This window comes from Anabrus simplex, chromosome 1, assembly GCF_040414725.1.
Source record: "Anabrus simplex isolate iqAnaSimp1 chromosome 1, ASM4041472v1, whole genome shotgun sequence".
Lineage (NCBI taxonomy): Eukaryota > Metazoa > Arthropoda > Insecta > Orthoptera > Tettigoniidae > Anabrus > Anabrus simplex.
Window position 1 is genome coordinate 1771675238 of NC_090265.1, and position 144179 is coordinate 1771819416.

The 144179-nt window shown below is 38.4% G+C and overlaps 1 protein-coding gene across 2 annotated transcripts; it reads right to left on the bottom strand.

Moving 5' to 3' along the window:
- Positions 1-2390: 2390 nt before the first annotated feature.
- On the bottom strand, positions 2391-117527 carry LOC136858798 (zinc finger protein 718). 2 transcript variants are annotated; one of them, XM_067138612.2, is made up of 5 exons: positions 117333-117527; positions 96553-96714; positions 77358-77836; positions 32196-32255; positions 2391-7488 (listed from the first exon to the last, which is right to left on the bottom strand). In XM_067138612.2, exons 1-5 carry the CDS (start codon positions 117465-117467, stop codon positions 6771-6773), a joined length of 1554 nt encoding a protein of 517 aa, XP_066994713.1. In that variant the 5' UTR covers positions 117468-117527; the 3' UTR covers positions 2391-6770. The 2 variants fall into 2 exon arrangements, with proteins under 2 accessions (XP_066994713.1, XP_066994714.1); XM_067138613.2 differs by lacking the exon at positions 32196-32255.
- Between the last annotated feature and the right edge of the window lie 26652 nt (positions 117528-144179).

Genomic DNA, 144179 nt, shown 5'->3' on the forward strand with positions numbered 1-144179 from the left:
GTCTTTATTCATGTCTTGTCTTTACTTTGATTTTGACTGATGATGGTCTTTGGTAAGAGTGAAACTAGTTTCAACAAATATATGTAACTTTTTTAAGGTTACAACAAACAGTATTGAACAGGTTTTGTTTTACACTATATTTGTGTAATATATCTGAAACTGTTTGCCTTTGTCATTGTTGCATCAGTAATAGCTTTTTATTAGGTCTAATGCAATTAATGTATGATAGACATAACTGAATATCTTGTTTCATATTGATTTTTTAAGCAAAATTAATAAATGTATTACTCATTATAAAAATGGACATACAATGAACCTACAACTGTATAGATCACCTAATACGAAGGAATGTGTTGTGCAATAATTTTAACTTCATTTTCTACCCACAATACATCATCATGAAAAGAGAGGAGAGTAACTTACATATGGTATTTCATAACTATAAACTGATTGGGTTAAATGGTACAATAATTTAAAATATTGTGCAATGTACAATAGGTGCTTTTATTGTAGTGTTCATACAGTCACAAAGGAAGCTTGCAGGAAGCCATTACCTTACAAAGAAGAGCACTTAAAATATTATCTTTTTAAGAAAAAAAAAAAATATATATATATATTCACCATCAGAACTCATCAATCAAGTTGGTATTTTTGACAGACTAGGATAGGGATCTTCACCAATGATATGAAGAGTCAGATGTTGCACTTCAACAGTGGCTCAATAAAAAAGTGGAATGATTTATCATCACCAATACAATATGTACAGAGAAAGTCCATAAAATTCCATTAAAAAAATATTCACTGATTTGGATTACTGCTTGTGTTTTTCCATTTTTCGTGCATCTTCCCTTCATAAGCCCAAATAAACTGGGAATTTATAGTAGGCCTACACGAAAAAAGGTATATAGGTTATAAACAGAATTATTCACCTACAAGGTTACACCAAAATAACGTCTAATCCATTGAAGATAGTGATATTCAGTTTCCACATCTTTGAATGGTATTAAGCCTTTGCACTTCTATGTCGAGTGGGGATCGACATTAAAACATGAGACTTGCGCTCCGATGTTGAGTCCCACTCGATTTGACAATAGCTTGTACTTTCACACTTGTATGATGACTCTGCTGTGTTCTAATATTGTAGAGCTGGCTAATGATCTCCTAGAGAAAAACACCTTTCCCTATTTATTATAGTTTGTGGGAATCGTAATCTCTGTTATTCTCGAATGTTTATGAAAGTTTACTGATGATGTTGATTGAATGTAAACATGGCTTCTACTTCACCTTTGCTCAGAGAAGTGGATATTTTAGAACAGTTAGTTGACAGTGATAGTGATGTTGATGAACCAACAACTGACTCGAATGATTTAATAGTGAATAATATAACTGAAAGTGAACAGAGTGATAGTGACAATGAACCTGGAGGGGGTGATGCTCCTTCAATCCATGGCGCGAGTAGAGAGCTGGCGATCCTGATTTACCTGCATTCTTATTCAATGAAACAATTTGTGGATATAAAGCATCAGGTAGGAAGAATCTTTCAACACCGTAACTGTAATTATATTTCATGTAACATTATTATATTTTGAGTTAAGATTGTTTTGCAGTGCTCTCTTCCTACAGTTGTTCATAGTGCAGAAATTAATTAGGAGTGGAACAGGAGCATACACTAAGGGTAATGGAGTTCAAAAGGTTAAGGGGCTCATGAAATAGTGTACTATGTTCTTCCCTTGAATTACTAATAATGGAGATTTTGTTTTTAGAAATAAAACTACAGTGATTTCTGACAATAGCAGAAATGCTTGTACTATTACGACTTCATACATAGGACAATATTACTTTTTTGAAATATCAATAATAATTCAACTTGCATGGCAACTTAGAAAACTGGAGCTGAAGGAAAGGAAGATCCTGAGAAAAATCATGGGCCCCATTAAAGAAGAAGGCAAGTACAGAATCAGGCACAACAACGAACTGTACCAACAATTGGAGAGCATTACAACATCTATGAGGAAGAGGAGATTGAACTTCTACGGTCATGTCATGAGAATGGACAATCAGAGGCTCACCTCCAGAATCTTTCACACCATCTCTAGAGGGAAAGCGACTAATGCCAAGTGGGCAAGACTCGTCAGAAAAGACCTTCAAGAATTGGACATTGCTCCCAGTGAAATTTATGACAGGAATAGGTACAGAACGTTGATCAGAACATCAAACTCTCTCCAGTCACTAACAGAAAAAACAGTACGTCCGGGAGGAGGTGTGAAATGGACTCAGGAGCGAAAAGACATTCACAGTGCAAGAATGAAGGAGTACTGGTCAAAGAAGAAAGCTGCTAGAGATAAGAACCACGTGGTCCATAGCAGGCCCAAACGGAACTAAAAAAAAAAAATTCAACTTGCAATTCTAGTGGCTCAGAAGGCACCCGTTTTGGCATATCAGATGACATTTGCTAACGCAAATTGTTTTCTTATTGTGATCCCAGCCACAAAATTGGTACTCGACATTACGTACAAATATGACTTAAATATAATGTGATATATCCCTTAGGTTTCCAACGTGTTTCTGACAAACTAAAGAGAGCATAGGCAGGTTTAAAGCAAATAAAATAATGGTGTTGGTTGGTATTATTGCAGCATGTGCTTCAGTATTAAGGTAAACTCTTGGTCCATGACATCATTTCTTGCGAAAAGACTGCAAATGTGCACTGCCATTGATGATCAACATTTTGAGCACATAATAAAATAGAAACTTTACTGTGAGAATCACTAATTTAGGTGCTCCTTTTCAAACATATTCTAATTCATTTGTATCCATTGTTTTTATAATAATTCTTCCTATACCCAACAAACGATTGATTATGAGCAGAAAATCAGCATAGTGGCTTTATCATACAAAGAAAAAAATCTTGTTGCTTACATCATCTTTAAATGCATAATTCCAGTTAGTGTTCCAACAATTAAAAAACAATAATGTATTATATTCCCATGTCCAGTCCACTTCCTTCATTAACAATGAAGTTTAACTCTGGACTGGGACACAGTGTTGGAGGAGGAGTGGTGGAAAGACCGAAGCAAGTGGAGAGGAACCATATTTGCCCCTACCCGGCTACAGCTGGATAAAGGGAAATGATGATGATGATTTAACTCTGACATCATTCCTATGCCTTTCTAAAAGGAGCTGTTCAGTCAGTTTTGCTGTGTTATATATATAAAACAAGTTGTTTTATTTATTTACTAGCTGATGTACCCGTGCTTCGCTACGGAATTCTCAGAAAGACTGACTTGGTGGTTTTCCTAACTGAATTCAACATAGGTCATTACATAAACGTCAGTAGGAATGTAGCGATTGAAAGCAATGTTATCATATAAAATACTCGATCAAATGAAAAACCGCACACTTTCTCACTTTCAACGAACGGTACTACGGTGCCGATCTACGAGGCCAAATTTCCAGAGCTGGAATAACCAGGTCGCAGACTGCCGTGAACACTCCTCTGTCATTATTCCGTTAAATATGCACACTACTCATTCCAATCACTGCCTCAGAGCAGGGATTGAATAGCTCGAATACTATGATGAACCAGTGTGTTACGTACCAGATATATCAGAAAATGTATGAACCAGAGGAATGGCATGCTAAAGAAGAAAGTTATCTTACTCCCCAGCTACTTCCCGCCAATATACAGGCAGGCTGTTACAGTCGGTACGACCAGGCGAGTTTCCCGTGTGGTTAGGGGCGCGCCGCTGTGAGCTTGCACCCGTGAGATAGTGGATTCGAGGCCCACTGCCGGCAACCCTGAAGATGGTATTCTGTGGTTTCCCATTTTCACACCAGTCACACCAGGCTGTACCTTAAAGCCAAGGCCGCTTCCTTCACACCACTATTCATTTCCTATCCCATCGTCGCCATAAGACCTACCTGTGTCGGTGCGATGTCAAGCAAATTAAAAAAACCTCGGTACGCTGCAGTAATCCTATCTATCGGGGATGAGAGGAAACAGGTGACAAAAAGCACATCACAACAAACAATGGTCAATGTAATGTTATTGTTGATAAAGTTTATGAGCTTTCTATATTGCAGGCTTTCACGTTAGTTTTCTTTCGACTCTGTGATATTAGGGTGTCTTACAAAATTATTTATATCGTAGATTGTAGTTCCTTATTCTCAGACTTTACATACCGATTTTCACTAAATTCTGTTCACCCATTTTCTCGTGACCCGGCGCTGATATGGACTTAGTAACAAAAATCCAAATTCATAAATATCTCTGATTATATGTGGTACGGTAACAATGTATAAGACATAAGTGATCAGAAAATTAATAACTTCTTATATAACTACTACTAACTTACGACATAACTAACGTTATGTTAGTTATGAAGTATTTATCGATACGACCACTAATAACATAAATAATATATTTGAGAATTACATTTCAGGCCTTCCCCTAAAGTACCATTTCACTCAACGTGAATAAAAGAATTTGTAGCCTATTTTGCAGAGGTTCATCACCCGACATTATATACCGATTTTCATTAAATTCTCTTCAGTCGTTTTCTATTGATGCGTGTACATACATACATACATACATACATACAGACAGACAGACAGAAATTACGGAAAAGTAAAAAATGCATTTTCTTGTTACCGTGGACATGACCGATACAGAAATACCATTCTTTTCAAATTCTGAGCAATGTACAGACAAAACTCTTATTTTATATATATAGATTTATTTTATGCCTTTGTATGTGGAGAAGTTAGGGCTCACGGCCCTCTCTTACACTTAACCACTACGCATCAACACAGATAGTCATGTCTTATGGCGATGATGGGATAGGGAAGGACTAGGAGCGGGAAGGAAGCAGCCGTGGCTTTCATTAAGGTACAGTCCCACCATTTTCCTGGTGTGAAAATGGGAAACCATGGAAAACCATTTTCAGGGCTGCCAACAGCGGGGTTCAAACCCACTATCTCTCGAATGCAAGATCACAGCTGCGCACCCCCAAATGCACGCCCAGCTCGCTCAGCATTTTCATTTTTCAATTTATATGTACGGTATCCTCAAAATAGAGACAATGAAGCTTTAGTTACATTTCTTTGTAATGAACACTATTATTTTGATTATTTTAAAAACATTAACCGCCCTATCCCTTCTTTATTCACCTGTCAAGGACAAGTGCCCGATCCGAGCCAGTAGAGCAGCAAGTTGAACTATTACTTGATATTTCAAAAAGAGGAACTGTCCGATGTATGAATTAATTACTTGTCTGGTCGTAATAGTACAAACTTTTGTGTTAGGACCATAAACTACTACAGTGTTCCATAAAAAAAATATATAAAAAACAAGGTTGGTGTCAATATCTCCGTCATTAATAATCCCACAGAAAAGCATAGTACACTGTATTTACGAGCCCCTTAATCCTATGCACCCGTAAACGGACTGATACGCGCTCGAGCGACTGGGCCAGGACTCCACAAGCGGCCTGATATGCCGGGGTGCGAAGGTCTCATATTGGAGACGTTTGTGACATCTGTTGGCTTTTCCCGGAAATATTTGTACTAGAAATCTGTTCTTGGTGTCTCAAAATGTCACCTGAGTGCTCTGGTATGCTGCTTTGGCAAAGAGAATTGATTAAAATATTGGTAGAGAAATCTGTATTCTGTTGTTGACAAGATGGCTGAGAAGGAAGTTGCCTGCTCGCGCGATATGCTCAGTAATAGCAAAATTCAAAGCATACTTGATGTTTTAGGCTCTGATTTCAGTAGTGATAGTAAGGAACGAGTTATTAGTGATCCTGTTCATGAATGATCATGAAATGTAGTAATATCGTAGATTAATATCGTACGACATGGAATGCCGAAATGACTTTCTTCCGCCCCTCAAGATCCGATTACGACTGTCGGATTTGAACCTACGATCTTCGTACCTGGATGAGAACTCTTCACTAGTGATCCTCAGACTGAATCTTAATAATAATAATAATAATAATAATAATAATAATAATAATAATAATAATAATAATAATACACCGAGTGAGACATACGGCTGTAAGTTCGTTTTTGGGAGATAGGTTCGAATCTCACCATTCGCTGCCTCGTGATTGGTTTCCCATTATTTCCTTATTTACAAATCAGGCAAATGTTAGGCTCATGTCGTATTGGTTTCCCATTATTTCCCTTTCAAAATCATGCAAATGTTAGGCTCGTGTCATATAATTAAGGCCATACCACACACTAAAGAACATCTGAGTTAAGATAAGTTAATGAAAAATTTAAGTTTTCATAGGGAATTTTTGTGTTATATTTCTGTATTGTTCTGTTATGGAATTTTTCAATAATATAAGACAGGTACCGTGATAATACGTGCAGTCGATCACCCACTATACTGTTTTAACCGAAAGCTTGCAACACCAAGGCTGCATACTAAAAAGCTGGCGGATTCCTAGCAATGTCAGAGCAAAGTGCGGGTGGGTGCATATGGGTTAATACCATTTATGAATATGAAAACAGAATATCAGTATCTTCAATGGTTTAGAAGTTATTTCAGTGTAACATCTTGGGTGAATAATCATGTACATACACAAGAGCTATGACAAAAATACTTTAAAAACAAAGACCATGAGTTTCACGAGTCTGTACATTTTCATTATCGTTAGTTTACACTGGTAACACATTGTTGCTTATCTCAATAACCATAAGCAATCTGATCTGATTTTTAAACAGCGAAGATTCACCTTCTTGTGATTCAGTTAACCCAGTATTATCTAATAATTATCTTTCTCATTATGATGAGTACTGCTATGATCAACATTCACAGGAATCTTCCTCCTTATGTTAAACTTCTTACTCATAATGGCCACATGGCCAACATCTATCTTTGGAGGAAAGTCTTCACCTGCATGCACAGCCTTGTCCATTACTGTCAAATACTCAGAATTATTTTCAGGTATTTTCCTATTTCTCTTATACGGTATTTGGCGTATTTTATACACATTGTGTCTATGCTCCTTGGATTTAAGATGCCTGCCATATACAGCAGCAGTAGCACACACCCTGTCACAAAGGCTGCAGCGAAAAGCAGGCCTTGAAAATGGCCCATAGGATGTACTATACATATGATCAAGGCTGACTGCTTTCACTGTGTGACAGTCTGAAATTCTATGAGATTTGATGGCTTTTGCCGATTTAAACTTTTTCCCACACTCTTTACACGAAAATGAAGCCCGAGTGATATGTACCTTCTTATGCAAAGCAAGATGATGCATAGTTTTAAATTTTCTGTCACAGAAACGGCAGTTAACAAACTTTGTACGAGGAGTGCTGCAGAAATGTAAATTTAGAAGTGCTCTAGTCTTGAATTTCTGGGAACATCGGCTGCAAGGAAATCCATCTTCTACAGGTGTTACTACTCTAGGCCGATTCTTAGCAGTATCGGACTCGCCTCTGGCAGAAGATGATGTAACAGTAGCATCACTGTCAGATCTGAAACATAATTATTGTAGCATTAGAACAAACCCTAAACAAAAAATAGCAATAAAATTTTTGAAAAGTTGATCTACAAGAAAGATAATAATAGAAACCACTTCTGAAAGAAACTAAGTCTGTATACAGAATAGGGCCAATGACCTAGATGTTAGGCCCCTTTAAACAACAAGCATCATCATCATCATCATTGTATACAGAATCTGTCAAGTGTGCTAGCACAGTATATCACTCTGGAGAGGGCAGAGTCTGTCAGTGCAGGTTCGCTCTACTTTCCCCCAACCAGTCTCAAGAAGGAAGCAGGTGGGTTGAGATCAATCTGAAGGTCCAACATACAGTTTCAGAACATATTAAAAAACTCTGGTGTGAAGAGCTTGACTTCGCTCAGGCTAGTGTTATTTTTAAATATTGGTAAACACGTTTTTATTTTCAGACTGAAACAAGCTTTATTTTTGAATGTTTTTTTTTTTTTTGCATAATAGTATTAATAAAACATGAGACTTCTCTAAACTGTAATAACAAAATTGCTCTATGCATTAATGAGAGAAATGCATCGCTGTGCTGTGAGTGGCGATAATTGTAAATATAAGCATACCACCGTGCAAATACCAGCTGCTATCTTACAGCAAGTTGCCATAACTGACCAATAATGGCAGGATTTCTGAGTGTTTTATAGTGATCGTCCTAATCTTACAAGAAAGGGCGTGTACTAGCAGAAATATTTCAACAGTTATTTATGCAGTTCACTTAGAACATGTCACTTTGTGGACTGATCAACCTTTTGTATAGTCTCAACTATGTATCACAAACATGGAGAAAGCTAAAATATATCAAGAGCAGAGATCAGAAGGACTTTCTCCCACAAAAAGGGAGGGGCTTGATGATGAGCCAATAAAAATTCCAGAATTGGAAACCTCATGTATACTCTCAAATTTTTTAAAAAGGAGAAAAAATCACTAAACGCTGCCAATGAATTGCTGAGACATTTAATAACAGAGGTACAATTACTGTTTAGAAGGATGTATTTAAGGTGATACTGTAACAACATAATTAATGGAAAGGTAAACTTCATCTACAACAAGGAATGAAAGATAGAATCAACGTACGTAAAATCACGTGTACTCCAGGGTCTTAAGAGTCAGCTGTAGATGATTAGACCTATGAGTAATCTCATAATACCCACCAGCAGCAGCACGCGACTATAAGCACAGCATATAAAACACAATTACAACACATCTGAGAAACTAACTAAAGAAATTAGAAATAGCAAAATAATAATAGTAAATAGTGTTGCAGTAGGACAGAATTTAAAATGTTTGAGTGAATTTTAAGGAATGTTGTGGCTGGAAACTGACATGTATCTTTGTAATTTACAGTTTTATTACTTTAACTAGCTGTAGTGTCCATCGTTGCCGGGACAATCCCTTAACAAGTACGAAGGGAGTTCAATATATAACGCAATACATTTTTCTAAAAGCAGGTTGGTTTTATTGAGGATTCAAATACACCATGTTATTCCCCAATCCTTTTGTTATAATACCATACTTTTCAACATGATCTCCATTCAATGCTGCGGCCTTACACCACCGTAATAAGGGCCTGCATGGTACCACTGGACTAACAATAATACAATATAATAATTATAAATTATATAATATTATTAATTTACTCATTCGGAACAAATATTTCAGATTCCCTATGGGAATCAACATCTATACCACCACTTGACTAGCCGATGTCGGAGCCAACGTCATGCTGCATCAATAACTTCCCTATCATCCATGCAGTGCTTCTCGTGGAGAGCATCCTTCATTGGACCAAACAGATGGAAGTCAGATGGCTCGAGATCCGGGCTGTAGGATGATAAGGAAGAACAGTCCACTGAAGTTTTGTGAGCTCCTGTCAGAGAAGGACAAGTGTTTGCATTTTTGTGGCTATGAACACAATGAAGTCGTTTCTTCAATTTCCTTTGAGTAGCACAATACACTTCAGAGTTGATCGTTTCACCACGAGGGAGGACATTGAAAAGAATAACCCCTTCAGAGTCCCAGAAGAACTTTTCTTCATGGGAGAGTTAGTGTGGTGCCACTCCGTGGATTGCCGTTTTGTTTCCGGTTCGAAGTGATGAGTCCAGGTTTCACCGCCTGTGACAATGTTTGACAAGAAATAGTCACCTTCAGCCTCATAACGAGCAAGCAATTCCGCACAGATGTTAATACTTTGCTCTCTATGGTCTTCCGTTAGGTTATAAGCTATAAATATCATCTTTGTTCCATACTGAAGTGCAATTACAATAAATAAATTCACTAGAGGTTCCACCCTTTCAATACAATATATCAAGTAAATAATATTACATCAGTCTCGGGACCAGTTTCAGCCACTTAGTAGCCATCTTCAGCCAAATAAAAATTAAACAGATTATGTGATAACTAAAACTATACCAGACAAAGACAATGTTGCAGGAATAATTATAACATTAAACTACATATCATAATAAAAATTATGGTTATGATCTTCTTGTCATTAAGTTGACTTAGGACTTCAGGCAAAGAAGTAAATCTGGAAATGATAGCCAGAATCAGGAATGAATAAATATACAGAAAATAAATTAAAAAGGAGAAAAATGATTTATGAGACTCACCCCTAATGTCTGATGAAAAACAAGCACTGACTTGCTGGAGGAAGCAGGCAGGCCATGTAAACAAAGGAGTAGACAGGGAGAGGAGGGCAGCCCCACCTTAGACACCCCTTCTCCCCTCCATGTCTACTCCTGTGTTTACATGGCCTGCCTGCTTCCTACAGTCAGTGCTTGTTCCCTATCCACTCCTTACTTCTGCCACAATTAATTATTCTACTATCCAGGTAACAATATTCATCCACTTCACTTAAGACTTCATTTCCTAATCTAATATTTCTGTAAGCATAAAAACAACCTATATACATGCGTGATCCTATGCGCGTTCCTAGAGACAACTGTCAATTTGGTGCATCCATGGCAACGTGGCTTAAGTGACGACAAAGTATTTCTGCATTGGACTTAGAAGTCCTTAATCAGGTACAAAATGAATCGAGAGAAGCTCCCAGTCGTTAACTTACATATGAAGGAGCATAACTGCTCCTGACAGGTACAATATTATAGGAGTCTCAGCTCCAAGGTACAATAGAGGCTAGCCTCAATCAAGCAATTGGTTGCTATTTACAATCTCAATTACACTTGGTAACCCCTAGGGTGATACCACTTCATAGTGTTCATACGCAGTTTGCCCCATGGTGGGCTTATCTGTTACAAAGTATCACAATCGTACACATGGTTGCCCGAAGGAATAAACAGGGGCATAATTATCCATACTGCAAGGCCTCTAAAAAGTAAATGTTACACAAAGCAGGCCATTAAGAAATCGCCATAAAATGAACACTAACACAAGCAAAGAAGGCCTTCCTTAAGAAAATAAATTTGCTCACTTCAAACGTTGATACAGGAATTAGAATGACGATTTTGAAGATGTTCGTCTGGAGAGTGGCATTGTATGGAAGTGAAAGACAATAACGAGCTCAGAAAGAAAGAGAATGATAGGACACATCAAGACACCCATGTCTTGTTCAGTTAGTTTTTTTTTTGCTATGGGCTTTACGTCGCACCGACACAGATAGGTCTTATGGCGACGATCAGTTAGTTTTTGAGGGATGTGTAGGCGATAAAAACGGTAGGAAGAGGGCAAGATATGAATATGACAAACAGATTAGAGTAGATGTAGGATGTAGTAGTTACGTAGAAATGAAAAGGTTATCAGAGGATAGGATGGCATGGAGGGCTGCAACAAACCAGTGTACGGACTGATGACTGAAACAACAACATTCATGGTTACAATGATCATAAAAGTGGAACAAAATAAAGGCATTAACATCAATGATCCTACTACTCCATGAAATGATGGCAAATAGTTCGAACTGTAGTTATCAGACAGTGCGACTAGCTGAAGACTAAGCCAGTACATAAAAACGGAGATTTCCAGGGCCAGTCTTCAATGTGTTAGCGTTATTTTCAATTTGGTTCAGGCTTTCTAATAGGCTCACATTAATAATATTCCACTGATGTATATTAATATAAAAAAGCAAGATATGATTTTTCTACCATTTACTGTATTTTCTTGCATAAATACCCCAGCTTGCTTTACGCACCCTAATTTTTCTGTTCAAACTGGGGAAAAAGAAATGTTTGCGTATTAGACACACCCACTTCCTCAATTATTTATTGCACAGTTCTGGATGTGTTCTGAAACAATTATGTCAAGACGCAGCCTTCCTATTGAAAAACCTGGCATTTTAAATACCATGCAACTTCCTGTTGTCACCCATTAGGAAGTACACTGCAGTAGTTCAGAGAGTGAATCAGCTCAGACCTGACTAGTGATGCTCTATTCCATTCTAGCACAAACATATTTTATGACTGTTCCAGGTACACAGATGTATTTTAATCTCAAAATTGTTTGTTAATCAACAAAGAACAAGTATTCAAGTAATACTGTATGATATAAACTTGCGCTGATCAGTTATGCCGAAACACACACGAATTGGGTATCAGGCCGCAATAATTCAGTGTTCGAGTACAATGTACGTTACTGGCGGAAACAGTCAACTGCACTTCAAGCAACCAAGAAGTCCTGGAAAGCATTTCGCAGCCCAGAAAGTGGCAACATTCAAGTACAGGAGAATCTGCAAACACGTGATTTCATTACACAATGACAGATATGCAGTTTCTCATTAAATACTGTACCGCATTTTAAAGAATTTGTGAAAATTTGGATTTTCTAATTCCACCTTTACAATACTGTAATTGTCTTTATTAAAAAGGCTACATTAAATTACACTCGTGAAACATGTTTCGTCCTCTTATGGGACATCTTCAGTCACAAATACAAATACAAAACATTAGAAATAAGGCGAGGACACGTTGAAATAAGTAAATAAAAAGTCTTTGTATCCTGTGACGCGGCGCGATGGCGTCTTGTCAATCTTTAATGTTAAAATGGTGCGGCATGAACATGATATGAAGCATGAAGTCCAATTAAAATCACATGTTAAAATTGTTGTTCAAAACAACGAATTGTCAATTATAAAACACCGTAAGTGGCTGTGCGAATAAAATTATGTGCATATTGTACATAAAACAGTGTTGTGGTGATGCCACATTAAAATAGCTTTCTTGATTGGGAGGTGGAGGTGGACTTATACTGATGATCCAAGTTGAATCTGATTGTGTGTGTTGACAATAGGGGCCTAAGAAAGAAAAAGAAAATATGAATGAACTGAAGAATAAAATTCAATTAAAATGTGAACTAAGTGTCCATGTGGAGATGTGGAGATTTATCTCCCGTATGCAGTTATCAGACTGTGCCTCGTATATAGGCTTCTGATAAGCTCACCTGCATACACCCAGCGTCAGTGGGTAGGGTCTGACACATCCCACTCTGACGAGTCTAGCGTCAGACCTAAGACGAAACGCTGGTTAATAGAGCAAACACCTGAAAAGCCTTACATCCGATATGTTTATGATATAAAGTCGAACAATCAATAAGAAAGGGGGCATCCTTTTCTACGAACAATTCGCATTGTTGGATGCGCTTGTGAACAGATGGCTGTTGAGAGAGCTCTTGCATTATTGTAGTGACAAAGTAGTTAAAACCTATTGAAGTTGTTTAAATTTTGTGTGTGTGTTCCATTTTGTGCTAATTATATATTGCTGTTTAGTGCTTGTTGGTAGAAATTGGGAGTAGTGATACTTATTTTAATTTTATAACAAGTAATTCATTTGGTGTTCAGTAGATTACGTTTTCTAGGTTAAGTAGGCTAGCTAGGTGTACCTTGTTCGAATTTAGGTTTAGGAAATACTTCAGGTAATAATATTAACTTTTAAAACAATATTTTTAAATATCTGTAGGTTCGTTGGTATAATACTTAGAAAGGCAGATTATCATAAGGAGTTGTAACTCATTGCAACTTCCGCCGACACTTTTCCGATATTTCGTATAGATATCCATCCAAACTATTCTGAAGGTAATAATGTATTAAATTAAATAACATGATTCACCTGTAAACTTCGATTTAAAAGGAAATTAAAGGGAACACACAGTAATTTCACTGGATAATTATGGTACTTGACAAGTTTTTGGATTGTTGACGGTTCTATTAGAATTGCTGATGATTGTTGCTATATGCACATGGTAGTTGTGTAAATAAATACAAAATCAGCTGATTACTTTATTCCGATAATTTGCCCTGCATACTTTGTACTTTCCACCTTCGTTTATTCATACAGTAAAAGTTAATAATCAAATTCCTATATCTCAATAATATTGCAGTTCAAGCCCCCGGCGTAGGTTTGACAGAAATTATTGTAGACAATCTCTTATTTTTCAGCATTTAAGGACACTTTTATTCTCCGTCCCGCGTGGTGGGGAAAGTAATAGTAATCCACCAGCGGTAAAAATTCATATAACCACATTTTAGCTGAGAATTGTAGTGTAGATACAGTATATTTAGTTAGTACCGTATACTGCCTGCTATATTCGTGTGTATCTATTAGAGCATAGTACTAATAATAAATCTGTCTAAGCTTTTAGCTTTGTTGGTAATCTTCGAGTACAGTAGTTCCTGCAAATTTCAAACTTGCAATTTTCATCTCTGTTTGTGCTTAGTAGTGACATATGGTACCGGTATTGTAATTAGGATACGTCTGAACGTAGTTTAAAATTATTGTAGTGTACTGTACAGTAGTATACGAGTAACATCTTATTAGAATATAGCGTGCTTATTTTATTATTGGAAAATATTTGTGTAGTACCAGCATAGTAGAGGTATCAGTAGAAACTCTCTTACTAAAACTCTGTTGTTGTAGTTACGATAGGCTTAATTGCAGTTTAGAATTGTGTAATTCTTGTGTATTCCTTTCGGTATTCAGTAATTAACAGCAGTTTTTATCCTGTTAGGGTGTTGTAGAATAAAAATATAGAGTTCGACTAAGTAGTATTGTAGTGTAGTCGTATATTAATTACCTACCTTTTTGTCGTGTGATCTTTGGATAATATCCCAGACAAAATATCCCTCTGTTCATATTTTTTGCACGTAAGTTTTTTTTAAACGTTTATTTTCATTTTTTCCCGTAAAGAATGGCTAAGGAGTGCAAGTGTAGGAACTGTGGGTGTGGCGAGGAACTGAGGGTTATGAGGGAGGAGTTCGGAAGTTTGAGGGAGATAATTAGGATTCCCACAGAAGACAGGAAGGAAGATACGCCTCCTTCAAATAACGTACAGGTTACAGTAGGTGTACAAGAGGGAGAGAAAGGAAAGGGGGACTTGTAAAAGATAGGTGGTCTAATGTTCTAAGGGGAAGGAGATTGCAAGCTAAGGGCTCAATACAGGATCGGGACAGGTGTCCGTGCAAAATCAGTACAAGCCACTCCAGGTAGAGCAAGAGAGGGAAGATGAGGAACAGGGAACTGTTGCTGAGATACGTGGAAGTAGGAGGAACAGAAAAGGCAGGAAAGGGAAATGTAGAGCAGAGGATAGGAAAAGACAGGTGGAACAGGGTCATGGGAAGGAGAAAAGGGAGGGGAAGTAGCATCTGTAGCTATCAGGAAAGATAGGACTGACCAGGAAGTGAGGGGATCAAATGAGGTGGGTAGGGTCGAAGCTCTGGTCATGGGAGATTCTATCGTTAGACATGTGGGGAAAGTGTGTGGAGGAAAGGGAACCAGGGTACAGTGTTATTTAGGAATCAGGAAAGTAGAAGAGAGGGAGGAGGAGAAGGAGAAGGTGGTAGTGTTTCACGTTGGTACCAACAACATAAGGCAAGCTGATATAAGTACCAACATAGTTGGGGATGTGTGGGATCTGGTAAATGCAGCATGGGTGAACTTTAAGGAAGCCAAAATTGTTATCAGTGGAATTCTGTGTAGGAGAGATACTGACTGAAGGGTGATTGGGGATTTAAATAAGACTATGGAGTGGGTATGTGCAACACTGGGAGTGAAATTTCTCAATCCTAATGGGTGGGTAGGAGATAAGGATCTGCGCTCAGATGGCCTTCACTTAAACAGCACTGGTACGTATAAGTTAGGAAATTTGTATGGAAGGGTAATAGGGAGATACATACAGGGGAACGGGGTTGTCTAGGGAGCGGTAATAAGGGTACAGAGATCTGGAAGTCACGTAGAAATGAGATAAAAATGTTAGTGTTAAACTGTACAAGTATTGTAAAGAAAGGAATAGAATTAAGTAACTTAATAGATATATATTTACCAGATATTGTAATATGAGTTGAATCATGGCTGAGAAATGATATAATGGATGCAGAAATTTTCTCACAGAACTGGAGAGTGTATTGTAGAAATAGGATAGGAATGGTGGGAGGGGGAGTATTTATTCTGGTGAAAGAAGAATTTGTAAGCCACAAAAAAGTTAAAGATGACAAACATGAAATTCTAGGTGTAAGGCTCATTTCTAAAGATAATAGGCAACTTGATATCTTAGGAGTGTACAAACTGGGAAAGGGTAGCGCTGACACAGATTCAGAATTATTTGATAAGATAATCAGCTATGCAGGAAACGACATGGAAAAAAGTGTGATTGTAGCGGGAGATCTGAATTTACCAAATGTCAATTCGGAAGGAAATGCGAACGACAGGAAGCATGACCAACAAATGGCAAATAAGTTTTTATGGGAAGGACAGCTGATTCAGAAAGTGATGGAACCAGCTAGAAAGAAAAATATCCTGGATGTAGTGTTGGTAAAACCAGATGGGCTCTATAGAGAAACCAAAGTAATAGATGACATTAGTGATCATGAAGCTGTTTTTGTCGTAGTTAAAAATAAATGGGTTAGAAAGGAAGGTCTTAAAAGTAGGACTATTAGGCAGTACCATATGGCTGATAAAGCAGGCATGAGGCAGTTTCTAAAAAGTAACTATGATCACTGGAAAACGATAAATAAAAATTGTAAAAAAAAAAAAAAGAGGTTTGTACCTGTAAAGGTAATAAGGAATGGTAAAGACCCACCTTATTATTATAGAGAAATAAAGAGACCAAGAAGGAGGTGCAGATTTGGAAAGAAACAGAGTTAGAAATGGCTGTGGAAGTAAAGAGAAATTGAAGGAACTTATTGAATCTAGCAAAAGAAGGCAGCCAAGGATAACATGACGGCACGCATAATTGGCAGTCATACAAATTTTAGTGAAAAATGGAAGGGTATGTATAGGTATTTTAAGACAGAAATAGGTTCCAAAAAGGACATTCCAGGAATAATTAATGAAAAAGGGGAGTGTGTATGTGAGGATCTTCAAAAGACAGAAGAATTCAGTCAGCAGTATGTAAAGATTGTTGGTTACAAGGATAATGTCCAGATAGAGGAGGAGACTACAGCTAAAGAAGTACTAAAATTTACAACAATGACATTTACAATAAGATACAGAAGTTGAAAACTAGAAAAGCAGCTGGAATTGTTAAGCTTTCTGGGGATATACTAAAGACAATCGGTTGGGATACAGTACCACATCTGAAGTACTTATTTGATTATTGTTTGCTTGAAGGAGCTATACTAAATGAATGGAGAGTTGCTATAGTAGCCCCTGTGTATGAAGGAAAGGGTGATAGACATAAAGCTGAAAATTACAGGCCCGTCACTTTGACATGCATTGCGATGTAAGCTTTGGGAAAGCATTCTTTCTGATTATATAAGACATGTTTGCAAAATTAATAACTGGTTTCATAGAAGGCAGTTTGTGTTTAGGAAATGTTATTCCAATGAAGCCCAACTTGTAGGATTCCAGCAAGATATAGAAGATATCCTGGATTCAGGTCAACTGGACTGTATCACGATTGACCTGTCTAAGGCATTTGATAGGGTAGATCATGGGAGACTACCGGCAAAAATGAGTGGAATTGGACTTAACAAAAGAGTGACTGAATGGGTGGCTCTGTTTCAAGAAAACAGAACTCAGAGAATTAGAGTAGGCAAAGCTTTATCTGACCCTGTAATAATTAAGAGGGGAATTCCTCAGGGCAGAATTACTGAACCTTTATGTTTTCTTACATATATAAATGATATGAGTAAACAAGTGGAATCAGAGGTAAGGCTTTTTGCAAATGATGTTATTCTGTATAGAGTAATAAATAAGTTACAAGATGTGTGCAACTGCAACGTGACCTCGATAATGTTGTGAGATGGACAGCAGGCAATGGTATGTTGTTAAACGGGGTTAAAAGTCTGGTTGTGAGTTTCAAAAATAGGAAAAGGCCTCTCAGTTTTAATTACTGCATTGATGGGGTGAAAGTTCCTTTTGGGGATCATTGTATGTATCTAGGTGTTAATATAAGTAAAGATCTTCATTGGGGTAATCACATAAATGGGACCATAAATAAAGGATACAGATCTCTGCACATGGTTATGAGTGTGTTTTGGGGTTGTAGCAAGGATGTAAAGGAGAGGGCATATAAGTCTCCGGTACGACCACAACTAGAGTATGGTTCCAGGATTACCTGATTCATGAACTGGAAAAAATCTAAAGAAAAGCAGCTCAATTTGTTCTGGGATATTTCTGACAAAAGAGTAGCATTACAAAAATGTTGCTGTAAAGTTCCGGCTGGGAAGAAGTGGGAGAAATGAGACGAGCTGCTCGACTAAGTGGTATGTCTCAAGTATTATTACAATATTGTAATACTTGAGACATACGTCAACTTCAATACGGAACCAAAATGAGAATAGTTACTTGTAAGTGGTATGTTACAAGTTACTATTCTCATTTTGGTTCCATATTGAAGATGACGTATATCACAAATATTATTATAATATTTAAAAATCCACCTGTTCAATACAATACAATACAATACAATACAATACAATCCACTATTTCATGTGGTTAAAACTTATACATAATACATAAAAGTCATAGGTACATGTTCCACCCTTTTTTACAGCCATCATCAGCCGATCTCAATCTTAAAAATTAATGGATACGGGATCTTTCTAATCTTATAAACTATAGAGTAAAATGTTGAACAATGATCTCATAAAATGTTATACTATAACATCTAAAATAGAGATATTGCACAGAAAGTATGTTAAAAATACTATGAATTAACAGTTTTTGAAGATTATAACGTGGATAATCATGAATATTTGAGCGTTTAAAACCAAAATGGATCCTCTTCTTATACATCATTAGGACTGTGACGGCCTTGAGTATACAAGCACAATCATCTAAGGGGGATGTTTGCTCAATTCCCATAGCATGAGTTCAAGATAGTAAAATCAATGTCCGTTATTTAAAATAGAAGTGTGAAAGTATCAAATGTATTAAAATATGTACGGTTGATTTATCAGAAAGTCGTAGAAGAGAAAATGGGACTTCTTGTTGAGACGTTGCTAATGATAAAATGTTGTGTCAAAGCTAGCTGATGTCAGTGTTTAGTTAAGTTAGTACGGTAATCAGTTGGATCCAAAAGACGGTCAAGTGGCTGTTGTTAACAATGTTGAAACATTTGTTCGAAGAAATGATTGAGTTTTACCTGAAACAAAATGTTAAAGTGAGTTAGTTAAATAGTATTGTGCATGAGACTTCCCGTAGGTACGTAAAAAATGCCTAAAGTGGTACTTACTCATACGATGCGTGTTAAGTACGTCAGGCTGTTCCAGCAATGCTAGCATCCCTGACCTTTCTACTTCTAGTATTATACCGGTGTGGCTGAGGCGGTGAAGGACACGGAGGGGGAGAGAGGGTGGGCGGATCCTTGCGCGCAGGTGTTGTTAGAGGGCTGTTAGGAGCAGGATGGGCGGGCCTGACATTTGGCGAGGTGGTGGGAGCTTTAGAACAAAAAGTTCTAAAAGTCTGCGGAATCGTATTATGTTTCGAATTCACAATACCTAATAACTTTGGAGTTTGCTCATATAAGGATATTTTTGCCTCCGTGGCATCATTAAGATTATGGTCTTTGTTATAGGCTTGGTCTAAAAAGATGTAAAGACTTTCTAATTCATTCATAAGTTTTCCTTTGCCTATACATCTTAGAATAGTGAGATCCTTATCAATTGATGTAAACTGGTGTCTTGTTTCACTCATATGTGAGCTCATCGCTGAATATTTGTTATGTTTGAAGGCATTGTAATGCTCCTTATATCTCGTATAGAAGCTGCACCCAGTTTGACCAACATAACTAAATCCACACTGAGCGCAAGTTAGTCTGTAAATACCAGATCTCGAAAAACGGTTGTTTAAAAAACATATACTTTGATTTGTATTTACTGTTCTGAAGGCAATATTAATGTTGTATTTCTTCAGTGTGTTCGCGATCTGGTGGATGGCTGGGTTGTTGTATGTAAACGTGGCGTATCCGTGGTTTATCCGGAATGAGATTCGTGGATAGTTTATATTTAACTTTATTAATTAACCGGTTAATCATTTCAACTTTGAACCCATTAAGTTTAGCCAAGTTCCTTATATAGTTTAATTCAATTTTTAATTTGTGAAGGGAAGGTGGGATTTTCAAAGCTCTGTGTATTAAATTATAGAATGACACCTGTTTTTGAGAATTGGGATGTAAAAAGGAATTATTTATGGTTATAAGAGATTGTGTGGGTTTCCTGTAAATTTGAAAATCAAAAGTATTATTGACGCGCGTGATTGTTATATCTAGAAAATGTAAGGACTGTTTAACTCTATCTTCCTTTGTGAATTTTATATTAGGGTCAATTTTATTTAAATTCCCTAAAACTTCGTCGCTGTTAATGACATTTTTGTCAATAACCACAAAAGTGTCATCCACGAATCTTAGCCATAAACATATACCTTTTATATGTGCTTTGATTTTCGTATGCTCTATTGAATCCATGTAAATGTCAGCCAAGATGCCGGACAAAGGGTCACCCATGGCTAAGCCAGTCTGTTAATAAATCTTTCCTTTAAAAGAGAATAAGTTGTTATTCAATACAAAATTCAAGATTTTCATAAATTCATCAATTTTCAGCTTACTTAGGCTGCTATGTTTTGAAATAATGTCATAGATAAATTTGACCAGTTTTTTAGTAGGTATATTTGGATACATGTTTATGACATCATAGGAACACATTATGTGGTTAGGTTGTAAGTCAAATTTACTTAAAATATCGCAAAATTTGATTGAATTCTTTAAAGGATGTTTATTATTAAACTTATAATGTTGTTTTAGAAAACCGTGGATATATTTGGAAACTTTATAGGTAGGGCTATTACAGCAATTAATAATCGGACGCATGGGAATGTTGTTCTTATGGATTTTAGGTAGGGCTCTGGCTACTGGAATGCTGGGGTTCATGTTGATAAGTCTCTGTTGTTTCTGTTTATTAAGAAGGAATGTGGAGTTTTTTTATTATAGATTTTAAATTACATTGTATTCTTACGATAGGATCTTTGCTAACTATTGTATAAATCTTATCCTTAAAAAATTTCTTCTCTTTTATTTATGTAACTGTCCTTATCCAATAACACTATAGACCCTCCTTTATCAGCTTTGTGACTATGATGTCACTATCTTCTATTTTAGTTCTCAAATTAAAAATTAATGTTTTTTGATTATAATCAGATTTAGTGTTAAGTTCTTTAGCTAGTGTAGATAATTTATTTTTTATATCAAATCTAGTGTCATTTTGAACTTCAAAGGGGAGTTTAGAAATGTTAGCCTCTATCTCAGCCACTGTGGTAATAATATCCAAGTCCATTTTTCACTAGGCCAGTTATACTTAGGACCCTTATTTAGGAGTTCCATTTCCATTTCAGAAAACTGCACGTTGCTTAAATTAACAATTGTAGGTGTGTTGACATGTGGAGAACTTGTTCTTTGTTTATCTGCATTCTGTACAATGGACTGTGTTTGGGATTCTTTTAAATGGGTTATTTTCTTATCTAACTAGCTGATGTACCCGTGCTTCGCTACGGGATTCTCAGAAAGACTGACTTTGTGGTTTTTCTAACTAAAGTCAAGATAGGTAATTACAAAAACGTCAGTAGGAATGTAGCAATTAAAAGCAATGTTATCATATAAAATACTCGATCAAATGAAAAACTGCACATTTTCTCACTTTTAACGAACAGTACTACGGTGCCGATGTAACAGTCCCAAGTTCCAGAGCTGGAATGATCAGGGCGCAGACAGTCGTGAACACTTCTCTGCCATTATTTCGTTAAATATGCACATCAAATCAAAATCAAAATCTCTTTATTTGCAAATGAGGTGTCTACCTCGGTGGCAAATGGTACACTAAAATACATTATTGTCAAGCACTAAATATTAAATTAACAAGAGAACAAAATTTTCCTATAGTACAATATTATACAATTTACGCTAACAATGTTTTCTATTAAACACACAGCTCATCCTTAATAAATTTATATTGTTTACAAAATTCTACTTATAATATCTCCTGTACTACTTACAAATATAGTCAACTGATATACAGTATGTGGAATTACTTCAAATGATACTATACAACTGGTATAAGATTAATATTTTTCATTGCATTTATTTATTTACTATTTTTTTTTTTAACCCATTCTGGATCCTAAGTAGCATAACGACCTGCTGCGTCTTAACCAGAGCCCCTTTTGCCACCACTTTTCAGAGTTCCTGAAGGGCCTTCACAGCTACCGTAGCGGTCCCAGGGCCCTCGAAGTCCTCACTGTACTTCTCCCCTTCACATGTCTCATTCCAATCAGTGCCTCAGAGTAGCGATTGAATAGCTCGAATGCTAGGATGAACCAGTGTGTTATGTACCAGTAGTATCGGAAAATTTATGAAACAGAGGAATGGCATGCTAAAGAAGAAAGTTACCTAACTTCCCAGCCACTTCCTGCCAATATTCAGGCAGACTGTTACACTCGTATGACTGGGCGAGTTGGCCATGTGGTTAAGGGCGCGCAGCTGTGAGCTTACACCCAGGAGACAGTGGATTCGAACTCCACTGTCGGCAGCCTTGAAGATGTTATTCCATGGATTCCCATTTTCACTCCAGGCAAATGTTGGGGCTGTACTTAATTAAAGCCAAGGCCGCTTCCTTCACACTCATAGCCCTTTCCTATCCCATCGCCGCCATAAGACCTAACTGTGTCGGTGCGACGTAAGGCAAATTTTAAAAAATGCTCGGTACGCAGCAGTAATCATATATATCGGAGATGAGTGGCAACAAAAGATAAAGCACATCACAAAAAACAATGGTCAATGTAATGTTATTGTTAATCAATTTTATGAGCTTTCTATATAGTAGGCCTTCACATTTAGTTTTCTTTCGACTCAGTGATCTTAGGGCGTCTGATAAAATTAATTATAGCGTCGACTGTAGTTCCTTATTCTCCGACTTTATATACCGAATTTCATTAAATCCTGTCTACCTATTTTCTCGTGACTCGGCGCTGACAAGGACTTAATAACAAACATCCAAATTAATGAATATCTCTGATCATAGCCAGTAGGATAACAATGTATAATACATAAATGATCGGAAATATAATACTATATAACTTTAAATGCCTCCTCTGCGAACCATGTGACCTTGCCGCGGTGGGGAGCCTTGCGTGCTCCAATGATGCAGATAGCCGAGCCGCAGGTGCAACCATATCGGATGGGCATCTGTTGAGAGACCAGACTAACGAATGGTTCATCGAAAGGGAGGTAGCAGCCTTTCGGTAGTTGCAAGGGCGGCAGTCTAGATGATTGACTGATACGGCCTTGTAATAATACTCAACATGGCTTAGTTGTGCTGATACTGCTACACGGCTGAAAGCAACGGGAAACTACAGCCGTAACCACCTCCCGAGGACATGCAGCTCTCTCTGTATGAATGATGTACTGATGATGGCTTCTTCCCGGGTAAAATATTCCGGAGGTAAACTAGTCCCCCATTCGGATCTCCGGATGGGGACTACACGAGAGGGGGCGATCATCAGGAAGATGGATACTGACATTCTGCGAGTCGGAGCGTGGAATGTTAGAAGTTTGAATCGTTGTGGTAGGTTAGAGAATCTGAAAAGGGAGATGGATAGGCTAAAGTTAGATGTAGCTGGTATAAGTGAAGTACGTTGGCAGGAAGAACAGGATTTTTGGTCAGGCGACTACCGAATTATCAACACGAAATCAAACAGGGGTAATGCAGGAGTTGGTTTAATAATGAATAAGAAAATAGGGCAGCGGATAAGCTACTACGACCAGCATAGTGAAAGAATTATTGTCGCCAAGATAGACACCAAACCAATGCCCACCACAATAGTGCAGGTCTATATGCCTACTAGTTCAGCGGATGATGAAGAAATTGAAAGAATATATGAGGAGATAGAAGATTTAATACAATATGTCAAAGGTGACGAGAATCTAATTGTGATGGGAGACTGGAACGCAGTGGTAGGCCAAGGAAGAGAAGGTAGCACAGTAGGAGAATTTGGATTGGGACAAAGGAACGAAAGAGGAAGTCGGCTGGTTGAATTCTGCACTGACCATAATTTAGTCCTCGCCAATACTTGGTTCAAACACCACAAACGACGGCTGTATACGTGGACGAGACCTGGAGACACTGGAAGGTATCAAATAGACTTCATTATGATTAGGCAGAGATTCAGAAACCAGGTGTTGGATTGCAAAACTTTCCCAGGAGCAGACGTGGACTCTGACCACAACTTGTTGGTCATGAAATGCCAACTGAAGTTGAAGAAATTGAAGAAAGGAAAGAATGCCAAAAGATGGGATCTAGACAAGTTGAAAGAAAAGAGTGTGATGGATTGTTTCAAGGAACATGTTGCACAAGGACTAAATGAAAAGGCTGAAGGAAACACAGTAGAGGAAGAGTGGAGAGTCATGAAAAATGAAGTCAGTAGGGCTGCTGAAGAAGTGTTAGGAAGGAAGAAAAGATCAACTAAGAATCAGTGGATAACTCAGGAGATACTAGACCTGATTGATGAACGACGAAAATACAAGAATGCTAGAAATGAAGAGGGCAGAAGAGAATACAGGCGATTAAAGAATGAAGTAGATAGAAAGTGCAAGGTAGCTAAGGAAGAATGGCTGAAGGAGAAGTGCAAGGATGTCGAAGGCTGTATGGTCCTGGGAAAGGTAGATGCTGCATACAGGAAAATCAAGGAAACCTTTGGAGAAAGGAAATCTAGGTGCATGAATATTAAGAGCTCAGATGGAAAGCCTCTTCTAGGGAAAGAAGACAAAGCAGAAAGATGGCAGGAGCATATCCAACAGTTGTATCAAGGTAAAGATGTAGATAATTTCGTTCTGGAACATGAAGAGGCTGTTGATGCTGATGAAATGGGAGACCCAATTTTGAGGTCAGAGTTTGACAGAGCTGTGAGTGACCTAAATAGGAACAAGACACCTGGAATTGATATTCCCTCTGAATTACTGACTGCCTTAGGAGAAACCAGCATGGTAAGGTTATTTCATTTAGTGTGCAAGATGTATGAGACAGGAGAAGTCCCATCCGATTTTCGGGCAGAATGTTGTTATACCTATTCCCAAGAAAGCCGGTGCTGACAGGTGTGAAAACTACCGCACTATTAGTTTAGTATCTCATGCCTGCAAAATTTTAATACGTATTATTTACAGAAGAATGGAAAAACAAGTTGAAGCTGAGTTGGGGGAAGATCAATTTGGCTTCAGAAGAAATGTAGGAACACGTGAAGCAATCCTGACTTTACGTCTGATCTTAGAGGATCGAATCAAGAAGGACAAGCCCACGTACATGGCATTCGTAGATCTAGAAAAGGCATTCGATAATGTTGATTGGACCAGGCTATTTATGATTCTGAAGATGATAGGGATCAGATACCGAGAACGAAGAATTATCTACAACCTGTATAAAAATCAGTCTGCAGTGATAAGAATCGAGGGCTTTGAAAAAGAAGCAGCAATCCAGAAAGGAGTGAGGCAAGGCTGCAGTTTGTCCCCTCTCCTTTTCAATGTTTACATAGAACAGGTAGTAAAGGAAATCAAAGAGAAATTTGGAAAGGGAATCACAGTCCAAGGAAAGGAAATCAAAACCTTGAGATTTGCCGATGATATTGTTATTTTATCTGAGACTGCAGAAGATCTCGAGAAGTTGCTGAATGGTATGGATGAAGTCTTAGGTAAGGAGTACAAGATGAAAATAAATAAGTCCAAAACAAAAGTAATGGAGTGCAATCGAACGAAGGCAGGTGATGTAGGAAATATCAGATTAGGAAACGAAGTCTTAAAGGAAGTAGATGAAAATTGTTACTTGGGTAGTAAAATAACCAACGATGGCAGAAGTAAGGAGGACATAAAATGCAGACTAGCACAAGCAAGGAAGAGCTTTCTTAAGAAAAGAAATTTGCTCACTTCAAACATTGATATCAGAATTAGAAAGATGTTTTTGAAGACTTTTGTGTGGAGCGTGGCATTGTATGGAAGTGAAACATGGACGATAACTAGCTCAGAAAGAAAGAGAATAGAAGCTTTTGAAATGTGGTGTTACAGAAGAATGCTGAAGGTGAGATGGATAGATCGAATCACGAATGAAGAGATACTGAATCGACTTGGCGAGAGGAGATCGATTTGACTACATTTGACGAGAAGAAGAGATAGAATGATAGGACACATCTTAAGACACCCAGGACTTGTTCAGTTGGTTTTTGAAGGAAGTGTAGGTGGCAAGAACGGTAGGGGTAGACCAAGGTATGAATATGACAAACAGATTAGAGCAGATGTAGGATGCAATAGTTACGTAGAAATGAAAAGGTTAGCACAGGATAGGGTGGCATGGAGGGCTGCATCAAAACAGTCTATGGACCGATGACTCAACAACAACAACTTTAAATGATCAGAAATATAATACTATATAACTTGAGTTATGTAGTATTTATCGATTCGACCACTAATGACATAATTATTTGGGAATTAAATTTTAGGCCTACACCTAAACAACCATTTCATTCAGCGTGAATAAAATTATTTATGGCGTAGATTATAGCGACTTATTCCCCGACTTTGCATACTGATTTTCATTAAGATATGGCCACTAGTAACATAAATATTTGAGATTTAAATGTTAAGCCTTCCCCTAAACTACCATTTCAGTCAGCGTGAATAAAATTATTTACAGCCTAGATTGTAGCGGCTTATTACACGACTTTGTACACCGATTTTCATTAAATTCTCTTCAGCCGTTTTCTCGTGATGTGTGTACATACACACAGACAGTCGTACAGACAGACAGAGACAGAAATTATGGAAATGTAAAAAGTGCATTTCCTTGTTACTGTGGGCACGACTGATACAGAAATACCATCCTTTTAAAATTCTGAGCAATGTACAGACAGAACTCTTATTTTATATATATAGATGTAGTCTGTTTCTTGTCCAGTAAAACCATCATTTTGTAGTCTATGTGTAGTTGGAAAGAGTTCCATTGTAATGGGGGCAATTCCTGGGCCACTGTTAAATGAATTTTATATAGTTGTAAGTTCAATTGGGATTTCTTTTTTTTTTTTTTTTGCTAGCTGTTTTACGTCGCACCGACACAGATAGGTCCTACGGCGACGATGGGACAGGAAAGGGCTAGGAGTGGGAAGGAAGCGGCCGTGGCCTTAATTAAGGTACAGCCCCAGCATTTGCCTGGTGTGAAAATGGGAAACCACGGAAAAACATTTTCAGTGCTGCCGACAGTGGGGTTTGAACCTACTATCTCCCGAATACTGGTTACTGGCCGCACTTAAGCAACTGCAGCTATCGAGCTCGGTGGATTTCTTTTTATGTAGTGAAATAATTTCATTCCTTAACCATATTTCATTTACTTTGTTTTGGATTTTGTTCATACTTGGAATGGTTTTTTTTTTTTTTTTTTTTTTTTTTTTTTTTTGTCTAGGTTTCAAAAATGGATTTTAGGTAGGGCTCTGGCTACTGGAATGCTGGGGTTCATGTTGATAAGTCTCTGTTGTTCCTTTTCATTAAGAAGGAAAGTGGAGTTTTTGATTATAGATTTTAAATTACATTGTACAAAAGGATAAAAAGTATAATTGGCCTAGTGAAAAAAAGGACTTAGATATTATTACCACAGTGGCTGAGATAGAGGTTAACATTTCTAAACTCCCCTTTGAAGTTCAAAATGACACTAGTTTTGATATAAAAAATAAATTATCTACACTAGCTAAAGAACTTAACACTAAATCTGATTATAATCAAAAAATATTAATTTTTAATTTGAGAACTAAAATAGAAGATAGTGACATCATAGTCACAAAAGCTGATAAAGGAGGGTCTATAGTGTTATTGGATAAGGACAGTTACATAAATAAAAGAGAAGAAATTTTTTATGGATAAGATTTATACAATAGTTAGCAAAGATCCTATCGTAAGAATACAATGTAATTTAAAATCTATAATAAAAAAACTCCACATTCCTTCTTAATGAACAGAAACAACAGAGACTTATCAACATGAACCCCAGCATTCCAGTAGCCAGAGCCCTACCTAAAATCCATAAGAACAAAATTCCCGCGCGTCCGATTATTAATTGCCGTAATAGCCCTACCTATAAAGTTTCCAAATATATCCACGGTTTTCTAAAACAACATTATAAGTTTAATAATAAACATCCTTTAAAGAATTCAATCAAATTTTGCGATATTTTAAGTAAATTTGACTTACAACCTAACCACATAATGTGTTCCTATGATGTCATAAACATGTATCCAAATATACCTACTAAAAAACTGGTCAAATTTATCTATGACATTATTTCAAAACATAGCAGCCTAAGTAAGCTGAAAATTGATGAATTTATGAAAATCTTGAATTTTGTATTGAATAACAACTTATTCTCTTTTAAAGGAAAGATTTATTAACAGACTGGCTTAGCCATGGGTGACCCTTTGTCCGGCGTCTTGGCTGACATTTACATGGATTCAATAGAGCATACGAAAATCAAAGCACATATAAAAGGTATATGTTTATGGCTAAGATTCGTGGATGACACTTTTGTGGTTATTGACAAAAATGTCATTAACAGCGACGAAGTTTTAGGGAATTTAAATAAAATTGACCCTAATATAAAATTCACTAAGGAAGATGGAGTTAAAGAGTCTTTACATTTTCTAGATATAACAATCACGCGCATCAATAATACTTTTGATTTTCAAATTTACAGGAAACCCACACAATCTCTTATAACCATAAATAATTCCTTTTTACATCCCAATTCTCAAAAACAGGCGTCATTCTATAATTTAATACACAGAGCTTTGAAAATCCCACCTTCCCTTCACAAATTAAAAATTGAATTTAACTATATAAGGAACTTGGCTAAACTTAATGGGTTCAAAGTTGAAATGATTAACCGGTTAATTAATAAAGTTAAATATAAACTATCCACGAATCTCATTCCGGATAAACCACGGATACGCCACGTTTACATACAACAACCCAGCCATCCACCAGATCGCGAACACACTGAAGAAATACAACATTAATATTGCCTTCAGAACAGTAAATACAAATCAAAGTATATTTTTTTTAAACAACCGTTTTTCGAGATCTGGTATTTACAGACTAACTTGCGCTCAGTGTGGATTTAGTTATGTTGGTCAAACTGGGTGCAGCTTCTATACGAGATATAAGGAGCATTACAATGCCTTCAAACATAACAAATATTCAGCGATGAGCTCACATATGAGTGAAACAAGACACCAGTTTACATCAATTGATAAGGATCTCACTATTCTAAGATGTATAGGCAAAGGAAAACTTATGAATGAATTAAAAAAAGTCTTTACATCTTTTTAGACCAAGCCTATAACAAAGACCATAATCTTAATGATGCCACGGAGGCAAAAAAATCCTTTATATGAGCAAACTCCAAAGTTATTAGGTATTGTGAATTCGAAACATAATACAATTCTGCAGACTTTTAGAACTTTTTGTTCTAAAGCTCCCACCACCTCGCCAAATGTCAGGCCCGCCCATCCTGCTCCTAACAGCCCTCTAACAACACCTGCGCGCAAGGATCCGCCCACCCTCTCTCCCCCTCCGTGTCCTTCACCGCCTCAGCCACACCGGTATAATACTAGAAGTAGAAAGGTCAGGCATGCTAGCATTGCTGGAACAGCCTGACGTACTTAACACGCATCGTATGAGTAAGTACCACTTTAGGCATTTTTTACGTACCTACGGGAAGTCTCATGCACAATACTATTTAACTAACTCACTTTAACATTTTGTTTCAGGTAAAACTCAATCATTTCTTCGAACAAATGTTTCAACATTGTTAACAACAGCCACTTGACCGTCTTTTGGATCCAACTGATTACCGTACTAACTTAACTAAACACTGACATCAGCTAGCTTTGACACAACATTTTATCATTAGCAACGTCTCAACAAGAAGTCCCATTTTCTCTTCTACGACTTTCTGATAAATCAACCGTACATATTTTAATACATTTGATACTTTCACACTTCTATTTTAAATAACGGACATTGATTTTACTATCTTGAACTCATGCTATGGGAATTGAGCAAACATCCCCCTTAGATGATTGTGCTTGTATACTCAAGGCCGTCACAGTCCTAATGATGTATAAGAAGAGGATCCATTTTGGTTTTAAACGCTCAAATATTCATGATTATCCACGTTATAATCTTCAAAAACTGTTAATTCATAGTATTTTTAACATACTTTCTGTGCAATATCTCTATTTTAGATGTTATAGTATAACATTTTATGAGATCATTGTTCAACATTTTACTCTATAGTTTATAAGATTAGAAAGATCCCATATCCATTAATTTTTAAGATTGAGATAGGCTGATGATGGCTGTAAAAAAGGGTGGAATATGTAACTATGACTTTTATGTATTATGTATAAGTTTTAACCACATGAAATAGTGGATTGTATTGTATTGTATTGTATTGTAATGAACAGGTGGATTTTTAAATATTATAATAATATTTGTGATATAAGTGGTATGTTCCGAGCTGTCCGCGGAGAGATGGCGTGGAATGACATTAGAAGACGAATAAGTTTGATTGGCGTCTTTAAAAGTAGGAAAGATCACAATATGAAGATAAAGTTGGAATTCAAGAGGACAAACTGGGGCAAATATTTATTTATTGGAAGGGGAGTTAGGGATTGGAATAACTTACCAAGCTAGATGTTCAAGAAATATCCAATTTCTTTGAAATCATTTAAGAAAAGGCTAGGAAAGCATCAGATAGAGAATATGCCATCTGGGCGACTGCTCTAAATGCAGATCAGTATTTATTGATTGATAGAGTGTTATTTTACGCACTACTTGAAGCGAAAAACAATGATATACTGTAATGCTTGCTTTAATAGCTGATGGCAAAAAGCTTGCACCTTACATTGTTCCAAAATGAAAACAATTTTTAAAAAAGGGGTGAATACATCACTTGTACAAGATAAGGTACAAGTTAGGGGAAATGAGCAGGCTCTCTACTTTGATACCCAGCCCTCCTTGTTTTGGATAGTTTTTGTGGCCACCTGATGGAAGAGAATGAAATTACTAGAAATCAGGAAAACTGATTTGGCAACAATACCTGGCAGAATGACATTGATACTTCAACTCTTGCACGTTTCAATAAATAAACCATTCACACGCAATGTGCATAAAAAACTAGCAGTTCTGGTGGCAGAAAGTGAGCTGGAAACCACCCGCGGAACTCATCTGTGAGTGGATATTGCACACTTGGGACATGATTTCTTTGAAGGCGATTAAAAGAGCTTCAAGAAAAGGGGAATCTCGAATACATTAGATGGAAGTGAAGAAAACTTCTTATGGAGAGATGTAAGCAGTGATAGCAGCGGCAATTCTTCCCCACCCGTTTTTTTTTTTTTTTTTTTTTTTAAGCCAGAATGCCATTATTACTTACGTGATTGGTAATTTAGTTAACTCATATTTATTTTACATCAGGTCATATTTTCAGCTCATAACGGGAAGAATTATTTTCAGTGTCCCTACTTCAAATCCATTCGGCTGAAGTATGTACTCTCTTAACAGTTCAGAAGAAAACTTACACCATACTTTTACGCCAATGATGATAACTATGAATGAGCAGAACCAATTTTGTGTACGGTATATTTGATGTACCTTTTAAATATAAATACCGTGTTTGTATATCGTATTTCCTTGAATAATACACGCACCCAAAATTTTTGCCTGCATTTTTCATTTAAAAAAGTATGTTAATAATGCAAGAAAGTGCAGTATAATCAAAGAAACAAGGTGGTTAAAAAGACAATTGTAACAAAAAACCAGATGTCAGTAGTCGTTTATCTTTCAACCCTACTATATATGCAAAAATCTAAAATTATATTAAAGTATTTCTGAAATTTAGCCTAATAAATCTGTTATTAGAATTCTGATGGGATTTCGTTGAATGCTGTGTGATATATTACATAAGAACAGGAGAACTGTTATTGTTTATACACATTTCAGAAAAGCATCAGACAAGCTAGATCACAATATTCATGTTAAAAGATGCACTCATTCTTGAAACCATTACTTCAGTTGCTGTGTACCTGCTCAAAGGATCGACATCACTTCGAGTTTTTCAAAGGTGAAAAAACTCTGAGAAGTTCAATAGTTCTTCTAGTGTTACCGAAAGATCAAACTTGGGTCCCTTTCTATTTTTAATTTTGTTTAATGACTTACCTAACAATCTTTGTCATGCCGGTAGTTTGCTGCTTGCTGATGACATAATGCTTTACAAAACTGTAAATAAAAAATAATTTTAAATGAGGATGAGCAAGAGCAAGACACTGATATTTTGTACAATGGTGTAATCAGAATCAAATGGCTCCTAACATAAAGAAATGTACATGTAACAATAAATAAATAAATAAATAAATAAATAAATAAATAAATAAATAAATAAATAAATAAATAAATAAATAAATAAATAAATAAATAAATAAATAAATAAAATCATCAATCAAAACTCTTGCCCAGGTTGTACATTTTCTATTCTTAAATGATTTCAAAGAAGTTGAAATTTTTCGAAGACCTTCTTTGGTAAATTATTCTAATCTCTAATTCCTCTTTCTATAAGTTAAACAAATGTTTGCCCCAATTTGTCCTTCTGAATTCCAACATTACCCTCTTTCCTACTTTTAAAAAAACCCACTCAAGCTTATTCGTCTATCAATATCATCCAAAACCATCTTCTCGCTGACAGCTTGGAACACACTGCTTAATCGAGAAGCTTGTCTCCTTATTTCCAAGTCTTCCCAGCCCAAAAATTGGAACATTTTAGCAAACACTACTCTTTTGTCGGAAATCACCCAGAACAAATTGTGCTGCTTTTCTTTGGTTCCTTTCCAGGTCTCAAATCAAGTAATCCTGGTGAGGTCCCATCCACTGGAACCATACACTAATTGAAGTCTTACCACAGACTTATATGCCCTCTTCTTTACATCCTAACTACAACCCCTACATATCCTCATAAGCATGTACAGAGATCTGCAACCTTTATTGATAATACGATTTATGTGATTACCCCAATGAAGATCTTTCCGTATATTAACACCCAGGTACTTACAGCAATCCCCATAAGGTATTTTCACCCCATCAACACAGTAATTGAAACTGAGAGGACGTTTCCTATTAGTGAAACTTAACAACACGCTTAAGCTATATATACTGCAATTATAATGAGTCTTCGTTACCTGAAAACCACTCACAAAAAACAAAAAATGAGAAAAAACTAATTCCAATTTTAGGCAATATCATTAATTTTTACATTATTAAAGAAAAACAATTAAAAATTAATATAGTTAGGTTGCCCAGCATACATTATATACAATCTTTTTTGTCATGCTTTGGATTGTTTAGACGTAGATGTTGAGAGCGTAATGCATTTTTCTCATTCTCACAGAGAACAATTAAAATAAACGTTTTCATCTGTTGATTGAGAGTGGCAAGAATTTATCAAACATGTAACAACAAGATGGATGACTTTAGGGCGAGCTGTAGATAGAATTAATAGTTCTTGGCCTGCTATTATTTATAACTTAGGGTTCTTGTTGTCCAAAGGCAATTCATGCCCTATTACAAATTATGATTACAATGAGGGTGATGTTAAAAACCTTGAGTAGAGTGATGTAAAAAAACCATCCTTCAGTCCGTCAGTAATAGGCCTATATATAAAGTATTTGAAAATGCTAGTACACAGCTGCAGGATAATTGTACTATAGGTGTTCAGTTGTTGGAATAATGGATGAGGTTTTGAAACAGCCCATTATAAATTGAGTCTAACCATCATCATCTTTGTCTCTCTCCACATCTCTTACCCTCCATGACTGACTCCATTACTCTCGTATGTAATCTATCCTCCTCCATTTGCCTCACATGACCCTACCACCAAAGCTGGTCTGTGCATGCAGCTTCAACAATCAAGTCCAGTACTAACTCGCCCTGTATCTCCTCATTCTGAGTACCACCCTGCCATTCTTCCCACCCGTTTGTACTAGCGATCATTATTGCTACTTTCCTGAATCAATCAATCAATCAATCAGTACTGATCTGCATTTAGGGCATTCACCCAGGTGGCAGATTCCCTATCTGTTGTTTTCGTAGCATTTTCTTAAATGATTTCGAAGAAAATGGAAATTTAGTGAACATCTCCCTTGGTAAGTTATTCCAATCCCTAACTCCCCTTCCTATAAATGAATATTTGCCACAATTTATCCTCTTGAATTCTAACTTTATCTTCATAATGTGATCTTTCCTACTTTTAAAGACACCACTCAAAACTTATTCGTATCCATATGTCATTTCATACCATCTCCCCACTAACAGCTCGGAACATACCACTTAATACCAGCATAGTTGGTCTGCTACTGGACACTACAAATCCTCCAGCCAACCCACTCCTGGCCGCCAACCCCCTGCCCCATTGCGCTAAATTGGGCCCATCAGCCGGCAAACAGCACACCCACCAAGACGCACGGCCAGTGCACACCGCCCAGGCCACCGGGAGCCACCAGTAGCGCCAATATGCAACACGAAAGACCCCGTCTCACTTTCAAAAATTGACGCCTGCTTGGCCATCACGTGATACAGATGTCGTTTCCCACAGGGAACTAGAAATACCCGGCCTGAATGAGTAAATTCACCAACAGAGTTAGTCCGCCACTGGACACCACAAATCCTCCAGCCAAACCACTTCCGGCCGCCAGCAGCCTGCCCCAACGTGCCAGACCGGGCCCATCAGTCGGCAAACAGCACACCCACAAAGACGCACGGCCAGCGCAAACCGCAGAGGTCACCCGGAGCCACTAGCAGCACCAGCGCACCATGAGAGACTTTGTCTCAGGAATTAGTTATCTGGAAAATTTATTATGTCCAATAATGGACCAACTATATTGGCATTATAAATTTATTCATTCAGGACAAATATTTCAGGTTCCCTATGGGAATCAACATCTATATCATCTGATGGCCAGGCAGGCATCAAATTTTGATAACGAGACAAAGTCTCTCTCAGTGCATCGGTACCGCCTGGAGCCCCAAGCAGCCCACGCAGCAGCCCCCACGGCATGCACCAGCCACGTGTCCCGCTAGATGTGCCACCCACCAAGGGATGAGCCAGCTGGAAAATTCACAACTTCCAACAACGGACCAACCATACTGGTATTATAAATAGACAAATTCGGGACAAACATTTCAGGCTCCCAACGGGAATCAACATCCATAACACACCACTTAAACGAGCAGCCCATCTTCTCTCTCCCAAGTCTTCCCAGCCCAAACCCCGCAACATCCTTGCAACGCTACTCTTTTAAATGTAAGAATTTCTTTTTTTAAGTCTGTATTGAACCGAGAATAATAGATAAGTAAAATTGAAAATCCACCCTTTCAACACCACTACCAAACTTAAACAAGTTATAACATTTACTTGGAACTAGTTTCAACGCTGGTGAGCATCATCTTCAGCCAAATATGAGAACAGGCAATCGTGAATATACATATCATTATTATGTCAATGCACATATAAACACTCTTAATATGGGACTTATGATGTCCCTAAAAGCAACATTTCTAATAGAGGACCTGAGATGGAAATTCAATCTGCCCTGTACAGAGAACGGAAGAAACTGCGGTTAGAGAAGGAGAAGAAAAAGAAGGAGATATGGCCAGAGTTCTACTCCTCAGAGGCCATGAACAGAGCATGGACCGGCACAAACCAGGAGCTGAGACATTTTGTAAATTCCATGGCAGTCCATGGCTACCATCACAAAATCTGTAGGTCGAAGACATACCACGACCCGGACTCGATGTGCATATGTGAACTCTGTGATAAACATTGTGACCGATATCACGTACTGTCGTGTAAAAATCGTGTGAAATCAGTCATAGACCTCTGTATTGATTAATTATCCTAATACTGCACAACTTGTGCGCAATAAAGTTTATATAAAAGCATCTGGAGAATAAAACTTCCCTTGGTACGTTATTCCAATCCCTAAATCCCCTTCCTATAAATGAATATTTGCCTCAATTTGTCCTCTTGAATTCCAACTTTAACTTCATATTGAGATCTTTCCTACTTTTAAAGACGCCACTCAAACTTATTCGTCTACTAATGTCATTCCACGCCATCTCTCCACTGACAGCTTGGAACATACCACTTACAGTATGTAGGATACTAATTAGTTTATAATATCACCTATTCAATACATTAAAATCGTAAACAATTAGGAATTTATCTTTATTTCCATATGAGACATGTTTCGCCTTTCACTAAGGGCATCATCAGTCACAGTACTACCTCAAGGCATGAATCAGGTACCTGATTTGTATTTAAATCATAAGTACTAAGAAATAATATTGACATATTACAGTAGAGATAGTCAATGAGAAAAACAATGTTCAGTGATAATATGGATACCAACATATCAGCCGTTGGCTGTAAATTACCAGTTGTGAAGGATGACGTCAAAATGTTAGGGTGTCTTACAAAGGTTATATTAACATATTTACATGGGGGCAGTCTAAGGAAAAGATACAAGTGACTGGCACCAATACGTAAGACCACAGGGTAATTTACCAGTGTCCAGCAGCAATGGTATCTGATTTATGCCTTGAGGTAGTACTGTGACTGATGATGCCTTCAATGAAATGCGAAACATATCTCATATGGAAATAAAGATAAATTCCTAATTGTTTAAAATTTTAATGTATTGAATAGGTGATATTATAAACTAATTAGCATACTACATATAGTATCTTCAATATGGATCCGGGCAGCACGGAAGAAACCTCCACATGTGCAGCCACAGAATAAATTGAGCAGTTAAGTTTGATTAAATAGACTGTGACTGACGGTGCTCCCTGGAAACGGTAGAGTGTGCACATATCTACCAGCTAATTCTTCCATTCCAGTAGCGTTGAAAGATGATTCTTAAAAGGTCCTTTTCAGGACCACAGTTGTCGATTATGTCTATAAACTTCGAAGGAATGCCCCTTGTAAAAGAAGAACTGTTTATGTAAGGAACATGGCTGTGATGTCCTTTGTGTACAAGAAACCCATCGAGACAATAATCAGAGCAGGCCAAGGATTTCTGGCATGCGTTTAGTGGTAGAGAGACCAAGTCAACAGCATGGAAGTGCAAATTTGTCAAACGTGGTATAGTGGTCCTATCCACTGACATATCTGACTGTGCTGACGTAGAACTCCTTACAGTTGAGTTAAATCATTGCACTGTTTCCTCTATATATTGTACCGGGAACACCGTTACGAGAGAAGTTCGAAGTATGTTTGTTGAACTTCGCGCGAGATGGAAGGTAGGCAGCCCGCCGAACGTGGTGACGTGCCCAGCGAGTGACGTGGCCGCCGTAAGCCAGCTATCCGCTACCATATATGGTAATGATCCAGCTCGTCCTCAAAAGTACATCTTTGAGCTAATTTATCGCTATTTTGACATTGCCAACTTAAAAGCCTCTACAATGGACATCATCTCTTCAGATTTCAAGAAAATCCACCGAGTATTATAGAAGTTATAAGGGTAGATAGTACCAGAGTTCTAGACACTTCCATGCGGACGTGTATAAAAGGAAGACCACCCGACCTACGAATTCAGTGTCTGTCACTCCGCCGTCTCTGTGACACGGGTGACAAGAGAAGTGTTGTGCGTGTCGAACTTCTAGTCGACAGTCTGCGAAATCCAAGTTCGGTATTTTCTCTAAGTGTTGTATCAGGACTTTGCCATATTCTTGAAGTGCCTGAATGGGACTTTGTTTTCTGCGAGCATCGTATTGGAACTTTGTCATATTGACACATTGGGACTTTGTTTTTTTGTCGTGTGTCGTGATTGGACTTTGTTTTTTTCTTAAAGTGCCATATAAGAACTTTGTTTTTTTTTCTGAAGCGTCTCATTGGAACTTAGTTATTTTCGCCGAGTGTCGCGATAAGACTTTATTATTTTCTTAAGGTGACATACTGGAACATTGTCACGGAACTTTATTTTCTTCGAGTGTCGTGTTGGGACTTTAACATTTTTGCACATTGGAACTTTGTTATTTCTACACATTGGAACTTTGCTTTTTCTTAAGTGCCACATAAGGACTTACTTATTCGACGACGATTGAATTTTCACGTGTGTTGTGTATCGCATTGAACTTACGTTTCGAACTTATTCGAACTTATATTTTTAAATCAATTTCTGGAACATTGAACTTAGGGGACATTCAACATTACGTTTAATTGCGAAATATGCAATGCTTTCCAAGTGCTGCACAGGGACTTATGTTTTGATTCTTAAAGACTGTGACGATTCGGAATACGCATATCGCATTTCCCGAAAGCCTAGAACTTTCCAGTATTTTGAGTGATCCATAATTTATGAAGTCAGACTTTTTCTTTCAAATATTATTTTCTTTAATGGCTATTCACTTCGCTTATTAATGCAACAGGACAGTTTCCGAGTGCTACTTATTCAGTTCATTGCCAATATGTTTTAAACCTTCAGAACTGTGCATTTAGGATTGCAGTAACAGTAATCCTCTAGAACATCCTGACTTACAGTGAGCTTGCCTTATGAACTTGCATTTCTACCAGTACTTGTTCTTCGAGTGATTATTCTAGAACGTTTTTGCAGTAATTATAATTAAAAGGTCATATCTGTTCAGACAGTGCCCTGAATGTGTGGAGTGCCGTACAGGAAATTCAGGTGTGAATTACGTCTCGAATCGAACCCAGGAACGCGTACCAATCGTCGGGACATTCCAGAACGTCGAGACTTCCAGAACGTCGAGACACTTCCAGAACCTCCAGACGTTCCAGAACTCCTCATCCGAGCAGGTGTGGTCCCTGCCCAGTCGATGTCCAGCACCATCCCAGGACTTGGAGGTACCAACCAGCCACGACATTTCCACGCTGCTGTATGAAGGTGATATGAACTTGCTTTTGATGATCAATAAACTCAATTTATCAAAATAATCTCTCAATTTGATAACTATACCTCTCTCTGTACCAGCTCCAATGATAAAGCCACAACCGAGATTAAGAATCATGCTCGTTTATTTAATATCAAGCGCATTAAAGATATGAACACATTTTTACGGGTACAATATAAACCACCAAATTCTGCATTCCATTTCCAGAAACCAAGGAATTTCGACAATCAAGCTGCCCACATTGTAAATGGTCACTTTAAAGGCCAAAACAACGTCTGGGGATATGAACATGAGAATGAAGATGGAGAGGCTGTGCTGGAATGGGCTGAGACCCACCAGATGCTACTGTTACATGATGTTAAAAATCCTCCTTCTTTTAAAAGCGGATGTTGGCAACGAGGTTATAACCCTGATCTAATCTTTGTTAGCGAAGGAATTGCTCAGCAGTGTATAAAGAACATCGGCACCCCTATACCACACACACAGCACAGACCCCATCACGTGTCAGGTATTTGCTGCGGTGTGTCCCATGGGCGTACCTTTCTGCAGGCGATATAATTTTAAGAAGCAGACTGGAACAAGTTCACTGCATATCTGGAGGATGCTGTATCTGATATATAGGTATTTCTATGACTGACTACGATCTGTTTGTAGATGCAGTGAACAAGAACTCCAGACAGTCAATTCCCAGGTTATCGAATGAATTATGTTCCTGGTCTCAATCAACATTCCTCAGCTCTGCTGGCTGAATGCATTGATCTATTCGAGACGAATCCCTTTGGGGAACAGACTGTGCAGAAAGGTCTAGAGTTGACAACAATGTTAGCGGAAGATAAACGAAATCATTGGATATCTACCCTTGAAGAGCTGGACATGTCTAAAAGTAGTCAGAAAGCCCGGCGACTCTTAAAGAGGCTTAATAATGACTTCACAGAAACCCCTGTACACATCAATTTGCCCCCAGATGCCATTGCCCATCAACTTTTGCTCAATGGAAAAATAGGGGGTTATATGAATAGAGTTAAAATAGAACGCCAAATAGATAAGGTGTCCACCGACCTCACTAATAATATTACCATAGAGCAACTAGAGAAAGCCATAAACTCCTGAAAACTGTTGACCTCAAATCCCTCCCAGCAATAAAAATTCTAGATACAGATATCCATTATAGTCACACCGTTAACAATCTAGGATTCATTTTCGACAGAATCCTATCCTGGTCTGATCATACGTCAAATGTGATCAGAAAAGTTGTGTCATCCATGCATATTTTGAAACGTAACGTGTCATGTACACCACCTTTTATGCGAAAACTACTTGTTCAAAGTTTTATATTCCCTATAATTGACTATGGATCAGTCGTATACAACGACTTATCTGAAACTTTGAACATACAACTACAGAGGGTACAAAACACATGTGCTCGTTACGTGACAAATGCCAGGCGTGATGAACACATAAGACCCTATTACATACAACTGCAGTGGTTGAAACTTCATGAACGACGGGAAATCTCAGTAGCCATTGCTACGCACAAAATTCTCAAACTGAAGACCCCACCCTACCTTTATAATGCATTTAAATCTCAGGAGTCAGTACATAACAGAGATAATAGGTTTACAAAAAACTACCGTTCAAATTCCCCTTCATCGTACCACTAAATTTCACAAACCTTTGGTTGCACTGCATCCCGTATCTTCAATGTCTTTAATCTTCACCGTTTCGCAAATAACAGGAACTGTACCTAACTAAAGTAGTACTTAACATGTATCTTCCTGGAGGAGTACGCAAGGGGCTGAGATCAGACATTCTTCTGTCTAACAATCAGAAATACTGGGCGAGTTGGCCATGCGCGTAGAGGCGCGCGGCTGTGAGCTTGCATCCGGGAGATAGTAGGTTCGAATCTCACTATCGGCAGCCCTGAAGATGGTTTTCCGTGGTTTCCCATTTTCACACCAGGCAAATGCTGGGGCTGTACCTTAATTAAGGCCATGGCCGCTTCCTTCCATCTCCTAGGCCTTTCCCATCCCATCGTCGCCATAAGACCTATCTGTGTCGGTGCGACGTAAAGCCCCTAGCAAAAAAAAAAGGTCAGAAATATGTATATTTTTAAGAAAATTGTTTCTGTTTTTTATATTCTTTAGATTCTTGCAGCCTAAATATTAAAAAATTGAATGATGTACTTTATTATTTCTTATATAATTTATGTTTTAATTTTAATGGATTTGGTATTTTAATTTTTAAGTTTAATTTTTAATTTAATATTTTATTATAAAATGTAGTTAGTATATCCATAAACCTGTATTGTGTTATAAGGAGATGCTACATAAAGGGGCTTTTCAGCCTCAGTGGCATAGATAGATAGATAGATAGATAGATAGATAGATAGATAGATAGATAGATAGATAAGAAATGGGTGAGCCCTGTCTTCGCAGAGCTCCACACGTAGGTCTATGAAGACCCTTTGTGCCCCTTAAACAGGTTTGCCTAGTCCAGCCCAAGTGCTCCTATAAAGGATACTAGTGTCCGGATATTGGCATTCCTGATGTCTTCCAGGTTCACAAAATGTGAGCCAAGGTATCGATGTCTGGTGCTTGCAAGAGCCTCGCACTGACATAACACATGCGCGGAGGTCTCCTACTTACCGCATCTTCTACACATCGGATCCTGGGTGATTTTCATGATGTGTAGGTGTCTCTGTAAGGTATTGTGGCCTGTTAACAGTCCAACTACCATTCTCATTCTGGTCCTATTCAAATTCATTAGGACCTTTTTATAACTTTGGCTAGGCCCTTTGATAAGTTCACGTGCCTGCCTTGCTATAGTTAACCTCTTCCAAATATCTAAGTGAGACTGGTTTGTCCTCTGGGATATTGCCAGTCTCACGCTTTGGAGTGACACTCCCAGGAAGGGCTCTGGTCCTGTGAAAGAACCTTTTGAGCCTTGTTTAGCTAGTTTGTGATCTTAAACATGATCATCAAATTTATCGAATCTATCAACAAAATGGACTGGCCATGGGATCACCTGCATCGGGAATTCTAGCGCACATTTATTTAGATTTTCTGGAATATACAAAAATAAATAGCAATACTTTTCCAAACATCCTCATGTGGGCCAGATATGTTGACGACACATTTGTTATAATGGATGAAGAAATCAAGAATGCGACCTCTACCCTGCAAGAACTAAACAGCATTGACCCCATAATCAAATTTACGCTTGAATCCGAAAATAATAAAGTAATTAATTTTCTGGATTTAACTATTCTCAGAAATCCATCTGCTCTTTCATATAGAATTTTCAGAAAACAGACACAAACTGCCAATACTATTCGTCAAGATTCCATACACCCTCAAACACACAAACGTGCAGCGTATAATAGCATGGTTCATCGTGCATTCACGATACCTATGTCCAAAAAAGACCTCAATAGCGAACTCAACATTATAAGAGCAATCGCCAAATTCAACGGTTACAGCAGATCATTTATAGAACAGATAATCAATCAATTTAGACACCGGCCCAAGACTGCTCTCACAAAAGAAAAACCTATAACTAACGTTTCATCTACTTTTACATTCAACGATGGTATCCATCAAATCACCAATATTTTTCGAAAACATAACATAAAAATCTTTTTCAGAACTAATAATAGGACCTCAGAAATTATACATAATTCAACATCAGTCAACACCTCTAACAGATTTTCCAAATCTGGAATCTATAGATTCAAGTGTATCGACTGCAGCGACTCCTACGTGGGACAAACAGGACGCAACTTCGCAACCAGATATTCAGAGCACGTCAACGCGGTAAGATATAACAAGTTTTCTGCTATAGGCCAACACATTCACGACTCTAATCATGTTTACTGATATAGAACATGATTTTGAAATACTTCAAATAGCAAACAAAGGGCCAATTATGAACATTGTCGAAAACTGTTTCATTCATTGCGATCAATATTTCAACCCCAACTATAATTTAAATGAAATTTCTGAGAAATCTAATATTCTTTATGATCTCTTAATTAAATGACTAAGAAATATTAGACCACCTAAAAACAATTCGATCTTTCAAATCATACGTAGTACATATCCACACCATTTACCCCCACTACCACATCCTTCCGCTCCACCTTAGCTCCGCGACAGTTGCTCCGCCTCTACCCTTCCCCTCTCCTCCCTTCCGCCTCGCCCCTTAACCTTATAATCGCATCCATCAGTCCAGCTCCGTCCGCCGATCACTCAGGCTGCTCAAGGTGAGTTTGTTTCTAGTATTCTCGTGGTTTTTCTAGACTTTTCTTTTTGATCTTTCCTTCCGACCTTTTGCCTAATTCGACTTCTAATTTCTTCCCCAGGTTCCTCAACCCATATTGAAGTGGGAATTAATTCTTTGGATCTAACCAAGTTCATGTTTACGTTTATTTTCCGGAACCAAACTCCAGAACACACATAGTGTCAACTTCATATGACTTTAAACCCCACAGCATAATTCAACAGTTAAAAAAAACTAAAGATATATACAAGCTGGACAAACCTCCATGGGTATACAACGACAGAGTCATCATTTTAACGGATTTTAAAATGGAATGCAACTTCATCATCTACCACATTTTATTTTATATTCATCTGTGCAAATGATATGTGTTTTTAAAGTTGTTTTAAAGTCATATTTCATATTCATCCATGCAGGTGTTATAGTGTGTTTAAAGTTGTTTTAAGGTTTTATTGTGTTTGCCCGATTTGACTTTGTGGCTGATGATGGCACATATCTGGTGCCGAAACTAGTACCTCATGTGAACGATATGTGATTCTTTCACATTAATCAACATCTTTGTATTGAATAGGAGGAACCCTCTTAATTTCAAATATTGTAATATTGAAGTATGTTCCCCCAGCTCTTCAACCAGCTTAATTCTACTAATAAGTTCATTCCATCTATCATAAAACACTGCAAGCTCATGTAAACTAAAACCAGCAAGTATCTTAATTCGGGACCGACAATTAAGTGCCATGTTCCACTAACACACGGTAACAATTTTAATACAGACCCAAGATCTCTCTTAAATACTAAGCATCTCAGACCAGTGTGTAACTTCAGATGTTCACCAAACGTTTCATGTGATGTGTGGTTGTAATAGTCAACAAGTCTTTTTTTTTATTTTTTTTTTTAAGGTTCACATATTCTGGTTGAGTGTGACAAGACCGCTCGACAAGTCTATGCCAAGTTGTGTAAACATACAACGATATTTTACTCATATCCAAGAATATTAAAGTGCCAAGCGTTTTGCATTGGTGTATAAACTTTCAATCAATTAATTTCAACTGCGTTAATGCATTAGTTTCCAGTAGACAGAAGCAGGACCAGCAGTTTTATTCTGTGTTCCATGAATACATGACAATTTTTGAAACAAAAAACCAGAACTTTAAATACCAAGTAGTTTATCTTTAACATTCAATGTATATTTATTTCACTAGTTTAGCCAGGGGAAGCAGGACAGTCAAACCTATAAACGCTCTTGTAACGTCAATATTTCATATGGTTATAAGTGTTTTAATTTGAACGAGTGTGGTATCAAACAATACAAGTGTTCCCAGTGTTCTGTGTACATGAACATGCGACAGTTTAGACTAGATCTATGTCTTCATACATTTTGCTTCATTGTGTGTATTTCATCCAATCTTTTTCAAACAGAAACAGAACTGTCAAATCCAAGAATGCTCTTAGAGAGCCAAGTTTTCCACACCATTATAAGTGTCCTTATTGTTTTTTGTATATATTTTCAATCCAGTACATGTATTTCCAGTGTTCCGCGTTCTATGAACACAAGACTGTTAGAGCCAGAACTGGGAACTTTCTAAGCTCCAAGTTCTCCTTGCCAAGTGTATGTTACATTTCTAGGTAATATCTATCAACTCAATGATGTATTTCCAAGCAACCACCTATAGGTGCATGGATTTTTCATTATGATGATTGTTATCAGTTTCCCTTTAATTTAATTTTCACCAAGAACTGATGATTACTCCATGGAGTCGAAACCGGTCTTCTTATAATTGAATATATTGTTGTTATGTGTTGAATGGTGGAACATCCCTCAAACACTACATTATAGGTTAAACGTCAACATGGAAATGAAGATCATAACTTACGGTTCTTTGTTGAGTTTCAAGGAAAGTGCAGTAGGTGGAGGGATCAAGGAATGGACTTCCTCAGGGCAGTGTCCTCTCGCCAATCCTCTTTAACATCTACACGAATGACCAGCCAAGGCCTTCCTATACAAGAAGCTTCATTTATGCCGATGACCTGGCTTTAGCTGTCCAGTGCGATGACTTTCAAACCACTGGAATGCAGCTCTCAAATGCATGTAAGGAACTTTCAGTGTACTATCAGAAGAACCGGCCACTGCAAAACCCGACTAAGACCCAGGTGTGTGCGTTTCATCTTCAAAATCGAGAAGCTACTAGACAGCTGTGCGTGACGTGGGAGAGTAAGCAACTGAAGCATTGTTTTACACCAAGGTACCTGGATGTCACTTTAAACCGGACCGTAACATACAAGAAACACTGTGTTAACTCTGGACAGAAAGTCTCAGCCTGAAATAACATCCTCCGTAAACTTGGCTCAAGCAAATGGGGAGCCCATCCAACTTTATTAAGAACCTCAGCTCTTGCTCTGAATTTCTCTGCAGCTGAGTATGCATGTCCTGTATGGTTCAGGTCAGCCCATACGAAGTGGGTGGATGGAGCCCTTAATGAAACATGTGGAATAGTAACTGGGTGTCTGAAATCTACTCCCACTGACAAACTCTACTGCTTGGCTGGTATTTCTCCTCCAAACATTCGGCGAGAAGTGTTTGCAAGGCAAGAGAGGTCGAAAGTGAATCTCACAAGCAAGCACCCTCTATTTGGACATCGACCTCCACCCAGAAGACTGAAGTCCAGGAAAAGTTTCCTCAGTGTCTCCAAGGCTCTGGATAAACCAACAAGAACAGCACGTTGTGATATGTGGCGAACAAAAATGGAGCATCTTTCTGATTGGATGGTGCCTTCTGAATATCCACCCCCTGGTCATCATTTGGAATGGACAACCTGGAAGGCACTGAATCGTTTGAGGAGTGGAGTAGGTAAATCCAAGGACAACCTAAAAAAATTGGGTTATCTGAAAGATCAGTCAGACTTCTGCGATTGTCGGGAGCAACAAACTACCCAACACATGTATGACTGTCAGTCCTGCCCTGTTTGTTGTACACTTCAAGACTTGATTCAAGCCACTGAATAGGGAATTTCTGTTGCCCATTTCTGGGCAGACATTGTGTGAAACATGTTCTGTGACATTAAATGTACAGTAAAACCACCGTATAACGGACACCTTCGGAACCGAAAAAAAGTCCGTTACGAAGGGGTGTCCGCCCGCGAGAGGTTATGAAACCGGTACCATTAAACATAAGTTGGAACACAATAACCCATGTATTGTATGTGTTAACAATTCTCGCAAATGTATCTTTAACTGTATACTGTATACAGTATTGCACAATATACTGCACTGTACTCACATGAGAAAGCTGTAGATGGGCTGCTGCAGCTGTGATGCACTGTATTAAAGAGACAAAGACACTTCTATGGAAACCTCTATTGAGCACACTGTACACTATTACCATTCACCATGTTAAAATTAAGAAGAACGTATGAGTTTTCGAAACTTCAAATCAGTTTGTAGATGTAGCAATCTCTAGCATAGTACAGTAAAACATTAGCACTTGAAAAAATCCTTAATGTTCGTTTGTTTTGTCCATTTTGGTTTAGCAATGATGTTTTCACTATGTGCAATTAAATCCTGGGTCAAAATACACCTTTTTTTCATCGTTTATAATGAAATTCTTTCACTCGCTTAACAAAGCCGAGAGCCTCACTGTACGAGGTTATTGGCAGCACATTCATTTCCGTATTTTCTTCAAAGTCGTCATTAGCATCACCTTCACTCCCGCTTCCATCAGAATCTTCATTTTTGTCCTTCTTCCCTTGGATTGACTGAAGAATCGTTTTCATGTCTCCACTCTCACACTCTGTTGGAATATCTGAATCAATTTCGATATAGGTGTTCACTTGTACACTGTAACCTGCTGCATTAATCAACTCTTGTGTTGTTTCCATGCTGTCAGGAAGGGTATCCGATTCTATTTCGGGATGTCCACCACTAGCGGGAAACCCAGCTTTCAGAAAGCAGTTACAAATTGTTGAGGCCGTGACTTTTCCCATGCATTGGTTATCCATGAAATTGCTTGGAGAACATTCAGCCCCTTACAAGTTATAAATCTCATTTTACAACCGTACTGGAGTTCAGAATAATAAATTATTATATTTAAAAAACTACCTGTACCATTATATTTAACCGCGAGAATGGATATTTAACGCAGTAAAAATTTTGCAGTAGGACGCCGCTTGTGAGGGCGTGATGCTATATAGAGCGCGGGAATCGAGAAGGTGATTTCCCGAGGCAAGGCGTGGTCATGTGTGACGAAGAAAGAATATGTGAGGAAGAGAGAGAAAGAGAGATGGGATTCTGTCTGGGGGAGAGACCTGCCATCTTAACAGAGATTTTTAGCGGGAGCAGACAGGCCCACCACATTATGGAAATTGAGTTGTAATGCCCGTAATTGAAGGTTTCTCAGGAAAATAAAAAGATGGAAATGATGGCCAAAATTTTACGAAGCTATAGATACCTCTAGGTTTATTAACATAGAATTAGATCAATAAATATGTACCAAGCAGAACCACCGTGGAAGCTCTGTAGTGGCCACATTCCAGACTCAAGTTGTTTGTCGGGACTTTCCCTGGCGTCCTTTGGTGTGTTGCCTCATATAAAAGCTGAGTGATATGGGGGGAGATCATCCAGTCGACGATCATATTACTGCCAGTACGCGTCGCACGTCTGCCTAGATTGCGCCAGAAACCTTTTGTTCAGAACGAAGACAGTGTGTAATTATTGCTGTGCGATAACTTTGGTCCAGTGGATCGGTGACTTACAGAGTTACAGGTGGTGGATTTATAGGTGGCGCGATGTTCAAATACCTACCAATGAGATCGCGTGTGGTTAATTGTATCAGCAACAAAAGAACGCCGTACTTATAGACTCTGATAAATAGCGGTAGGGGCGAAGCTCCCGAGGTGCCGAGAAAGTGTGGACAATAGACTAAGGAGGTCTATATCTATCCTCTGATAGACTGTTGAATCCAAATTAAGCGGGCATAAAAACACAATAACCGAGTGGATAGTCTCTAGAGCAGAAAATAGTTTGTGGCATAGTGCACAAGTTAGCGAGTATGCAGTTATACGAGAATGGAGGAAGAGGAATGTATATTGCAAAGTGTTAGCGCTGTGTGCTAGCTCAACCTAAATAAATGTCCAGAATGTTGCGTTGTGTTTAAAGTGAATATTTCATTGTAGTAAGAAGTCGAGATATTCCGAGGGAAGTGAGGTGCAAGAACTTCAGAACGTGGCTTCGAAGACGCTACCTTGAACGAGGCATCCATCAAGAAGACAGCACCATGGACCAGCGGGGCGGGAAGACCGGACTCCAAGAATCGACCCTGGCCGAGACCTCTACTACGATGGGCTAAATCATGATAGCCTACCCGGAGGGAGAGAGGAGGAGATCCTCATAATGAGCTAAGTGGACCATGAGATACTAGGCATGTGGTAGAGTTAAGGTGTCACGCAGAGATAGTAGAATTAAACTTGTAAATATTAATATAGGATTTGATTGTGGCCCATCAGGCTGCATATTAAGATTGTTTTGATATATCTAAGGGTAAGAGTAGTTAGATTTGTTTTTTCATCTTTACATAAAACAGACAATGATGTAATCTTGATAACACTGCAAGATGTTGAGTGCCATGCGGATATAAGTTGCCTGAGAGTGGTAGACGGGATATGTCTTTGTGTCGGTCGTTGGATACGTTTTCCTTTCTCTTGTATGATTAGGGTACTTGTATAATCATCCTTTCATCTTATGGGGAAGGGCAGACATATCTGCGTGATGTTAGGGGTGCATGCTAATCGTATTTCGATCATAGGCATGGCTCTATTTATGCAGCTTAGATGAACGTGATCTGTAACGCGGGTGGAGACATTAATATTATTGGACTCTGTGCGACTCTGCCAGACAGGGCTTGAACCACAGACCTTAGGTGACTGTGACCTCGTCGTAAATTTGACGATATTTGATTTATTGGGGTGTAGTACGATCGTAGACTTTTGATGTTATAATTGGGGCCCGTGGTTGTTTGTCAGTGAAATCGGATACGTAGTGTAAGATGTATTTCCTCACTTATTTTGTGGCTATTTTGCTTTGTCAAGAGTAGATAAATAAAAGCCCCTTTGTGAAGTTAGCTCTGGGAGCACGAGAACCAGGATACTGGGTCACAGCCGGTCGGTGTGTTTACAATTTTTTTTGCTTAGGGCGAGTCCCTCATGGCTAGACGAAGCAGGTCAATGCACGGCCCGCACTCTGGGGGTGGCACAGCCATCTTGGTGTAGCCCGCGGGAAGGTCATCTTTCCTTTGAAACAGAGATGTTTTCTGGGGACACTGTTACCTCATTCATTCGAACGTTTATCTCCTTTCCTTTATTTTTTTCTTGTTTCTGCATTTCTTATGGTTGCATATTTACCCTTAAGTTATCTTGCACGATATAATTATTGTGAGAGTCCATCTGTTGACACGAAATTCTGCCTGGGGGACGTCGGTTCACGTCCGTGTAAATATGAAATTGAGGGCGCTAGAGTAGGTTATCTGAGATTATTTTTATTACTTATTGTGCTGCTATTTTTGTGTATATAAATATCCCGGTATGGGAGGAAACTTTCATAATAGCGGTAATCTCTGCGGGTATCCTTAATTCTACCATCATATCATTTTATGTCGCAGGCATAGGGATGCGGTTTCCATGTGGGGGAACACGTCCGGTCTTTCTTGGTTCACAGATCGACAAACTTCAGCATAACGTCATCATCCAGATTGTATTTTCTTTGTTTTCCTTTTAAACTGTAGGTGTGAGCCTTTGGGGCATTTATTTGGGCACTCCAGGTGCAATCATTGTAAATAATTTGAGTTATGAATACAAACTTATGCTAAAAAAAATTCTGATCACAGCGAAAGTGTTCCTCATTTCGTAGTTTAATGTAATTGTACTAGCCCCCATGATCCTCTCGTCACAAGAACCCAACTATCGACCATTTCTGCCGACTGCAGCTGAGCTGGTGCCCGTATGCAAGAACAGATGAGTAGGTAGGTATGATCCTGCAGTGTTGATGTGCCCTGTAGGGTACACACCTTTCCAATACACAAAATCCTTATAATTAGGATGAAACCATTTTAATTACAAATTGGACATGTTTCGCTCAATCTTAGTGAGCATCATCAGCAATAGGTAACATAAATCATTGGTGGGTCAGGGCCTTGATCCTGTCGTATATCACAAAAGAATGTCTAATATACATTGATAAAAATATATGAATTTAACACTTTAATAATCAATAAGATTATTTGGGTCTATTAAAACGAAAATTGATCATTAAAACTGCTTGAAATGTAAAAATGGAATGGATGGCTTAAATGTTAAAAATAATATATAGTAATTAGATGTTCTTAAAAATCGTTGTCCAATATATCTACGCTCGATTGTATTAGACTGTTTATGATAAAATCAGTTTTTCATATCAGGGTGAGCTCTTATTATAAACCATGTTACTGTTTTTTAAGAATAACCACGATGATAAACGTTAAAAATCACATATGATGGTTGAAAAATGAAGTTCACTGGTGATAAAACATCGTCTAGATCGGCGTAAATTAGCCTTTATGGGATTCCTTGCGTTGTGTTTCAGTTATCATTTGTGCAGTAGTGTGTTGACATTGTTCTCCTAACGGAGAATTACTGATCTAGTATATGAAATTTAAAACGGATGTATCCTGTAAAAGAAGAAAAAGGGGAAATAATATGAGTGTCAGCTATTGGAAATTTAAAGACTGTAGCACTGTAAGGAGATGATAACGGAACATGCTTACCCGTGTGTGAACTAGTCCCTTGGTTGTTTACTGAGGTTTGATGGTAACTGACTTACTGCTGCGTGTGTTGTATGAATGCGGTCGTGGAAACGGGGAAGGTAGCGGTGAAGGGAAGGGAGGCGGGACATTGCGCGAGTTGTCGGCCAATGGGGAGGATGCAATTGTAGGAAGCGTTGTGGGTATGGCTACTGTTGCTGCTGTTGCTACGGGAGGATTGAAAGCATGTTTATAATGGAAAATCTTCATGAAATTATTAGCATTAATTCCGAATTTAGCAATTAGTTTGGGGATTTGCTCAATTATGGGACTGTTAATGTCCGAGACTTCATTTAAATTACTATTTTTATTAAAGTATTGGTCCAAGGAAATGTAAGCATTTTCATACCCCGTCATTAAACTGCTTTTATTTACGTATTTGATTATTTGCATATCTTGATCAATAGTACTGAAATTATGCCCTGTGACCCTCATATGAATACTCATAGCAGAATGCTTTATGTGTTTCAGGGCATTATAATGTTCTAAATACCTTATTCTAAAACTGCGGCCAGTTTGCCCTATATAAGAAAAATTGCACTGTGTGCATTTAAGTCTATATATAAGCATAATATTAACATTGCATACCGAACCTGTAAAACCAACCGTAATATCTTTGTTAATTCCAATTCCGTCAATACATTTTACGACAAATTCTCAAACTCGGGAATATATAGACTTAAATGCACACAGTGCAATTTTTCTTATATAGGGCAAACTGGCCGCAGTTTTAGAATAAGGTATTTAGAACATTATAATGCCCTGAAACACAAAAAGCATTCCGCTATGAGTATTCATATGAGGGACACAGGGCATAATTTCAGCACTATCGATCAAGATATGCAAATAATCAAATACGTAAATAAAAGCAGTTTAATGACCGGGTATGAATATGCTTACATTACCTTGGACCAAGATTTTAATGAAAATAGTAATTTAAATGAAGTCTCGGACATTAACAGCCCCATAATTGAGCAAATCCCCAAACTAATTGCTAAATTCGGAATTAATGCTAATAATTTCATGAAGATTTTCCATTATAAACATGCTTTCAATCCTCCCGTAGCAACAGCAGCAACAGTAGCCACACCCACAACGCTTCCTACCATTGCATCCTTCCCATTGGCCGACAACTCGCGCAATGTCCAGCCTCCCTTCCCCGTCTCCACGACCGCATTCATACAACACACGCAGCAGTAAGTCAGTTACCATCAAACCTCAGTAAACAACCAAGGGACCAGTTCACACACAGGTAAGCATGTTCCGTTATCATCTCCTTACAGTGCTACAGTCTTTAAATTTCCAATAGACCGGGCGAGTTGGCCGTGCGTGTAGAGGCGCGCGGCTGTGAGCTTGCATCCGGGAGATAGTAGGTTCGAATCCCACTATCGGCAGCCCTGAAAATGGTTTTCCGTGGTTTTCCATTTTCACACCAGGCAAATGCTGGGGCTGTACCTTAATTAAGGCCACGGCCGCTTCCTTCCAACTCCTAGGCCTTTCCTGTCCCATCGTCGCCATAAGACCTATCTGTGTCGGTGCGACGTAAAGACCCTAGCAAAAAAAAAAATTTCCAATAGCTGACACTCATATTATTTCCCCTTTTTCTTCTTTTACAGGATACATCCGTTTTAAATTTCACACACTAGATCAGTAATTCTCCGTTAGGAGAACAATGTCAACACACTACTGCACAAATGATAACTGAAACACAACGCAAGGAATCCCATAAAGGCTAATTTACGCCGATCTAGACGATGTTTTATCACCAGTGAACTTCGTTTTTCAACCATCATATGTGATTTTTAACGTTTATCATCGTGTTTATTCTTAAAAAACAGTAACATAGTTTATAATAAGAGCTCACCCTGATATGAAAAACTGATTTTATCATAAACAGTCTAATACAATCGAGCGTAGATATATTGGACAACGATTTTTAAGAACATCTAATTACTATATATTATTTTTAACATTTAAGCCATCCATTCCATTTTTACATTTCAAGCAGTTTTAATTATCAATTTTTGTTTTAATAGACCCAAATAATCTTATTGATTATTAAAGTGTTAAATTCATATATTTTTATCAATGTATATTCGACATTCTTTTGTGATATACGACACGATCAGGGCCCTGACCCACCAATGATTTATATTACCTATTGCTGATGATGCTCACTACGATTGAGCGAAACATGTCCAATTTGTAATTAAAATGGTTTCATCCTAATTATAAGGATTTTGTGTATTGGAAAGGTGGTCTTTTAAATATAATAATTTATTATTCAGCCCCTTTGTCAGTGTTTGAAGGGTTACTTCATTCCCGTTAAGTTCTGATACTATGTGCTTCATCACTAACTGTCTGTACATAACCTTGAAGTTCTGGATCACTCCTTGGTCAAGCGGCTGAGAAACTGATGTTACATTTGATGGAAGAAAGACGATCTTCACATTTTGCAAATTAATTGTATCCGGATGCGATGCTGCATTATCGAGGAATAATAACACTTTTCGCTCCTGGCATATCATTTTTCTGTCCAATTGTCCTAGCCACTCTGTCATTATTTCTCTGGTCATCCATGCTTTCCCATTCGCTTTCCATTCAATGCCAAACTTCGTAATGTCCATATTTTTAAAACACCTTGGTTTTGCAGCTTTTCCTATCACAAGGGGCTCCTCCCGTTCTCCACTCATACTTGCACATAACAAGACCGTAAGACTTTCTTTCGCAACTTTTCCACCAGTACAACGATTTCCTTTGAAACACAAAGTTTTGTCGGGTAAAGCACGGAAAAATAATCCAGTTTCATCGGCATTCAAAATATTTTCCGGAGCATACCCGTCTATGATTGAAGGTATTTTTTCTTGCCAGTTGTCAACAATTTCCATATTAACACTGGATGATTCTCCGCAAATCGCTCTGAAGTTGATACCATGCCGCTTTCTGAATCTTTCTAGCCAGCCATTCGAGGCTTTGAAATCTCCAATACCTAATTCTGTCGCGAATTCTAATGCTTTTGCTTGTATCATTGGTCCTGACACAGGGACATTCTGACTTCTTATTTTAGCGAACCACTCTAGCGTTGCCTTGTCAATGAGAGCTCCACTACCACTTTGAAACAGTTTAATGCGCTGTTTGTTGCCATTTAAATGCCATTCTTTCACTAGTTCCCCTTGCTTTTTCACAATTTCAGATGCCTGTGTCTTTTCAATCTGAAACACACCACATTTCTCACGTTTATGATAGTCTATTATGCCTACCTTTTCTTTTAAAGTTAAAAACCTCCTCGGAGCAATGTTTACACCAACTTACTAACGTAAAATTGGACACATCAAAAGCCCACGAGTCAATGAAAAGTAACCTGACAGTGAAGGTACGAATTCCAGCGCTGTCGAGCATGTCAGATCACACAACTTCCGGAAGTGATAGCGCAGCTTAGTGTTGCCTTCCAAGAATGTGTACAGCCAGGATCGAAAGTTACGGTGTCTGTGATTCTTATAAGTACTGAGTGTGCAAAAAGTAAGCGAATACATACTGTACTGTGCACAAATACAGAATTTTTTGAAAAAGAAAGTGTCCATTAGGAGAGGTTTAATTGGAGTTTCTCATGGCTATGGTGTGTCCGTAATAAAGGGTGTCCATATAAGAGGGGTAAGTTACTCATACACAACATGGCATTTAATTACGGACCTAGAAAATCGTCCGCCAATGAGGGGTGTCCCCCGGTGAGAGGTGTCCGTTAAGACAGGTTTTACTGTACTTTGTTTTATTTGTATATAATACCTTATTTATATTTGAAGTTTTTTCAACACTCTGACACGAAATAAATAAATATGGATCCATAATGATATTCATCACTTGCAACATACCACTTAGTCGAGCAGCTCGCCTTCTTTCTCCCAGTTCTTCCCAGCCCGAACTTAGCAACATTTTTGTAACGCTGCTCTTTTGTCGGAAATCACCTAGAATAAATCGAGCAGCTTTTCTTTGGATTTTTTCCAGTTCTTGAATCAAGTAGTCCTGGTGAGGGTCCCATACACTGGAACCATACTCTAGTTGGGGTCTTACCAGAGACTTATAGGCCCTCTCCTTTACATCCTTACTATTTAGGCCCCTTAAAACAACAAGCAACAAGCAACATCCTTACTACAACCCCTGAACACCCTCATAACCATGTGCAGAGATCTGTATCCTTTATTTACAATCCCATTTATGTGATTATCCCAATGAAGATCTTGGAAACTGTATTAAGGCCACCACACACAGAAAGCTAAGCTAGGCTAGGCTAAGCTAAGCTACGTGGTGTTGTGAAAAATATAGCTTCCAATGCATTTAAGTACAATGACACACACAGGCCGCTATGCTAAGCCATACTATGCCAAGCTAAGCTAAGCTAGACAGATTGCTAGGCAGGTGATTTTCTTGGCTGTAGCTGGCCTGGCGCATGCGCTTTTCATTTCTGAGCAGTTGGTCTGGCGGGCCTTCCGGTAGTACTTCGATATTTTAATACAATGGATAACGGGCCAAAAAGAAGAACGACTAAATGAGGAGGTAAAAAGATATGATACGTCATCAAATTACTACAGAGACTTGATAAGAAAGGAAAACTGTTGGGAGGAAATAAGTTCAGTACTTCAAATTAATTGTAAGTAGGCTACCATTTATATTTAAATTAGCTATATAATCAACAATTCTGACAGTTCTGATTGTTTGAGAAGAAAACTTTTTTCACATGGCTTTATGCATGTTATTTGCAGTTTAGCAGATGCAGTTGAAGCACCTGTTCTGCAACTGTATGCCATATTCTTAAATATACCATATCAACAGTTACTAAGATCGTGAAAGGTAAAATAATAGCATATAGTGTTTTAGGTAAAGAACTTGAAAACTTATGAAAAAGACTGAGAGACCGGTTTAGGGAAGCACTGATGAGACAAAAAGACAGTAAAAGTGGACAGGAAGGGAAAAAATGAAGGAGTGGAGATTCCACAAACAAATGGAATTCCTTCTGCCTTATATTTCTACAAGAAGGTGAGGTGTCATTTTAACGCACGCAGTATGACTAATACTTAAAATATTTTTAAAATATTAAAAATTGATGAAATTATAAGTGAATTTACATCTTGATTTTATTATTATTATTTAAAACGCATGTAATTCATTCAAGGTTATAAGAAAATAAGAACATCTCGATTTGTTATCTTTTCCAGCTAAGACATTTTAAACATTTCACTAATAAAATGAACAACATGAATGAAAAAAATGAAATGTCGTATGGCTTTTAGTGCCGGGATATTCCAGGAAGGGTTCGGCTCGCCAGGTGCAGGTCTTTCTACTTGACTCCCGTAGGCGACCTGCGCATCGTAATGAGGATGAAATGATGAAACAACATGAATAACTGAGTGTGAAGCACAAGGGCTATGACAGTTCAATATGTTCATTCTCCATAAACAGATCTCGGTGTGTCATATTTAATATACGTTTGGATGTGTATTAATAGCTTAATTTTCCTTACAGCACACATTCAAACACTGACGGGCAGGAAACATATCAACGTCAAGAGATAAGTGAAGAAGACTCCCAGGTGACTGTGAGAGTCCAGAATGTGATGACCTACACTCCCTATCACATACATCTGATTCATCATCTGTTCCGTCTGCCCTCACACCTACACAATCTCAGCCAGTCGAACCCCTTCGAAAAAAAGTTAAGAAAAATCATGCCACCGAGCAGTAGTGCAGATAGAGTAATTGATTATTTACAACAGCGAGACAAAGTGCTGCCTAGCATAGTTTAGGTTAGCTTTTTATTTGTGTCATAGCACACCACAGCTTGACATTGCTTAGCGTAGCATAGCTTAGCTTTCTGTGTGTGGTGGCCTTTAACCAAGGATAGTTTCCTTTAACTTGAATATTGAAATCTATTTAAAAAGGTGGAAGTTGTAACATTAATTAGAACTTCAAGGGAATTTTTCTTAGTTCAATGCGGGGTCAAAGCAGTAAAAAGAAGAATAAAGAAAAGTAAATTAAGCAGAAAGAAACAAGGGGGAAGTAAAAGTTGAAAACAAAATTAAGTAAACTGTCAGGTTGAAAAGGAACGGGAAGAAGGTCGGGTGACAAGAGGAGGTGAGACACATAAGAGAGAGAAGGAAACTAAGGAGGGTATAGCGAAGGATATACGTAACGTAAGAAAATGTTCCAAGTAAATGTTATAACCCTTTAGTTTCATATTAGTATGGAAAAGGTGCATTTTCTTTTTACTTATCTATTATGCTACTCTTTTTGTTGGAAATCACTTAGAACAAATCGAGCTGCGTTTCTTTGAATTTTTTCCAGTTCTTGAATCAAGTAATCCTGGTGAGAGTCCCATACACTGGAACCATACTCTAGTTGGGGTCTTACCAGAAACTTATATGCCCTCTCCTTTACATCCTTAACACAACCCCCAAAACGTCCTCATAACCATGTGCAGAGATCTGTACCCTTTATTTATAATCCCAATTATGTGATTACCCCAATGAAGGTCTTTCATTATATTACGACCTATGTACTTACAATGATCCCCAAAAGGGAACTTTCACCCCATCAACCCAGTAATTATAAGTGAGAGGACTTTTCCTATTTATGAAACCCACAACCCCGTTTATCATCATACCACTGCCTGCTGTCCATCTCACAACTTTATCGAGGTCATTTTGCAGTTGCTCACAATCTTGTAACTTATTTATTACTCTATACAGAATAACATCTAACATCTGCAAAAAGCCCTATATCTGATTTCACTTCTTTACTCACATGATTTATATATATAAGAAAACATAAAGGTCCAATAATACTCACCACCATAGTCATTTCTTCGCTCCAGCAAGCTGGGTGCGGTTGTGTACGAGCCTTCTCCAATTTGTCCTATCCATCCACAAATGCTGCCCATATATGCGACGCCAGTTCATATATGTAATTTCAAGGTCCTTCAATATTAGTTTTTCCCAAACATCACGAGGTCTTCCTCTTGGTCTCTTCCCAGGAACATTGTGGTCAAAGTATGTTCGAGGAGTCCTGTGAGGGTCCATTCTTTTCATGTGACCATACCATTGCAGTCCATTTCTAGAGTCTCCAGGAGGCTTCTTTCCAATCCAAGCTGTTGCCGGATATCCACATTCCTTATTTTATCCATCTTTGTTTTTTGTAGACAAGAACGGAGGAACTTCATTTCTGTTGCCTGAAGACGACTCTTTGTTGGTCCAGGAAGTGTTGCTGCTTCCAGGCCATACGTCAATATAGGAACTAGATACAAGTACAAGTAGATCTTGGAAACTAACGGAAATGTTTCATCCCAAAGTATTTGATGTACAGCATGATAGAATTTGGAAGCTTTGTGTATTATGTTGCTAATCTCTTGATGTATGGTATTGTCTGATGACAGAACACTACCTAAATACTGGAAGTTGTCTACAATATTCATCTCATCATCTCCAATGCTTAGATGAACAGTTGGAGTGTTTCTACTCATCACCAAGCTAACTGCCTTCGTTTTGCTTATTTTGAGACCAGAGGTTGTAAAAGCTTCATGCCAAAGATTTAGTCTAGTTTGTGCTTCCGCTTCTGTCTCATCCCATACCATTACATCATCAGCAAAAATCAGGGCATTAGATGTTGGATCCTTGTAACCGCTTTTAAAACTTCATCAATTATGATTATGAAGAGAAGTGGTGAAAGACAACTTCCTTACTGGAGGACTCCACTCTTCGCTTCGAACCAACCTAACCTTCCATCCAAGACCTGGACACAACACTTGGTTTCAACATATAATCGCTGTACTCGTGCTATGATGTCATCAGGCACTTTCTTATGTCTTCAAACATTCCCATATATGCCTGCGTGGTACATGGTCATATGCCTTGAGGAATTCAGCTCTTAATTATTACAGGGTCAGATAAAGCTTCGCCTACTCTAATTCTCTGAGATCTATTTTCTAGAAATATAGCAACCCATTCAGTCACTCTTTTGTCTAGTCCAATTGCACTCATTTTTGCCAGTAGTCTCCCATGATTCACCCTATCAAATGCTTTAGACAGCTCAATCACGATACAGTCCATTTGACCTCCTGAATCCAAGATATCTTCTATATCTTGCTGGAATCCAAAATGTTGAGTTTCAGTGGAATAACCTTTCCTAAACCTGAACTGCCTCTTATTGAACCAGTTTTTAATTTTCCAAACATGTCTAATATAATCAGTAAGAATGCTTTCCCAAAGCTTACATGCAAAGCATGTCAAACTTACTGGCCTGTAATTTTCAGCTTTATGTCTATCACCCTTTCCTTTATACACAGGGGCTACTATAGCAACTCTACATTCATTTGGTGTAGCTCCTTCATGCAAACAATAATGAAATATGTAATTCAGATATGGTACTATACCCCAACCCCTTGTCTTTAGTATATGAAATCTTATGAATTCCAGCTGCTTTTCCAGTTTTCAACTTTTGTATCTTATTGTAAATGTCATTGTTTTCGTATGTAAATTTTAATACTTCTTTAGCATTAGTCACCTCCTCTATCTGGACATTATCCTTGTAACCAACAATCTTCACGCCATTTTTCACTAAAATTTGTACGACTGCCAATTACGCTAGCCATCATGTTATCCTTAGCTGACTTCTTTGCAAGATTCAATTTCCTAGTAAGTTCCTTCAATTTCTCCTTACTTCCACAGCCATTTTTAACTCTATTTCTTTCCAATCTGCAAAGTGCTCTAGTAATATTTTTTGCAGTATGATAATAGCACAGTGCATCAGAAAATACTAGAGAAGGGGCATACTCAAATGGAAGTAGATACAATCCATACAAAAAGAAAATTAGTAAAACAAATCTATTTACCTGCCTTACAACTATGTCAAGTATACTGCAGATGCAAGAAAAATTCAATTTCTGTAAGAAACTCTTGGTTCCAATATCATCACAAATTTTTCAGTACATGGCCTAACTGAATATGATTCCACAGTAGATCCCATCTGGTTCGGCCATTGGAAAGATTATACAACAAGTATGCTAAAGTGCTGCTGACTGGGCGAGTTGACTGCGATTAGGAGCGTGCAACTGTGAGCTCACATCCGGGATATAGTGGGTCCGAACCCTACTGTCGGCAGCCCTGAAGATGGTTTTCCATGGTTTCCCCATTTTCACACCAGGCAAATGCTGGGGCTGTACCTTAACTAAGGCTATGGCTGCTTCCTTCCCATTCCTAGGCCTTTCCCGTCCCAGCGTCGCCATAAGACCTATCTGTGTCAGTGCAAAAAAAAAAAAAAAAAAAAAAAAACCCACCACGTTGCTGACAAACAAATGAGAGTCATGCTATTTACTGATAACATCTGTATATGGGGAGATTCCAAGGAGGAACTTCAGGATCAGATCAATGCATGGACAGTAACAGCTAAAGGGTACGGCCTAAGATTCAGTCAGGAAAAAAGGGAAGTGTTGGTTATGCAGAGAAATGGTCAACCAGAAGGGTGCATTGAAATAGAGAGTAAACAACTCAAGATGTCCAACAAATTCAAATATTTAGGAAGCATGATATCAGCAACAGGCTCCATTGAAGAGGAACTTACCAGCAGGATTCAAGCTGATTCAAGCTGGAGGAACATTCTACAGAGTTGTCCGAGACCTAATGTGGAACCCAAAAGTACCACTGAAATACAAACGAGCAGTTTATCTGACTTATTACATGCCTTTTTTGACATATGGGAGTGAGACCTGGAGCATGAGGAAAAAGGATGAAGCAAGAATTCAGGCAGCATAATGAGATTCTTCCAAGCGATGGTTGGCAAAACAAGACGAGATCAAATTCGTAATGAGAACATCAGGGACATGGCTCATATTGGCAGAATGCAGGATAACATAACTCAGCGTAGACTCAAATGGTATGGTCACATGCCAAGGATTGCATACCCAGAAAAATGTATGATCTGCAATTAAAATATTCAAGACCAAGAGGGCGGCCAAGAACACGATGTACAGACAGGGTGAAAAACGACATTCAGCAACGAGGAGGGGAAAGGGACAATATTGAAGAAGGAGAAAAGTTCAAAGACAGAAGTTAGTGGAGGGGCTTCATTCGCTGACCCATCATACAGATGGAACGACATGGGATATGTATTGCAAGAGACTATTCTCATTTTAGATCCCGTATTGAAAATCAATTGAAAGGAGAATAATAATACATTGTACTACTTGTCTTTGGCAGGGGGATGGTCTCTCACCTATTTTGTTTAATTGTGTGCTGGAGAAGGTCATATGTGAATGGAGAAAGAAATGCCAACCGAACATCAAGATTGGTAGAAGTATAAAACTGAACTGCTTAGCATTTGCAGATGATCTTGCACTGCTGGTAAATAATGTGGAAGTGGCTAAAGTCCAAATTGAACAACTAGAAAACATTGCAGCAAAAGTGGGATTACAAATTTCATTTGAAAACACAGAAATTATGCCAACTAAACACTAACAAACAAATTACGGTTGTTAAAAAGTTCAAGTTCCTTGGGGAAATTATAACTTGGAACCTAAATGAGAAAGCCTCAATAGAATACAGAACAACAGAACTGAGACAAGCACAATGAGTCACATGGTCAACATATAAGAAATCTCTCTCGATAACTGCCAAATTCAAACATTATGGTTCAGTAGTTAAACCTGAAACAACTTGTACAAGTGAAACTCTGGTTTAAGTTGAATACCAAAACAACAACAGATAAAATACAAAAAATAGACAGAAGGATCATCACAACAATCATCAATAAAAAACATCAAGTAAATGGACAATGGAGACTGCTGTCAAATGAAATAGTCTATTGGGAAAATGAATCAATTGTGGATACAATGCAAAAAAGGAGAATGGCCTTTTTCAGTCGCGTAGTAAAACTACCACAGACCAGACTACAGAAACAATTATTCAATTTCTTTTGGAAAAGTAAAACCAAGAACAACTGGTTCGTTGAGGTCCAGAATGATTTAGAAGAGATGAATATAACAATGAAACAAATAGCAGAGAGAAAAGAGAAGAGGATTCTGAGCAGAAGAGATACAAGACTAAAATTAAAAACAGTCACAAACGACAACAGTACACTATTACAGATGAAGGGAGGGCGGCCAGGTCAGAAAAAATGAAGAAGTTTTGGGAAGAGGAGAGGAAGGTGAGAAAACATTACAACTAATATTGTGAAGACTGTAGTGTATATGTATTGATTTAAGTGCTCCAATGTGGGCGTAAACTATGTAAATAAATTTAAAAAACTTGTCTACTACTTGTCTTATAATTGGTTCTGTATTTATTAAATAATTTGGCAATAAAATAAGGATGAAATCCTAATTTTGTATGCTAGTTATATATTTAATAGGTGGAAAACAATGTATTATTATTCTCCTTTCGTGGGATATGTATGTATGTACTATGCTGTAATGTGAGTTCCTTTTATTTTTACAACAGTCTGTTTATAAGTGTTAGTGTACCTTTACAAATTAAATTCTGAGTTTTAAAAATATGTTTTTCTCCATTTAATTTTCCACCTCGAATGTTTATCTCTCATCGGGAGTGAAACTTCAACAGTGTATGAAAACATCAACTCATTGTTTGTGAGTACACTTCGTAAAGACACATCAGTACTACTTGTCTTATAATTGGTTCTGTATTTATGTACTGTATTTAATTTAAGCTAAATATTGGTATTTATAGCATGTTGTCCGTTAGTCCGGTCTACGGTCTGGTTCTGAGGTGGCCAAACTAGAGGGAGTCTACTGTATTTAGATGATTCTATTTAGCCAGAAGAAAACTTGGAGAAACAATGGTAACTGATGTAACAGAAATAAGGTACACTCGAAAGAGTTGAAACATACTCTGTAATTTCTTGTATGACTAAATTCAACACTCAGTTTTAGTGTGTAGCCTAATGTGTATTGAAAAGGTGGACCTACAAACACAAATTCTTTTTAAGAATTAATATTCAAGAAAAAAGTAGTGTTACAAAAATGCTGCAATATTTGGGCTAGGAAGGAGTAAAGAGACGAGATGCTCGATTAAGCAGTATATATTACAGACTATGAATCTCGTATTAGATCCCAATTGATGGTTGAACTTCTTACAAAATTATGTTGATATCCTCCTAGTCAATACTATACATCTAAATTAAGACAAAACTTTACATAGACATGCTTCAACCCGGCATAGGGTCATTCTCAGTAAGACATATATAGTGAATTAAAAACATCAGACACACAAAATGAAATGTTAGGCTGCGTGCACACCGAGCGTGCTTCACATGGTGTGTCGCGTGTTGCTCAACGCTAAACATAACCAGTGTGCTTTGTTCCTAAGCACACCGTCCACGCTCTGCTGCGCTGAACGCCTACCTTACAGCTAAAGTTAAAAATTTCATTGTTCCGTATTGAAGAATATTACAGTTAAAATTGAAATACAGTAGAACCTCGATAATTCGAAATCGGTTAATTCAAAATCCCGCCTAATTCGAAGAAGCTATCGTTCCCGGAAACATGAGATACAGTTTTGCATGTTATTTCAATTGTTTAATTCGAAATACGGATAATTCGTAATTCGAAGTACAATGTCGGCCCCATAACCGAAATTCAGACTTTTAATTCGAAACTGCCTTTACATTTTAAAACAATAGTATGTTACAGAGTAATTTCAAGTCGAAATGTACCCGCTCCGCGTCATAATAGAACGCGCGTTCCGGAACGTGGAGGGGTAGCTTTCTGCACTTACACTCACTTCGGTGGGTCTACAGTGCGCTTCATGATTGCTAAGTTGAATGAAATCGAAATTCTTTTGTGTTCAACCTTTTAAGGAACGCCGTAATATCACGCAACATGCAGTGTGCGGGAAAACAGAATCCGCGAACACTGGCGTTGCCGACAGTTGACGAAAAAACGTGGCAAATATAATAAATTCGTAGGCACCGAACAACATTGACATTGCCGGTGAAACTGCATTGTTTTATTTTAATGCGAGCCCAAACGGTCTTATGGTTTTAAAGGAGAAATTGCCAGCCGGGAAATCGTACTGTGAGGGATGGGGGTCATAAGTAGTACGTTGCAATGCACATGGAAGCGATATACTTTATCCCCTCGTCATAGGAAACTTCGATAAGCCACGATGTTTTAAGATCGTCGGGCACTTTCCATGCCATTATAAAGCATGTATAATAAAAATGCAAACAGTAAAGAAATCCAATAAATAATGCATTTGCACAGGGGAACCGGCATAATTTATCATCGTCTTTGAATTGTGCGACTTTTTTTTTTCTTTCGTTGCGTGAGGTTATGTTTGTCAGCGATTTATCCAAGTGCATTATTTGAACATAGCAAATGCACCTTGTTGGATACATTTCGGAAATAGTTTTTTGCATGGCATTAGAAAGGTTTAAACTGTGAATCGAGGTGATTGCATGTATTAGTGGGTCTTAGAATACTTCGTGACGCGGCAAGTGTTTACATTTCTGAACTACGAGAGAAGTGCCACGGCGGGAAATCGTACAAGGATAGAGTCATAGGAAAGTTCGATTTTAAGGGCATCGGGTACTTTCTGTGTAAATACAAGGCATCTAAAATGCATACAGTATAGTAATCCAATCAATAAAGCACTTGCACATGGGAGCGAGCATAGATTTCTCGTCTTTGAATCGTGCTTTTTTTTTTCTTTCTTTCGTTGCGTGAGGTTCTGTTTACCAGTGAGCTATCCGAGTGTATTATTTGAATACTGTAAATGCACCTTCTTGGATACATTTTGGAAATAGTTCTTTTTTCATGGCATTTGAAAGGTATAAACTGTGAATCAAGGTTAAATGCATGCAGTAACGGGCCTTAGAATATTTTATAACGCGGCAAGGGTTGGTACTTCTGAATTGCGGATTGGCGGTTAATTCGAAATCACGTAATTCGAAGTCCGATTTTTGAGTCCCAACGACTTCGAATTAACGAGGTTTTACTGTAATTGATAAAGAGATTCAACCTATTCAATACAAAAGAATAAGAAATGTAATGAATTACATTCTTATTTAATAATAAGTAGATGTGGTACCGGTTTTGACCCTAGTCCAGGTCATCATCAGCCGATTAAAACATGAAAACCAATGCATAGGAAAAGGAGATAAAAGATCAAGTACACTTTGGATCAGTAGAAGAGGCGATATAAAAATGAACGGGGGTAGACACTGTAAAATTCAGAAGAAGTAAAATGTAAGTCACTTCAAAGAAAACAGTGCGTAATTTTCTGAGTGGCAGTATGGCACACGCAGTGTTAGGCAAAGTCTTATAATTATAACGTTTATGAATAGCGGAGAACAGTTGAATGAGCTAGTTTTTAAACACTGTCAGGCACAAAGTCATATCATAATCGAACACATACGAAGATCCATAATTGTGCAGGAGTTGAAGATGAGTAGATCTATTGAAGTAACTTGCCAGCTCCCGGTGATCAGCACGGTATATTTAACATCAGGCACTGTGGTTTCAAAAGGCAAAGTAAAATGGAGAATAGCTTGATGATCCAGTAATTTTCTTCAGTTGCGGGAAAGTAAGTATATAGGTAAATATAATATAATTCAATATAATTGAATAGGTAATTGTGCTCCTATAGAATAAGAATTCATTACATTTCTTATTCTTTTGTATTGAATAGGATGAATCTCTTTATCAATTATTTCAATTTTAACTGTACCTTACAGCTAAGCGAAGTGCCAGACAATGCGCTGTGTTGCTTAATTGCTTAGCGTTACTTAGCTGGTTCTGAAGCTATGGAAGAAGAAATTATTCATGCAGTGTTTCAAAGAGAAAAATATGGAACCCAAGACACAAAAACTATAAAAATGTAACTGTTTTGCAAAATAAATGGACTCAAGCATCTACAACAGTTTTATCGCATTAATACAGCAAACATATACAGTAACACTACTTCTACTGTCACACTTTACTTGGCTTAACATTGTGACAGGATGAAATTGCGTATGGATTTTAGTGTCGGAAGTGTTCGAGGAGAAGCTCGGCTTGCCAGGTGCAGGTCTTCTGAATTGACGCCTGTAGGTGACCGGCGTCATGATGAGGATTAAATGATTATGAATACACACATACATCCAGCCCTCGTGCCAATGTAATTTACTAATTATGATTACAATTCCCGACTCTGCTGGGAATCGAACCCGGGACTCCTGTGACCAAAGGCCAATACAGTAACCATTTAGCCATGTAGCCGGACACTTTGTGACAAAGTGTATAGAATCTCCCAAACTCTGTCATATCGGTTTATAATTTTGCCAATGGACGGTGGTAAAATTAAGAATATCACTCTGCAGGCTAGTAGTGGGCTTAGAAGTAAACATTTCTGTTTATGAATTATATTTAGTACACATTTACTCCACTTTTGTTACGGTGATAAATTGTGTATGCTAACTGTAACGACATTGCAAAATACTATTTATAATTATTATATCAAGATCGGTAGAAATATTAAATTCAACTGCCTTGCTTTTGTGGACGATTTAGCATTACTTGCAAATACAATAGAAGAGGCTCGATTTCAAATTGAACAACTAGAAATTATAGCAAAAAAAATGGGATTACAAATTTCATTTGAAAAAACAGAAATGATGCCAACTTTTAAAGTTGATTTACCAATTATTCAACTAAACAGTAATAAAGAGATTAAAATTGTTCAGAAATTCAAATATCTTGGGGACATAATAACATGGAACACAAATGAAAAAGAAGCAATAGAACACAGAACAACTAAATTGAAACAAGCACAAAGACTTACCTGGCCAACCTATTAAAAAAAATTTCTTTCGATAAACGCTAAGCTGAAACACTATAATTCCATAGTTAAACCAGAGGCAATGTACGCTAGTGGAACTTTATTCAAATTAAATGTAAAATCTACAATAGACAAATTACAGAAAACTGATAGAAGAATTCTTAGAACTATTAATAAAAAACACCAAGTTGATAGACAGTGGAGATTGTTGCCTAACAACACTGTCTATCGTGAATGTGAATCAATAATATCTACAATGCGTAAAAGAAGAATTTCCTTTTTCTGTCACATATCAAGATTACCAGACACCAGGATATTGAAACAACTATTCGATTATTTTTTGAAAAATAAAATCAATAATAATTGGTTCAAAGAAGTTCAGGATAATTTGAAAGAATTGGGTATAACTTGGCAACAAATCAAAGACAGAAAAGAGAAGAGGATTTTGAAGAACAAAAGCATAAGTCTCAAACTAAAAACAGTTGAACGGAAACAATATACTATATCGGACACACAAAGGGCTTCCAGGTCGGAGAGGATGAGAAAGTTCTGGGAGAAGAAAAAGAAGAAATTAACTCAAATGTATTGATTTAAGTGCTCCAATGTGGGCGTAAAATATGTAAATAATAAATAATAATAAAGAGCGTGATTTAGCCGGAAATTTAATTTCCAGGTGTTTGCTGCCCGGTGCTCCTAGACAATTGGGAAAATTGATTTTCTCCCAATACTTCTCTGCTACTTGTCGTCACATTTCAGTTGAAGGGTTTGGAAGGTCAAAGGTATTTTTTTTTTCATTCTTAAGTAATCATAAAATTTATTGTGATAAAGTCTGGCATCTCTGTACAAATGATGGAATTATCCTAAAATAATTCTTCATTAACCCTTTCACTCCCAAGTATCTTTCCTGCTTATGCATGCCCCATCCCAGGTTATTTCGGATAATTTCATACTAGCTGAAATAAGCTAATATTTATTTTATATATTTTATATTTACAACAAAAATGAAATTAAAACATTATCCCTTCACATTTTCATTAGAAACTTCACTAGTGTGTGGTAAATTTTCATGCAGGGGTGTACACAAAGTGAAGCACTACACAGGACACATTCATATCTAGTTTCCTTCCACTTTGGGCTTGTCTTATTTGTCCTGGAACAAACTACACATTCTCTGGAAGGCCCTTTCTTGCTCGCTGTAACTGGTATAGGAGACATGAAGTGTTTCTCCACAAGTCTCATTGGTGGTGGATAGGATGATGGACGGCCTCCTTTCCTGGTAGTTTCCTGACGGCTGCCAAACTGCTCCAGCATTTGGCGAATGAGGTTCAGTCTAAACTCCTTCAGGGACACGTTTGATCCTGTTAGCATCTTCATTATTATGCAAGCGTTCCTAACAATAATGTCCAGAATATGAAAGAAAAGTTTTTTGTACCATTTGATACACTTTCTTCCCGACTCGAAGCTGAGCTGCATATCAGCAGAATCCACTGGTCCTATGTTTTCATTATAATGCACTATCAATTTGGGTTTTAGGGTCTGCTTATCACACTTTGTTACGATCACCATTTCACTGTCATGCATTGTTGAAAGTTCTCTCTTGTCACACCAGCGAATAAATAACAATTTATCAGTATGATGAACTTCTGTCTCTCCTTTCTTGAGTTTCTTCTCAACTGGTCCTAGCAAGTCTTGTCTGTTTCTTCTCACAGTTCCACATACATTTGTACCTTTCTCGTGGAGTTTAGCATAAAGAAATGGAGACATATACCAATTATCAATGAAAAGCTTATGCCCTTGTCAAAATATGGCCTCATCAGTGTCAAAACAACCCTTCCTGATAATCCAGCCTCTTTCAATTCCTCATAGTCAATTTCTGTACCTTTACCAACATATATGATAAAATCCAGAATATAACCAGTTTCACAGTCAGCTAACAAAAACAGTTTCAAACCAAACCTCGACCTTTTTGATGGTATGTACTGGAGGAATGGCACGCGGCCCTTGAAAAGCACTAAAGTTTCATCAATGGCAAGGTTTTCAAATGGCACTATCACTTTATTTGGATGCATCAGAGCTGTTATTACTGATCTAATTTTATGTAGCCTATCTTCAGGTGTCCTTGAAATGTAGCATTCTTAGAATCATCTGATATCTGCTGCGACACGACGTTTCAAAATATTGGAGTATTTACGAGAGGATCTAGGCTCCAGTACTCTGCAACACTGGGCTTCCTTGCATGACCCATCAACATGGTTAGAGAGAAAGAAGAAAAAAATCAATTCAGCCTCATCTTTATCGTACCATGCATTAATTTGCTGTTGTGAGACATTAGGAGTTGCCTGCACCTCACAAAAATATTTGTCTCCTTTGATATGTGGGAAAACAAATCCTTTGTGAATAACGTAATGAATATTTTGTATTCGGCAGAATGTTTGTTGAGGTTAAATTCGTCCCTAATGCCAGACTGGGTTGGGTCAAAATCACGTTTTATTGGTGTAAAATTAGCGTCATTTATCCAGGTTCTACGAGAAACTGTATGTGGTGGCACTAACCTCGGTTGTTTCCGCACCATGTGATCAGGTTGGATTTCTAATTCCTCCTCCTCCCCACCTTCAGATAAATCACTCCTATCACTTTCCACAGAATCATTCACTAATGTATCATCTTCACTATCCTCGTAATAGTCACACTCGTCATCATTACCTAAAACATCTAAAATATCACTTTCCATCAAACTTTGTTTACTAGTGCTTGTGGATGCAGCCATGTTGGGTGACTCACGACAGCTGTCAAAGAATAGGTAAGGGTTGAGACTAAATATACAGCGCTTGTAATGTGTCGAGATAGCTGTGTTCTTCTCTGAGAATTGTCAGGTGATGCCATCTCACGTTCAGCGACAGAACTGGACAATACGACTAAATTCGACACTGGGAGAGAGCGGGGCATTTGATATACGAGTTAACTCGTGGTTGGGACAGCGGAAGACACTCGGATGTTCAAGTTAACTCGGGCGTGGGAGTGAAAAGGTTAAATTCATGAACCCATTTTTGATTCTTCTTTCTAATTTTCAATTTTAGGTAACTGTTATCCATCAGTATACTGTTTCTAGTGTACTTGGATAACGGCATTAGTCTGTGACCACCTTAAAACGCCTCGTGCCAAACTAAGCTGAGTGCACGGCATAGTGTTTTCGGTGAACAGCAAGCACACCTTGCGCTGTGCATAGCATTTCGCACTACACGCGACACACTATGAGAAGCACACTCGGTATGCACACGGCCTTAGTTTTAAAAGTTTTTTATTAACCCTAAGATTACTCAGCTCTTATATGAAGAACATAATCACTAAGCATTCATCTACAAGACTAAAAAAAAAACTTCCCTAACTCTTACAAATGCCTCTTCTGGCAGGACCTAGTGTTTACAGAGCACTACGTCCTCTGGTATAGGCTAGAGCAATTTTGTTACTTTCATTGATCTGTCTTTGTCTTATCCTTGGCTTTGACAATATGAAAGTGACCGAGGTATGAGCGATGCTAGTAATGCCTTTCCTTATGTAGCCAGTCCCTGCTATGAATGGTGTGAAAATGTTGCTCATAGGGTCAGTTGGTGCATGCATTTCAGTGGGCTTGGCAGACTGATCTGTAATCGCAATTCCTGGCTCGGTGAGGAAAGCAACGGGAAACTACCTCACTCCTCACTTCCCTAGTATGCCTCTTCAGTGATGCCCAGGCCATTTATGACAGCTGATGGTGGAGCTGTTGAGGATCCAACCAGCCTTAGGGCTGTGGACTGAACATACATAAAACTCTTACAATTACTTTATTTAAAACTTAATAACTAATCCAGCACGTAATACATTCTATATACAGACAGATTTTTCCATTTTTCACAAACTCTTGTCATTTCAACACTCGGCACACGTTGTTGATCGGTAGTCACTGCACATGGCTCGATTGCAAACAGTACAATAAAACCGTATCATTCTTCGTAGCTTTGAGTGACAAAATGCACATATTTTCTTTTTGCCAAGTTGTGCTCGGTCTGGCCTGTGTACTATATTGTTTTCATTGAGAATCTCGCAGATCATAGCATGTAATGACCGCTGCAAAGTTGGTTGCATAGGGCAGAGCTGGAGGTGAGGTCTAATCAGGACACCGCTTAACCCTTTGGGCTACCATTAGTTGTGAAAGGAAACATTCCCTTGTATGAATGTTCAGTCAGTCAGCACTAACACTGGTAGGATTCGCAACAGCTCTGCCATCAGCTGTCATAGATGGCTTAGGCATCACTGAAGAGGCATACTAGGGAAATGAGGAGTGAGGTAGTTTCCTGTTGCTTTCCTCACTGAGCCAGAGTTGCTATTAGATATCAGTCTGCCAAGCCCACTGAAATGCATACACCAACCGACCCTATGAGCAACATTTTCACACCATTCATAGCAGGGACTGGCTGCATTAGGATTGGCATTACTAGCATCGCTCATACCTCAGTCATTTTCTTACTGTCAAAGCCAAGGATGAGACAGATCTATGAAAGTAACAAAACTGCTTTACATACCATTTATTTTTCAGCCACTTTAACATAAATTTGACTATTCTCATAAGGAAACTTAAAGACACACACTACAATTTTTTTAAAGTTTTATAATGCTTTTATGGTTTGGAGAAGTCAGTTTTTGTATGGCACACCAAGAAACAGGTATCATGGAGGGCAACCATGCATTTGACACATTGAAAAATAGTTTCCTTCCGTAGACCCTGCGCGTAATACACCTTGCATCGCTTGGATGGTACTAATTTCTTCTCTGTAGGGGCAATTTTGGATGGAAAGTGCCCAGAATGCACATACTTCCTTATGAGTGGGAAAGACGCCAGTCGCTGATCATGAAGAGTTGATCCCACCCATTCCACCATTATAATCGACTGCCAAGTTGTGTTTCAGCTTCTTCTTCCCTCATTTTGATTGGACTGTAACAAAATCTGGTCTACCGTGCTGAGTTAACAAACAGTGTACAGGCTTTTCGTCAATCCATTTTACGGCTAGGATTTTGTTCCCTGAGGCGAAAGTAAGTTCACCCTTCTTCACCTGTGTCTCCTTGAATTTAGGAGGCATATATTTCCTGTTTGCCCTAACTGTGCCAATAGCATGTGTGTTATGTCCCAGGAGAATCTGGTACCAAGACGGTGAACTCTACCAGTTATCCATGTAAAAAGTTCTCCAGACACCCAGAAGATCCTTACGCATATCAATAACAATCCTCTCACTAACAAATACATTATAGGGAGATCCTCACTCATAATCCTTCTCAGAATATATTTTGAAATTCCAGCAATAGCCATTCTCTGAAGAGCAAACTTTGTACACTTTGATACCGATTATATTGAACGAACGACATTCTACCTTTCAATTTCATCATCGATTCATCAATGCAAATATTTTCTCCTGGAGTATACACAAACTTGAATCTGTCCAAAAGTAAATCTCTAACAGGTCTAACCTTCCTTAGTTTGTCATGCTTTGATTCGGAGGAGTCCGTACTAAAATGCAAGAATTTGTTTATAGAAACAAAGCGTTTGAATGGCATGGTTTCACTAAATATGGGAGTTTCTATTACTCTACGTTTCGAGCAGTTATCTTGCATTGCAGGCTTTTTGTCTGTGACTAGAATACACAGAGCAAAGTGAGCATTTTAGCTCGTCTATAGTAACAGGAAACCAACGTTTTTGTTCGTAAGTATTACTGGTTTCAAGGGGAGCAGATAAATGAGCAAGAAATGTACAGGCATAAGCATTGGTCTCCCTTACAATGTGATCCCAGAACTGTGGGATTAGAAATTCATTCACTACGTCAATTTCTTTTGGATTATTCCCCAACCTCCTCCCCACTATAGAGTGAATTTCAGAAACTGGTTTGCATGTTACAGAAACAGGCTTATTGTCAACAAGGTCCCACTTCCAAGTATCATTACTGGAGTTCTCACCCACTCTTGTTGCATTCTGGTTTTGTCCCGTAGTTTCAATTGGCACTATCACCCTGGAACTGAAGTCGAAATTACTTTCATCACTATCAGTTGAAGAAGAAGACGTATTTTCACTCTCCATAGATTCGTTTCTACTTTCAACATCACTATTTTCAAGCCAGTTACGAATAGTCATCATGATTGTTTACAAATAGCAGCAAATTGAGGTGCTTTTTATTTTCCGTATTTCAGCTCAGAATTACGATTTACACAGAGAAAAAAGCTTCAGGTATCATCTGAAATTTATTGGGTAGGCTACAAAAGAAATAGAATAAATCTCTCTGGCCAGCAAATCGTGATAATGAACTTATAAATATTCCGTACACCAGGACGGAGGTGTCCGCCAAAGTATATTATCACCTTACGATCGCAGGACGGAAAGTTCCGTCAAAGTATGGCAATGGGTTAACTGTTGCACGAATGCCCTTCTTGAGATAGGTTTTTCTCCCTTTCGGAGGATGTTGTGGCAGAACAAAATATATTCATTCACTAAGAACATGTTGATCATCGTGAAGAATACACACAGAGGCCAGCGCTGTGTCTTTCTACTGCAGTTCATGCTGCAACACATTTGTACGAAAGAGTCTGTTACACCTTTTGTTTTGTTATAAAATTCAATTGCTGCGGGTTTGTTGTTGTTACCCCTTATTTCTATGTCCTCGTGAGTAGTGGATAGCAGAACGACTTTCCCCTGCTTTGATTTGTACAATACAAGAGTTTTTGGCCCAGCAAAACAAAACACTGACGTGCTGATTTTTCGCCTCTTCACTTCAAGGAGCTCAGGAGGTATCTCGCGTTTATTCTTTTTTATTGTTCCTACAACTGTTGGAGATTAAGGTGGTTTCGAAAGGTCTTCAGCTAGTGGGATGGAGGTAAACCAATTATCCATGGTTACATTCCTATTCGAACCATGGATGGTCACAGTCAGTTCTTTTACGAAATAACGAGCGAGAGGTTGACCAGACGTATTCGTATTTTCCCCCAAATATGGCTTAGCATCAATCATATATTTGGTCTCAATGTCGTTCAACATAACAATCTTAATTACATATTTTGTTGGTTTGTTGGGGATGTACATCCTGAAAGGACATCGTCCACGAAATCCAACGAGTTGTTCATCAATGGTTGTGTAACTTCCTGGCTTGTATGAGCCTCGACGGTTCTTGATAAACTCATCCCACACTTCTCGAATGGCTGCAAACTTGTCACTCGCCCGTCTCTCTACCTTAGTAGATTTATCATCGAATCTAAGACACTTCAACAGAAAATCAAAAACGCTCACTTGACATTGTCTCCGTATTTCTGAAACCACAGAAAATTGGATCAAACAGCTCTCTTGTAGGTAGACAATTGGTTTTCATGGCTGCTGATAACACAAGTATGTATACCAAAACGAGCGTTGATTTATTTCCCACTTGTTTGAGAAACTGTTGCACTAGCTGCAGCGTAGTTACAACTCTGAACTTGTATTTCCTCATTCGTGTGTTATACCAGTTTATCTAAAACAAAATCGTTAAAGAATAAAGAAAACGATTCCATGGGTGTTGAAACATTTCTGGCTTCTCCCAAAGGGGTTTGCTTTATATGAATTATGTTCCTGGCGGGTGTCCAGGTATTACAGTTTCTCGATGGAAGCACTGACCATTTGCGTTTATTTCTCCCTCGTAGATTGGTCTTATTAAGGACTACAACATTCAGATGCCTAGCACTGGAAACAATTGGGTTTGAATTGCTACTAGTTGAATCAAGGTACTCATCAGAGTATGTTGGTTCAGGATCATATCTTCTCTTTCTTCCCGGCTCGTCAGAATCATAGGAATCATCTAACTGTGGGTTATATTCTGGATCAGATTCTCTGTCAATTAATTCGATGTCGTTCTCTTCAAAGACATCCTCTGGTTCACTGCACGTCTCTCCAGTTATTGCTGTGTTGTAACCTGTGTCATCTACTTCTGTCAAAAGTGTGTGTGGGTCATCTCTGATATTCTCTGCCATCTGAAATGTATTTCAATTTCCTGGACTGGATTCCCAATTTCAACACACAATTACAGCTAATGAGAACGTAACAATGAAACTATATATTGCAATGTAAATACATAAATACATAAATAAATAAATAAATAAATGTAACGTTGCCATTGATGCTTTCACGGCCCATACTTATACACATGATACTGCATAAGCTTTTGGGCTTATGCCGTGTCAAGAAAATAAGGTGAAATTCTTTACGTTTTGCAGAGAACTGTGCTCTGCGTCCTCAGAAGAAATCTTGACTGTCCATGAGAGAGGCTTTTTAAACAATGACTCTTTAAAATTTAGACGTTTTAATAGAAATGGAATGTTCATTCGCCACCAGATGGTTCCCAGGACGTGGCAAAACGTTAGCGTTCGAAGCGGAAGCTGACCGAACCATCAGAACAGTCTAAGCGGTTCACGTAACGTGTGTACGTAACATACGACATTGACAGGTGTATTATATAGACACAAGCCTGGAAAGAAACATCTGGCGACGAGGAACGTACGAATTTGGAAAACACCGAGACGAAATAACAATAGTGAAAGGACAGGGAAGGGAACTACCTACGTAAATTCTTAATGGCTGGCAACCAGGTATTACTTAATTGATAGCCGGTGTCTCTCTTGAAAATGTTAGGATTTCTACGTATTTCCACAGCTTCACGTATAATCCTGAACCTGTAGTGTCTAGTGTGGGTAAGAGCTTGAGCATCTTGGAACATGACATCATGACCCGATGATAGAGCGTGCTCAGCTGTTGCCGATTTGTCTGGTTGGTTGAGACGAATATTACGTTCGTGTTCTTTGATATGAGTACCAACGGACCGGCATGTTTGGTCGATGTATACCTTACCGCAAGTACAGGGAAATTTGTATACTCCAGGATGTAAAAGTGGGGACAATTTGTCCTTGGTTTTACTCAGACTGTGAGCAATTTTAGTGGCGGTGCCAAACACGGTTTTTATATTGTGTTTGTGGAGGACCTTGACAATTCGATCTGTGGTGTTGTGAATGTAAAGCAAGTAGGCTGTTCCCTTCACTTCTTCCTTCTGTGAGCTTTGCTTGGTCATTTCTCTGGGATGCAGGGCTCTATGAATCTGCAAATCACTGTAACCATTACCCTTGAACGCGACTTTGAGAGTGTCCATCTGCACCTGGATATGTGACGGTTCACAAATTCGTCTCGCCCTCTTGGCGAGTGTCGTGAGAATGCCTTGTTTTTGTGCGTTGATTATGCAGGAAAATACGGTAGTTTCCTTTATCAGATGGTAAAATGAACAGAAATTTACAGGTATCTCTGAACACCTGCAGATAATGTTTGTTATATTTTTTGGCCATAACAAGAAAAGGAAATGCCAGAAAATATCACTGACACAACCCCCTTGAAAACATTCAACTTTATGCACTTAAATACGCGAAACTACCACATACAAAACAATTCAATATGTCCCATACATTATTAACATACGACTTTGACAGAGGGAGAAAGCATAGAAATGCAAGAAAAAACACGTGGCCTACAACTCTGACGAAACAACACACAGGAACGATGTTAACAGCGTGCGAACAACACAATAACAAACTCATTCTTTCGTCCCGATCAACTGAGTCGTTAGCGCGTGCTAGCCTATTGCTTGCAGGATGATCGCCGCCCCGAATCCCCAGCTGTATCAAGCGCACACACTGCTGTGGTGAGCGGGAAACGCGATACACGAAGGCGACGGACGAAACACTCACGAAATAAAGTATCCTTGAAAATGAGGTTTTGTAAATTACACAAGCACATAAGAATTTATCCTTTATCCTAGGGGAAGAGTATTGGCCGTATTAGAGGTTATATTAGTAAAAAATCGGAAGAAGTATAAATCGGAAATCGAGTTTAAAGTTGATGAAGTTGGAATTCAAGGTACATATTAGGGTAAATATCCATTTACAGGAAGAGGAATTAGGGATTGGAATAATTTCTCAAGGGAGATGCTCGATAAATTGAAATAATTTAAGAAAAGACTAGGTAAACAACTAATAGAGAATCTATGTATAGACTAGAAAAGTGTTCCACCGATCAATACTTATTTATTGTAAATAGATTTTACACTAGTACTGGTTTCGGCCTTTTATGGCCATCATCAGCTAGTTAGTGTAAAATCCATTTACAATAAATAAGTATTGATCGGTGGAACACTTTTCTAGTCTATACATTGAATCCAATCAATACGGAAAATGAAACTTATAAATAATAATAGGGAATCTGTCAATAGCGTGGTAGCCCTGCATGCAAATCAGTAGTGAATGATTGATTTTAACTCCTTTCAATGATTAGCATAAATGTGAAAACAGTAGCTTTGATGTTATAATAAAGCTACTAATAAGAATATGCATTACCCTTTTAAAAATGCAAAGTACTTTCAAGTGAAAATAAATTACCTAACTGTAGTTACAACTATCCGAAATAGAACACACATACCTTGCACCATGTATCAAACCATTTGAAGAATTCTCATCCACAACTGTGGAGGCATTACTCTCTTTTGCTGAGACATCATGTGAAGTTTGAATGTCTTGAATAACTCTAGCACTGCCTTCATCTGCAGTTGTACTGAGAGAAGTCTGTCCACAACGATCACGTATGCTACTATACGTCGTTTTTACTGAAATGGTGTGTGAAGTCTGTTCACTACAAAATGTAGAGATATCATTCTCTTTTTCAGAAGCATTGTGTACATTCTGCATGTATGGAAAACTTGTGCTGCTCTCTTTCTCCAAAATACCATTTAAAACCTGGTCATCTTGAAAGACAGCACTATTGTCAGGTTCAGTAGTCTGAGCAGAATGTTCGTAAGAAACATGTCCAAGATCACTGTAATTTAAACACTGCTGAATATCTTCACAACTGATAGCAATGGGATCTTCAAGTGCTTCCGGTTTCAGCATATCTTCTTCAGGCTAGAACAGGAAACAGAAAATGACACAAAAATCACATTATACACTGGCCCAAACATTTAAAAAAAATAAAAAATAAAAAAAAATAAAAAAAACTGAATAGGAAACTAACACCACTATAGAGGCAACTTTTGTTTAGGGAGGTGTTACAGGCTAATAATAACCATTCAAGAGATAAGAGACCATACACACCAATCCATGAGCCGCTTTTCAATCCTACGTGCTAGGCACTGATTTCACTGCACATGCAGGAAATGAAATCTTTCTAAGTATTAACCTTTTTGAGTGCCGCATGCTATTACGGTTTTCCTACTGCTGAGCGCCAAGGCCAGTTTCTGTTTTTTGCAAGCTTTTGTTTGATCACTCACAGTTCAGCTGTTATTGTAGATAGACACTTGAAATTTTCGTCTTTTTTTTTTTACTAATATGATTCCCTATGCAAATAAAGCCTTACTCAGTTCACTTATGAGCATTAGTAAACATTAGACAGCCAAAACCCAAAAATATTAATTTAAAAAAAAGTTCAGCAATAAAATTTAGGTAGAACACAATTTCTTTATACATCGCAAACATATTTATTGAATAATACACCCAATAATGAATTGTTGAAAATGTCATTCATTTTGTAACTAAAACAAATCTGTAGTAAAAATAATTAATTTACATATCCAAATGAGCCAAAAATTCAAGTCTAATTACACTAGTTTGGATGATATGTCAATACTTACAAAATACTGTACAAACTTCTGTTACATAACACTTACATAACATACTACAAATAATAATAATAATCATCAAATTCAGTACAAGTATATTTTCCAAGACCTCTCAAACACACTTATGTTTTGTCGAGCACAATGGATACATAACCATTTTCATAGCAATAAATTAACAAGTAAAAGATCAAGAGCAACTAGACACAGAGCGGACAAGTTGCACAAGCGAGTCTGCTAGTGTTGTTGCCGTGTCAAGTAAAGCGTTTCAATAAATATGTCTGCTGATTGGACTGATATGCTGAAACAATGGCCTTGAAAATAAAAGAGTGTGTTTACTGCATAAATAGGGAGTCTTTAACTAACTATAATGGGAAATTCTGAAAGGAAATGACTGTTACTTTTAGTAATAAAAAAATAAATACTGAATGTCCTTCTGAAAGGACACTGGCATTTTTCAGATGAAAATCAAACGGGCTTTCAAAAGGACATTGGCGCTTAGAGAGTTAAAAGCTTTTGTGATACCAGAATGGAAGCAACGGATGGTTACCAAAATGCAGTATAATTTTTGTCACAACTAACAAAATTTCTTCTGTTTTTCTCTCACATTTATTCGTTGAGTAAAGATACCTCTTAGCTGAGAAGACGCTGTGTTAATCAAGGATTGCAGAAGCATTCCTTATGTCACTAATGTGATTGGTGCATCATTTGGAAGTGTCCAGAGTGCTCTGTGACGATTCTGCCAAGTTGGTACCAATTAGGGATGACATGGATCAGGCCACTGGAAGTTTAAAACTGTCGGGGATGATAGATTTCCGGTCCCTTCAGGTCTCGCTATATCACCACACCACTACAGTTCAGGTCATACATCGTCTCACGGCAGTAAGTAACGTCACTGTAAGTGAGAGGGCTGTAAGATGAAGACCTCTGGAAGCAAGTCTGAGGTCAAGAAGACCCGCCAATGACGTGCAGCTTACTCCCCCAGCAACAAACAGTGTGATTAAAATTTGTGCATCAATTCTGGCACTGGACTATGGACCAGTGGTCAATGGTGCCCTTCACAGTCTCCGGTCACCTAACAGTAGAGAAAGAGAGAGAGAGAGAGAGAGAGAGAAAGAGAGAGAGAGAGAGAGAGAGAGAGAGAGAGAGAGGAGAAGGACTTGGAAGAGTTATTTCCCTTGTAATATCAGCCAGGACCCCTGTGACCAAAGGCCAGCACGCTAACCATTTAGCCACGGAGCTGAACACCGATACAATGAGAAGGTGTGAACAGAACATGTAATCCCCTTTGTTCCAACAGAGCATGTAATCCCCTCTGTTCCATTCATCGGCAAAGACATCATGCTGATGCACGAGAATGCCAACCATGTTGCTCGTTGCGATTTCTCACTGCATCGGAATACAAACCCTGAACTAGCCAGCCATTACAGTGTTCTCCCCATAAACTTTCATCAGCCAGGTGGCAGCAATGAGTAACCGGGCAGGGAAAAGTACGTAAAAAATGAGTAAGATAAAATTTCAATTTCTTTCTTTCAGGGCATTAATAATAATAATAATAATAATAATAATAATAATAATAATAATAATAATAATAATAATAATATTACTACTATGGCCTCAGCTACTATGCGCAAACATTTTAATCTGACGCCATCTGACTGCTTGCTCGTCAATTTCGATGTTCCAGTTTACTCTAGGCCTACTAGATGGCAGAGTAACTCGAATCTCTCCTGGGCATCTATGACTGAGTTTTAATTAATATTGTTGGGTAAACACCAAAGATCTTTTACATGCCGAAAACGTTCGACATGGAATGTCGTCCTACAAAAATGCGACTACCTCTGCCGGGTCCGAACCTGCTATCTTGGGATCCAGAGGCCGACACTCTACCACTGAACCACAGAAGGTATTAACAGTAATATCAGACAGGTAAACATTAACTGCAAAACTGAACTATTTTAGTGTTATTGTCACGAACAAGATGTAACAGAGCATTATGAACTTCTAGTGTTCTACTGGTCGTTCATTACCAAACACCAGGGCAATTCCATGCTAATCCAAACACTGTTCACGCCCGACACTATGTTTTAGTCAAGCTAAACATTTAAACTCCTCTGTAACTGAAGCAATTATGCTGACAATAATGAAGATTTATCATTTAAATAAACACTTTTACAGTATTTACATTTTAATTTGGAGCACTCAATGATCGAAAAGTGTATTCATATTATGTAACTAGCACGTATCTGGGTTAGGTTGGCCGGACAGTCTGTAAAAATGGCAGGGCGGTGCGCCCACTAAAATGGTCCTAGGGAGAACACTGCATTATTATTATTATTATTATTATTATTATTAACAAATACATCACATATAATAGGAATCAATCGAGGGATGTTCCACCATGCAACACTTTATATAATACGTAACATTTATTAAATGAATACTGGTTTCGATTCCCTTGGAATCTGCCTTAAAACATACTTAAAATGGTTGACATTGGTTATATGTCATAAAAACACGTTAACATTCAAAGAACGTCCTAGGATCCAGGTCACAGATAATTGGAGTGCATTTGTACAATGTTGTGCAGAGTTTTGAAATAATACATAAAAACTTGACATTGACGATGTTATAAAGTTCTTATGTTGTTGCTGTGGACATAAAAGCATATGTCAAAAATGTTCATATATTCGTAGTTGAACAGTCAATGAAAAATAAAAAACGTGTGTCAAAATTTATGATCTTGCTAAAGTGCTGATGTTAAGGCAGTTTGGCGAGGAGTTGGCGCGAACGTTCTTCGTTGTTTTGTAACAGCTAATGTATTTTGAAAATATCATTGTTGATGTTGTTGTTGAAGGTAAAAAGTTAAATAACGGTATGGCCTTGGTTGTATAGCACAGTAGTCACAAAAGGTGGACGTTCCCTTACTCCTCGCTCTTGTTACCCTGCTGCTAGGAAAGCTGGAGGTGCATAAATTATGAAAGTATATCACAATGGGGAAATATCCTGGTGGCAATGATCAGTTATAGTAGTATGATGATAAAGTTAAGTTAAAACATAATTAGACAACATGTCATTCTTTGTATAATAGTGTGTATTTTTACAGTGTGTATTTTACAGATATGTTATAGTATTATAATTTATATTGTAATTGTAGTTTATTTGACAGACTAAAAAGTTTTTGTTACATTTACGGCTTACAATACTACAGTTTGAGCTTACTACTAGCTTAACATTACAACACTGTCAAATGTAGCTCAAGTATTTCAAAATTTTACACTATGACGTACAGTAGATTGAGCGGTCCAATTACAAACATAGCCCACATCTTAATCGCATGGAACATCTATGAGAGATGCTTGGGCAAAATGTTCGTCATCAAAATTCAGTGTCCCTTTAATTCTATTCCATGAAATTCAGTTATACTGCAAAATATTGCAGCGTTTTGTAATATGTCATAAAAGACTGTAAAAAGAACATACATACATCTTCATCATAGACTGTTATGCCTTTCAGTGTTCAGTCTGCAAGACTCTGTGATTTTACCAAAATGCCGCCACAATCCTATTTGTAACTAGTTCTGTGGCCTCGTTTGGGTATTTCTATACCTCTTATCTCTAAATCATTAGAATGTGAGTCTAACTCTCTACTTATCATGACAGAGGCCATTTTCTCTTAGGTAACTTATACGCCTTCATTCACCTCACATGACCTCACCACAGAAGGCGGATAATACGTACAGCTTCATTGAGTTCATTCCTAGTTTGCTCTTTACTTCCTCATTCCGAGTACCCTCCTGCCATTGTTCTCACCTGTTTGAACCGGAGATCATTCTCACTACTTTCGTTTCTGTTATTTCTAACTTATGAACATGATATCCTCAGTCCACACAGCTTTTCCTCCTGTAAAGCAAAGTTGGTCTAAAAGCAGACCGGTGTAAAAGCTGACTGCCTTCTTACAGAATACTGTTAACTGTAAATGCATTAGTCATATTTTCCAGTGTTGACTTAGTTAATGTAACTTTAAAGATTTTCACTCAGTTGAAAACATTAACCCCTCAGCGACAGGGAACACTTGAGTGCTGCTTTACCCAGCGAACAAAGGTGATTCAGATGTGAGCACTAAGAGAATGCAGCGCTGCTACAGCAGTTAAGCTCGGATTATTTTCAAATGTTTAGAGTAGAGACTCAAAAGAATGTAGTTTACATTTATTAACTTTATATTTACCTTATAGTGTAGTAATGGAGAGGAGACCTTCCACATTTTATACTGAATGAAAGTGATTTTCTTCTATTTTTGCCTGGGTTGTTTCACAAGGCAATGAAAAATTGGGTAATTGTTGCCTCGGAACTTTGAGCAGAAGAACCAGGAACAATAGTTCAAAGATTCATTTAGCACAAATCCCCAGTTAATGGGACGATTAGTTCATGAGGAAAAGGGCATACACTTTGGCATGTTTTGTCATCTATTACTTGGCCGCGCGCTCCATGCCCTCTCATTCCTTATGTTATGCATTCAGTCTCATTTTGCTCAGTTCAGTCTGGTGTACAGATGTTATTGTCTGATTAATTAAAACACAATTACTTCTGTTTTATTCAAAGTGGCATCATTCTGTGCCATGCAATATAGTATTTCAAAGTGACAGTCAAGTGAAAAACAAAATGGCGTAATTACGAGTCGTAAGAGGTTTCAAGGCATTGAAAGAATGATAGGAATTTTCATCAGATTCAAGATTCACATCAGTGAAGAGATGACGATAATTACTATCAATCCACATAAGGAAATATCCTGTAATGAAACATACGTCCACTAGAAAAAAGCAGAAAATTAAGCCTATATGCTCTGAAGCGGAAAGAGGTTAAACTACTTCAAACATTTTAAAAAGAAAAAGAAACATTGATTTGGGACGATTCATACATACAAGGAAGCCAGAGATACCTTCAAAGATATACCATTTCCATCTCGACAACTTTAAAACTTTACAAGCTAGAACAAAATGAAAGGCCTACAGGGGTCTATACCACGTATGGTGGTCGGCAGCATGTGAAGAAAAGGAGGTCTATATGATGTACGGAGGACGGCATCAAGGGATTAATTATAACACATACAACATGATGACATACCTGTAAAAGTATTACACTCTATTAAACAATGACATATTTTGTTCTACAAGAAGATACTCAGATTCAATGAAATCACTTTAAATCAAGGGCATATATGTAACAATACTATTCACGTTTTCTAAATTACTGAGATGAGATATCTATTAGGTTCCACCTATTCAATACTAATTACGTGTTGATGTTACTAATGACTTTTATTCAACTTGGGACCGGTTTTGACACACACATAATGTCAACATCAGCCATAAAATTGTTGATATTATGAACAGGAAATAAAAAATTATGATTGCAGTAATCCTCAAATGTCACCTAATTAACTTCTAGAAATGTTCCTGTACTTATCTAAGCTGCTAATCAATCATCCGTTACCTTCAGCATCTGCGTTTGGACTGTGGTCAGAGTTCTTGCTTTGTGTTGGTAGGTAAGTAGGTGGGTGAGGTTATGTGATAGTATTATAATTCGAGTTTTTGACAGACTGAAAACTTTACAGTTACCTTCATTCAGTTTCACTTACTATACTACCATCCTGGGAGAATATACATCCCAAATACTTGAAATTATCCACCTGTTCCAGCTTTGTATTCCCAACTTGACGTTCTTTTTTACTGATATCACTTTAGTCTTGGAAAGGGTAACTTTCATATAATTCTCATTGCACCTATTATCAAGTTCCATGTAGACTGCAGACTTTCAGCACAATCTGCCATTAAGACCAAGTTGTCGGCCTAGGGCAAATGGCTTACTGCATTCCCACCTAATTGAATCCCTCCCTGCCACTTTATACCTTTCAGTAGATGATCTATATAAACTATGAACAAGAAAGGTGAAATATTACAGCCTTGTCTAACACCTGTAAGTACTTTGAACCAAGAACTCATTCTACCATCAATTCTTACTCCAGCCGATTGTCAACATAAATTCCTTTTATTGTTTTTAATAATCTGATCTTAATCCCAAAGTACCCCAGTACAGCGAACATCTTTTCCCTCGCTTCTCTGTCATATGGCTTCTCTAGATCTACAGAACTTTTTTTTGCTATTTGCTTTATGTCGCACTGACACAGATAGGTCTTATGGCAACGACGGGAGGGGAAAGGCCTAGGAATGAGAAGGAAGCAGCCATGGACTTCACTAAAGTACAGCCCCAGCATTTGCCTGATGTGAAAATGGGAAACCACGGAAGACCATCTTCAGGACTGCCGACAGTGGGGTTCGAATCCACTATCTCCCAGATGCAAGCTCACAGCTGCGCGCCCTTAACCGCACGGCCAACTCGCCCGGTGATCTACAGAACATAAACATTACCGTCTATTCTTCTCGTAGCACTTTTCAATCACCTGGTGCATACTGAAAATATGATCCTGAAAGCCCCTCTGTGGTCTGAAATCACACTAGTTTCCATCCAATTTACTCTCCACCACTGATCGCATCCTCCGTTTCAAAATGCCAGTGAACATCTTGCCTGGTAGACTGATCAATGAAATACTGTACCTCGATAGTTGTTGCAATTCTACCTGTTCCCTTGCTTATACATAGGCGCAATTACTGGCTCTCGTCCAATCAGAAGGTATCTTATAAAACACATTCCATGTTAATCTTATTACTCTGTGAAGCCATTTCATCCCTGTCTTCCCACTATATTTCATCATATCAGATCTAATTTTATCTATTTCTGCTGCTTTATTACAGAGTTTATTTACGATACTTTCCACTTCTTCAAGCATTATTTCACCAACATCATTGTTCTCCTACCCATGAGCTCGATTGTTCGCTACGTCAACAGAAAGATTTCCTTTTAGGTTGAGAAGATTTTCAAAATATTCCTTCCACCTGTCCAGTGATTCCCTGGAATCTATTATGATTTCACCTGATTTACCCTGTGGGTCCGTGGTAGAGTGTCAGCCTCCGGATCCCAAGATAGCGGGTTCAAACCTGGCAGAGGTAGTCGGATTTTTGAAGGGCGGAAAAAAGTCCATTCGACACTCCATGTCGTACGATGTCGGCATGTAAAAGATCTCTGGTGATACATTTGGTATTTACCTGACAAAATTAATTAAATCTCAGTCATAGACGCCCAAGAGAGATCCGGTTTACTCTGTCTGCCATCTAGCGGACCTAGAGTAAAACGGAACGTCGAAATTGACGAGCAGACAGCCAGATGGCGTCAAATCGAAATGTCTGCAAACGGTAGCTGAGGCCATACGATTATCATTATTTTATTACCCAAAACACTATTCATTTCTTTTTTCCCCACCCTTTCTAAGATTCTTTATTACTGTCCAGAAAAATTTCCCTGCTGTTTGACCTAGCCTTTGCAGGTTATTACTGAAATCTTCCTAAGGCATCTTTTTCGATTCACAATTACTTGTTTTGCTCTATTTCTTTCATCTACATACAATTCCCCTGTCTGCATCAGTCCTTGTTTGGAGCCATTCCTGATATGCCATCTTTTTTACATTTACAAGCTATTCTCACTTGATCATTCCGCCCATCTTTACACACAGCTATTCCTAGGCATTTCTTTGCTGTTTCTACTACAGCATCCCTATATGCCACCCATTCTCCTTCTATATCCTGAACCAGGTTACTGTCTATTGTTTGGAACTTTTCACTAACCATAGACACACACTTCTGCCGAATTTCTTCATCCTAGAGCTTTTCTACCCTTATTCGTCTGCAGACAGATTTCACTTTCTCTATCCTAGGCCTAAGAGATACTTAGTTCACAACAGATCAGATATTGGTCTGCATCATCGAAAATCCTCTGAATACCTGCATATTCCAAACAAATTTCCTGAATTCAAAGTCCGTTATAATATAGTCTATTATGGATCTGGTGCCCTTACGCTCCAATGTGTAGCGGTGAATAGCCTTAAGCTTGAAGAATGTATTTGTAAATGCTAATCCCACACTAGCTCAGAAGTCCAGTAAACGCTTCTCACTAGGTCTTAGGCAACATGGCGATAAACAGTGATTTAGTATTTTCTCCAAGTGAAATGTTCGGTAATAATATGTGTATGAAGTGCAATGGAACTAATCACGGAAGTAATGATAGTCTTAATAATCTTAATGCTCGTTATGCATGCGTATTTAAGAATACGTTTGGTAGCGAAATGTCGGATCCGGCAGATGATCTTGTTTCCGATAACCTTACTTCGGACTCCTCGCACTTGAGGTTCAGAATAAGATATCTGGAACTTGAACTCTCATCTAAAGATTAAATAATCAAAATGTTATACACTGATCTAAAAAATGCTCTACTTGAGTTGAGGAACTTTAAACAAAATAATGTTGAAATGCCGAAAAAATGCAATAATGATTTTGAGGAGGTTAAGTCGAAGCATTTTAGGCCTACCCGGAAACATGGTGCATTTAAAGATTCTGTAAATAATAATTCAGTGACACAAAACAGTTTTCAAGTGTTAGAATAAGCCCATACAGTAATAGTGGAGGACTCGATGATAAGAAATGTTGGACCCAAAGTTGAAGAGGGTATTGCGTACTGCTATCCAGACATACGAGTGGGTCAACTTGCAGAATATGTGAACAGTGATAGTATTAAAAGAAAATCCTGATGCCCTGATTGTTCATACTGGCACAAATGACCTTCATAATTTGTCAACACCTAGTGACACAATGGCTGAAACTGATAGACTCATTACTGCGATAAAAAGGAGGTTTCCAGAGGCAAAGCTTTGTCTCAGTGGTGTTTTATATCGACACAATGTTAATTATCGCTATATAGATGCTGTAAAATCCACTCTTGACTGGTTATGCCGTAAGGGAGTGTCCTTTTTTCCTTTTTGTTGATGCTAATAGTTGGCTTAGGGGCAGTGATTTGGGAAAAGATGGGCTACACCTTAACAGAAAAGGAATCTCTAAATTTGGCAAACTTCTCAATAGAATATCTAGAAGAATGTGCTCGGGAAACTAATTAAGAAAATGAGGGGGGTTGCTAATCTTAATGGCAAAAACTTATGTGATACAGAAAATGATTCAGAAAGTATAACCTATATCAGGAATGAAATACAATATTTTTTGCTAGGGGTTTTACGTCGCACCGACACAGATAGGTCTTATGGCGACGATGGGATAGGAAAGGCCTAGGAGTTGGAAGGAAGCGGCCGTGGCCTTAATTAAGGTACAGCCCCAGCATTTGCCTGGTGTGAAAATGGGAAACCACGGAAAACCATCTTCAGGGCTGCCAATAGTGGGATTCGAACCTACTATCTCCCGGATGCAAGCTCACAGCCGCGCGCCTCTACGCGCACGGCCAACTCGCCCGGTGAAGTACAATATGTCGATAGGGAATCAGTTCACAGAGGTCACATACACAATACTAAGAAAGCACCAAAGACATCAATAAAAAGATTAGTGGAACTCTTCAGAGGATACTATCAAAATGTAAATGGACTTCGAAGCAAACTAACTGAACTTAGAATTTCTTCATGGTTAGCTGACTACGACTTCATGATATTAACTGAAACAAACTTAAATGATGAAATTAGTGATGAGGAACTCGGGCTCGAAACATATTCAATTTTCAGATGTGATAGGTCTTCTTTAGCAAGTATGAAGGCATCCCATGGGAGTATAAGATCAAAGAATATGGGTAAATATGCGGTAAATATGAAAACTGCTGCTGCGGATGCTCGATTGTTATTTGTTTCACAAGTGTTGCTGGCATGCTGGGTGCGCGAATGGCTGATCTCATGGGATATCGTACTTTGCGAGAGTTGAGACTGTTGCTTATGGAAGTCTACCTCGCTTACATTCGAGTTCCGTATCTGTCCCATGAAAGTGCTGTCTCGATAGTAAGCGATGGATTCAAAACGGCGTCTGTGGTCATTTACTGTGCATGAGAAACTTAAAGTTGTAAGCGAAGCTGAAATGTACAGAAATCGTGCCGTTGGCAGGAAGTACGATATTAATGAATCGTGTATTCGTGACTGGCAGAAGAAGGAAAAACTTCTAAAAAGTAACGGCGATTACAGAGCGTTCTGCGGGTGGAGTGCAGTGTTTCCGGAAATTGAAGAACAACTCCACAAATTTGTGATAGAAAAACGTGAGTTAGGATATGGTGTTTCTAGTGAAATGTGTCAATTGAAAGCACCTGAGATCTCAAAACAACTCGAAACAGAGGGTTTTACTGCAAACCACGGATGGATCCAAAACTTTTAAATGAGAAAGGGATTGCGCATTCGGAGACGTACGTCTATTACACACGTCTCCCTGGGGTGTATGAAGAAAAATTAACGGCCTTTCAGCGCCACATAATTCATTTAAGGAAGCAAAATTCTTATTTGTTGTCGCAAATTGGGAATGCTGACCAGACACGTGTCTATTTTGAAATGCCATTGGAAGATACAGTGGATACGAAGGGTTCTAAAAGTGCAACCAACAGAACACATGGTAACGAAAAGCAACGATGCACGGTAATGTTGTGCGTATTAGCGGATGGAACCAAACTCCCTCCATATGTAGTTCTGAAAAGGAAAACACTTCCGAAAGGAAACTTGCCATCCGGTGTTATTGTTAGAACACATGAGTCCGGCTGGATGGACAGAGCATTAGTTGAGGACTGGGTGAAGTGCATTTGGGAATGTCGCCCGGGAGCTTTGCTACAAAAACCGAAACATACTTGTGTTGGACAGTTAACGAGGACATACAACAGACGCCGTAAAAGATATGATGAGGAAAGGAAAAACCGATCTTGTGGTAATTCCCGGAGGACTCACTTCTATTCTACAGCCGTTGTATGTGTGAGTGAACCGGCCTTTCAAAACTGCAATGAAACAGTTGTACACCAAATGGATGTCTGATGGTGATAACGCGTTAACACCAACCAGACGAGTGAAGAGACCTGAAGTGGGGCTAATATGCAGCTGGATCAAGACCGCATGGGTGTGCATTCCCAACGATCTAGTGTCCAAAAGCTTTAAGAAATGTGGAATTTCAAATTCAGTGGACTGTAGTGAGTACAACTATTTGTGGAAAGATGCCAGCGACAAAAGTTCCTATGGTGAAAAGATGAAGACGGTGAATTGTGAATGATCTGAGTATTGGACCAATTTCATTTACAATTTTTGTGATGATTTTATTAATTGTGAGCTGTTTGAATTTATATTTGTGGTACATTATTTTTGAAGAATATTAACCCGATGAGTGCTACGCCCGCCTATAGACAGGCTGACGCGGCCGGTCCACCAGTGCTAAGCCCATCTATACACAGTGCGCGAGAATTTTACTTTTTTTGAGTTTCCCGGTTCACTTTTGAGTGCAAATTTGATCTCTGACATGTTCTGCCATCTGTTGGGCATTATGTAGAACTAACTGATCAGAGATTACAGCTTAGGGAAGTAACTTACAGAGCTTTTTGTAGACATGTAAACAAACATGGCGGAACAACAACTCATTTGCTCTTGCAGCGATGTTATTTCGGATCACAGAATCTTTCAGTTATTAACCACAGTGGAAAGTGATGATGGAGATAATCATTTTAAGGAATTGTTAAGCGATTTTGAAAGTGAGAGTGATAGAGAGAGTGCCGAAAATATTGTTTGTGAGAGAGAAACAGAGCCTCCTTCTCAACTACAAAAGAAAAACACAGTGTGTACAAAAGCTATTTTATCGCTAATTTTGTGGCGGATGGATTACTTTTCTTCACCAGAGTTTCAGGTAACTCTGACAGGCTCTGAGGGCCAAGTAGTGTTTGATGAAAACCCAAAAGTCATTGATTTTTTAGAAACTTTTGTGCCAGTGGAGTTGGTGCAGATAGTTGAACAAATCGGCATCACAAACAACCAGTAGAAAATATTTAACTATCATCACATTCCAGGTTTGGAAAGTATTATAAAATATCAACTTATATACTTATAAGAAGTTACATGTATTAGTTGCCTACAGATTTTAGGAAATATTATTTTGGGCTCCTTACTTTGTATAAAGGTAATGCACCCATGGGATCATAAGTGTAATTTTGTTTTTCTCTCAAAATAATATTGAACATAAGTGTAGGATTTTCCATTTGCATTTAGATTTATAAACAACCAACATTTATAAACATTTTAAGCTAATCACCCCAATGATAAGTTAAAAATTGAGGCTTCTACAATTTTTTTTACATACGAATGAAAAAACTCAGCACCGAGGTACCAAACAGTCAACTGGTAACTCAGTACTTAAAAGGTTAAATAGGTATGTAAGTTATTTGATTTTTAATTTTTTTCCATATTTTGCTGTCTCAAATTTAGGGTGCGGGTCTTATTCGGTGGCAGGTGGTATTTGGGATTATACGGTAATGAGCACATTCAATGTAGTGTGTTGTGTCAATTTTTTAAAAAATAAGCTTTTAGATATATAATTTTTTATTAGAAATGACCGATTTTTATGCTGGTCGGTGTAGTAATGTAGACATGAAGAAATTTCTCAGTAAATAATAATAAGCTAATTGTACTATTTATTCTCTCAATTTAAATACAGTATAATTCTGTTAAAGTGAGAATTCATAACAGCAAAAAATGTACTCGCTCTAGCGGATTGTCATTATATCTGAATTTTTTGTTGTAAAAGTGGGGGGGAGGGTAGAGGGGCCTACACATAAACATCAGTATGAAACGGCAGTAAGTTTGTTCAAAATTTGGGTTTTCGTGTATGATATCCACAATACAGCTTACTCATTTGTTATTTTTAAAACTTCGATACGTGAAAGTGTATATTTAATTTAATTTTGAAACAATTATAGCATCACTCCAGAGGCTTCTGTGGCAAATGTTTCAGTTTTCTTATTCAAACAGCATCGCCTAAGCTAACCATTTATGTTTCATAAAAACATATTTCAAGCACCTGTAGAGAAATGATAACCTCCTCGCTATAAATTTGCATGGGAATAGCCTTTCCGAAATTTAACCAGACACAAAAAAATATAAACTATCCTCTGAAATGAGTGATGCACTCTGCTATATCTTGAGGTGTAGCACATTCTTACTTAATTTCAGTATATAACATTAAAATTAAGTGATAGTTTACTTCAGCCTTTATTTCTAACAAGTTAACAATAATTGCTATCTGCCAAGTTATTTACGCATTTAGTTTGGAAATGTGTCATCCTCTTTCATTTAAAATTTTCTTTAGAGAACAGTCAAAGGGTATTACTAATTGACTCCAACATCGCCTTCGAATGTCAACGAGAGTGCTCACAATTGCACACAGAGAGAAAATTATACCCAAGATGATCGATCGCACTTTGTGGTAAATGTTTTTATTTTCTTATTCAAACAGCATCCGTCATCTAAGCTAACTTAACTGTATTATATATATAGTGAAACCATATTTCAAGCGCCAATAGAGAAATGATAACCACCTTGCTATGAATTTACATGGGAATAGCCTATCCGAAATTTAACCTGACGCGAGAAAACATAAACTAACCTCTGAAATCAGCGATGCGCTCCGCCATATCTTGAGGTGTATTGCATTCTTATTTAATTTCAGTATATACTGTAGCATTAAAATTAAGCCATCATTTAATTTATCCTTTATTTCTAATGGCTTAACTACTATCGACCACGTTGCACCCGCCCATGTAGCGGTCAGTGCCAAGTTATCCCGGTAGCTCGATTTCTTCTCAGGGTATTCCAATTTCCGCTCATAAAATCTGCGATTTTATATTGTTAATTATTTTACGTGGTTTCGGATGAGAATCAGTCCGCTGGGATACGCATCACGGGAGTATCTACACGCTCAAGTGAGAACCTGTGGCCGCTAACTTCGAAAGGAATCTCTTTCCATTTGTGGAACTAATCAATTGCTTATATCTACAAAACTTATTAACTAACTTACAAACTAGCCGTTACCCAAACAGAAATTAAGACACAGTCACTTACTACAAGAAAAATATACGATTATTTATTGAATAAATAATGTTCAATGTAAGATAAAGTGAAATCTGGGTAGTATTATCTGAGTAATATTCAAGCATGAAAGATTAGAGTCAGCGCTGGCTCAAATAAAAATAAAACAATTAAGCCTTAAAATATTTACATTCTTTCTTATTTAATGTTCAAATTCATATTAATATTTACTTCAATATTCGTAGCCATGTTCCGAAAAGTAATTGATTTTCTCCAAATATATTCAAGAGATCACTGAGCAATCACGGTATCAATAAAAAAATACTCGTTGTGAATACTGTCACGTTATGTATTTAAATTATTCCCACAACATTTCAGTCATCTAGCTGAGATGAAAATGAATGGTTTGCTAACTTAAAACGTAATAAATTAAATGGGAAAAAGTCAAATTGAAAATGTAAATCTGCTCATATCTTCACGTAAGTATTTCCCAAACAAACTCTTGCGTGAGAATTAAATCGTAAAAGTGTTCTCCAACTTTTCCATTCATAAATCATAATCATTCATAAATTTGAACTCTGATTATTTGGTCACATATCTCGAGTACGCACAAATAACAACTTACGGGCTAAGACAATACCTCCCTAAAGCCTACGACATATGGCTCCTAACTAACCATTATCATATTCTTCATATTTAAAATACTTCAGTTGAAATCAATACTGCATGAAAAGAAATAAACATCTATCTAACTATTCAAGTAGTTTCCAATCCACACACTCCTCTATCAACGGCTCAATGTGCTTTAGTAAACTGCTCTTTCTCAATATCTCATATGTATATACGAGCTACACAACTCGTATAGACAGTATAGAATGAAATTATTACGTATTATACTGTAACGTCACCGCACCAAAGAATATCAGATGTATACTAAGTCATGAGCCTAGTAAACCATATATTGAAGTACTCTCATATACTTGGTACCTGTCATTTACCAATATCAGATAAATACAACTGTCACGATACACAATTCTACCATAATACATGTCAATCTTACCTTAAAATGGTCATCTGCGCGATGTTCACACTTTGACACATTCTTTCCAATATGGCTCAGAAACTCACCTCGTAATTCTAATACAACGTTTCCTTGGCGAATAGCAATTCTTACTCTTTCCGTAGAATATAAACAAACCTCTATACTTCAACTATTCATCAATATACTCCAATAAATAATAACATTTCAACATACATTAACATAACACCGGCATACATATTGCCGTATGCATATAGCCAATTACACCCAAAACTATATGCCAAACATTCTAGAATTGCCTTGTAAAATACGCATTTAGAAACCTTTATCTTAAAAACAGCAGTTTGAGTTCAATGCCCTCTTTCTATGAAGAAAGGAATACGTAACTTGACAATATTCATCTGAATCGCGCAGGTAATTCGTGACGTAATCTATGTACAGGTAAGCGAGATTAATCGAAATTTCACGTGTTAAATAGACTCATTGCTACTAGGTCTTCACAAGTAACACTTCTTTCTTATATCCAAGCTAGTTTCTACTGAATGTATGCAAGTGCGGTAACCTGTATATGTCATAATAGAATTCTAATTCTACACTTCCATCTTATCTTATAGCCTTAAATATCTCACACTTCACTTTATATTTCACACACGTTCTTAATTAATTCATATATATCACCAAATATTCAGCACATGCCGAGTTAGATTGAGGGTGTAGATTACAAGAAACTACTCTACTAAAGAAATGTATGGACTTAGCTCGTCAGTTGCTACGTTTGGTCAGGTTGTCGCTCCATTCCACGGTTGTAGTTAGATCCTCCGATAAGATCTGGATCTCTGGTTGGATAGCGTCTTCCTGGTCATCAGCTGGTCACATGGCTCGCCGGTCCACTCCTCATCGTCCGGTCTTTGGCTGGGCGGTGCTCATCCTCGTCATCCTGTCCACTGGTTGGCCGGTCCAATCATCATCAGCTGGTCCTCTGCCTCGATAGTACATATCCCCAGTTCAGTCCATCATATAGATTTAATTTAAGGAACAGCAGTCGACAGGTATTACTAATTGACTCTGACATCACATTCGAATGTCGACAAGAGAGCTTGTTAGTGGACATAGCGAGAAAACAATACCGAAGATGATCGAGTGCATGCAAAAATCACTGGGGTGCATAAGTATCGGTAACAGAAAAAATTGCACACGCTCAATCACTCATAATAATGGATGTGTCAGTGATAGAGTTCTCGCTGTAACCAAAGGATAACACACAGTTTAATATAGGAATTTTCAAAGGACAGATAAAAACTGTCGTTATAGTGGGGTTCTCGTTATATTTTTATTATTATATTTTATATTACAGTAGAGTCTCGATTATCCGACCTAAACGTGACCAGGACTACGTCGGATCACCAAAAATGTCGGATAATACAGAATAACTATGAAAATGAACTGACACAGGAAGGCTATATGCTAGTACTAAAACGACATGTCTTACGGTACTCTATTTATTGAATTATAAATTCAATTGTACAGTACATGCAGTATTGAACGAAAAAATTCCAGATGTCTTACGAAAAGAAACTTTTCTCCACAGATATTAAGCTGCCTAATGCCGTGTCGTTTTTTTCCACCCATCACTGGCAGGAAAATTAGGGTCCCTTTCATTAAACTCCTTCTGGAAATACACAGCCTTTCCCTGCAGAATGGGGCCAGATATAGGCAGGCCCTTTTCCCGGTGTTGAGATAACCAAAGAAATAGTGCTTCACTTACTTTTTCGTACTCACATTTTTTCATTGTTTTTCTCTACTCTGATAGAGCACCACTTTTCAATTTCTTCCCTCTGTTTTTTCCAGTCTCCCGCTGCAACACATCCAACACCATAATCTGAAACCACATCTTGAAGAATTTCCCATTTGCCCAGTCTCTTTAATGCACTCAACTTGTCTTCCATAAAAACAATAACTTTCTTCCATTTACTCGCTATACTCACAGAGGATATGAAAACTATAACATCCGCACCCAACCAATACTACAATGAACAATGACTGCACCTGTCCTTGAGAAAAAAAAAAAAAAAACAGTCCTACCGCCAGCGGTCAGGCCAGTGTTTGTCCCATGGTCACACCCTTCACACCGGGTGTGCATGAATTAATCTACCAGTGTCGGATAACACGGAATGTCGGATAAGCGAAGGTTGGATGAGCGAGACTCTACTGTATTACCATACTAGACGTAAAGCAGCATCAAACGTTCCCCCTCCAGGGTCACAGCAGAATTGGAGTCTAACAACAGCAAGAAATTGAGACGAAGCTCCCTTCCCAAAAATTGACCAGCAATCAGCTTCAAAGTTCTGCATTAGACTCAATTTAGGGCACTTTAAGCAAGCTCATAACAAATAACAGCTTACCTGGAAGGAGTGAAAGAAAAAACATTCAACAACAATTTGAACAGTGTCATGAAGCCAATCATTTTTAAAACCTTTTAACCGGAAGACAAACAGACATTTTTAATGTAACAAAGTGAAACTTTTAACAACTATTCCAATGAATAGAAACAGTTTTTAAGCTGACCAACTATGTAATCATCCAGTCTCATTTCATTAACCCCCACATTGTTTTAACATCATTTTAATTTAATTTGTATTCTAGTAGTCTTTAAAAGAATCAATGTACTTGCAAATAATGTGTTCAAAAACTTAGCGATTCACCAAAGCTTAACAACAGCTGAAGATGTTCCCAAGTGAGAACGAAAAATGTACTGTTTACAAATAAAAATTTGCTAAAAAGCAAATAAAAAGTATCAAAAAGGTGGAAGATTTTCAATTATTGTAACTCTCTGTGAATTATTGTAACTCTCTGTTCTCGTTATATGCGGACTTCTACTGTATTTGTTTCTAAAAACAGCACGAATGGATAGAACTCTTACCTTGCATTTGTCTAAAACATATTAATAACTGATAAAATTAGAAGAATATAACATATTATGGTACCTCACTCACCTCATCATGGAGATATACAATGGGAGGATGCATAGGTCCGAGCAGGTACTTCCTAAGTTTCTCATTTGAAGTGATACATGCATTGTAAAATTCGTAAAACATTTCTAATTTGTACACACAATTTGGGCAGACTCCTTTGGGGAGTGGATCATCACTTGATATCTGGAGAAAAATAATTGAAAAAAAAAAAAGCATATCAGTAGCTCATCTTACTAACAAGTAAAACATACAAGAAAAGAACAATTAACAACAATACAAATTGTAATCATGTATCATGTAATACACTACTTTATAAATAAAAAGTATTTATATAATCCTCCTTTTCAATACAAAACACTTCATCAGTGTTTTTTATTTGTTTTGCATATGTGTAATATTGAGCTTCTACTGAGGATGGCCTTTGGATTAGGCTGAAACATGTATAGATATCGTCCCATCTAATATAGATGGTTGTTTTATACTGAAAAGGATTACATAAATACTTTTCATTTGTAAAGTGATAACCGTCAATACGGAATGAGACTGATAACATGCAATGTAATAATTAGAGACGGGAATTATAGGCACGAATAGGTTAGAATGCAAACGTATTTGAAGAAGGCGCAAGTGTAATCCAGCCGCTCTACAGTTATGTCGGGGAATTCCATAAATTTATGGGGTTCTGTTTGTCCAAACCGATAATATATATGCAAATCTCACCGCAGAACCGTCATGCGGGTAACATGCACCTGCGCCTTGGTTAAATACGTTTGCATTCTAACCTATTCGTGCCTATAATTTCCGTCTCTAGTAATAATACACTACACCATCAAGTTATGCACCAACTGAGGAGCAAACCAAAGCATCACTGTACAAGGCGTGAAGTGTTCTGGAAGAGTGAAAGGATAAGGCTATTTCTTCTTTTGGCTGTCTATATATTAAAAGAGTTTACTAAACACAGCTTTCGCAAATCTGTCCGTCCATTCTACCGGACCGATTTGCTTCATTTTTGTTTTATTCTCTCCGAAATTACCTGGCGGTAAATCACAAGACATTGACAGGTCTCCAAGTTCAGCCAACTTTGAAAAATCATAAAATCAAATCTTTAAATGATCACTCCAATAATTGCAGACAAGGCTTACCCTAGCCTGCAATACATTCTGTACTTAGCGGGTTGCTAAGTGACTAACACTTTCATTAATATTCTGACGTGTGTGATTTTCATCCTTAGTAATGTCACTGCATGCAGCCATGTTTGATTACTACCTGTCAAGCCAGAGAGTATACACTTCTTCTGATCACGGAAAAATACTATTCCCTGCTAGATACTCTATGATTCTCGAATCTTTCCCAGCTTCAATATATTCAACAGATGGCAGAATGTTCCTAATAACTTACATGCTGCTAAGAGAAAAAGTCTACGTACAAACAAAACCCATCATGAAATACGCCTTAGACATTATCTGGGAATGCCTATCGAAGGTAACCTAGCTACACTAGAAAGAGTGAAGGTCATGTATCTAAAAAAAAGTTCTCTGTCTGGCAAAAGACGTTCCTTCAAGACTAACCTATAAGCTTTTAAAGTTAAAAACTTCATCACTGATCCGTATTGAACTAATAATTACAATGCTAAAAAGAGAAAGATGTTCCACCTATTCAATACAATAATATTACGAATTAATTCAAGAAAAGTGTCATACGTGTTACAATTGTGTTGACTTCTTGCCATTTTTGTGTCAGCTGATGATGACATGGACATATATCATAAAAAGAAAGAAAGGTTCCACCTAATCAATACTTATTTATTATCACATGAATGATGGAATACCACATGTATAATAGGACCGGTTACGACCTCTTACATGGTCATCCTCAGCTACATTAGAATCCTATGTTTGCATTTTGTATTATGCCTCATTTCTTCAGGGTTGCCGGCAGTGCGGTTCGAATCCTATCTCCCGGATGCAAGCTCACAACCACACGGGCAACTCACCTGGTCATACCGACTGTAACAGCCTGCCTGTATATTGGCGGGAAGTAGCTGGGGAGTAAGATGACTTTCTTCTTTAGCATGCCATTCCTCTGGTTCATACATTTCCTGATATATCTGGTACGTAACACATTGGTTCATCATAGTATTCGAGCTATTGAATCCCTACACTGAGGCACTGATTGGAATGAGTAGTGTGCATATTTAACGGAATAATGACAGAGGAGTGTTCACGGCAGTCTGCGGACGGGATAATCCATCTCTGGAACTTTGGACTCTTAGATCGGCAACATAGTACCGTTCGTTGAAAGTGAAAAAGTGTGCGGTTTTTCATTTGATCGAGTATTTTATATGATAACATTGCTTTCAATCGCTACATTCCTACTGACCTTTTTGTAATGACCTATGTTGAATTCAGTTAGGAAAACCACCAAGTCAGTCTTTCTGAGAATCCCATTGCGAAGCACGGGTACATCAGCTAGTTGTTGTATACACGGATAAAAGAGAAATGCATGTTCTCTTTATTTTTTATTTGATTTATGACTAGATAGTTGGGATACAGAGGGATTTGTTAGGATTATTTTGTTGTTCATTTATGCATGACAATTTAGTTTAGTATTATTCCGCTTTTTCCTTGTAGATTAGTGCTAGGAGGATTAGATTGACAAGTTCATCCAATTTTCAAAGTTAAACACTTGCTACGTAAGGCTTTCACGGCCGGTGTCAATATAATAAAAATCTTCCCGGCTGTTACGCCGTGGTCCACTCCTCTCGCTTCTCCCAGACGTTTCGACTACTGCTGCGGTAGTCATCTTCTGTGGCGTCGTGTAGATACGCTCTCCTGTATACCGCTGGTGACTGCGAAAGTTGTTTGGGAAGCAGCTGTATTTATATGTAAGTGTGTGGCCTCCAACTGGTTCGCGCTGTGCAATCCGACATCTGATTGACTATCTGAAAGCACGACCTCCGATTGGGTCGCGCCGAGCAGCCTGACATTTGGTTGGCTATCTGAGCACACGACCTCTGATTGATTCGCGCCGGGCATAGATTCTGACTGGGTCGCTCCAAGAAGTCTGTCATCTGATTGGATCTTGGAGTGCACGACCTCCGATTGGGTCGTGCCGAGCAATGGATCCTCTGGTTGGTTGACTGTAATGTCCCTGATCTTAGTAAACTTCGGCCGTACGTTCGGCCTTGCTGAGTTTCAGTCCTTCCTCCTTTCTATTAAAGTTATCCGGATGTTTATGTATTTCGATTGCTTCCCTGTAGAGACGGGCGTGAAAGTGGGATGTTGTGCCCAGTATGTCAGTATCCTCGTAACGGATCTCATGCTTTCCGTCAAGCAGTGCATGCTCCGCTACTGCTGATTTGTCGTATTGCCCCAAGCGACAATTCCTTTTGTGCTCCGTCAGGCGAGTATTGACACTTCTGCCAGTCGTGCCAATATAAACAGCTCCACAGCTACACGGTATCCTATAGACCCCAGTAGATGTTAGAGGGTCACGTGGATCTTTGGCAGAACGTAACATGTTTCGTAGCTGTTGGGTCGGCTGAAAAATGGTTTTAACTTCATGACGTTCAAGGAGCCTTCCAATACGATCCGTGACGTCCCGTATATACGGCAAATAAGCGATACCTTTCTTCCTGGGTTCTTCTCGCTTACTATTCGCTGGCTGTCTTCTGGGGTGGAGTGCTCTCCTGACCTCTTGTAGCGATTGGTTTGTAAGGCTACATCAAGATGCCGTAGTTCCTTCTCGATGTACTCTGGTTCACAGGCACAAAGGGCGCGATCCACCAAAGTCTTCATCATGGCGCGCTTCTGGCCAGGATGGTGATTCGAATTTTTGTTGAAGTATCGGTCTGTATGTGTTGGTTTTCGGTATACTTGATGCCCTAGGGATCCATCATTCTTCCTCTTCACCAGCACGTCCAGGAAAGCTAATTCTTACGAGGATACTGACATACTGGCCACATCATCCCACTTTCACGCCCGTCTTTACAGGGAAGCAATCGAAATACATAAACATCCGGATAACTTCAATAGAAAGGAGGAAGGACTGAAACTCAGCAAGGCCTGGTACACCCCTTTATATAACGTACGGCCGAAGTTTACTAAGATCAGAGACATTACAGTCAACCAACCAGAGGATCCATTGCTCGGCACGACCCAATCGGAGGTCGTGCACTCCGAGATCCAATCAGATGACAGACTTCTCGGAGCGACCCAGTCAGAATCTATGCCCGGCCGAACCAATCAGAGGTCGTGTGCTCAGATAGCCAACCAAATGTCAGGCTGCTCGGCGCGACCCAATCGGAGGTCGTGCTTTCAGATAGTCAATCAGATGTCGGATTGCACAGCACGAACCAATTGGAGGCCACACACTTACATATAAATACAGCTGCTTCCCAAACAACTTTCGCAGTCGCCAGCGGTACACAGGAGAGCGTATCTACACGACGCCACAGAAGATGACTACCGCAGCAGTAGTCGAAACGTCTGGGAGAAGCGAGAGGAGTGGACCACGGCATAACAGCCGGGAAGATTTTTATTATATTGACACTGGCCGTGAAAGCCTTCATACTTTAATGACCCACCTCTACGGGGAGGATATTTATCGTTTAAGTCATCAATTTGAAAGGCTTCGCAAGAAGAAATCCCATCTACTGTGCTCTCTTACTTCTTTACTCCGCTGCTGCGACACCTGTGTTATTCCACAATTTCTTCGACAGAAGAGACTTTTTTCAACTCCTTCGGCACACAGAATTTATAACAGGATGGAACAAGCTCTTCTTAGGGAACGTATTCTTTTACTCGTAAAGAACTGGCCCTCAATGATGAACGGTTTTTATCACTACATTTGACGACAGGCAACTCGATGCACTGGAATGACTGGGACCGAATTGACAGGATTACTTACAACACCACGGAACATCAGGAGCGGAAGGATACGCTACGGCAGAAGAAAAAGTACGAATGCGTAAGTGGCAATATGAGGACGAGGGATCCGATCGACAGAGTGGATACTGCCTGGACAGTCGTTAATTTATCTAACCGTGGTTTAACAGAAGATGAAACTACTGTTCTTGCAAAAGGAGGCAATTTTGCTGTTACACCGGCAACCATCCCAATAGAAGATATAATTTCCAACATAGAATCAGGAATACGTCAGTTGCCACCAGAGGTTTCCGAGGAAATACGTCACGACTGTTCCAAGATACTCTGCAAGGCCAAGTTACCAAAACGTAATCTTAGCAAGAAGGAGGGGCTTGCGCTAAAGAATTTAAAAGCCGACGAAAGTATTATCATATTAGCAGCTGACAAAGGTAATGCTACTGTTATCTTGAACACCATGGATTATGAACATAAGATCAAAGAGCTTCTTGATCCATCGATCTACAAAAAACTTCCCCGTGATCCGACTATGAGTATCCTGCGCAAGACCAATACTCTGATTAAGAAATCTTCTATTTCACCAGAGGAACAGAAGAAGCTAAAAAAATCAGAAGCCTTGTGTCCAAGACTATATGGTCTTCCTAAGGTCCATAAGTCAGACGTCCCTCTTCGTCCCATCGTTAGTACCATTGGCTCTCCAACTTGTGAAGTCACAAAATACTTAAGCAACTTACTGAAACCTTACGTAGGGACTAAGGACTCACACATCAGAGACTCGGCCCATTTCATAAACAGATTGCGACACTTGCGAGTACAACCGGGGGATATACTCGTTAGTTTTGACGTCGTCTCGCTGTTCACTATGGCACCAATCAAGGATACTCTTGAACATATTCAACATCTCTTTGCAGAGGAGACAATAGTTTTATTTGAACATGTACTTAGGACGACATTTTTCCAATGGAAACATGAATTTTATGAACAGACAGACGGTGTTGTCATGGAAAGCCCACTTAGCCCTGTTATTGCTAATTTTTATCTGGAGTTCTTTGAAGAGGAAGCCCTGCAGACTGCTGTAAATAAACCCAGCTGTTGGTTCCGCTTTGTGAATGACACTTTTGTAATATGGGGACATAGAGAGGAGGCACTTGACGGGTTTCTTACACATCTGAACAGTATTCATCCTCGTATACAATTCACTGTGGAGAAGGAAAAGGATGGAGAATTAGCTTTCCTGGACGTGCTGGTGAAGAGGAAGAATGATGGATCCCTAGGGCATCAAGTATACCGAAAACCAACACACACAGACCGATACTTCAACAAAAATTCGAATCACCATCCTGGCCAGAAGCGCGCCATGATGAAGACTTTGGTGGATCGCGCCCTTTGTGTCTGTGAACCAGAGATCGAGAAGGAACTACGGCATCTTGATGTAGCCTTACAAACCAATCGCTACAAGAGGTCAGGAGAGCACTCCACCCCAGAAGACAGCCAGCAAATAGTAAGCGAGAAGAACCCAGGAAGAAAGGTATCGCTTATTTGCCGTATATACGGGACGTCACGGATCGTATTGGAAGGCTCCTTGAACATCATGAAGTTAAAACCATTTTTCAGCCGACCCAACAGCTACGAAACATGTTACGTTCTGCCAAAGATCCACGTGACCCTCTAACATCTACTGGGGTCTATAGGATACCGTGTAGCTGTGGAGCTGTTTATATTGGCACGACTGGCAGAAGTGTCAATACTCGCCTGACGGAGCACAAAAGGAATTGTCGCTTGGGGCAATACGACAAATCAGCAGTAGCGGAGCATGCACTGCTTGACGGAAAGCATGAGATCCGTTACGAGGATACTGACATACTGGGCACAACATCCCACTTTCACGCCCGTCTCTACAGGGAAGCAATCGAAATACATAAACATCCGGATAACTTTAATAGAAAGGAGGAAGGACTGAAACTCAGCAAGGCCTGGTACACCCCTTTATATAACGTACGGCCGAAGTTTACTAAGATCAGGGACATTACAGTCAACCAACCAGAGGATCCATTGCTCGGCACGACCCAATCGGAGGTCGTGCACTCCGAGATCCAATCAGTTGACAGACTTCTCGGAGCGACCCAGTCAGAATCTATGCCCGGCGCGAACCAATCAGAGGTCGTGTGCTCAGATAGTCAACCATATGTCAGGCTGCTCGGCGCGACCCAATCGGAGGTCATGCTTTCAGATAGTCAATCAGATGTCGGATTGCACAGCGCGAACCAATTGGAGGCCACACACTTACATATAAATACAGCTGCTTCCCAAACAACTTTCGCAGTCACCAGCGGTATACAGGAGAGCGTATCTACACGACGCCACAGAAGATGACTACCGCAGCAGTAGTCGAAACGTCTGGGAGAAGCGAGAGGAGTGGACCACGGCATAACAGCCCGGAAGATTTTTATTATACTTGCTACGTTATTTTATTTTTCTCATTTAGAGAGACAGTACCAGTTAATTGCATGAGGCATGGTATTTCAGAAGCTGTACATAAGGGGCTGCATTACAAAGTTGAAATAATAGTACCTTCGAATTTAGGTTGGAATCTGTTTTTGCCCAATGATTTGCACAGGAAACGAACCGGGTCTCATAATGTAAAAGGCTGATGTGATTTGTAAGAGACATGAAAAGTTATAATGCATGCGGAGTTATAAAGTGATTATGCAGACCAATTACATGCCTGATAAGTGAAAGAATAATGTGCAGTGGATATGTACCTGCTATTGTCTTCTGACAGAATATTAGTTATCAGAATTGACGGAATTGATTCCTGACCAATGGGTCTGATGTGTGTTAAATTGTCGAAGCATGCTAGGAAGGTATACGATTGTACGTGAGTTTCCGTGTAGCCGACGAAAGATGATATCTCATTGCAAGCTGATATATTGGCCGTGTTTTCTTAAACGGCGTGAATGAGATGGTATTTCCGTGTTACAATCTTGGCAGACAGAATCTAAGCCTTAGTACAGTGTTGAGTTCCAACATTTCCTTTCAGCTCACAGCACACCAGGAAATACATGACGGATGATCGCACTGTTGAGTGCGCAAATGTAGCAGAAGAAGGCAATGTTGCCCATTGCTTTCTACATTATATTGATGGATAATTATATGTTTTTCTCTTACAGCAAGGTGTTTTATGATGTTTCATGTTGTTTGAATATGTTGTCTTGTTGTTTAATGGGGAAGAGCCCGAGTGCTGAGTTACATTGATGGTCAATCTAGTTCTCACTAGATCCTTTGTGGTGAACCGCGATTCACGTAGAATCTGTGCAGTATGTAAGACTTTTCTCTTTATCCGATGTAAATAGATGTGTTATTTTGCTTATTTTGTTTATTGTAAATATAACATAGGAAATGCCACTAGTATTTTTCATAATTCATATCATGTCCCACTGCGCCTTAATTTTTCTTTTTATCTGAGTTTTTCTTTTTATCGTAACTTTCTTTTATATTGTAATTTTCCTTTTAACGCTTAATCTTGCGACGACTCTAATTAAAATATAATACCAATATAAATGGTCCGTTATTGGACATTATAAATTTTCCAGCTAACCCACTCCTGGTTGCCAGCGTTTCGCCCTCGTGTGCTAGGCTGGGCTCATCAGTTGGCACCTAGCACACCTACCAAGACGCCGGCTAGTGCATACCGTGGAGGCCACTGCGTAGGCTAATTGTAGCCACCGGCAGTGCCAATGCACTATGAGACACTTTGTCCCATTATCAAAAATTGATGCCTGCCTGGCCATCAGATGATATAGATGTTGATTCCCATACGGAATCTGAAATATTTGTTCCGAATGAGTAAATTTATAATACCAATATAAATGGTCCGTTATTGGACATTATAAATTTTCCAGCTAACCCACTCCTGGTTGCCAGCGTTTCGCCCTCATGTGCTAGGCTGGGCTCATCAGTTGGCACCTAGCACACCTACCAAGACGCCGGCTAGTGCATACCGTGGAGGCCACTGCGTAGGCTAATTGTAGCCACCGGCAGTGCCAATGCACTATGAGACACTTTGTCCCATTATCAAAAATTGATGCCTGCCTGGCCATCAGATGATATAGATGTTGATTCCCATACGGAATCTGAAATATTTGTTCCGAATGAGTAAATTTATAATACCACGGTATGCACTAGCCGGCGTCTTGGTAGGTGTGCTAGGTGCCAACTGATGAGCCCAGCCTAGCACACGAGGGCGAAACGCTGGCAACCAGGAGTGGGTTAGCTGGAAAATTTATAATGTCCAATAACGGACCATTTATATTGGTATTATAAATTTACTCATTCGGAACAAATATTTCAGATTCCGTATGGGAATCAACATCTATATCATCTGATGGCCAGGCAGGCATCAATTTTTGATAATGGGACAAAGTGTCTCATAGTGCATTGGCACTGCCGGTGGCTACAATTAGCCTACGCAGTGGCCTCCACGGTATGCACTAGCCGGCGTCTTGGTAGGTGTGCTAGGTGCCAACTGATGAGCCCAGCCTAGCACACGAGGGCGAAACGCTGGCAACCAGGAGTGGGTTAGCTGGAAAATTTATAATGTCCAATAACGGACCATTTATATTGGTATTATAAATTTACTCATTCGGAACAAATATTTCAGATTCCGTATGGGAATCAACATCTATATCATCTGATGGCCAGGCAGGCATCAAATTTTGATAATGGGACAAAGTGTCTCATAGTGCATTGGCACTGCCGGTGGCTACAATTAGCCTACGCAGTGGCCTCCACGGTATGCACTAGCCGGCGTCTTAGTAGGTGTGCTAGGTGCCAACTGATGAGCCCAGCCTAGCACACGAGGGCGAAACGCTGGCAACCAGGAGTGGGTTAGCTGGAAAATTTATAATGTCCAATAACGGACCATTTATATTGGTATTATAAATTTACTCATTCGGAACAAATATTTCAGATTCCGTATGGGAATCAACATCTATATCATCGACTCTAATTAAATTCGTAACCCATATCAATGTGGTTATTTTCAAGTGTGACTCCATCTGAAGTATATACGTATCAGTAGATGCGTACATATGTTACCATATAACATGAACAATGGACAAGCAGAAGATTATTTCTGAAAGTATGCAAGTATTCAATGTTGTTCTTGATACTTCATTTCGTTTTTGTTTCTTTGAACAATTAACGTTGTTAATGTCCAGTTATTTCTTTAATTTTGAGATTTTTGTAATGACATTTAATTATTTGATTTATTTGATTTTCAAGTAGTATGATTCGGGGATATTTATGAATAAACTCATCCTACCCCATATTATTGTTTCTCATTCGAGTTATACCTCCACTTTCCTGTCATTTACTTATATTTAAGTGTAGAACTTCGACTTTTAGCCTGACCCAATGACGACCAACCCACTCTCTGCCCAACCCTGAGTTAATCGGATGTTCATACAGGAATGGAGGCATCGTCCTAGAGTACCCCTGGGTACGGTACAGTAAACTTTCAGATACATGTAAGATGCATACTAAAACTATACACTGTTGTTATGCATTATTATTATGGCTAAATGGTGTGCAGTGTAGGTGTAAGAAGGGTAGTCTAGAGTATGCCGTAGGTCGTAACTATTATTATTATTATAAAATAAATGTAAATTGTGATATATCCCGGTGGATATATATTCTTACAATACTATGGGAACGTTAAATGAAAACAAATTATCTAACGACAAGCAATTATAAGAAAGCAAGACAATGGAAGAAATTATAACAAAGCCAGGAATTTCATGATAACGAAAGGAGAAGTATAAAAAAGCAATATATGAAAATAATTTTTATTTTCGCAAATTTAAAATGATTTTTCTACAGCATTTCATTCCCTGCATATTTCCGCCATGTCATCGTACTGTGGGTCCCCTCTACTGAGACCAAGTCTGCCTATTAAAGCAGTTTTATTGCTGGGCAATGCAGGGCCACATCCAGATGAACATGAACTAGTATATGATGGAATTCGTGCTTTATTTTTTTTCCCCTAACGTGACAAGTTTGATACAACCTATGGATCATGCCGGTTTGGAATGTCTAAAAAGAAAGTATCGGTACCGCCTGCTACATTCACTCCTGGAAGCAACAGAACGTGAGGAAACCATCACGAACTTCCTCAAAGAGATAGGCATGAAGGATGTAATGTATTGGACGAACTTCACAGCGACTGCGGGATTGTAGGTTTCGCTCCCGCTTCCCGTGTTGATGTGTGCAGACCTTTATACATTTAGTATCGGTGCCATCTTGAATTTTTTCACTATGACAGTCACAAAATCACATCCTACCTTTCCTCAGAATGATAAAAGCTCAAGGCAATATTAACTAAACCAGAACAGTTGATCCAGCAGTCATCTGAATTTAAATCTACAAAATTTTATTATTAATATTTTTTACAAGATGCTTTACATCGCATCAACACAGCTATGTCTTAAGGAGGGATTCCACTGAGGCAACATTTGGGCGACATGGAGCATGCGGCTGGCAACAAATGTTGCTCTTTGTAGCATGCGGCTTGTTGTCAGTTGGACACAAAAGATGTGGTATGCTCCATGTGTTGCCGGGTATAGCATGCGGCACTTGTGGAGACTTGTCGCCAACTACAAACGTTATTCCATCAAGGCAACCAAGACAACAGTTCCTCACTCGACTTTGACCGGCTAGTGACAGCTATACTTCCTTGTTTCGAATTCTCAACCTATCATCTCACAAATCACCCCGGAAATGTGCATGGCGCGGAGTGATCCAAGCTGATAAGGTATGGAGCCCTTGGCAAACAAGCCACATCGGAATTTTCAAGAGGCGAAAGCCATTGGTGATGATTTCATGGAGTACTTTGTCAGATGAAGGTCGTGTACCATGACAGAATCTGTATGCCTAGAGGTACAGGAAGATTTAGAAACTTCTTGTTCACTGGAATTTAAAATGTATTAGTTTTAAGCAGAATATCCTAACCCTATTCTGATTATTTTACCCCCTTATAGTTCACATTTCTAATACAGTTATACTAGGAGAATGAAAGATAACTCGTGGCAACTATGACAATAAGTAGACAAAAAAAAACATGGCACTACAGCCATTGAAGGGCCTTGGCACCAAGCGACTGCTGCTCAGCCCGAAGGCCTGCAGATTACGAGGTGTCGTGTGGTCACCACGACGAATCCTCTTGGTCGTTATTCTTGGTTTTCTAGACCGGGGCCGCTATGTCACCACCAGATAGTTCCTCAATTCTAATCACCTAGACTGAGTGGACCTCGAACCAGCTCTCAGGCCTAAGTAAAAATCCCTGACCTGGCCGGGAATCGAGCCCGGGGCCTCCGTGTAAGAGGCAGGCACGCTACCCCTACACCACGGGGCTGGCAATAAGTAGACATGGTGAGGAAGAAAAAGACTATGATGAAACAGTTTTGGAAGACTGCGTAATTAGAGCAGCGGCGAAGGATATCCAAATAAAAAGTAGATTAATTGTTGTGTGTTCACAGTGTAGAAAAGAGAACCATTTGTTGTTATGCTATTAAACGACGTATTTACCAGAAATCCATAGGCATGGAAATGCCATAATATACTGATATGTAGAATTTATTATTACTATTATGATATTGTTGTTATTATTATTGTACAATAATGTTATTGGCTTCACGTTCCACTAAATACTTTCACGGTTTTCTGAGTCGCTGAGGTGCCGTAATTTAGTGCAGCAAGCGTTATTTTACGTGCTAGTAAATACATCGACACGAAGCTGATGTAGGTCTACTAGAACACCTTCAAATACCACCGGACTGAGTTAGAATCGAACCTGCCAAGTTTATTATTGTTGTTGTTGTAGTTAGTACTGTGATGTCATTAAATTATATTTTAATAGTTATCTCTAATTTATTTATTTCTAGTGCAAACTATTGCCAGTACTAATAAGGATAAAACCAGGCATTGAATAATAATGATAATAAAATAATAATGGCTTTACGTCCCACTATCTACTTTTAAGGTTTTCGAAGACGCCGAGGTGCCGCAATTTAGGCCCGCAGGAATTCCTTTAAGTGCCACCGACAAGAGGCACCTTCAAATACCACCGGACTGAGCTAGGATCGAACCTGCCAAGTTGGGGTCAGAAGACCAGCGCCTCAACCGTCTGAGCCGCTCAGCCCGGTGGGCATTGAATAAATCACAATCTTATTTACAATAGTTCATAAGCAGTTACCGGTAACTTATTTCATTTATTAGAGGAAAACAGTAGGATAAAATCAATTCACCTCACGTTCCTCATTGTCATCTGACGTTTGGAGCATCGATGTCAAGAAGAAAGGTAAGTAGATTATACGCGAACCACAGATTTCCTCTCAATGGAGAAGCAACACCAGTTTTCATTTTCTGAATTCTTTTATGCTCTCCATGGAAAGATGAACGCATTTTTTAAATTTTCTTCAGTTCGTGGACACTGCAGTCATATTTTTCTGGGGGCAGTTTTAATGTATGTTTTTTTGCTACTGTTTTTATAATCACTCAATGTTACATTCCGCAATTCTGGAGCATTGTGATAATCCCCAATTAAATTCGCAGTGTTTTCAATAGCCCACTTCATCTTGTCGCACGAAAATTGTAGCACCGATCCACACACTGTCGGATCGCGGGCGACACTGTTCGACAAGCATATTTTTGAGGCATGCGGCACCAGAGTGTGTTCAACATATGGCAACATGTCTCATGCCACACAGCCGCACGCTACATTTCGTGCTGTGTTTCTTCAATTGAAAGTCGACTGCAGCATGCTTCACTGTTGCATGCTCCATGTCGCCCAAATGTTGCCTCAGTGGAATCCTGCCTTTATAAATTTTCTTCCTAGCCTTTTACCAGATTTGCTGGGGTTGACACTTCATTTGGAATTGGCCCACTTGTACGACTGTATGCCCTTCCTGACAACAATCCCAGGTGGCGTGATGGTGATGTATTCACTATTGCATATTTCTACGTGTGTTAAGACAAACAAAAACACCCAGTCCCCAAGCCAGAGGAATTAACCATATGAAATTGAAATCCTCCATACCAGGCTAAATGCGTGAATTCCTCTAGCCAGTATTTCTTTTATCGAGTTTCCAAATAATCAATCTATTAAAGTCACCCCACTCCTCTAACACATATCCTCCTTGCCCCCTTCTTTTGAATGGCTCTGGGTTCAGGTCGAGGAATCAAAAGAGCAGTTATATAAACAAAAGTTATCTAGGAAATGTCACTGTAATATTTGTCCCAAATGGAAGATAATAATTGCTTTTACTCAAAGTGTAAAATCTGCTGTAAATTAAGAAATAATACAAAATATTTTACTTGTAGAGAATAATATGGATACATACATAACTACCTTACAACTATCTCTTCTGCTATGTCGCAGCGCTTCCGTATGTGTTTTGTTTGTCTAACACTTTCGTGAGTGATGTCTTTGCTCACTGAAGTTGTTTGAATTAATTAGGTGTCATTTTCTTCATGTTGCTCATTCGTTTTGTGCCCTAACTCATTCATTAAATGATATTATATTTACTGGTCCAGGGATCATGCTATTTTGCTGTTTGAACTGTCCACGTTTAGTCATATGGACAAAGATAATGAGAATTCACAGACATAGCACTCCCATTCGTCGGTACTAGCCCTGGACCTCAAGAAACAAAAGACGGCATGAGCAGCGGAATGCAACATAAGGGAGTCCTGTATACAGCCCGTAAGTATGTATGCATATTACTCCACATATTTCTCTAGTAACGACGGTATTTCTTAATTTACCGCAGATTTTACATTTTATTTGAGTAAAAGAAATTATCTTCCGTTTGGGACAAATATTCCTAGATACCTTTCGTTTACATAACCCAAAAGAGCACTAACTGGGGAGTGGGTGAACGTAAAGTCATGACAGGTTCTTCTTATGACGCCCAATTGTTGTTGTTAGTGACTATACTCTGGAATACAATGATTGAAATTAAGAGGGTTCCTCCTATTCAATACAAAGATATTTATTAACGTGAATGAATCACATATCGTTCACACGAGGTACTAGTTTCGGCACCAAACTATGTGCCATCATCAGCCAGCTCCGTCCGCCGATCACTCAGGCTGCTCAAGGTTCCAAAACCCATATTGAAGTGGGAATTAATTCTTTGGATTTAATCAAGTTCCATGTTTATGTTTATTTTTCGGAACCAAACTACAGAACACACACAGCGTCCACTTCATACGACATTAAACTCCGGAGCATAACTTAACAGTTTACAAAAACTAAAGACATATACAAGCTGGGCAAACCGCCATGGGTACACAACAATGGAGTCATCGTCATTTTAACAGATTTTAAACTGAAATGTAACATCGTCATGTACCATATTTTATTTCATATTCATCTGTGTACGTGTCATAGTGTGTTTTAAAGTTGTTTTAATGTTATAGTTCATATTCATACACGCAGGTGTTATAGTGTATTTAAAGTTGTTTTAAGGTTATATTGTGTTTGCCCGATTTGACTTGTTGGCTGATGATAGCACATAGTTTGGTGCCGAAACTACTACCTCATGTGAACGATATGTGATTCATTCACGTTAATAAATATCTTTGTATTGAATAGGAGGAACCCTCTTAATTTCAATCATTGTAATCCCACTTCAATACGGATCATGAAATTTCTAAATATTAATATACTCTGGACATTATAGCTTCGAAATTGGTGTTTTGCACAATTTTGGCTCTATCTGGTGGTTGTGTGCAGAAATACAGGCAACCAGCCAATCCCAAGCTGCCATTCATATTGATTTATATCGGCTGAACGCAATCTCAAAACCTAGTTGCCAATTGTATTGTGTACATTCACCACGTGGTTAAGCTACCTGGCATGTCGTGTATAGTATTCTGCATGGTACACTATCTTCAGTAATTTGTGTTCTTCATATTGTTATATTAAGTATTTATCTCTCTAGTACAGTATAGTGCACTGTTTAGCATAGCATAAATTAGTAAAAGAACCTATAGTTTTTATACGTTTAATAGTTCAGTGAAGCTGTGGTTTTATTTACATCCATGTGCTGGTTAGTGTATAGTTCTACCATGTCTCAGTGTAGTTCAGGAAAGATAAGCGGCAAGAATGTGACCCCGAGATCAGCAGTGTGTTCCCTTTGTCGGCCATAACCTCCTTGTTGTGTCAGTCCTTAACCGAGAGTTGCAACACTGCAGGACAGAATAACATTGCAGCGACTGAGATGGTATGGACATATGCAACGCATGGAAGATAACAGATTGTGTATGTTTAGTCCTCAGCCCAAAAGCTGGTTGGATCCTCAACAGCTCCGCCATCAGCTGTCATAGATGGCCTAGGCATCACTGAAGAGGCGTACTAGGGAAATGAGGAGTGAGGTAGTTTCCCATTGCTTTCCTCACCGAGCCAGAAGTTGCTATTACATATTCTGCCAAGCCCACTGAAATGCATGCACCAACCAACCCTATGAGCAATATTTTTACACCATTCATAGCAGGGACTGGCTGCAGAAGGAATGGCATTACTAGCATCACTCATACCTCAGTCACTTTCATTTTGTCAAAGCCAAGGATAAAGCTGAGACAGATCAATGAAAGTAACAAGATTGCTCTAGCCCACACCAGAAGACATAGTGCACTGTAAACACTAGGTCCCGCCAGCAAAGGCATGATTACCGAAACAAAACTGTATGATCTAAAACTTGAAGACAAAAGACCAAGAGGGTGACCAAGACTCAGGTACAAGGACATGGTGAAGATTGACACTGAACAGCAAGGACATACTATGGAAAGCACTGAAGAAGGGGAGAGTTCAGAGACCGGAACTGGTGGAGAAGCCACGTTCATCACCCCATAGCTTACGATGGAACGACATGGAATATGTATTACAAGTTGTCCATTTCATGACCGTATCGATGTTTAATCAAGAAGTAAGTATAAATAACCACCTAATCGATACTTTATTAATGCCTCAGGCAAAATTGAATAAAATTAAAACTTACAGGACATGTTTCGACCACTTAGTGGTCCTCTTCAGCTGTATAAATAAAGAACTGAAAAGAAAAACATTGACAATAAGCACAAATAAAAGTTCTTTGGAGACTCCTTTGATAAAAATGGAGGTCGTCAGAATAGGTCATCTTGCCTTTCGTTCTTGTTTGGAAAAGATGTTTATTCTGCGCTGTCTAGAGGGTCTGTCTTTGAGCGCGACCTGGTGAAGTAACGATGTGATACAGTTTGACAGTTCATGGAAAGCTCTGGAGAGAAGGGAAGTAGAGTTTCATCGTCATCTAAAATAACATGTGAGGGAGGAGGGAGATTGGGCTGTGCTTCTGCGATGTCGTGTTTGATTATATCTCTTGTTCGTCTAGTCTCTACTTCCCTTCTCTCCAGAGCTTTCCATGAACTGTCAAACTGTATCACATCGTTACTTCACCAGGTCGCGCTCAAAGACAGACCCTCTAGACAGCGCAGAATAAACATCTTTTCCAAACAAGAACGAAAGGCAAGATGACCTATTCTGACGACCTCCATTTTTATCAAAGGAGTCTCCAAAGAACTTTTATTTGTGCTTATTGTCAATGTTTTTCTTTTCAGTTCTTTATTTATACAGCTGAAGAGGACCACTAAGTGGTCAAAACATGTCCTGTAAGTTTTAATTTTATTCAATTTTGCCTGAGGCATTAATAAAGTATCGATTAGGTGGTTATTTATACTTACTTCTTGATGGAATATGTATGTATAATTTGTTATTTTTTCATTCTTAATAATGTATTCTCATTTTAGTGGTGGCAATTACTGTTTTAAGAGAAAGTACAACTAGGCAACCATCCTCTGTAACACTAATCAGAGAGAAAAAAGGGAAGGGATCTGACACTTTGAAAAATGAAGATATCGGCTAAAGAAATGCAAGGGCCACGAAGGGCGTGAAAATCCAGTCCTCGCAAACCTGATAGTGTCGGGGTCGGAAAAGAACAAGAGTTGACCATGGTAGGTCGGATAGGATAGATGGAAGTGATGAGCCTGGCACAAGTAAGTGGAAGCAATTGCAGGACTCACCTAAGGGCCCCGTGATCGCCAACCCATGCTCCAAAATTCAGAGCCCCTAGGGCCTATTCTCGTTTTAATGCCGGATGTTGTTACTAAGTGCATACAGCATATCTGAAGTTCCTATGGGTTTTTTTTTTCCTTGTGTATAGCTTCTCTGCACTGTACTTGAACAACCTGCCCCAGGATTAACACTTCCCGAGTTCAGTATTTCCATCTTAGACACAAAACTAGAATAGGTTGATCACTTATCATATCTTGGAAGCATCTTGCCTAAATGGTGTACCTGTGAACAAGACGTTGATAAAGAATTGGGGCTGCTCATGCAGTATTGGGATGGTTAATGCACAGAGTCTTCATGAATAACGACCTAAAACTGCATACCAAACTCATGGTGTACAAAGCTGTTGTCATTTCCACACTGCTGCATGGCTGTGACACTTGGACACACTATCGCCGTGATATCAAAAAACTTGAGCGCTTCCACCAACAGAAAATGAGATTCATCTTGAATATTAAGTGGGAGGACTATGTGATCAACACGGCAGTTCTCGACAAAGCGCCAACTAAATAGCATCGCTCATCAACTGAGAAGGTTAGGCATATTCACCGCATGGGTGATACCAGGCTTCCCCGCCAAATTCTTTATGGTGAACTTTGCTCTGGCAGTAGACCTCATGGAGCCCCTCTTATGCGTTTTAAGGACCAGCTAAAACACATCATGAAGACAACTGGTATAGATATACAGACATGGGAAGAATGCGCTGTGGGCCGCTCACTGTGGCGGAACACTACATCCATCGCTCTCAACTTGTTTGAAAGAGAACGCCACAGACATCAAGCGGCCAAGCAACAAGCAAGAAAACTCCGTCAATTACAATCCCGCCCTCCTCCATCCATTCAATGTGATTTGTGGGCGTATGTTTTATGCCAGGATTGGTCTGTTTAGTCATCGTAAACACATCCATAAACTGAGTTGAACTGGTCAGTGTATGCAGGAAGAAGTTATATATACTCGGATCGAGTTACAGCCGACGATAGCTTCTCTGAGTAGTGTTATATTTTACAAGAACTGTGTGCTGCAGTTGTATTGCACTGGCTGTTTGCACAGCAGTAGAGTGATGGCAACATAGGTAAGGCAATGCTCGCGTGTTTTGTATACTGTCAATTTAGAAGTAAAGCCGTGTGAAGCATAGTTAGATTCTGATTTATTGGACAGCACTGTTAGTGTCAAGGTTAGATTGTGCAGCAACATTTACTTATTACAGTCAGTGTCAAAATTACTAATAGGCATAGTGGTGGTTAGGTAATTGTTTGTGACAAAATTACAGGTAGTGACTGGTTAGACTCCGGTTTGTCAGAAAGTATTGTTAGTGACAGGGTCATTGTCAGCATCAAAATTACTGATAGTGACTGGTTAGGTCCCATTCACCTAAAAGCACTACATGGAAAGAAAAACACAACAACCAATAAGACATCAATCATATTTTCGCTCACAGAAGCAGATTTTCAGCTACCAAGCTCACTGGCAGAAGTGAATATGGGTAAAATTAACATGCTTGCCAGACTGTTTGTGTAACCTGATGATCCAGAAATCCATACCCAGAACATCAAACAGTTGTTGAAATTGTATAAAACCAATATTATGACAGAGGAATATTGATTTCTTTATACTTTTTTTTTTTTTTTAGTTACTGTATTTTCAGAGGATTCAAAACACTTGCAGAAATCGTGCCAATTTTCCTTTGTGATACTGTATGAACAAGTTCAAGGTATGAGATGATGAGGATACGATCTGAGGGCCAATGAGGTGTGTGTAGTGTCCGTAGTGTGAACAGTCTGACAAGTACACTCAAGTATAGTGTGTGATGTTGTTTAATTCAAATCTTTTTTCCTGGACCCTTCAGGTCTAAATTAAGAAAGTTTTGCTGTGTTATTTATCTTGAAAGAGATGGCAGTTTGACAGCACATTTCTTTAGTCCTTTTGTGTTATTGCATTTCAGGAGTTCTATGTGGATAATTCAGTGGGTGTGTTTTGCTGAATAACATTATGCTGAATTTAGAGTCTCATCTTTGGCTTTGACAATATGAAAGTGACTGAGGTATGAGCGATGCTAGTAATACCATTCCTTATGCAGCAGTCCCTGTTATGAATGGTGTGAATATATCGCTCATAGGGTTAATTGGTGCATGCATTTCAGTGGGCTTGGCAGACTGATATGTAATAGCAACTTCTGGCTCGGTGAGGAAAGCAACGGGAAACTACCTCACTCATTTCCCTAGTATGCCTCTTCAGAGACGCCTAGGCTGTTTATGACAGCTGTCAGCGGAGCTGTGGAGGATCAAACCAGCCTTCGGGCTGAATACCCAACACACATACAATACCTAATTACAGATAGTAACTAGTTAGGTCCTGTTCACCTGAAAGAACTAAAGAAAATTACACAACGGACCAATTGAATTAATTAATTAATTATACATAGGGATTAGAACAAGGAAGGACATGTATTACATTATATTACAAAACAAGTAACATCAATGTACGATTACCTTGTCAGACGGAGGGGGAGAATATATAATAACAGATAAATAATTATCATCTTAGTGGCCATTCCTTCATAGACAGGTAATTAACTCCCGTCAAAGTCTATACACACACAATAGAATTTAAAGCCGTTCCGATTAACAAAGTTTCGTCACAGAAATTGCTGAGATGCACTACGTAGTTACGAGGTATAATTAAATGCATCCAACAACATGAAGAGCCCACGAGACTTAGCTTTGAAATAGAAGGGAAACTGTGGAAAGACTCACCCTAAATGGAAGAAGAGTGCGTATTTTCTTTGCAACACCTTGTTTATCCCCCTGTAAACCAAATATAGCTAACAAAGCATTTGTCTTCCATAAGCACAATCTGCAAACGTCACCCGAAAATACAGCGCTAGACATAGTTGAACGCCACTGTGCCAAAAGTAAATAACTAACAGAAGATGAGAAAACGTGCACCTTGCAAACAAACAATAGCAACACGCCAAGAAAAACGCACCGACGCCAATCATGCAACGAGTTTAAACAAGAGAAGGACACGGTTTCCAGTATATGCAACTGATAGTATAAACCACATATTTTATATTATAGCTATTATTATTTATATGACGAGAACATTGCAAATAATTTCATGTATAACATTTATTTATAAAAATTAGATTTATTTCCAAAAATTCTCAATTAGTAATTAAAAAATAGCTTCCCAGTATATATAACGTTAAGCTGTTCTGTTGGTGACCGTTTTCAGTATGTATGCCTATGAGTAATATTTACATTTTACATGGTGGCGGGAAATTACAAAATACAAAATAGACAACATTTGTATTCAAGCGTTTCATTACTGTCAGTGATCAGCTGCTTGGATCTTAAATATGGAAAAGGGCAAATTTACTGATGACGGAAGATGGATAAATTTATATACCATTTCAGTTTCGAAGGGATATTTGTAAGATTGTAAGTAACCTTTTAATTAAAATGTATAACTACGCCGATTCAAAATACTTTTAATTCCGGTCCTTCTTCGTAGCGGGTTGAGCGGCTCAGACAGTTTAAGACCTGCTTTTCTGAGTCCAACCTGGTTCATTCGATCCTCGCGTAATCCGATGGTACTTGAAGGTGCTCAGATATGTCAGTCTCTGTCGGTAGATTTACCGGCACATAAAATAATTTGCGCGGGACAAAATTCGGCGTCTCCTAACCAATAAAATGTAGTCATTAATGCTTTCACGGCCCGTACTTAAAGACATGATACTGTATAGGCTTCCGCTTCCGCTTCGAACGCTAGCGTTGCCACATCCTGGGGGCCATCTGGTGACGAATGAATGTACCATTTTCCACTTCTATTATAACGTCCAAATTTAAAAATGTCATTGTTTAAGAAGCCTTTCTCGTGGACAGTCAAGATTTCTTCTGAGGACACAGAGCACAGTTCCCTGCGAAACGTTAAGAATTTCACCTTATTTTCTTGAGACGGCATAAGCCCAAAAGCCTATACAGTATCAATAAAACGTAGTTAGTGGGAAGTAAAACCAATAACACGATTGTTATGAATAAAATTCTGACATTGTTTATTGAACTAACGGGCTATACAAACATCTCTTGAGCTCACAACATGTATTCGGCTAGCGGTCTTTACCTGGAACAGGCAATCTTTCATAATCTTGACTGACAGGCTTCACCTCTCACTTCCACTTCACTGCACATGCACCACATTCATTTCACACAGCAGTTTCAGGTAGCTATGTTCAAATGCACGTCTGTTGGTTATCACAACGCGCGACTGTAGACAAGACCAATAACTCGCACCATCAAATCACGTGATCGCTCTACACACGGAACTCTCAGCTCAGAACTCGTAAATAACTACTCTGCCCATTCCAAGAAATTGGATATTGATTTGAACGATACATGCCGTGCAGTTCCTGGTTGCCTCAAACCAAAAAACATCAAAAGCTATACCACACTTGTGACATAATTCCACCTTCAATCCGACGGCAAGTAGCAGCTGAAACTGAGAAACTCAAACAAGAGGTGGACAACCATCATCCTCTCTCTGGCCATGAAATAGTACGGCAGCATCTCAGATTACGGAGGAGTTTCATTAATAACACCAGGCCAGCACCACCAGCCCCACCAAGTGTTCTTAGGAATCAATACTGGCAGCAGCAGTCCACACTATCAGACTGGAATTGGCCAACAGAAGGAATTCCAGAACGTACCATGCTATCTTGGCCTATCTGGAAGAAAGAAGTGGAATGCCTAGAACCGAGGCTACACTCAAAAGACGGCGTTATACACAGAATGCTGACTGCGACTGGTGCAAGTCAAGATCTTGAGCATCTATTTCACTGTTCGAACTGACCTGTGGAAATAGGGTTGCCAGATTTCTGAATGGCAAATAAGGAACACTTCCATTTCACTGCCATATAACGCTAAATTATGGCAATATAGTCGTGATTAAGAGAAAAGAGCAGGGTTATATTAACAAGTAAATACCGGTAATAATATAACAGCGTCAGCATGAAATATATAGGTACTTAAACTAATAGTGCGTTAGTCTTTACATTGATGAACATTTCACAAGTACTTGTCATTTGAAGAAGCAATTTGTAACAGTTTCTTATTCAACAAAACTTTCTTGAGAAATTCCTTACAATTCTCATCATAGTTGAAGTATACAAGAAGTCCATTTTTTATTAAATCTTCTGAGCATCTGTTTCTGTCATCTCTCCATTGTATTGCCATTACTGAAAACACTCTTTCCGTATACCTAAGCATTCGATGGATATATATTTAAGACAAACTTAAATACCATCAAAATGTTCTTCAGTTTTTCTGGGCCAATTAAACCGCTGATATATAAAATGGAGGAGATTCGTACTCTACATGCCCGCTAGTACCGCTAGAACACTGCCAGAGGCGCTGTTCTCAACTGTGATGGCTGATCATTGGTCAGGTCAGCATACAGAATATTTTGATCATAACCGTGCACTGTTTTTATACTATACTATTGTCTAAACCATGATATTTTTAAAAACGGAACCTTGGGCGTACGGTTTAAAGGGTGCACCGTACGCGGAACAAAATGAGAAGAAACCGTATTGTTCCGGGCAAAACCGTACATCTGGCACCCCTATGTGGAAACCCAACTTGAAGACTCAATTACAGTCACTGATAAAGGTATTGTGACTGCTTCATACTGGAGTGATTTCCACACTTGAGGATACTAATTGTTTTTCAAAATGGCGCCCGGTAATGACGACGTAGTGTTTTACCCTCCGAGTAAATTAACCGTAAAATGTGACGAAAAGTGCGGAAAATGTCGTAGATTAGTGAAAAATGGAATGTTGTGTGATTCATGTGATCGATGGTGGCATTATAAGTGCGGAAATTGCCCTAGAGACGTAAAAAACTAATGAAAATGTTGACTGGATTTGTGAGCAGTGTGTTCGGAATGTTGTAAGTAGTTGGCGACGGCGTTGACGATGAAGCACCGAAAACTATCGATGAGGAATACAAAAGTGCATTAGAAATTATAAACATTCTACAAAAGGACAATGAGGCTCTTAAAGTTGAAAATCAAGAATTAAAAGAAAGACTGCGATCGCTAGAATTTGGGACTGACCATTCTTCGAGTGATATACCGGTACCAGTAACAAACTCGAGCACGTGGTGTCAAGTAGTTCATGGATGGACGGCTAAGAAGAAATCTACAACTGAATTTCCGAAAATAAACATCAGAAATAGGTTTTCTGCCCTAAATACTTTAATTCTGGAAGAAAGTGATCGCGCGCGTGAAACCAAATCATCGCGATCCGCTGCCGTTGCCGTGCCGAGGTTAAAATCTAGGCCTAGATTTCAGATTCAAGACCCAGTTAGGACTAAATCAGCAAAGGTAGCTGTGTTTGGTGATAGCCAAGGAAGGGGAATTGCGGGAGTGATAAACGACGAGAATATAGCAGCAACCGGAGAAATATATCCAGGAGCTTCTATCAGCAGTGTCCTGGAAAACGTAGAAGAAGCAACTAGGAACTTCGGGAGCGGCGATGCAGTGCTCATCATCGGTGGGACGAACGACGTAGCTCACGACGACGCCAAGAATGTAAGATCACAACTTAAAAATACACTAGGGAAGCTGACCCACACTAACGTCTATGTAGTGAACGTGCCCCACAGGCATGATTTGAGTAGAGACTCATGTGTGAACATTGAAGTGGACAAGGTCAATACAGATATTGTTAAAATTTGTAAACATTTTCGGAATACTCATTTATTGAATGCAGCAGTTTTGAGAGATAGGTACTGTTATACAAAACATGGCTTCCATCTAAACATTTCAGGTAAACAAAAGATAGCAAATATTGTTCTAGATTTTATTAATCTTAAGATATGTACTGTAAAACAGGCAACTCCCTTGAGTTATAATACTGACCAGGAAAACTAGTAGAAAGAGCCAGCTATACTTCAAGCTGGCTCAGTCAACTAGAAAATGAAACTCAGGAAAGTAACGAATTTCGAGTTACCCAATTCCAACAGTCAAGTTTTAGGGAGGAAGGGGGTCTGAGATTGCTCTTGGTAAACTGTCAAAGTGTAGTAAATAAACAATTAAAATTCGGTACATTGATGGAATTTTATGAGACTGATGTGGTGATAGGAGTGGAATCGTGGTTGAGAGAAGGGGTGGGTAATAGAGAAGTATTTCCAGAAGGGTACACAGTCTATCGTAGAGACCGAGGAGATAAAAAGGGACCGGGGGGGTGTTTATTCTGGTGAAGGAAACTTATTATTCACATGAATGGTTTACCGATGAAAGGGTAAAAATAGTTTGTGATAATATGAAGGAGGTGGGAATTATAGGAACATACAGGCCTGGAAGAGAAGAAACAGACATGAAAATATTTGAGAAAATAATAGACTATACTCATAAAAACAATAATAACGATATGGTAATAATTGGGGGAGATCTAAATTTGCCTGAAGTTGAATGGAATGGAGCTGCAAGTGAAGCCCATGGACAGAAACTGGCAAATAAGTTAATTTGGGAGGGAGGATTTACACAAGTAGTACAAGAACCGACTCGTCTCAATAATTTACTAGATATATTTGTGTTAAACCATGGGAAATTGTTCATAAAACTAAGGTAATTGAAGGAATAGGAGACCATGAGGCTGTAATAATGGATGTAGGACTCGTACCAAAAAGGCTTAATAAGAGGATTACACAAGACAAGAAATTGTACAGAAAAACTAAAGTTGATGAATTTGGGACTTACCTTAAATCACAATTATTATTTATTAATGACAAAAGGTCCCATGAGCCTCTGGCTCATGATGGGGACAATACAGTACATACTTTTTTAAGGCGACACAATAATTACATTTCATATACAGTAGCTTTTTCTGTAAAGTGACAAGTACATTTTTGGATAACTAAGACATTGCCCATTTCTTTTTTTTCTTCTTTTTTTTTTTTACATGGTAGGATCATAGTTTTTCAGAAGTATATTCATATATTGCATGGCTGTAATATATTAAATATGGACAATATATTATATTATTGTATTAAATAAAGCAAGTTATACAGAGATTATATTAAGATATCTGTAAAAGAGTAATATTCCTTCAGTTTTTTCTTAAAACATAATAACTGATTTAGAGTTCTTTATAATGGGAGGCAACACATTGAATTCCCTAAACATTGATGATTCTATGCCTTTCACTCCATACTTTACTGAATTAGAGTGAGAGGGATATATCCTTAATGATCCTCTAGTTTCATATCCATGAATTTCACTAAAATGGGAGAAGTTAGCAGTAGAATGGGTTAATTTCCTGTCTAGCTTATATATAAAGACTGCTGATGAAAATGCAATTTGTTTATGGAATGGCAGTATATTTGACTCTGAAAAAACTTCATGTGACGGTTTGAGGAAGGGGAATCCATACATGATTTTGATGGCTCTTTTTTGTAGGATTTCCAAATTATTAATGTAATCTTTCCTGCATCTTCCCCAAATAAAGCTTGTGTATGTTAGATGTGGGTGGATCATTGCATAATATATACCCTTCAATTGTTGATGAGAAAAATTACTGTATCTTAATCTGTGCATTATTCCTATCAAAGGGGTAATTTTGCTGATTACATAATCAATATGGCTTTTCCAGGAAAGTGTTGAGTCTAATATTATACCAAATACTTAGCTGAGTTGACTCGCTCTATTACTTGGTCCTTTATGGTAACAGTGTTAGCCGCTGTGATCTTATGGGCTGTTTTATGAAAGATTAAGTATTTAGTTTTAGTCACATTTATGATTTTTTTTTGAGATAAAGTCCAGTACGATAACTTGTCCAAGTCACAATTTATATCTTCCATAATTTGCGTTTTACATAGTCCTTTGTAAGTTATTAAGATATCATTGGCAAATACTTTACATTTTCCCTTTAGTGTTAAAGATTGTATGTCATTAATATAAATCAAAAATAGAATAGGACCTAGTACTGAGCCCTGTGGTACTCCTGTTTATTATTTTTTTTTTTTGCTGCTTAGAACTTTTAGTATCGTTAATCATCACATATTGTGTTTGGTATGATAAATAATTTTGGAACCTTTTGTGTGCTAAACCCCTAATTCCTGCTAATTTTAACTTGTTCAGAAGTATTTTGTGGTCAACCAGGTCAAATGCTTTTTTAAGATCTATGAGTAGCCCTGCTGCTAATTTATTTTCATCAAAGGTCTTTTGAACATCTATTACTGTATCAAATACAGCATTATCAGTTCCTCTATTTGGGAGAAACCCATATTGATTATTGGAAAAGTAATTAGTTTTACACAGAAGATTTAGCAATCTAATTTTTACTACCATTTCTATGAGTTTCCCAGTTGCAGATAATATACTAATTGGTCTGTAATTGGATGGATCTGTGTTATCTCCTGATTTAAAAGTAGGTACAATTCTGGCACATTTGAGTAATTGGGGTATTTCTCCACTGAGAATTGAACGGTTAATAATTTCCACAATATATGGCACTAAACTCAACACAGGTTTTTAACATGACATTGGTTATTTTATCTTCTGTTAAATTATTTTTATTTTTTAGAGAAGTGATAATTTTGAGCACTTCACATTCATCAGTTGGAGACATGAAAATACTATTAGTTTGACTTTCAGCTGTTGTGCTGCCATGAACTTGCTCATCTTCAGGAAGACCTTTTGTTATATTTTCAACTACGTTAACGTATAGTTCATTTAGATTATTGCATATGTCCTCTGTGTTTGTAATGCTGACATCATTTACCACCAGATGGCTGATTTCATGTTTATGTCCAAGCTTCCTATTTAACACTTCATTGACTACATACCATGTTTCTTTTTGGTTTTTGCAAATTCTGTAATCTGTGTTCATAATACCTTTTTTGTAACTCTCTCTTCAACTTGGTTATTTTATTACTGATTCTTTTGTACTGTTCAATTACTTCCGCAGAGGGGTTTTTTACTTTAGTTTTTGAAAACAGTGAGTCTTTGATGTGAATCAGTGTTAGTAATTCTTGGGTAATCCAAGGTTTTAGGGGAATGTCTTTGGGGTTCTTTCTTTTTATTGAAATTGAGCTGGTTTCAATTCCTGTGCTAATATACTCAATAAATTTATTATAATAAGTGTTTATATCCATTTCCTCACAGTTAAATTTATTTTGTAGGATATACTGATTTAATTTGTTGTAATTTACAAATTGCTTACCACTATCTTTGACTATTGGTACTACTGGAACTGACTTTTCACTAGAAATTTCACATACCAGTAGGTAGTGATCACTTAAGTTATTTGTTATATTGAATACATGACATTTTTTACTACTATTTGTGACAAGTATGTGATCAATTAATGTGGCGGTTGTTTTCGTTACTCTAGTTGGGTATTTGTTATTACATGTTATATAGCGTAAGTTGTTACTAAATTGTCATACAAAGTTCTGTTTCTGGAGGTTGAAAGCAAGTCTATATTTGTATCTCCAAGTATTATTGAAGTATGCCCTGAACAACTATTTAGGATATTTTCTAGATCAAACATAAAACTTGGCGAGTTACTTTCCTGTGGGTTATAGATGATAATGATTTCATATCTTTGATTTCCTTTTGTAATCATGACTTGCAGAATGCTATGAGATTTATTGATTTCATTTATGACATTGCTTTTCCATTTGTTTGAAACATAAAGTGAAACACCCCCACCTATCTGCTCCCTTACCACATGATGAGAAGTGTAGTTTTTTATTTCAAAAGCGTGGGTTAGTTTGTTGGTTACTGGTAACCAATTTTCAGAGATTGCAAGAATATCTACTACTTTAATCTGATCTAAGATAATTTGGATATCATCAAATTTATTTTTCATGCTTTGTGCATTTATGTGTAGGCCTTACAATTCACATGATCTACTTTCTAAAACTCTTTTTTTTTTTTGCTAGGGGCTTTATGTCGCACCGACACAGATAGGTCTTATGGCGATGATCTAAAAACTAAAACTCTATCTTTAATATAATTATTTAGGGTTTCACATTTAAATTCATCTACTTTAAGAAATTTGTTTTCAGGATCCATGTTTGGTTATGTAAGGACAAAAATTTGAAACTAGGAAAAGAAAGCTTGGAATTGAAGCGGGTACAACATACGGAAAGGTTACCTCGTTGTTTCTAGATCAGCTGAAGTGAGCAAGTTCATGCAGAACTTCAGGTTTTGCCACTAGCCTCGAAGGACTGTCCTGGAACTTACGGATATACACTTTACAGTCCCTGACCCATGTGCCAAATATTTTCCAATTCAGTTGTTGGATAAGTGAAGTAATGTGGATACATTTTGGGCTAAATTTAAAGGAATCATTTGGGAAGGAGAGAAGAGATTTGTACCTGTTAAGAAGGGTGAAATGACCTCAGACCCTGTTTATTATACAAGGGAAATAAGAAAATTAAAAAGAAAATGTAGAATAGTAAACAGGAAAATCAAAGTGGGTAGGGAAAGTAGAGAAACTAGAAAACAGCTAATGAGGAAACTGAATACAGTAAAAAAGGAAACAAAAGAGAATTATATGAATGGCATATACTTCAAGAGGGTAATGACCACAAAGGGAAATGGAAAAAGCTGTATTCATATATCAGGAATCAAAAAGGAAAAGGAATCCAAATTCCTACAATGGTTGGAGAAGGTGGTGAACACTATTTAACAGATACTGTGAAAGCAAACCTATTTAGTAGGGAATTCAGAGATTCAGTAGATGATTGTCGGGAGTTGGAAACCGAAACAGAAGATAGAGAGGGAGAGACACAGAGGGAAACAAGAAGCTTCTCATTCACAAATGAAGATATTTTCAGAGAAATCCAACTGCTTCAGCAAGGAAAAGCAGCAGGAAGTGATCAAATTACTGGGGAGGTATTAAAGACAATGGGGTGGTACATAGTGCCTTATTTAAAATTTCTCTTTGACTATGTCATAAATAATAGTGTAATACCAAAGGAATGGAAGGAATCTATAATAATACCAATTTATAAAGGAAAGGGCGATAAAAGGAAACCAGAGAACTACAGACCAATCAGCCTGACCAGTATAGTTTGTAAAATACTGGAGAGTTTAATATCAAAGTACATCAGAGGGATATGTGATGATAAAAATTGGTTCATGAGGAGCCAGTATGGATTTAGAAAGAAATTTTCTTGTGAGGCACAACTGGTGGGATTTCAGCAGGACATATCAGATCAATTGGATTCAGGTGGTCAGTTAGATTGCATAGCCATAGATCTTTCCAAAGCCTTTGATAGAGTGGAACATGGAATATTATTAAAGAAATTGGAGGGAATAGGATTGGACGTAAGGGTTACACGTTGGATAAAAACATTTCTAAATTCAAGAGTTCAGAAAGTCAAAGTAGGAAATAATGTATCGCAGGAAGAGAAAGCTTGGAAGGGAATTGCACAGGGTAGTATAATCGGTCCGTTACTTTTCTTAACACTGCAGTGGTCGCGCCTCATAGCGTTACGTGAATGGTCGCGCGTTCTACTATTTTAGAACACAGGTTAATTTCTTTTTACACTCGTTAAAAAAACTTTATCAATTATTTTGGACTTGGGTGTGTAAAATATATGATATGAAACCCATGTTATGAATTAACACTTTTTATTTTTATAAACACGTATAATTGAACAAAATCACACGATTAGTATTTTTGTAAGAGTCATATCAGCATTATTTTTACTTAATACAACTGAAAAATGTCCAAAGGTATCCAAAATTTAAAAAATGAACCTTTCTTTGTAATGCCACTTTGAGGAACAATGATTTGCTACAGAAATTGTCTATTCGTAGCAGTCATCACATAAGACTTTCTGGTGGTCCGGGCATACCCATCTCTGGCATGTTTCACAAGTCTTCCTCGTTGATTTATTGTGACGCCTGCCGCAGAGAAAACATTTTCCTACTGTATCAGCTTGCACTCTTGGCGCTGGAGCTTCTTTAAGCATACGAAAAAAAGTTTCCCTCTTCGTCGTATCTCTTTTGGCAAGGTTTCCATGGCAACGGCGGCGTCTTATTGCTGATTCCATCAGTTCAAATGCCAAATACTTCAGAAATTGCCTACGACTGATATTTGCATCATTCTTGTTGGCTTTGTAAATGTTGATAGCGTTCACACCTGCAACATTCATAACATGAAAAAAGTTTGTTAGCGGCCACCTGCGGGAATTCCTGGACACGTCAAAATATCTACTTATTTTATCTGAAATGTCCACTCCATGCTAAACATAGATGTTGAATCTGTATGTGTTGCTCCATCAGCAGGCTGTATCGGCACGGGTTCTTCATCCTCTTCTTCTTCTACTATTGGTACTGGTGTGTCCTCAGTATCACTGTGTTCTGCAGTTTCATCTACAAAATCCTCCTCTGGTTCGTCTTCATCCTCAACGCCGAACGCACTTTCATTATCACTTTCTGCCTCCTCCAACCACATTTGCACGTTCTCCCTGTCACATTCCAACATTTTCAATTGTATATAATCACTCAATTGTCAAAAAGGACATGGAGAGAAAAAAAATACACGTGAGAATTACGAAACACAAATGGTACGCGAGTGGTCGCGCGATCTACAATAGTAGAACACTACGTTGTTGTTCAGCTCAAGCTGAGTACGTGACAGCTAGACACGCGATACTGCACTGGGGAACGTGGAAGGGTATTTGGGGAAGGTACATTGACCCTCAAGGCCACAGGTGTTGCCAACCACTCAGGGCTGGAAAAGATATTGACCTGTTCTACAATAGTAGAACGCACAACCAATGCAGTGTTAATATATGCAAATGATTTAGGGAACAATATAACATCAAAAATAAGATTGTATGCAGATGACATAATTGTTTATAGGGAAATAAATAACACTGAGGATTGTTCAGAATTACAAAGGGACCTTGAAAGTATCCAACAATGGGTTGAAGAAAATAATATGAAGGTTAATGGAGGCAAATCAACTGTTACAACTTTTACAAACAGGAGCTTTAAAACTGAATTTGAATATACTTTGGATGAGGTAGTTATCCCAAAAGATGGCAAGTGCAAATACTTAGGTGTGAGATTTGAAAGTAATTTGCACTGGAAGGGTCATATTGATGACATTGTTGGGAAAGCATACAGATCGTTACATGTCATAATGAGGCTACTTAAAGGATGCAATAAAGAATTAAAAGAAAAAGTTACTTAAGTATGGTTCGTCCATTATTGGAATATGCAAACAGTGTTTGGGATCCTCACCAAGAATACCTAATAAAAGAAATAGATAGTGTGCAGAGGAAAGCAGCAAGATTTGTAACAGGGGATTTCAGGAGAAAGAGCAGTGTATCAGAAATGTTAAAGGAACTTGGGTGGGAAACTTTAAGTAAGAGAAGGGAGAAAACTAGACTTATAGGATTATATAGAGCCTATACAGGAGAAGAAGCATGGGGAGATATCCGTGAGAGGCTTCGGTTGGAAAATAATTATATCGGCAGGACAGACCACAAATATAAAATTAGAAGGAATTTTAGCAGAAGCGATTGGGGTAAATTTTCATTCATTGGGAAGGGTGTGAAGGAGTGGAACAGTTTACCAGGGGTAGTGTTTGATCCTTTTTCCAAAATCTGTACAGATATTCAAGAAGAGAATAAACAGCAACAGAGAAAATAAATGAAGTGTTAGAGGGCATTCGACCAGTGCAGGTTATTGTAAATAATAAAATGTGTGTGAATAAATTAATTCCATCCCCTGGTTTAAGGAGTTTGGACAGCCAAAGTAGGGGACTGCCTATAGGGGTGAAGTACAGTGGGGACTTCGAGGGCCCTGGAACTGCTACGGTAGCTGTGAAGGTCCTTCAGGAACTCTGAAAAGTGGTGGCAAAAGGGGCTCTGGTTAAGACGCAGCAGGTCGTTATGCTACTTAGGTTCCAGAACGGGTAAAAAAAAGTAAAAAGTAAATAAATGCAATGTAAATTTTAATCTTATACCAGTTGTATAGTATCATTTGAAGTAATTCCACATACTGTATATCAGTTGACTATATTTGTAAGTAGTGCAGGAGATATTATAAGTAGAATTTTTTAAACAATGTAAATTTATTAAGGATGAGCTGTGTGTTTAATAGAAAAAATTGTTTGCGTAAAGTGTATAATATTGTATTATAGGAAAATTTTTTTCTCTTGTTAATTTAATATTTAGTGCTTGACAATAAGGTATTTTAGTGTACCATTTGCCACCGAGGTAGACACCTCATTTGCAAATAAAGAGATTTTGATTTGATTTGATTTGATTTGATTTGATTTGATTTGATTTGATTTGATTTGATTTGATTTGATTTGATTTGATTTGATTTGATTTGATTTGATTTGATTTGATTTGATTTGATTTGATTTGATTTGATTTGATTTGATTTGATTTGATTTGATTTGATTTGATTTGATTTGATTTGATTTGATTTGATTTGATTTGATTTGATTTGATTTGATTTGATTTGATTTGATTTGATTTGATTTGATTTGATTTGATTTGATTTGATTTGATTTGATTTGATTTGATTTGATTTGATTTGATTTGATTTGATTTGATTTGATTTGATTTGATTTGATTTGATTTGATTTGATTTGATTTGATTTGATTTGATTTGATTTGATTTGATTTGATTTGATTTGATTTGATTTGATTTGATTTGATTTGATTTGATTTGATTTGATTTGATTTGATTTGATTTGATTTGATTTGATTTGATTTGATTTGATTTGATTTGATTTGATTTGATTTGATTTGATTTGATTTGATTTGATTTGATTTGATTTGATTTGATTTGATTTGATTTGATTTGATTTGATTTGATTTGATTTGATTTGATTTGATTTGATACTTCTATTAACTGACAACAAACAAAAGAACCCTCGGCTACTTTTGTTCGCGCAGCTTGTTTCGGTTCATCCCGATGTTACCCGACGAATCAAGGACAAGCACACGCGCAGCTGGCTGACAGACATGCCGGCTGTCAAGCTGGCGTTAACACATGCTGCAAGTAACTGCAGTCAGGCTCTTCGAATGAGGTTATTCTTTCATTAAAGCCGGAGACACAATTCAATTAAAAGAACGAAAGTAAATGTAAAGTGGCCAAAAGTATTAAGCATGGAGTTAAATGGTACTACTTACAATACCCAAGCTGTAAACAATATTTTTAAAAATAAAAAAATAAAAATATACTGTTCCAATAAGCGTACACACAGATGACATGATATGAACAACACAAAATAACCGTCAAAGGTACTCTCTGCTACAGTCAAGTATCTTTTCCGATTTTAACACATGCTTAAATTTGTGCAGTGTAGGTACAGTGTTTTTCATCATGTAAAATTTGCTTATTTTCAGACGTATCACATCTTTTGTGAAGTCGTCTGTTTCGATCCTTTTCTTGTAGATTGTTTTTTTGCCATCAGGTGTAGAAAAATGCAAACGACCCTTGGCCATAGACGTCTTCCCTTCCGCTAAAATACGTTTCACCAGTTACTTTGAAACCCCTATTGCTTCACTTGTTGAAGCCACTACATTATAATTCAGTTTATGAACTGTTTTCTGTTCACGTAAGTGAGCAGCTACGTTATATACTATTTCTGTGGCTTGTCCTCTTACAGGCCGTCCAGATTTGCTACCAGACTTCGAAGTAGCAGCCATAACTACTGTACACTCAAATGACACTCTCACTAGAATAACATGGTACACAACACTATATAGCTGAAAGACTGGGCTGCCGTCAATTATTTTGCTGCTGAGCACCTTTAGATGTGCGTGTGTGTTGGCATACCAGTTGCGCAACTGCCGATACTTCTAATTCTGTTTTTTACACAGTCAAGAATTTAGTTTATTCACCTGGTTAATGTGCTCCGTAATGGGTAATGACCCTTGAAGGTCGTTAAGTAACACTGTTCAACATTATATACTTAAAAACAGTTACCAATATAGTACACGCTACACGCAAAGGAATTATAGGACTACAATTACTATAACTAAAGAAAGAAATGTGAATAAAACTGACAAAACAACAAAAGCGCTAAAACGGATACAGAAGTGACAGCGAAACTATTGTGTAACCGTGCGTCACAGTGTGCACAGTACGTTGGCCAGACGGCATGTCACCCCCTCCACTACTCCCTATGATGTCAGACATCCACTCAGAGAGAATGCGCGGAGAAGTGAGCTTTGCGCAGGTTCTTTTGTTAGTTGCAGGGTAATATATCATCATCATCATCATCATCATCATCATCATCATCATCATCATCATCATCATCATCATCAACATCATAATCATCATCATCATCACTGACTACTCAACGCTGAACACACCAACCTCTCCAAGGCGAGCCTCTTGTTATACACATGGTGATGAAGTTCTACTGTAGTACCTTCGTGGTATGGCCAGTATGTGAATGTTCCAGTTTCACCTTCCAGAAAATTTATGGAGACAACAGAAGCAGAGGTCGTCAAGTGCCCACAGACCAGGCAATACTTTCCCAATCTGACTCGCTCATCCCATATAGAAACTATACTCGGAGTCAACTCAAGTCTTAAGCGGTCTCTTTGATGTTCTATAAAACCTGCCTGGCTCAGCACGTGAATCATGATGGAGAAGGGGAAAGAGGGGAAGTGCTCTCCCTCGGAACGGCGTTTTTCTAATTTCTTCAGTTGATTACCGGTATAACGTCTTGAGTTGATGCCAACTACCAAAAGTAGCTTCATGAGAACTCATAGTCACATTATCACTGTATAGAACCAAGTGTTGGCCAGTTACAAGGAGACACGAACAACAGCTGCATGTCATGGAGAGGAAGATGCTTCACTGGCCAACGGGACTCACTAGACTGGATCATATCAGAAATGAGGGTATTTGGATGGCATTTGGTGTGGTCCCAATCCCTGGGAAAATGCAAAAGAATCGTTTTCGATGGTAAGGCCACATGCTATGCAAATACGGTTCTTCAGTTGTGAGAAGGGCATTACACTTAAGCCCTGAGGGCCGCAGATCACAAGGGTGACCAAAGAAGCGCTGGCTTGACACTCTGCGGGAGGGACATTATATATTTTCCAGCTAACTCATTCCTGGTTGCCAGCGTTTCGCCCTCGTGTGCTAGGTTGGACTCATCAGTTGGTCCCTAGCACACCTACCAAGACGCATGGCTAGTGCATACCATGGAGGCCACTGCATAGGCTACTTGAAGCCACCGGCAGTGCCAATGCACTATGAGAGACTTTGTCTCACTACCAAAAATTGATGCCTGCTTGGCCATCATATGATATAGATGTTGATTCCCATAGGAAATCTGAAATATTTGTCACATGGGTGCGAAACGCTGGCAACCAGGAATAAGTTAGCTGGAAAATTTATAATGTCCAATAACAGACCATTTATATCAGTATTATACTCATTCAGGACAAATATTTCAGATTCCCTACGGGAATCAACATCTATATCATCTGATCGCCAAGCAGGCATCAATTTTTGGTAGTGAGAAAATGTCTCTCATAGTGCATTGGCACTGCCGGTGGCTTCAGGTAGCCTACGCAGTGGGCTCCACAGTATGCACTAGCCAGCGTCTTGGTGGGTGTGCTAGGTACCAACTGATGAGCCCAACCTAGCACACGGGGGCGAAACGCTGGCAACCATGAATGAGTTAGCTGGAAAATGTATAATGTCCAATAACGGACCATTTATATTGGTATTATAAATTTACTCATTCGGGACAAATATTTCAGATTCCCTATGGGAATCAACATCTATATCATCTGATGGCCAAGCAAGCATAAATTTTTAGTAGTGAGACAGTCTCTCATAGTGCATTGGCACTGCCGGTGGCTTCAGGTAGCCTACGCTGTGGGCTCCACAGTATGCACTAGCCAGCGTCTTGGTGGGTGTGCTAGGTACCAACTGATGAGCCCAACCTAGCACACGGGGGCGAAACGCTGGCAACCAGGAATGAGTTAGCAGGAAAATTTATAATGTCCAATAACTAGTGGGCTGAGACAGGGAAGTGTTCTGTCACCAATCCTGTTTACAATAGTAATGGATGACATCATGAGAACAGCAAAAGCAGCATATGGAGGAAGAGAAATGAACATGATGTTATTTGCAGATTATATTGTGATTTGGGGAGAAGACGACAGGAAGGCTCAAGAACAGTTGAATGTGGTGAATGGGAAGATCAAAGAAAGTGGATTGAAAATAAGTGTAGAAAAGAGTAAAACTCTTGTTATGACTAGAGGGGAGAAAGAAGGGAAAGGTCAGATTAGACTTGCAGACAAGCCCCTGGAAGTAGTGGAAACGTTTAAATACCTGGGGAGTGAATTAATGGAGAATGCTCGACTGGATGCTGAGATTAGTAAAAGGATTCAAGCTGGAAGTTGTTTCTATCATAGTGTAAGAAACATGTTATGGGACAAAGATGTGCCAACGGAAGCAAAGGATACTATGTACAAGATGTATTACGTACCCATAACAACTTACGGAGCAGAAACTTGGCCAATGACAAAGAAGGACGAGAGTCGAATACAGGCAGCTGAAATAAAGTTCTTGAGGAGTATGATACAGAAGAGTAGAAGAGACAAAATATGGAATGAGAAAATCCAGGAAGAAATTGGAGTGGAAAAAATGAATGATAGAATAGAGAAGAGCCGACTAAGATGGTTTGGGCACATAAAGCGAATGAGCGACTAAAGAATGCCAAAAAAGGTGATGGAAATGCAAATCCAAGGAAGGAGAGGCCGTGGATGACCACGATTGAGATGGAAGGATACCATCCAACGCAGCATTATAGAAAGAAACCTGGACTGGGACACAGTGTTGGAGGAGGAGTGGTGGAAAGACTGAAGAAAGTGGAGAGGAACCATATTTGCCCCTACCCAGCTACAGCTGGATAAAGGGAAATGATGATGATGATGATGATGATGAACAGACCATTTATATTGGTATTATAAATTTACTCATTCAGGACAAATATTTCACATTCGCTATGTGAATCAACATCTATATCATCTGATCGCCAAGCAGGCATCAATTTTTGGTAGTGAGATAAAGTCTCTCATAGTGCATTGGCACTGCCAGTGGCTTCAAGTAGCTTACGCAGTGGCCTCCAAGGTATGCACTAGCCATGCGTCTTGGTAGGTTTGCTAGGTACTGTACCTGTCCAAGGCTTCAGTACATAAACAAGGGATTCATCCTAGGTAAATGGACTAGATATCGTGGACAAGAGTGGAAACCTTATCCCATTACTCTTATTTTTTCAAAATGAACAGTGCAATGTTGTCAGTTCAAGACGGAGAATTGTCTGCTAGAGCATCTTCCCAATCTCGAGGCTAAAAACATCCAACGTTTATTAAGTGCACCACATTTCTGGCACACGTAAAGTACCGAGCCCATTTAGGTCGCGGACTTAGGTAATAGTTATTTTAATAAAGGGCTACATACATTTAATTTTAAAAACCAATATTTTGGGATAATATTTATGAATTTCTTAGGAAAATACTAGGGAAACACAAGCAATGGTTAGGAGGTGTGGCGCAACTGTTTTGAAGCTAATTTTGGCGTAATACGATTTGGTAATTTTCAAAAATAGCACACCTTCGTAAATTTAGGAAATTAAATCGTGTGAACTAAAGTACTACGAGCAGCTTAATTCAGGGGGGCACAAATTTCTCAAGAATCGAAGTATTATGGATGTGGAAGGTATTAAGCAGATGATGGATACCTTACTGGCCGAACAAAGTGCGAAGTTTGATGAGCGTCTTGAGAAACAAGAACAGGCTAATGCGGAGCTTTTTAGTAAATTGGAACAGGCCAATGCGGACAATAGTGAAAGGGAGGCAGAACTTTTAAAGGCACAGACGAAGGCCGATAGTGAAAGGCAGGCGGAACTATTAAATAAACTAGGACAGGCAACCACACAAATTGAAGAAAGTTTAGACCAGCACAATAGTCAAGTAAGTCGAGCTCTCTACTGCGTTAGGGATCGATCTAACGTGGCACTGCCCTTGATCATGCCGACAATGAGCCGTTCATTCCCTTTCCTTATATTGCACATTCATATCAAGTACACTTCTCCACGCACTTAGTTAAATATGTGCCTATTTGTGTTAATTGAGCCATATTAGTTTAGGCATATATGAGGCCCGATGCACGACCTCTTCGACACACGGACAGCGATCATCACGGTTTCGTACCGTTCCTACTATATTTGTTAGCGGCACACTGTACGCATAAACAACTTACTCAGATTGTGGTTATTTCCACATACATTCACAGACTTTAATAAATCACTGCGTTACACTGCTCACGTTACACAATGATTTCTTCATAAAAGACTCACACACAAATCACGATGAACTGGTAACGAATTGGCGTTGAACTGAAAATGAACTGGTGGTGTCCGTTCCACAGCCCCTTACTATATAGGCGAAATGCCCTGGTGCTAGCAGTGGGGGTAAAACACAACCCCTTCTCAAAATGTGCTCCGGTAATGCACAACGCAGAGTGACGAACAGGATATCAAATTGTAGGTCCTGTATTCCCATTTTCACCGAGTGAATGTTATTAAAATAGCTTCATAGATTCTCAAGCAATCTTAAAAGCGTCCTTTTGTCTCTGTCGGTGAATGATGACGAGCGCCAGGGGAATCCTTGAGCTGGCTGCCGCGGCTGGGACCCAACATCTGCTAACCATTAAGACGGGCCCTTGTTATGGTGTAGCTACCGCTCTTTCAATTATGTAGAGCACTTCTCAGTCTTATAATTATGTAAAAAATTCCCTGATTCAAATGAATGTTTGCACGTGACTCTCCGTCGAGTATTTTGCGATCTATAAAAATTATCAGGGGAAAAACAATTGAACTAGATGAGTTGGCAGTGGTGAATGAATGAGGGAAATAGGGTATAATGTTAGTTCTCATGTTGGATGTACTCCCTGAGCTCTGCTAGTGACCTAGATTCTCTGTCACGTGGTAACACGCCTCTTTCCTTCTCGCTCGAGGTTGGAGTGAGAAAACTTTGAGTACCAGAGCTCCTGCTAATTACCGACAACTAGAGTTGGATGGAAAATTCGTTGGGTCGCGCGAGCCGGCATACTGCAAATCGCATCCCGGAGCGGGTGGATAAATCCTAACTTGGACAGTTTTCACTGCAGAATGACGCGGAAAATGGCATATTTAATCTCCTGGGTATCATGACATACTATAGGCGACATTCTATAGCACACGGGGGCGAAACGCTAGCAACCAGGAATGAGTTAGCTGGAAAATTTATAATGTCCAATAACGGACCATTTATATTGGTATTATAAATTTACTCATTCAGGACAAATATTTCAGATTCCCTATGGGAATCAACATCTATATCAACTCTGCGGGAGGACATGCATGTGGCGAAAGTCTCTCCTAAATATGCGCAAGACTACGTCAAGTGGAAAAGAAAGTGCACAACAGCAGATACTGCAATTAAGCGGGATAAATACCTGGAAGAAGAAGTACTAAGTTATAACTTAAATGCAAATCTGCCTGTTGCCATTTCTTGATGGATACAGTACTTCTTGCATTTGTCTCTATGCACAGGCCAGAGCTAAATACAGCTTCTACCAAAGTTCCAGTCTCATCCATGGCTGTGACAATATGTTAGCTGCTGAGGTATGGGTGGTGCTGAGTAATGACATTCAGATCATGACTGATGTATCTGAGTGTTATGAAAGGTGTTGCTCATAGGGTTAGTTGTGCTGCAATAGCACTTTCTGGCCGTGTGAAGAAAGCAATGGCGAACTACCTCACTCCTCATCCTGCATAGTACGCCTCATTTTGGTGTTATCATTGCCACTTTCAAGTCAAGTAACAGTAAATGAAGAAGAGTGCTTATTTTCTGAATTCCAAAGTTAACTGCATTGAGTTTCTACATTAATATAAAAACAAATATCAGTACCATTTTAAAAAAGGTAAAATTTAAACCTAGGTCTGTGGTGTACTTCCGTAATTTTATGCACCAGTGTTGTATCATACAGGTTGAGCTTACATAATTTTGTTGCTTTTCATGCAAATGTGTTATTCTGTGAGAACACATTAGATTCATCTCAACATTTTGATTTAAAATCTGACCCCTGTTTCACTTTTTTAAGCTAAAGAGAAAGTAGTTGATTTTACTGACGCTAAAGATTCTGGATATTTTCAACAAGTTTTATTAGGACTATTTTCAAAAGACTTTATTTATGTACACATCACAAAGGTATTTTTTTAAATTTATTAATCTGTCTGAAATTACAGGTGACCACAACGTTCTAGAATACTACAGCAAGTTTACACATCAGTAGCCTACATTAGTTATGGATGAAGGTGAAATCTATAATAATAAAAGGAAGTGTTTGTCTGTCTTTCTGTCTGTCTGTCTGTCTGTCTGTGCGCGATGCCCAGCAAAATCTACAGCACGCAGAGATCTGAAATTTTGAATATAGGTAGATGGAAGGGGGTCCGAATGCACTTCGAAGCCGGAATTTTAATTTTCGCTTTCGTTGGTGAGTTATGAACGAAAAACCATCGGAAAACGTGTATTGGGATATGACAATCCAACGTGCTGTCACCAAGATTATATGCATAGAGTCACTGTCGCTAGGCAACGTACATATCGGCCCGATAGCCCTTAATTTTTTTAAGTCGTACCTTACAAATCGTCGCCAGTGCGTAGTGGTAAACAATCAAAGATCCCAATGGGCTGTAAAATCACTCGGTGTCCCTCAAGGGTCTGTTCTAGGGCTCTTACTGTTCGTCTTGCATATTAATGACATATCTTCCACGCTTCAGTATTGCAACTACCACTTATATGGTGATGATATGCAGATATACAAACACACCACTACAAACAATTTACATGAAACAGTTCAGCACATTAATTCGGATATTGAAAGGCTTACCGCCTATGCTAAAAACAACCACTTACTCCTAAATCCTCGTAAAACACAAAGTATTATCATAGGAAACTCTAAATTATTACATGTAATAAGCAATATCAATCCTCCTCCAATCATAATCAATGACATTGCTGTACCGTACCTTAAAAATGTAACTAATCTTGGAATCTCCATCAATGAGAATCTGACCTGGAATGAACACGTAACAAATGTATGTAGAAAGGTTCATGCAGCTCTATATCCCCTGAAACATCACAAGAATTCTTTTCCTCAAAAACTTAAATTAAAATTAATCCAAGCACTACTATTCCCAATTTTAGACTACTGTGATACAGTACTAGTCAATCTAAATGCTGAACAAGCTTTGAGACTTCAGCGAGCACAAAACTCATGCATACGATATGCCTTCCAACTGCGACATGACACTCATGTTACACCATATTTCAAAACATTGGAATGGCTACGCATAAATGAACGAAGGAATTATCACCTAATGACACTTGTTTACCAAGTGCTCTCGACGAACACTCCTACTTACCTCTCTTCTAATTTTCGTTTCCTTTCCTCATTCCATGAAATTAGTACCCGTTCTGGTTCCTTACTTGAAATTCCACTAAGCCGAACCAATTCCTACAATCAATCCTTTTTAGTTACCGCATCGAGACTCTGGAATACACTCCCAATGGACATTCGGCACCTTACTTCCTCTCATAAATTCAAATCTGCCTGCAGAAAGTTTTTCCTGGTAACATAAAACTGAGTTGTGTGAGTCATTGTGTGTATGTTGTGTGAATGGGTTTTCTTCATTTATTATTATTATTATTATTATTATTATTATTATTATTATTATTATTAATAATAATAATAATAATAATAATAGTATTGTTATTATTATTAATATTGCTATTATTGTTATTATTAGTAATTATCACATTAATTGCTGTACTGATATGTAGGCCTAACTTACCGGTAGTCTTAGAATTATCTGTCTGTAGTATTATTTCTTTTTAGAATTTCTATGTCTTACTTTTATGTTTACATTTTTAAATTCTGTTTATAGTGGTTAAGTGTAAGAGAGGGCCGTGAGCCCTAACTTCGCCACAAATATAAGTCAGGAATAAATAAATAAATAAGGTAGTTAGAGAACACAATTCAAGGAGCCATTTTACGTCCTTGGCATAGGAAGCCGTTTTTGGTCTTAATGGTGTGAGGGCATATGTCGCTGTTGATGGTGATTCGTCCGTCGGGTGGGGACGTAAAGTCTTGAGCTATTCGAGAGGAGTGGGCTATGTGCCGGCGCCGGGTTTCATCATTTTCACTCTTACTCTCATATATCATGCCACTCATTTCATCTCATTGACTCATCTGAGTAGGTTGACGTCATGAAATATATCCGATCGTAAAAACTCGCTACTAAGATTCATCTCACTTCATACCCAAACAGCATAGAGAAAGGGGGCAAGGGTTGGACATGTATACATTTTTTTAGAGGAAATATATAGGACAAGTCAAATCTACGGCACCGGGCGAGTTGGCCGTGCGCGTAGAGGCGCGCGGCTGTGAGCTTGCATCCGGGAGATAGTAGGTTCGAATCCCACTATCGGCAGCCCTGAAAATGGTTTTCCGTGGTTTCCCATTTTCACACCAGGCAAATGCTGGGGCTGTACCTTAATTAAGGCCACGGCCGCTTCCTTCCAACTCCTAGGCCTTTCCTATCCCATCGTCGCCATAAGACCTATCTGTGTCGGTGCGACGTAAAGCCCCTAGCAAAAAAAAAAAAAAAAAAAAAAAAAAAAAAAAAAAAAAAAATCTACGGCAAACAAAGATCTGAAATGTTTGTCATAGTTGGCACACGTTTTCACCTAAGACGCAACGCTGTGTCTAAGAGCAATTCTTGCGCCAAGACGTGACGCTGTCAACGTCATCAATAAGCAACACTCACAAGAATTATCCGGTTACCATGTTTTCCTTCAACTAACTCAATCTCATGTTTTATTATTTCATTTAGAGAAAACATAGGCTATAGTAAAGAAGATTAGATTATAATAAACATGCACAGATCTGAAATTTTTAACATTCGTTGCCACAGCATTTCACCAATTATGCATGGCTATGTCAAAGAGCGATTCTTGCTCCAAGAAGTGAAGTTGTCAACGTCATCAACTTTTACAAGAATTACCCGATGTTACAGTTACAAGTCTATCAACTACATGGCAGAGCTTTCGAAAGACTTGGAGTCACCTGGAGTACCCTCCAACATCTTAGAGCGGACGATTGTGGCACCGATTATCCTTCTTAAGAATAAGAATCCTGCCCTCTGCAATGAAAATGACTCAGAAACTGATGACTAATATTATTGAAGCCATTCTCATGATTGGGCATTCCACGAGCGAAGTAATATCCATTCCTCGGATTCGAATAATTTCTTCGGATATACAGTTTAAGTATAGATGTCTGCAGTTCCCCGTTTGTTTCAGTTTCACTAAGAACATCAATAAGGCACAAGAACACTCTCTTAAAGTTGTAGGACTCCATCTTCGAAAAGGCTGCTTCTCCCATTGCCAACTGTGCGATTTGTACAAGAGTTGGAAAGGTAAACGCACTATATATCTTAGCTCCATTTGGAAGGACACTAATATATAGTTCAACCGGAAGCTCTATAAGGAAAACATAGTTTCTATTATATAAAACAGTTAATAAACGCAGGCAAAGCCGCGGGTACATGCTAGTATATATATATATATTACCTTACCTCCTGTCCTCTTCTTCACCTGGCTGGCCAGTCGGTAGAGGGTGGTCTGTCCGGAACATGGGTCTAAATAAAAATTTGAAGTAGGACAGGAAACTAAATATGCATTCGTGAATGAGGATCAAGAGATGTGGGGTAGAAAAGCTCTAATATTAAAAACATAAAATGAAGATCAAAATCCTCAATAAACAAATGATGTACAAGTTTACACAAACATCTCCATGAGGTTGTGGGTCTCTGCCCATCATAAGAAACTGTGAGCAAATATTAAACATGGTGCAAGATTATTTAACAAATAAGTTTGAACACTGTAGACGTAGACTTCATCATTTAAAATGTTCAACTTGTCGTATCCTAAGGATAGAACTGGCTGGGGACTGGAATGAGTTCAATACACAACTCTGTATTAGTACCTAACTTAAAAGTCATCTCTGAAATATACACTTACGGGCGTCCTGAATTTTATAGTAGTTTTTTTGGAAAATATGAAAATTATGGTGCTGTGAAGGATTAGTGACAGTTGCTATGGTTATTATAAACAAGTCATTTATATTCTTTGAAGATTAACGTTTACTTATACAGTGAATATTTTAAAATTATGAAATTTTATACACTTTATATATATTTTATCTATACCATGAAGAACTTGGCTTATTAACCTTTTTTTTATTGTTCTGTATAACATCCAAAATTAACTTTATGTGTAATACCTAACCTCTCCTGGCAATGAAAAGACCAGTGAAATGGACAAAGATTGGAAGAAGGAAAAAACTTTTAGATGTGCTACCTGGAATATACAAGGTATCTCACACAAAGATGACCAGCTGGATGACATTCTTGCAAAAAAAGACATTTTAATTGCAGCAATTTCAGAAACAAAAAGAAAGCTTCAGGGATCAAAAGAGACAGTCAATTATTTACAGTTTTACAGTGGGGTTGACAGAGATACTAGAGCACAGGCGGGTGTACTGCTCATGGTACACAAAAGATTAAGATCAACAATTGATAGCTACACTTTTTGGAATGAAAGGATTATCCAATTAAGACTAAAACTATCCAGGGGTTATCTTACAGTTATAGGGGTATATGTTCCAGTGGAGGGCAATTCAAAAGAAAGTGATGGGTTCTATAATGATCTGCAAAAGGTAGTCAATAAAATTAACAAACAAGATATGCTACTATTACTGGGAGACTTCAGTGCCAGAGTTGGTAATGAGAAAATTCAGAATCACATTGGAATCCACGGAGAAACAACCCATAATAACAATGGAACGGAGTTAATAGATTTCACTGTCTTCAATCAGCTAAAGATTATGAACACAATGTTCCCACACAAGGACAGCCACAAGTACACGTGGTCTGCACAAAATCAGAAATCGATTATAGATTATATAATTTGTAATGGTAAATAGGCAGGTTTAGTCTTGGATACAAGAGTCTATCGAGGCCCTGAATTGGAAACTGATCACTATCTATTAGTAGCACCTATTCGTCTGAGGCCTAGATGGTATAAAAGAAACAAACAAACAACACAAGAAATTAAAACTTCTTACAAGGTTAACCTATTAAGAGACCCCAGTATAAAATGGCTGTACCAGAACAGGCTTAATAATCTTACACAGATGACACCAGTTAGTGACAATGTGGAAATGGAGTGGTCTAATTTGTGTTCAATTTTAAAGGAGTCTGCTTTTGAGAGTTTGGGAGTTAAGAAAACATGGCAGAGGAAAAAGGGTTTAAGAATCTTGGATGAAGAAATTGAAAAAGTTATTTCAAACAAAAGAAATGCTTATAAAATATTTTTGTCAACTAGTAAATTAGAAGATAAAATAGAGTATCACCACAAGAGAGCAATAGTAAAAGGGAAGTGTAGAAAATGCACAGAAAGAGTTGGGAAAACTTTGTTTCACACCTGGAGACTGATATAACAAGACCACAACCACAGACCTATAAAATACTCAAGAAACTGAATAATGATGTAAAAGAAGACATACACATTAATGCATTACCTGTAATGGAGTGGCTCATTTATTTTCGGAACCTTTGGAGAGGTTCAAATATTGAGCCATTTCTTCTGCCAACATCTCTTAACAAGTCTTCGGAAACCATTACACTCGAAGAACTGGAGCTAGTACTCAGAAAACTTAGAAATGGAAAAGCATCTGGAGAAGACTCAATAAATGCAGAACTATTCAAGTACTCCAGTGACATCTTCAAGCAAAGATTTCTCAAATTCATCAATTTAATTTGGAATGGCAACAGACCACCAGAGAATTGGCAAAAAAGCTATAGTTATTCCTCTTCATAAGAAGGGCAGTGTGTACGATTGTGGAAATTACAGAGGGATAAGTATACTCAACTCAGGTTACAAAAGTTACTCTAATATTGTCAGAGAAAAATTATTCTAGTATTATGAAAATTGATTGGAAATGAACAACATGGATTTCGAAAGAGACGCTCATGTGCTGATGCTTACTTTACCTTGAAATTCTTAGTAGAAAAACACAGGGAATTTAACTTGGAGACTCACATAGCATTTGTTGATTTTAAGAAAGCCTTTGATCTAGTTAACAGGAACAGACTTCTTAATATCTTAGCAGAAGATAATGTCTCACAACAGTTAATAGATAACATATACAACATGTACAGTGACAACCTTATTGCAATAAAGTTAGGTAATCATCAGACTGAATGGGAACCGATCAGCAGAGGTGTGAGACAAGGTTGTGGACTTTCTCCTTTGTTGTTCATAATCTATATGAACAACATAATACAGGAATGGAGGCATGAAAGGCATGGATCAATCCCAGTCAGCAGAAATCTCACACATCTAGATGCCATACTCTTTGCTGGTGATGTTGCACTGGTAGCATCATCAGAAGATGATCTTCAGTGGTCAGTA

What these genes read in the sequence shown, in the direction of transcription:
- LOC136858798 (XM_067138612.2), bottom strand. Translation starts at nt 117,467, where the DNA reads ATGTCTAGCGCTGTATTTTCGGGTGACGTTTGCAGATTGTGCTTATGG. An exon ending in GCACTCTTCTTCCATTTAGG is followed by an intron (nt 96,715 to 117,332) that starts GTGAGTCTTTCC and finishes ATTTTTCTCCAG; the next exon opens with ATATCAAGTGATGATCCACT. An exon ending in GGTTTGATACATGGTGCAAG is followed by an intron (nt 32,256 to 77,357) that starts GTATGTGTGTTC and finishes TTTTATTTACAG; the next exon opens with TTTTGTAAAGCATTATGTCA.